The sequence below is a fragment of the Cinclus cinclus genome, chromosome 2, assembly GCF_963662255.1.
Source record: "Cinclus cinclus chromosome 2, bCinCin1.1, whole genome shotgun sequence".
Classification (NCBI taxonomy): domain Eukaryota; kingdom Metazoa; phylum Chordata; class Aves; order Passeriformes; family Cinclidae; genus Cinclus; species Cinclus cinclus.
Genome location: NC_085047.1, coordinates 63,343,464 through 63,487,642, shown reverse-complemented (window position 1 = coordinate 63,487,642; position 144,179 = coordinate 63,343,464).

Sequence of the window (144,179 nt, the reverse complement as noted above, 5' to 3'; positions counted from 1 at the left end):
TGTGGCTTGTTTACTTTTCTGTATAGTGAAACTGAGACAGTCATATGTCTGTCTTACATTCTATTCCAGGCTTCCCAAGAGCATAATACTTATGAGATTTATTTAACAATAATGTTAACAATTTTAACATTCGCTCCCAAACTGTAATAATAATTTCTAAAAAAAATCTGGTAAAAATACTGTTTTGACCTGCAATAACAAAAAAAAAGTAAAAGTAGGGAAATTCTTATTCTTGTTATATAGCAGTGAATTTCCAATTTTTTAAAAATATGTATTTCTATTAATACAGACAGCTATAATTTGATCCTAATACTTGTATTACTTCTGTTGTCATAATTTTATGCAGAGGAGTATTCTTGCCCTAGGACTTAGCCAGCATACATTATGAAAAATATCGGGGTAAGCAATCTGTTTTTTATTTTAAAACTTTACTCATAGAGCTGTAAACGGGGAAGGGTTCTACAAGTCACCTGGTCTAATTTTCTGCTCAAAATATATCAGTTGAGAACAGGTTGCTCAGCACCTGGTCTGCTTGAGTTTTGAAAATCTACAAAGTTTGAAAATCCATGGTGTTTCTAGGCATCCTATTCCAGTGTTTGACCTCCCTTATGGTCAACATTTTTCCTAAATTTGCTAAAGCAGATTTTATACCATTACAAGCTGTGCCTGTTGCTTCTTGTCCTATCCCTGAACAAGTATGGAGCATCAGGTCACATCATCATTGCACCTTCCCTTGAGAGTTGTAAGGTCCTTCTTTATCCTCACAAACCCCATTTTTTCAGCTTTTCCTCATGTTTCTTGTTTTTTCTATTACTGAGGAACACAGAATCATAAACCACATCTAATGTTCATACTCTTTATCTAACAGAGCCAGTTGTTTCATTGCACAGAGCTAACTGGTTGGTCAAATATGATTTGCCCTTGGGTAATCCACTCTGGCCAATAATATTCTTAAACTGGTCTCCCTCCACTTAGTTGTTCAGATCCTCTTACTTTCTAGTCTTAAAGATGAGTGTGATATTAGGTCCTTCTGGTGCTCAGGAACTATGACTTTTCAAAGACCACAAAAACCAGCCTTGAAATGTCCAAATGCGTTGGTCACATCTACCAGCATCCCTGGGGACATGCCTCCTGTCTTCATGGTCCTTAGTTTGTCCTACTACTTCAAATATTGCTTAGCTGTACTGTTCTTGATTGTAGATGACATTTTATTCTTTTTATTTAAAAGGAATTGTCTTTGGAAACTAAAACTGACTAATGAAAATTGAGACAGGAAATAACCAATCAAAACAAGTAAATACCACTAAGTATCTTTGGTTTGTTTTCTACATCCTTTTTGTCACTAGGTACACTGCTTTACTGAGTAGTGGGACCACATTTTCTTATGGTATTTGTTTGTTTGTTTGTTTCCTTTTTTCTTTTCAACTGATAAACTTACAGAAGCCATTTTTATTGACTTGTGTATGCAGTGCTAGCTTTAAGTCCCATTGAGATTTGAATTCCCAGTTCCATACCTGCAGTCCCAGGTGTTGTCTTCCTGGGTAATTCACTCTCATTTCCATTCCCTACATACTTCCTTTTTCTGTTTCTGTTTCTCTGTGCCACTCTTCTGCTTTTCAGACTGAACACTGCAAAGGACTGCTCTTGTTCTTTAGAGAAATTATTTTAAAATATCAACTTGTTCTGCTTTGCCTTTCAGGAAAGTATTCCAAAGGGTTCTGTCAAGGTGATTGTTAAAGAAGGCCAAATTTCTTTCCCTTGAGGTCCAGTATTGGGGATTCTAATATTTGTTTGGTAACTTCTCTAAAGATTTTAAAATTTGTCATAGAGCACTTGCTTCACATCCCCAGTGAGCTTTTCCTTGCTTGTAGTTGTTATGTCAAGCAGAACATCTCCCCTGTCTGTTCACTCACGTCATTGAGACATGTCAAGACAGCCCTGCCTCATTCCCTGAGCTGTCTACCACTTATTACAGCACCTAGTTAGGCAATTTATCCCACCACATATCTACAATGCCAGTGAGATTATGGCTGTTCAGCTGTATATGAACCTCTAATTCCTCATTCTCTTCTTTTGCTGTGTGAATTCCTGTACAGGAAAAATGTATGGATCCAGTCTCTACCTTTCAGAAGCAAATACTCTCAGTTGGGAAATGCTTTATACCCTTTTCCCCACAAAAATAAGCTCTTCAAAACATTGTGCTTTCCCCATAGTTAGATATCAGCTACTGCATTAAAAATTAATTTCAGCTGAATGCAACAGATATTTTTTACCTGCACATAAAATTTTATTTTTGCCCATTCCCCTCTCTTTACATATTTGATTCACAAACCTATTAGATATTACAATTTCAGATCTGTAGGGCTGGAAGCCCAAGATATACATTTATGTTAAAAATGACAAATGTAGATTATTCTTTGGAGAAAGTCAACTATACTGAGCTAATAATTTTCTTTAGGTATTATATTCAATATAAATATTTTTTATTTTTGTGGAAATATTACCTGCAGCATTGATTTTTCATTTGAACATGTGCTGGAAAGACAGAATGTAAATACATACTATAGTGACTGGTGCACCACTAAAGAATCTTTCTAATTCTTGTAATATTTTATTAACAACCTTGATAGTTGCAGAAGTTTGCTTTCTCATTAATATGTCCTTTTAGTAGATTTTAGTACTGTTTTAGTAAATGTTTTCATTAAGGTTACTGAAAGTTTGTGTGGCTTTTCCCTCAGAAAGCCTCACTATTTGAAATTCTATAGCTGGTTGACAGTAAAAATATAAAAAAGATAAAAATAATTCTGAACTTTTCAAGATTTTCAGCAGAGCTATAAGAACACTAAATTGTTCTTGGTCATTGAGCCATGTGATAAGAAAAACTGATGACCCTGATTTATATGTTCATGAAATAGCCCTTTTCACCCTAATATCCATCCATCCTGTCCATGATAAAACATAACATATGCTCCAAGGTGATGCTAAATGTGCTGGGAGTCAACTGCAAAACTCTGTCAGTGAGGTATGGCTATGGCAAATCAGGGTGTTCCTATGCTTTCACTGTGTGTCATGTTACTTACACTGCCTTTAACACTTTCATCAAAATCTAAAAAAACCTTTGTATGTTATTGTATTAATAATTTTATTACTTAATTAATATTAATATAATATTATTTTTAATTTAATAAATATTTTTATTAATTATTTGTGCATTTCCTACGTAACAAGTTGGCACCAATGTTAACAATTTCCCTCTTACTCCTTCCCTTCACTTTTATCACTCTCCTTCACTCAATGAAACTGGACAAAGTAATTTTTTTTTCCTTTGATGAAATTACATTCAACTCAGAATGATTACTGAAAATAACTTGTAGCCAACATTGGGCTGGGCCTCAGCTATGCTGTTTGCAGTACTAGGTGAAACTGAGCAGAATAGTTTTCTTTAATACATATAGATTAGTGAAATACCAATGAAGTGGTTGAATAAGGATTTTACCTTAATAACATACCAGGAACTATCCAGAGAAAACTTTAGCAGTTTACTGCATCTTCCTTATTTTGGGATGATTACAAACAGACTTGTTTGAAGATAAATGTGAAGCCTGAAGATGTCAGGCCGTTGCTAGGATCTTGTTGCCAGCAGAGGTGAAAACATTATGGCAGATTTCGCAGCAGTCATGATAAAACTGCATCTTGACCAAAAGCTGTACCAGCAAGAAATTACTGTATCATTTTTTTCTCTCTAGAGGGACTTCCACAGCTCTACATAGACTGAAATTCCCTTAGTAAAGACTATAATTCACCTAGTCTAAAAGGAGTCAACTCTTTATTGCCAAATCAGGTGCACTATTTTTAATGATGTTCTCGTTTTATGAACAGAGAAGTGCAAATGATGTCTTTGCTGTTTTTCAAAAGCTTTTTGCTTAGCCATAAAAGGAATAGACTCATAACTAATTCCTGCTGATTATGCAAATATCACTTCCTATCACTACTTAGACATATCTCTAATTTGTGCATGTTCTTGCCCTACCAGAAAAAATATTTCCTCCTAGTTGTTTATATGTCAGTACTTATTTGAAAACTCAAACAGATGTGTAAACAGGTTTGTTAGCGCTCACTTATAAAGCTTTGCAGATGCATTTGTCACAACTGAGAGCAGATAAAGCAGGAACATTACCCAAGCAAATAGAACATCACAAGACTTACACAGAATTATCTTCTTTTTTGTGCATACAAAATAACTAGATATGTGTTTCACACACAGAAAATACTTAGGAGAAATTAGTGTGAAAAGCTGCAGAGAACACACAGCAGAAGTAATTTAGAGACAGTAATTACCTCCACATTATTGTTATTGTAGTTCTTACCACACACCACGAAGCAGAAAATAAGAACCTCTGACTCACAGAATTCTTGAAAGATATTGTAAAGATTCCCCACAGTAAATCTTTGTGTGTCAACCCATAGAAAAAATTAGTAAACAGATAATAGCAATCATCTAAGTATGCTTTTGGAGGTAATGGTAATATTTAAGGGCCATTTTTATACATAAACACATATTTAGGTATACTTATAATTGGTGTTTTATCTATATTCCAGTTTATACTCTGTAGTTTAACCATGCCTGGGTACTTGTGGTTGAAGAAACATGTCTAAGGAGTTGAATCACTTTAGTACTTTGTACATTCCATATTTCAATAGCAATCCACAGTCGGAGTACAAGTTGAGTATAGTGAAAGAGTGACAGTTAAATACACTAAGCAAATCAAAAAAATCAGCCTTAATAAAATTTCTTCACGTTGGCAGAAAAAAAACCTAAACCAGGTCACTGTAATAGTTCTAGAATATTTTATTGTACTCCCTCATTTCCTCCTATCAGCAGTAATTTCCCTCCATTCTAGCTGACCTTTCCTCCTCCTATTCCCACCATCATTCATTAGGTGAATTTTACCTTAAAATGCTACATTTCTCACAAACAGTGAAAAAAAATACAAAAAGCCTTTCCTACTATACTAGTTTTATGTTTCATTTATATTTATATTTATATTTATTTATATTTATATTTATATTTATATTTATATTTATATTTATATTTATATTTATATTTATATTTATATTTATATTTATATTTATATTTATATTTATTTTGAAAATTCTTATATATTTGTATTCACAGACTAGTAAATCTTGTATTTTCTTTAGCTGAAAAAGAAAGTTAATGCAAAGCAAGAGTATATACACTGTGCAGCATCTGCTGTTTACTACTTATTGTGAAATCCTTCTGTTTCTCAATTCTTCCAACCTGTTAAAATTAATTGCTTTACTAATTTTTTGGTGAAGGAAGGATGCTATTCATGATATCTCATCTAAAAAACAAATTTAAGTAAATTAGTTGTCTAATTATTGTAATCACTGGATACCAAATACTTAGATAAACAAGCTCTGTGCAATTTATATAAACATAAAAATAAACTACAATTATTTCACATTAATTCTCGAGATCATTCATTCCACATGTAGAAGTTCAGAATCTTGGTAACAAATACAACACACTATGTTACTGTACTGTTTCATACAAAAAGCTTCAGTATTTGCTTTCATTGGATGAAAAGTCAAAATATCACATTTTCAAGACTTTATATTTTTAAAGGATCTGATAATAACATAACTTCAAAATTAATTATTCTGGTACAGCATTAGCTTTCCTTGCTTGGAACAGCTCTAGGTTTCCTGATAATTGTTTTCTTGTCACAATTTCTTATGTTCCAATTTGGATTCCTAAAGAGATAACTTTTCCTGTAGTATGTCATGGCTACTTGACTGGAAGGAAGCACATAAAAAATTTATAACAGAAGGTGTATCCTGACCAGTTAGACTATTTAGGAGAATAGGTACAATAAATATGCAAATGCATGTCTTTCAGATGACATAGCACTGGTATTGACATTAAACCGACACATAATTAAAAATCTGGATTTATTGTGAGCAGACCATACCTTATTTGAAAAAAAAATTGAATTAATACAGCATGAAAACAAATATACTTTTATTTGCTTTCAACTCATCTCAATTTAATTATTTGATTATTATTTAGAGATGTATTTTCTGTTCAGAAAAAAAGAAAATAAATTTCTGTCAAATACTTATTAATCAGTTCTGTTAATGAGCAACTGAATTAGGTTTCCTTTACAAGGTGTCTGCATGAGTCTTCTGTGAGAAGACATTAAAAGATTCTCCCAAGTGTGACAGAACCAGTTCCAGCCAACTCTAACACAGACCCGCTCCTGGCCAAATGAGCTGGATTTCAAAAGAGCTTCAGTGGAAGCTGCAAAATCCCAGAAGATAAGGGGCTAATGTGTATGTCTCAAACATTGAGAGCTAGATGTCCGTGGAACCAACCAAGGATTGCTGGTAATAATATACCGTGAGAAAGAACAAGGTGTGACAATTGACGGGGATCAGGGGATGTAGGGCAGCACTTTTCCTGGACAAATGTCCTTCCTTGTTCTAGTTCTTAGAGATGAGCACAATACAGTACAGTGCAAGTTTTCTCCCTCCTTCCTCTCTCTCCCTATTCAATTAATCTCTTACTTTTTTTTCTCCTTCATTTCATCTAACTCCTTTATCCAAAACCCACTACTGTGAGCTTATTCAGTAGGTCAGGGACTAACATATCAATTTCCATGTCAAGTGTGTAATTTAATAATAAAACTTTGCTAGTTTTTTTTGTTTTTTTTTTTTTTTTTTCAGATCCTCTGAAAATTGTTGTTCCTTTTGACCATAAGCATCTAAAAATCTTGAATATTCCCCTTAAGGGCAGGATGTCATAGTAGTTACTCTAGATAAAAGATTTAAGAAGGGTAAAAACTTCTGCACAACAGCAGACAGGAAAGAAATTAGAATACAGGAGAGAAACAACTCAACAAGACAGAGTTCAGTGAAGGAGAAGGGAGAGGAGATGCCAGAACAGAGACTCCCCAACAGCCTGTGGTGAGGACGATGGTGAGGCAGGTTGACTCCTGCAGCCCATGCATGATCCTACACCAGAGCAGGTGGATGTACTTAAAGAAGGTCAGGAGGCGACACAGCTGGAACAGCTGATTCTGACTGATTCAAAATCCAGTATACATCTGCATATTTAACTCATTGCAGCTGTAAAATCTTGACAATGAAACTACTGTTAGTTCAAGGAAAAAAAACTATTAAACATTTTTTTTGTTGGGTTTTTTTTTTCCAAATTCTAAGAGGTAATTTAAATATTTTTTTTTAATACTTACTGTGCAAAAAGTGAGGAATCCTTGTTTTATCAGTACTGTAAGAATCAATCATACTCACACAAGCCAGTGCCAAAATTGTGTTGACTTTAAGGGAAAAATGTTGCATCCCAGTTGAATAAGTGATCACTTGAATGACTCTTTGACCCGGCCAAGGGAAAGAAAACAAGGATGCAAATTTATGTAGTGATTGAGATGAATATACCATTGTCAGTTTAGCAGTTATCTTATTCAGCATGTTAGGATAAAACAGCATATAGAAATGCTGAGATAGCACACATTGAGTAGAAACTATGTTAATAGCTTTAGGTTTTTTTGTACACATGTATCTATATACATACATATAAATTTATATAAGAGCTAAAATTCCATCAATTTTAAAACATGAATTTTAGGAATTTTTAGATCTACTATTGCAATTGCTTCCTCTCCACATCTTTCTCCATAAGAAGACAAAATAACCAAGCAGTCTCCGCTATTGAATATACCCAGTCATACCTTTATTGAATTAATTAGATGTTTATGAACAGCAGTTCTTTAGGGATGGGTATGTTAATTTTGGGATGACAGTTATTTACTTTTGTTCTGTGTTTATGTACTTGGTGGCAATAACTAATATTTCCATTCTGCATTATCTCGTCAGCTCAGCTTGCTGGAGAGCATTTTGATAAGGTAAACCAACAATGAAACTGAGCTTAAATTAAGATTTCTAGCATAATGAAACTCAATATTCAAAGCTCCTATTCCACAACTAAGAACCGGCACTCATTTTAATGCAATTAAAGGGAGGGAAGGAAAATGCTGTAGAATACTGAATATTCACGGTGAATTACTTTTAAACTGAGAAAACAAACCAACAGTGAAACTGAGATGACACTAAATGTTATCTCTATATTAAATGTAAATGCTTTCAATGATCTTGCTTTTGCTGCTGAAAATAAAATTGAAGTTTCAGATTACAGACATTTTTGCTATTTTGTGCTATTAAGAAAGAAAAATGTTAAAGATGGAGGGGTTATGAGTCTCCTCTTATCTTGACTTCAAAACTGCACTTTCCCATAGGAGTGTGGCACCTGATGCAGACTGGCACTTGGTCGCCCATACAAAATATCCAACAATAGAATAAGATGGAATTATTACACACTCTTTATACCTTATATGTAAAATGTTCCATATTATTTTCTTTTAAAATTTCTGTAAGGGATTTAAGAGATTCATTTATGTTTTGCACTGAGACAAATCATATGTGGCAATCTATCCTACACCCTTCAGGTCTACAACAGAACAGGCACAATAGCACAGAGCATAGACCTTTAGGGAGAAAAAACTGCACACATATGTTTTTGAATGTGTTTCCATGTTTATGTTTGCCTGTGTATATACCTAAGAGGGTGGGTGGTGAAAAAAATACATACTTTTCTCCTGAAATACGTGTGTTTAGAGGGCAGAGGCTTTGACAGAAATTTTGCTTTGTCACCATCTTTGGTCTGAACTAAACATCTCAGTGTTTATCTGATGCTAAAATGTGTGCATTGGCCAGCTCCATATACAATCCATTGAAAAGTCTTAATTGACAAAATTCATAACATCCTGTGAGTGTAGAATTTTACCCAAAATGTAACACAATTGGTAGAATAGGGATTATTCTAAAGTATGTTTTGAGATCTAAAGGCTAGAAATGTTGACAGAAGAAACAAGCATACAGACACAATGGTACACATAGCCTGCATATGCACACCAAGCTGCTTTGTTACTACTTTTGCTTTACTACTTATTTATGTTCAGTAAACCACTGTAGAGCTTATCATTGACATGATTTAACTCTCTTATTTTATTTTTCCTCACCATCTTGAAGAACAGCAGGTCTTTTACCTTTAAAGATGCAAATAAGATGATTTACAAAGTCAGTACTTTTCTTATGTATCTATAATTTTGCATATCTCCTGTTGTTTGGTTCACCACACTCATAAATTAGATATAAAGGACTGAAACTTGAACTCCCTGTCTAATGACTTGTTTTACTAACATAGAATTTAAGATTTCACATAGAAGCTACTGTGGGCAGCTTTTCTCACAATAATTTTGTTCTTTTGTAGAATAAATATTTGTGACAAAACAAAGCAAGGTATCACAAATTGTATTAAATATATAAAATATGTCTCAGTCCCTGAGCAATAGTTTGAGCTCAGTCTCTGCAGAATCCAATACTGCAGTATATACTCCAATGCACTTTCTTCAGACACACATTTGACCAAACTATTCAGACATTGAAAGAGAAAAATAGAAATCGGGAAGCTTAGGATCACTCATTAAATTACAGATGTTGCAGAATGGTCTGTGTAAGCAATATGAGTGTCCTGGGGGGGGAAAAATGAGAAGAAAAGTATTTTCTTCTTCTGTAACAAACATCTTTTATTGTACACTTTATAAAACTCTTTAAACTTTTAACTTGAATTCTGTTTTCCAGTGTGATGAGTAGAGGATTATAGTACTTCAGCACAAATAAATTCATGTTTTATAGAAGACTTTTGCTTCTACAAAAATACTAGGCCAGTCTCCCACATGTTATAGCTTAATTTTTGCTCCAGTTAAATAATTTAATTCACGTTATCCAAAACCTTGATGGATTTTTCCTCTCTTCTACAGCCACTCACACCAATCTAATATACTTATTATTTGCAAGACTTTGCCAAGAACTGATTTTTTGTTTCAAACAGCATCAATAGGAATCCTGCATTCCAAATTAGAGAGTTGGGGCACTACTATAAAAACATTCAACCATCACATGTCATTCAGAATGATTAATCTCTTACTTTATATTTCAAGTAGGCTTTTCCACCTTTGTTGCCAAGCATTTAGGAATTCTGTTATCCTCTAATTGAGAGTCCCTCCTGTGTGTATCCATTTACTCTTTATGGGGCATTGGAGAGGATAAACAAACAAGCACAAAAACAATTTAACAGTAGAACGTGTTCTAAGACAGTCCACTTAAAATACTGGAGTCTCATCCCTCCTGCAGGAGAAAAGTCATCCCTAAATGGTGTCAGAGTCTAACATACATGAGTTGCTATTTTCTGGGTAGAAAATACACTTTATGCTCAACCCTACTTTAGAAGCTAAAATCTCTGTCCCACAAGAAAAAGACAGCTATATCAGGAAAATCCATATCAAGAGTTGAGTCTGGCGTGAAACATCAGCGGATCAGCAATGCAGAACTGATGATTATAGAACAGGTCTCAGCTGAGAATGACATAGTGTAAAGGAAGCTCTACAATTAAATCTGGCAGATTGATTAATGGACATTTTGAACAGTTTGCAAAGAAATTTTTAATCACCTGAAGCATAGAAGACTTCTTGATCTGAATGACTGCTATTTTAAATATTACTGAATAATATTTCTATTTGGTGTGAAGGATGGTGAAAATGCATTATTATGCATTTCTGCTACTACTGTCTTCACACTGGGGAGCACAGGCTAAAGAGGATTATCTTATGAAAACTCATCCAATTTGTACTATTGTCTACAATGATGATTCCAAATGTGATTTGTTCATATTTATTTGGGTTTCATAGAATCACAAAATCGTAGAAAGGTTTATGTTGGAAGGGACCTTAACTATTGTCTTTTTCCACATTCCCTGCCATAGGCAGAGACATATTCCACTAGACCAGTGTTCTCAAAGCCCCTTTATGTACTAGGAGACTGCTATAAGGTCACCCCAGGGACTTTTTTCCCCGAGGCCAAGCTACTCAGCTCCCTCAGTCTCTCTTCGTGGAAGTTCTGCGGAGCTCTGATCCTATTTTGGCCCTCCTCTGGGTTTTCTCCAGGAAGTCCATGTCCTTTTTATATTGAGGGCCTCAGAGTTGGACGCAGTATCCCAGGTGGGGTCTATGAAGACAGAGTAGAGGGGGAGAATCCCCTCCCTCCACCTGCTGGTCACATTTCTTTTGCTGTAACCCAGGATGTGATTGGCTCTCTGAGCTGCAAGTGTACACTGCTTGCTCATGCCGAGCTTTTTGCGCATCACCACACTCAAGTCTTTCACTGAAAGGCTGCCCTTAATCAATTCTCTGCCCACACAGTATTTGTGCCTGGGAATGCCCTGACTCACATTCAGGACACATAAAAAATTTGTAAATGAACACAAAGAAGTATGAGCTAAATACTATATATCATATATGTATGTGTGATTGATATTTCTTCTCTACTGCCCAATAAAATGTATTTTGACTGTGTATTCGGCATACTTGTTAAGTTCTCAAGATGTAGAATAATCAAAAACTTTGAAAAAGTAGATAAAATGTTTCATTTTATCTTTTGCATGAAGGATTAGAATTTAATATAAGAAATACAAATCTAATTATTTACAAAGAGTCTTTGAAAATGAATTGCAATCCTTTTTCTGCCACTGACATACCATTTCTATTTAAAGAAGAAAGAGAAAAAAAAAAAAGGAGCTACACTACTATTTAATATTTTGCAAATAATTAGGGATAAAAGATCAATTACCATAACTATAGCAGAAGGTTGCTGCTATCTGTAAAAAAATAAACTTTCTATATGGCACAAGATTTTTTTTTTCTAGTATAAGTATAGATAAATTGTGTTTCTTTGGATTTTTTTTTATGTTTCCTTGCAATATTATTGAACTGAAACAAGTGACCAAATTAGCTGGTTTATTCACCTATGAGACAGCTAACTAGCATTCTGGGGGTTTTTTTTAATGCATTTATCTTTGTGCTGCAGCACCAGTCACAAATTAACAAATCTTTCTCTAGATCTGCCACAAAACCTTCAAAAGTAACTGATGAATTACCAAAGAGAATTGTACAACCTTGGACTCTCCAAGCAGATATCTTCATATAAGAAGTAGAATTAATGGCCACGATGGAGAAGCAGCCTTTATCACTATTCATTAAATAGCAAGTCCTTGACACTTTTCTTCAGATCACAGTACTGCCTCAAAATCTAGCCAAAGATAAGAAGGGACATCAGTAGAGTTAGTTGCATGTGTCGGTGATTCTGGTGAAGCAGTTGAAAAAGTAGCAGCACGGTGGAAGCTTTGGAAGCTTATTGTACTTGGTGCAGAATGTGCCAGGATTTCATGTCTGTCCAGGACAAGATGGATCTGAACATGTATCAAAGTTGTTCTGCTTTTCATCTAAACAAATATAAGGGTTTTTTTAATAGAAGAAAGGGTAGTTTGGTAACAACAGCTTTCTTGCCTTTTCAGAAGTTCATTATTAAATTATTTTAGTTTTCAAGTAATTCAGTAAAGCATCAGAAAAAAAATCACACAACTCTCCCCTCCAAAAAAACAAAACAAAACAAAAGAAAAATCAAAACAACACCTCTCAAAACAAAAGAAACAAAAACAAACCCACAAACATCAAACCACAAAAGAAATACACTCTTTCAGACCAAAAGATTTCAGGAGCAAAATCAAAGTACAAAATAAATATGATAGGGTTTTTTTTTTGCCTTATTACAAACCAGGATCCCACATTCAAGACAGAATCTAAATACAAAATCACTTCCCTCTTTAAGTGTACATATATTTATTGAAAATGTGTTTGCGCTTGTTTTTTAAGGTCACCAACATATATTGTTCATATGGGAAAAAAGGCTGAATATTATTGATGAAGTGTATGATTCCTTTTGATAATATTTTAAATGCTAGTTTTGTCCTTGGTATCCAACTTCTTTGGAATGTTTTTGTTTCCATTTCTTTCAAGAGATTTCTAAATGAGAACTCTTAATTGTCTTCTATACAATAATTTAAAAGTTGATCACTTATTGAAATTGAACAAATTCAAATGAATGAGTTTTTGTCTAAAACTACGTCTTTTTTAAAACAGTTTTTTAAGGCAAACTCCTTTAGAACAAAATGGCAGTATTCTAGTGGACTGTTCATATTTTCACTGCATGCCTAATTTATTTCCATGAATAGAATGGGTGTGTTCTCATGAAAGAAATTACTACAAGATAAAAATGATTTTCCGTGGGCCATTGGAAACCTCACAAGGTTCAAAAGGGCTAAGTTCAGGTTGCTGCACCTGGCTTAGTGCAAGTCCCTGTACCAATACAGGCTATGGGGAAAAGAGATTGAGAATAGCGCTACCAAGAAGGACTTGGCAGTACTGGTGGATGAAAGGCACAAATTGACCAGCAATATGCACCCACAGACCAGAGAACCAACTGCGGTCTAGGCTGTGACAAAAGCTGTGTGGCCAGCAGGTCAAGGGAGATGATTTTGCCCCTCTACTCTGCTCCCATGAGATCCCACCCAGAGTGCTGCATCCAGCTTTGGGGTCTTTAGAAAAAGAAGGATGACAAACTGTTGGAGTGTGTCCAGAGGAGGGTCAAAAAGATGGTTGGAAGGATGGAGCACCTATTAAAAAGGGAAAGAGAGCTGGGCTTGTTCAGCCTGGATAAGAGGATATTCTGGGGAGGCTTCATTGTGACCTTTCAGTACTTAAAATCTGTCTACAAGAAAAATATTAACAGTCTTTTTGTAACAGGACAAAGAGATGGTATTAAACTGAAGAACGGTCAGTTCAGAGCAGATATTAACAAAGAAGTTTTTTTACAATGATGGTGGTGAAAACAAAGGAACTTGTTTCCCACAGAGGTAGTAGATGCCCCATCCCTGGAAATCTTCAAGGTCAGACTGGACAGGCTCTGAGCAGCCTCAGCCAGTTGAAGATGTCCCTCCTTTTTTGCAGGTGGAGGTTGGACTAGGTGATGTTTAAAGGTCCTTTCCAGGCCAAACTGTTCTATGGTTCTATGATCCTATGGAGAAAATGTACACAATTCTCCTATATGCAAAGACTTCAGAAGCATGGTAAGTAAATTCTCATTTCCTAAATAGAAATGTCAAGGCTTTTCAACTGGAACAAAAGTTTCCAACAATTCTTGAGGAGACAAGGGGAGGAAAGGAAACTAAAAAGAAATGGAACAGCTTTAATTTTTCATCAAAACCTTTTAATCTTATTCTGTGAAAGCAATTCCTAAAGGAATCTTCCTGTAGACTTCAATAAAAATCACACTGAACAGGCAATCAGTAAGAGCTGAATATCAAAGGAAAGACAGCAAACAATCAGTTCTAGTATTTTTATTCAAAAACTTTATTTTATCCTGAGTTTCTTTTTTATATTAGGCTGAACTAGAGAGCTCTAGAGAGCAATTTGTAACAGCAATTTAAGATATGAGCCTTAGTGTGGTGTTCCCTTCATGAATCTCCCCTTTCACTTGCTACATAAATATCTTGAGCTAAAGTATGAACATTAAATTACTAAAAGATGAAGTTAATTCCCTTATTTATTAGTTCTTGATTTCTTTACTGACTTGCAACAATAAAAATAAGTAAAACAGATATATAGATACATAGTGTTAGACATAGTTCTTTACCATTTTGTACGTAGTTTCATGGTGATATAATGAAGAATTTGATTTATTTATTCTGTAAAGCTCAATAAAGGTTTTCTTAACTGATTATTACAAAAACAATTAATACCATTCCACTACTGTTGTACTCAAATGTGATTTTGAAGATGCTGGATCCAAAAAAACTTTAAAAGACAAAGATACATCAGGGTGAAATGGACTTCAGTTTCTTCTCTGAAATAAAGGTGTACACAATACTTTGCATGTGACCAGCAGCGCTTTTCTAGGACGCATCATATCTCCTACCAAATATTTTTGTGAAGAAAAATATATGTAGTCCTGCCTTATTAGTAGCTGAAAAGCATGGAAAGCAAGTCTAATAATCTCCTATTAACAGAATACAGAATTTCTTTCATCAATCAAGTAAGTCAGAAATTAGATCTGGGACCCTTTGGTACCTCTTTGCTCCATTTGGGTTTACATCAAATCTGAGAAAAAATAGGTAAATACCTTTTAAGTTAGGTTTTCTTTACTTTACTTACCCTGATATAAGTAAGGCTTAATACAGAGAGATTCTGTAAATATAAATTATTGAGCTACAAGTGAAAAGTAAATAAACTTAGTTTTCATGTCTTTGTATTTTTACTTACTAAATAACAATATTGTTTTTGAGAATAGAGGAATAATAATGGATTTCATGGTGAAGGAGAATTTAAAAGAAATCTTTAAATTATGAGGAAGTAGTTCACTTTTGATGGAGAAAGTGTAATACTGAAAGAAAAAGGAAGCTTATAAAGATAAAAACTAATAAAAATTGCATACATTTTAAAATCATATAAAGGAAAGGTTTGTACATAATGCAGACAAAACTACTATAAGCTTCTTAGGTTTCAAATCTAATAGCATAAATGGGGTAGAAAAAATGGATGGCAGACATAATTTCTAGCCTCTGTTGCTGCAAATAATCTTCTGTATTCTTGAGACAAACTAAGGACTATTGTGTTTCTAGCTCTATCAACAAGTGTCTTAAGATTCAAACAGATGTTTCTGGGTTTTCTTGCCCATTGGTGCCAACACTCATTATAACTTTGCCCAGAGGAATAAGGGAACTAATAGAGTATATCTGTAGCACTAACTTGCTGAGAAATGGACCATCTATGCCAGAGATTTGCTTCAGAGAACACAGACTTTTATTCAGATTTTTTTCCCCATGGTGCTCATCATAGATACCCAAAATACCTATGAGTCACTAAGGAGTATAGATGGGATAAAATACGTAATGGTCTGGTTTGCATTGTAGATAATTTCCCAAAGACACAAAGCAAATCTAAGAGTTTATATGCATACATTTTTAATTACAATTTTTTACAGCTGTCTTAGTTTGAAAGACAGGTATTTGCTAAGAAAGACAGAAGCCTCCTTTTGAACTGAAAAATGTGATCCCTCCTCCCTACAAATTATTATGATTTTGGAAGTAAGGGAGCTCTCAGGCAAAGATATGGGGGTAGGAATAACAGTTCTTTACTAGTATATCTAACACGACAAACAAGAACAACAAGAGCTATGAAATTACCCACAAACAGAACAGTAACTCAGTCCCAGTGTTTTTTGGCTGCAGGCACCTTTTCCCTGAGCTGCAGTTCCCGGTGCTGGGGGCGGGCGGGTCCCGCAGAGCCGCAGGAGGGCTGGGGGTGATGGCAGAGCTGTCCCAGGGGGAGAGAGAGATGGAGAGAGAGCTCTCCGCTCACGGTGTGGGTCCTGGTGCTCAGCAGAGTGCTGGATGGTGGCAGGATAAAGAGAGAAGGCAGCAGGACAGGGTCCCACGGCAGTGAGGATGGCTCCTGACTCTGGGATGGCAGTAATAGGGCTGAGAGGCGGCGATCGTCCTTCTCATCCGAACTCCGTGGGGGAAATTGGGCTGATGCCCAGCCTTCCGCTTCCTCTTCTGGATGTTTGGATATCGAGGGGTTTCCCTCCTCTTTCCCCTCCCCCTTTCCACCAGGACCCAGTCAACAGGTATCTCAGCATGACAATGGGGAAAATTCCACAGAGGGAAAAGGGAAAGAACCAACCCCCAACAACACCTTAAACATGTTGGATTGCAAGTAAATCAAAATTCGCTTACTCCCCTATTAAAATCTTTCCCCACACACACACACACATTAAAGAAATACAACAAAAAAGTTCTTATTCCAATGATAAAAAGTTTTTTTATTACTCTACATGGTTAAAAGTACTCACCTTAAAAAAAAGCAAAAATAAACAAACCCAAAAACCCAAAACAAACAAACTTGATTTTCAGCAGTAAATGGATGAAGAAGGATGCAACACATCAGTGATTAACTTGGAAAATTCAGAGAAATATACAAGTTTCAGAAGAATGACTGTGAAATTGTACACAAGATCCGTGGTAAAACTCATAAAATATTTGTGTTTGCAGTCTGTAGTATTTGGAGAATACACATTTTCTTCCGTATATTCTTTTACCTAATATATACTGATTTAGTGATTTAGTTTTGACCTGTAAGAGTCTGCACAGTTTTGGAGGGTTTTTATAAGTGTGAGGGAGAAAGTTGTTTGTGAGATTGTTCACCTTTTTAAACATTTTGTTTTAAACAAAATAACACACATCATCTTTGTGTCCTTTAAAATTACTTTTTAAGTTCTGTTAATGGATTATAGATTTCTGTCAGTTCTCAGATAAAATATTGCATATAACTCATTGATAGCAAAATCATTCTGTTTACAGGTTTTGTACATTTGTGTATATGCTACTTCAAATTCTTTCACATAAACAATAAACCTAATGTGTGTTTGTATCTTATCTGCCAAAAATATATAGGGTATTTTCAAGGCAAGTTTACTGAAGCCTATCTGCATCTAACTCTTTCCATACACTATGTGGAGATGACTTTTGTATGCCCAGGCTTTCTGGATGTTTGGAAACTCTAAATATCCTCTGAGGAGATGGGTAAATGTTCAAAAATTCAAGGTTAAAGGATACCACAAATTCAACCTACATGCAAATTCCAAGTGGCCAGTGAAGGTTTTAGAGAAATTTGAATACATTAATGGCATTTGATTTATGAAAATGCTCAATGTCTAAAACCTTTTATTAGCACAAGCTTTAAGAATACTTATTTTTTAAAGAACAAGTGCCCTGTAAGGTGAGATGGAACTTGGATTGATAGTTGTGTATAGGGCCACGTCCAGACACTATTTTGCAGAAAGTATTTTACTTTTCAGTTCTTAGAAAACTCTTTGTCTTTCATGATACATCTGTGGAAATTTACATGCCATAGGAAAATCTTTAGCTCAAAGTTCTAAGATTGTATATGTGGTTAAAATTACAAGACATCTTCCTAAATATTTTAGAAAAGACTTTTTTATTTCCCTGTCCAAAAGATCATTTCTATTTGTAAGCAGCCCATGACTACTTTTGGAGGACACCTAATATAATGAACATCTGTTACAATTTTAATAATTTCTCAGAGAATATAAGTATATAGGATCTTAATAATATTCTTTAAAAAAATAAAATATATTAAGGATTCTCTCGTTGTCCTCACAAATTAACAATTCAATAGGAAAAGAGCCTCTGAAAAATTAAGGGACTTTCTCTTTTTTGTGCTACTTTATTTTCACCAAAAGACTTAAGTATTGCAGGTTTGGTTAGATGTAAATGGATATCCAGGAAATTACCCAAATAATCAAAGTCCAGGCTTTAATACTTTAAGCTATTCCAAACTATTGTCTAACACTGACTGTGAAACTGATCTGGTGCCTGATATTATTGAGTTGTTTCCTTCCAGTTCCCTTTATTCCTGAGACTTAAAACCTTTTCCCTTAAATATTTACTTTTAAATTTCTTAGAGTCACTAATGATCTGCATCCATGCAGAATCATCTCTTAGTACTTTGAGTTTCTGCTCTATTGTAACCTGTGTACATTTCCAAAGTTTCTTTCTCAGTTCAGCAAAGTTCTCAGTAAACCTAAACCAAGGTCACACTGCAGTTTTACATCTAACAGTGCTCTGAGAGTTGTCTAAGAGACAGCTGAGAGACACCTGGTGTTAGGCCAGTAGACACACAGAACTGGATTCCCCAAATACCATTCATCAAAATACTGCTATATGAAAAGATCATGCCTCCAGACAGCTTGGGAGCAGTATGCCCTTCATGAGGAAATCATAATAATTCACATGATGAACATGATTAACTTACACACTTTTAAGTTATGACAATCAAACACATATTTTAGCAGGTGCTAAAAGCTTAGGTGTGGCCTGTATTTGGTTCTGAACAAAACTGCACTTTCTGAGCGTCAGAACATTATTCCAAGGTAGTAACCTCCAAGAACAAAAGCCCTCAAAAACCCTCCTGCTTTCTAGGCATTATTGATCACAACTACTGTGCACTATTGACAACAACTACACTATTGTCAGAATTGCTCATTTGGAACTAATTTTGAACCAAGAAAAGTCTGGTATGGTCAATCTCCAGAGATGTGAGCCTTGTTTCTCTATAACCCTACTCCCATTCTTCAAGGAAACTGAAATATTACTCCAGTACTAGCTACTCTAAAGTGAATATAATACTAAAATAAGTGGAAGGGCATGACTGTCATATTAAGCAGGTCCTCCTAGTGCCAGTAGGAGCTATTTCTTTGAGTAAGCTGGCTATTTTAATCTGAGCTTTCTGGATCACATGGTACGTCATGTTGTTTCTTACCCTATCCACCATCTGTGACTGAATTACTTGCAGATAATATTTTGTCCTTGCGAGAAGCAGGTTGGAGCAGTATCTATAATTTGAAAACTCCAAGGACAGCAGGAAAAAAAGCAGGGAGGTTTTTGATGGTTGTGTTGTTTTGGGTTTTTTTTGTTTGTTTGTTTTTTGTTTTGTTTTGTTTTGTTTTGTTTTATCAGCTGAAATCCACCAGCCAGCTACAACAGGGATTCTGAGTAAAAGCTCTAAGCATGTGACTGGCAGCCGTGGAGAAAGACTTCGAGTGCCTACAACAAACTGGTACAAGGCACTTCAGAAAGAAGTGCTATTCTTTTCCTGCTCTCTTTCCTCTGAAGTCTAGTCTGGCTTTCACAAGTAGGGCCTGTACTGGGAGCAAATAGTAACCATTCCAGATACAAGGCAATAAGTAAATCCTCAGGGGAGCTAAGGAACATATGTGAAAGCAATTTCTGTGACTCCTTTTGAAAGGTTACAGAACGCATTCCCCTAACACCCTGACATTCTCTGTTCTGCTGACTAACAAAGAAGCAAGTGTGGCACTGAGTTGCTCCCTTCCATGCCCACCCCTCACACTCTGCCTTATGCTTTCCACCCTTTCTGAGCACATCAAAGCCTTGGAGTTTGTGACAGCACTTTGCTCGAGGCAATGGCTGCTAGCAGGCTCTCTCCCCTGCTCTTGTCGTGGTAGGACTGTATATTTAATACCGTTACTCTGTGCAAAAAAATCCCCAAATTAAATACATGTGTAAAGATATTTGTTATGTTGAGAAAAATATCAGTTCAACAACTCTGAAAATTTTTTTCTGCTTTGTCACTGTTAATATTGGGCAAGGAGCAAGTTGTCTGTCTCCACCTACTTTATTAAAATAAAATTATAACACGAGATGTCATAATGTCTGTTATGCTAGGAAAAAAAAAATCATTCAATGAAATTAATGACTGAGTTTTTTTCCTGGCTGTTTTGGCCATTAAACCCAGTGAAAAATCTCCACAAATCGCTCAGGAACTTCTTATATTTTTAGCAACTTGAATCTACAAAAATGGTAATTGGTCAACCTTTTTAGTTAGTTCTTCTTGAAAAAATGAATTCTGTTAGTAGATGTTAAAAAATAGTGGAATATGTCTTTTGATTAGAGCTATAGTCACCTAGAAGATTGCTGGAATTTATGTAAAAAATGAGACTGAAAAAGCAATTTTAGATGACCAAAAAAACCAATCATAAAAACTATTCCGTTTAAAGGTTCTGTCAATTTTTGAATTTAATGATTTCTTATTAATCTTCAATTAAAAAGTCACTCTTTTTCTTCTAGTTTTCTCTGAGATCTACTTCATTTAAAGCACAGGATTGCAATAGCTGGGACAATATGGAGTACAATAAGAGGTAAACAAGTTGACAATTTACTAACTAAAGTTTCTATATTTTCATTCTGAAACAGTATGAAAATGAAGGTATGTGAAGAATTTTGGAATAGAAAAAAAAAGGAAACAAGGAAGAAGTAAAGTTTCTGAGCATCCTAATTACAGGAAGGTAGGTATGTAAGTTATATTAAAACAGAAAAAAAGTGTTATTCAAGGCACTTTGGGCAGTCTCAGATTTCAAAGCAGTATTCACTGTTCAGTTCTGCATCTAGGCATCTCTTTGGTACCTGACCTTGGGCTGTCGAAACCAGAGTTTTGAAAGTCACTCAGAGATGAAAATGCAAGGCAAATAGACAGATAAGGCAAATACAGAAATAATTCTTGTATGCTCTCTCGCACTTTTAAACAAGACTTATTTAGAATCAGCTTACAGTTTTCTTATTTACACTTCTTAACCTTGTGTTCTTTCATATTCATAAAACATGATTTCATTGTGGTTTGATGTTCTTTTCACAAATGTCATGACATTTGTCCTCCAGGCTCATTTCTAGTCACTTCCCTCATTAGCATTCCTGCTTGGAGGCTGTCCATGCTCTTCTCCTTAGTCCTGTGCCAATTTGTGACACCTGGCCACAGTAACCTTTCAAATGGTTTAGGATGTGGAATTCCCAAGGTTTAGGATAATTTCAATATGCAGTTAAAGTTATGTATGTTTGGACAGATGCCCAGGTGTTTTAGAGGCTCCATTCTCATTTATAATTTAAATGTCCTGAACTAATTTTACCAAATAAGATAATATTTATTCAGATTTGATTCTTCAAGAGACATAGACACAATTATGCAGAGGGAGACACACAGGTAGTGATACAAGAGAATTATCAGGGCAGGAAGGACACCAGAGAAGAAGAAACATTGAAGAAAAGGAAAATAGGTACTCAGATCAGGGCAGGAGATAAAGCAGCCACCCCAAAACAGAGAGTGAGGAGGCTGAGGAGGAAGTATGACTGTGAAGGGACTACAGCTGATGGAGGAACCCACATCACAGCAACAGAGCAAAACCTGCACTGAACTCTAACTCCTGCACTGCCCCTCACCAAAGTGACCAGGTATAACATAGGACACCCAGAGCTAGGGAAGAAAGGTGCTTTTCAGATATTTGTTTACTTGATTCTTATTTATTTTCAGAATTGGAAACAACAACAAAAACAAAAATGCTAACAGGCAATTAATTAAATTTGTTGAAGTTCCCTCCTTGAAATACTTTTTTTGTCTCAGGACAAGGCTACAGACATTTTGAAATAAAATGTGTAAAACTTTAGAAACTGGTGTAATGCTTTCCTATCTGTAGGTTTTGTTTTTCATTTTTCATTTTCATTTTTCAGCAAATTGTATTTTTAATGTGTAATACCCTCTCTGTCTTTATCTCATCTCATGGCTAGCATTTATTTTTAAAAATTATAAACCTCCTCTTTTAATGTGTGAATTATTTTTGAGTATGTTAAAGTAAATTAGTTAACAAATTAACAAGATTTTTTAAAGTGTACACTCTCAAAGATATTAAAATGTTCTGTTGGTTGGAGTGTACTTTTATACCTTGCACCAACCAACATGACAGACTCCCCAAACTTGTTGGCCAGTGACTTTAAAAGAAAGATTATTTTTAATCGAGCTAGTATTTATCATAGATTTACTCTAATCCCCTGTATTTATCCCATAAATCCAGGCTTTCAAATAAATTTTCTGGGTTTTTTTTTTTTTTTTTTTTTTTTTTTTCTTAATGTGCTTGATCTGTTCATTTCTTCATCCGGTTACTTTCAGAATTTTTTTTTAAATACAGACTTACCTTTTTATTTCTGGATATTTCTTCTTTACCGCTATTTTGATATCTACTGACTAATCCAAAGTTCTAACCTGAAGACATAATTTTATATGTGTTTTCTGAGACAAAAATAAATTCATATCAACAGATTATCAAAATAATGTCTGCTCTGAACAACACTGATAAATAAGAGGAGCTTATGTGAATAAGACTTATGATAAATGTTTTCAGATAGGGGTCAAGGAATCTCTTGATTAAAGTCAGTAAAGCAGAATGATGCCTGGGAAATGCCCTTTAAGGTCAGTGGAACTACAGCCTAGATAGCCAAGAGCATATTTCAACCCCAAATTTAGTGTGACCTGCTGAAGAGTTCTCCCTGCAGTTAATTTTGTATTTAGTGTCTGGAGTTGATTTATATACAGACTCTTGTAGAGTTCTCTAACAAAATATTTTTCATTTATGTACTTCTTCAGAGTGATTATTGATGAGCATCTGTGCCCTACACAAATTATGTAATTATGAAATTAACTTTCAAAAGTTCATAAAGAGATATGGTAGCTGCAACAGCTTGTTTATTCATAACAATATGGTGACCCAGATATCTGACAAGCTAGAGTTGTTTATCTTTCTTCTTCTTGGCACGTGTGTTGAACAATACATAAGAAGTGAATACAGAAATATGACAAACTATAAATTATAGACAAAATAAACCTGTATTTTCATAGCACTGTTATATAGGGTGAATGTAGTAATAAATATATGAGATGTACTGCTAAGTTGTTAGGAAAACTGGCCTACCTACATGGGTCTACATGCATAAAAGAGAATGGTTTGACCTTATGTATAATTGAACAATTAGATATTTATCTACTTTATTTAATCAGAGGAACCAAGGCTAGGATATTTTTCCTCTTCGGCTTTGTAGTTTGACAAAACAAAAATTCAATAGTAATTTATTAGCATCTTTCCATTATCATAGAATGGCTGCACATGTGAAGTATGAAACTCAAGATGAAATATCCATCTGTATCACTTTAGCTCAAGCTGATTAGAGAATGTTCTGCTTCTGGGAGTCATCTGATTTAGACAATATGTGAGAAAGAGAGAAATATCTGTCGCAACACTGCAGTTTTTGAGACAGAGAAATAAAGGTCACAGTGGAGCAAAATTCAGGTCAAAAATACTTTCAAAAAGAAGTTTGAAAATTTCTGTATTTAAAAAATCATGTTTATCACCAGTTTTTGATCTTTGTAAGCTTTTTCATTTGGTAAGCCTTTTCAATAACAACTGTGCCTATTCAAAATTTTATCATATAACAATTCAACATTTTTAGTGGCACATGCTCATTTTACCTTTTTTTTGTTGCTTTTTTTCTGAGGTATCAGTTATGTAATATTGATGCTTCACAAATTTGAGTAATATTATCTGTTTCACAAAAGGAAAAGTGAAATAGTCACAAATCTTTCATGTGGGTCCACACTAATTTCAGACAGGGATGTAAGTTAGCTGTCTTTTACCCAGGCTGACTACTGATTGTGTGAGACAGCAGGGTTTAATACTTTGTCATTAAACAAGCAGTTTGTGTAATGATTTGCATCTACAAAACATGCCTAAAACTCTACATTTTCAAAATAGTATTTTATATTATACAGTTCAGAGAGGAAAACGGTGCAAAAAAATCAACTCAAATATTTTAGACTGACAAACTCTTGAATATTGTTCCCAGCTTTAACTCTTGCTGTACTAAGAATCTTACAAAGTTAGAAGGACACATGCCAGAGTTTTTGACAAAGCTGCACTACCTTGATGATTATTGGAGATATTCCAAACTTATATGTAAAAAGAAGCAAGTTCATTGAAAACTCACAGCAAAATATTGCACTGTAAGTGAATGAGAGTTCCCACAGTTGCCATAATAAGATCCACTGTTTTGTCACACTGCTGTGCTCCACTAGGAAAGATTATTACTACAGAAGTTAGAAAATAATGTCACTTGCATAAGTCATAAATATATTTGCAGTGCACTCAAAGATGTGGCATAAAACATATTCTAAATTGAGCTACACTGTATATGTGTTGGTTGGGTGTGGAAACATCTAGACAAGGAAAAGCAGAAGCTGAAGAAGAAAGAGTTCTGATTTTGTGAATACAATGCCATCATTGTTCTATAAGTGGATGCAAAGCTTTTCTTGCTGTCGCAGATCAAGGAGCAAACATTGTATCCTGTTGACTGAAAATGATTAAACAAACAGAGCCATTTCTCTAAAAGCTATTAAATAAAATACTGTCAAATAATAGCAAAAGATACCTGCAATTTGCCTAGAAATTATTGTCACATTATTAGGAGGATAAAGTAGAGTTTTCTTTAGGCACAGCATGGTTCAACAGAAAATTTTGCTTCCTGTGCATGGGCTCTAAAATTGTCTTCAAAGAAAATCTAAGACAGAAGTAAAGAAATTTCTATGAGCTGTCACCAAATTCTACTCTGCAGACTGTATAAGCACTCAGAATAGAGCTCACAGTTTGGTCCCAAAGCTAAGAGTATGAAATGAGTAATGTGTGGGGCTACGCTCTACACGCAGCGAAAAGCAGGTAAGACAATTTGATAAAGGCTCTTTTAGGGAGGACAGGAGAAGACTGGAAAGGGAATTTTCCCTTTATGTGAGACAGCAACTGGAGTGGATGGAGTGAGTACATGGAGCCCAGACTGGAGTACAAGGCAAATAGTAACTTTGTAAAAGATGCTAAGGTATTTAATTTAGGAACAACATTTTCAGGGACTAAGTAGATTTTTTTTCCCTATTTTTTCCCCAGTCATAATTGTTATCTATTTTATTTTGCTCAAATAAATTAATAGTCAAATGATAACTACTGTCAACACTGTTTGCCTTCATTGGTCAAAAATACTCAACACATATGAATAGGATTTTTTTTACTGATTTGAAATTATTGAGATATAATCTTCTTACATCAGAGAATTATTGGGTTCAGTGCTAAAGTCAATATTTTGCAAAGTTTGACCATTAAAATTTTACCTGCAGTTCAAACCTACAAATTTTAATGTAGAGTTTGTTGGCTTTTCTTCTTTCATCTCTAACAACTGATCATTTTTGTTCCTTAGATGCTATGAAAGCCTTTTGTAGTCCTATCGACAGTTTTACTCTCTCTTTGAAGGACCTTGCTATCCTAGTCTTTCTTCAGACTTTCCCAAACATTTTATCAATTTAGCTCTGCCTTCTGACTTTTTAAAAAATTGACTGTCTTTTTAGCAGTTAAAATGTGATATGAAAAATTAAAACAGCTTGAAGAATTTATTTTTACATGCATAGACATACAAATATCAAATTATAATCATACAATTTGCACTTAAACCAGCATTACATTTCAGTGGGTAACAACTGGAAAAAAAAGGAAAATATAATTAGCTCCACTGAGTTCCACATAGCATAAAATAAAGAAATTTTAGATTTTTCTTTAGATAAAAAAATTATATAAAATTACCTGCTGTATTCTTGTTTTTACTTGTAATGACGTTAGCATGAGAACAGAGTTAACATACATCTATGCTTAAAAACATCAGTCTCATGCTTTATATTGTGGGTCATTTCTTTGCAGATAAACTCTTTCAGTGCTTCTGACATGCAAGGGCCATCTATCCTGTTATCTTTGCTTGAATGAATGGAAAATTATATAACATCAAAATATATGTCTATATACAAAGTTTTGACGTTCTAGCAGGAGTATTTAAACATATGTATATTTCTAGTAATTATAATGTTTACCCATATAAAATTTCAGCTGAACATAAACAATTCACATGAACAATCTGCAGATTGGATAAATGGCAACCTCTTCATATAGTTTTGTTTTTAAATTATAATATCCAATTTGACTGGGGTTTTTTTGACTCTTACTGCTGATTTGATTGAGCATCAAATGGCTCAGCATCCCTGTGTCATGATCTTATGTGTGCAAGATGGCTGGTCTAGAAAAAGACAATGTAGTAATTTCCTGGTCAATGCAGAATTTAAAAGTTCTGTTTATAATTTGGTAATCAGATAAAGCAGAGAAATATTTGAAATAACAACATACAAAAGTTTAGTGATAATAGGGAAGAAAACTACCCCTGAAGGGATTACTAGTGACTGAAACACCATTCTGCAGTACAGTGAGGAATTATCTGCGCACATATTGATAACATAATATTCCATTTGTTGCTGTTTTGCTTGATGGGACACATCACATATGTAAAGAAATTATACTTTTTTTTTTCTGTTTCAAATATTTGTGTTTGTGGATAGTATCTACAATATTTCTCAAGGTGATCTGTTATCTGTCTTCATTGAGATAGCATCAAGTGGTAATCAAAGTTTTATCTTAATGAAGATTTCTGACCTCTTTCTTCAAGAGAAACTTTTGATTAGCTACCAAGTTTCCTTGGATTTACCACATGGGAATTATGTCAGAATTTATATCATAATCTAACCAGATTTTTAATGAAATTGATTTGTACATTTGTGTTCGTGTTAGAAACAACAAAAATGAATAAAATATTTAATATCTTCCACAACAAATAACCAGCAATTCTTTTACATAGGCATATCTAGTACTTAAATAGTTGAAGAAGTCTTGTATTGATCACAAAAAGCCCCCTGTTCATTCAGCAGAATTTTCTTACTGATTTTATGCATAGTGTGCATTCTGAGAAATAACTCTGTCATTAATTTTAGCAGTATGACTGTAAAATGTATTTTTGTTATATTCTATACTGCCTTATGCCATGGGGCTCTAGTATAGCATGCCCTGCTTCACCAAATCCATTAAGACAGCATTGTGAAATGAATTTATTAATGAGGACTCAAAAGAGTCCTCACAGGTGGTCAGGTGGTGGCAGTTAACACTATGATCTGAATCAAGATTGTACAGAATTATATGAAAGTTGGGGTCACAACTTTATTTACACTTGAATATAGTACACACCTGGAGAGAAATCTTAGTTAATAAAAAGTGAAGCAACAGAAGTGAAAAGTGAAGCAGGTCTGTGAAAAGATACTTGAATGACAATTCTATTTCATAGGGTTTTTTGGGGTTTTTATTTGTCTCCTTTAGCAACCGATACCTGTATGCTGAAGTGTTAATGTGACTAAATTGAGGAAAAGTCACTAGGAGTAGAAGAAGTGATATTGCTGCATGAGATAATTGTACCAGAGCTAATCACAGAATCGCATGAAGGCTTGTATTGGAAGGGACCTTAAGGATCATCTAGTTCCCACACCTGTGCCATAGGCAGGGACACCTTCCACTCGACCAGATCACTTAGAGTCCCATTCAACTTGACCTCGAGCAGTTCCAGGTGTAAGACATTTACAACTTCATTATGTAACCTGTTCCAGTACCTCACCACCCTCACATTAATGAATTTTCTCCTAACATCTCATCTAGACAGTCCTCTTTCAGTTTCCAACCACTGCTCCTTGTCCTGTCACTGCCTGCAGAAGAATAGTGACTGCCTCCGTTCATAAACCCCTGTAATGTACTGGAAGGCCACAATGGGGTCTTCCCAGAGCAGCTTTGTAATAATGTTTTCAGGACAAGGATATTCTGCTGGATGTTTGTTTTTATTTTGATGTCAGTGTTTCCATTTGAATGTAAGTAATACTTTTTGCAATAAATGAATATTAGGGAAACAAATTCCTAAGGTTAAATCACCCAAAAATACTGTATAATATACATTCAAAATAATTGCAAAATAATAATTGGACTCAAATGCAAGATAATGTTTTTTTTTTTTTATCTGCTGTGCCACCCACAAAGGTATTATTTCTTTCAGTCATTCCATGTTTTGTTATACTTGTTATTTTATTATCTCTGAAAGTTAGCTATTGACTTTTATGAAGAATGCAAATGCATTTCAGAAAATTTGATCTATCTCTAGATATTTTGCTATTCATCACAGACAGTATCAGTTTTAAAAAACATAAACATTGAACAGAAAATATGTCTCAGCTTTAACAACATGATGTAGAAATATATTTTTGTATATATCATCACGTAGACAATGTTACCACATAGGGAACTTTTGTCTAAAAAAAAAACAATTTTGGATTCAACTTCTATGGGTTTATATTGTAAGTATTTTTCATATGTATATGTAAATCCATCCCCAATCTGCTATAATTGGCAAATAGGATGAGATGATCCCCAAAAATGAATAACCATAACTAACTCACTAGGAAGCACAGATCACTTTCCTCATTATCAATGTCACTATCAGCTCTCTGCACATGGAGACTATTATTGCAACTGTCATAGAATTAAATGAAATCTATCCAGCAACATCTGGCTCTTCAGAAGAAAATATGAATAATTTCACCAGCTCTCCCCATCTCTGCCTGATTATTCTAATTATGATGTAATGGAGGACATCAGAAGGCTGTGGACTTGGTGATTAACCCAGGACAGATGAGAAATAGGCATAGTGAGATGAGCAAGGAACATAGATTATCTGAATCAATTATTTTCTTTTCTCAAGGCTCTTAAATATAGCAGTGACCTTGTAATGGGAAACAGTAAGTTACACTTGAACCCATTTAGGAGGTCAGACATTTCACAATACATTACAGGAGCTAAATTCTTGTTTTTCAATTCAGTTACACAAAAATGAGTATTAGGTATGCATATAAAATGTACAAAGTATATATATGTGTGTGTGTGTGTGTGTGTGTGTATAAACACACAAACTTTTCAGGTTTTATGTTTCTAATACAGTGAAAAACCTTTAGCTTGTTCACTTTCTCGTTTCATTAATTAACCTACACAGCATTTCCTCCCTTGTTTGGTTCCTGTTCTGATTAAAAATCCATCTGCAGCTATTGAAGCAATATGGAAAATAATATGACAATATAGTGATTAGGATAATAAAACCAAAATACCTTTGAATGTTATTTCCAGTCTTCACATATGTTTGGACACATCCACAAAATCACAGTTGTCAAGTATATTCACTTGTATTGCCTGGTGTTTTAAAGACTGTGGAGATAATTTAATTCAGATTGCAGACACATTCAGTTTCTTGCCCAAAAAGTTATCACCATAGAGCAATTGTACTAATGAGCCTAGATTTATTCTGGTAGAATTCTGTGTTGCCTACACTAAATGAAGCAATTTAGTGCAGCCAGACCCTAATCCACAGTGTTGTATTTGGCATCATCAGTCTAAACTTTGTGCTCAAAGCAGTTGTAATAGAATGGGGAATCTACATACTTACATAGTTTCCTATATGACTTAGTTTAAAGACAAAGTAAGAAACATCCACAACAATAAATACAAAGAGCAAACATGACTAAATCCAGCTCTTTAAAATGAAGGATTTAAAGAGTAGCTGTAGGAATTTCACAAGGGAAATGCCAATTGTGATCATCAGTGAATATTTGGGGAGGAAAAAACAAACAAACCTTAAAAGTTTTTACCATGAGTAGGGCTCTTTCTGCTACTTCAAGTCAATGTAACCTTTCAGTCGAATTATTAGATGGAAATAAATGTCATAGAACTTAGCAATTTTGTAGTACCAGATGCTGCTACAACCATTTTTGTTAGTTTAGATATTACATTGTGACTTGAAAAGTACTTGTAAATGCAATGATGGAACTTGCTTTCATTTACTTATTTATTTTATTGGCTTGATTTTTCTGTCATCCATATGGAAAAGTAGCCTTTACTGGAACCAAAATTTTCTCCTCAGGTTTTAGTGACCATATATAAGCATTAAAGCTCTGTTTTTTTATTTGCTCCTGTCTGTTATGAGGTAGATTGTTATTTCCATTGCAAACAGACTAGATTCAGAGGGGGACTCTATTGCCTGAGGAACTACCACAACAATATTTTGAACTTTTGGCAAGGAGTCCTATATCCAGAGTAGGTGACAAAATTCAAAGTTTAAAAATATTATTTAACAAGCCCCCTAACTTAGTATTGACATAAAGTCACTCAACAATATTAAGCTAAGGATAGTTACACAACAGTATTATACTCAGGACATTTTAAAATTCTTTTTCAAGAATGTAAAGCATACTTAAATCCAGGATGCATTTCTATTCCAGTCTTTTCCCCTCTGTACTTCCATGGCTCTAAGTAATATTGAAAAAACTAGAACAAACAAACAAAAATCCCAAGCCCCTCAAGCAAGCAAACAAAGAAGAAGACTGACAAAACAGAAAAAAAAAAAAAAAAAACAAAACAAAAAAACAACAAAACCCAGACCTAAAAACTTACCATTATTAACCAAAAAGTATTTCAACAATGAAAGCCCTTTCAAACATCCTTGAATTTGGTGACTAATTAATTTTCACTATTTGTTATCATGTGAAATAATCAAGCTACCTCAGAAATCTAAGCATACTAGAGACAAAAAGCTTCTTTCACTCTATTGTCTCTGACTACAATGAATCTTGGTAATTTCAAGGGTCTGAGAAACTGTGGTTATTAGAGTATAACACAGATAAATTACTGTTAGCTTCCTTGACTGGCTAGTAGCCTCTATATCACTGAAGCTGTTTGCATTTCATTTACTTAGGCTGATGTGAGAATAACAGTAGCCTGAGAACTGCTATTGGACCCATTCTGACAATAAAACTGAACTTTCCCTGCTGACACTATTTAAAACAGGGGGGAATTAAATTCCTGAAGAAAAATAGAATGTTGTATTACAGAAATGCAAAGCCTTTTTTCTTGATTATATCTGAAATAAGGAATATTGATCTGCTTTGGACTGTCATTTAGTGGCATTTTCACCAATTTGAAACACAAATCTAAATTGCAGTTCTGTTTCACCTGAAAAGTTTTAGTTGTGAATTGCTGTTTTCTTATTTATTAAAGGAGGATACCAACATAATTTATTGTTCCTATTGTCAAGTCAACATTTGCTGAATAAAGGCTCTAATAATTCTCTGAAAGAAAAAAATGCAAGTACATATGTGAAATTATTTGTTAGAAAATTAACTTCTGGAACATTACACTTAGTTTGTAATGTAAGTTTCAGGGGGATGATTCCACACTTTTGCAGGGTTGAATCATAAAGCAATTTAAAAATTAAATAAAAAAAATAATGACTAATCATAATTTGTTGATAACCAGAAATCACATCTGAAAATATTATCTTTTCTTAATGTAGGAATCATTTAAAAAACCCTGCAAGTAATTTTGTATTTTTTATTTGTATTTTTGAACAGGGCTTGTACTTTCGAAGCTTTCCATTTTTTGCTCTGTTAATTTAAGTAATATAATAGAGGATAACTCAGATAATCATCTGGTGCTTCAGTTAAAGTGAAAAACAAGGCAAGAGTTTTTTCCATTAAGAGACTCTCTGGAAAAAGAGCAGTAACTTGTTTTTCTCAGTTCTTCCTTTCTATGCAACAAAAAATAAGTTTCACAAAAGATGAGACTTTAGTTTGAAGAGGCACAGCTTGAGTTGTGGAGAAACTCTTATATTTGTATCATATTGGCAATATGGTTTTCTGTTTTGTGATCACAAGTTTTTTGTCTGTCTCATTTTTTAGTGAAAAGCCCTGCTGTTTATTTCCCACATATAGCAAGTGTTATGTCCCCCTAGGCTATAATATTAAACATCCTGACACACACTTGTTTCAGTTCCCTGGATGGTGCTTTACACTGAAATGGGTTTACTGGGTTTCCTCCAAGCTTCAGTAAAATAATGTCTTTGAGTCTTTTCCACATGTTGCTTAATTAACATCTAAATTTTTTAAAGAAGATGTAGGAGGTCAAAACTGGATGTTTTTTTATGGAAAACAATTAAGCATTGTTTAAGATTTAATGAAATAGTATCATCAGTGTCAACCACCTTCCCTTACTAAATGAACTTTACTATTTATTCTGCTGAAGAAGGTAATATATTAATAAAGCAGTGATCTTTTCTGGAATGGTCATGTCCTCCAAAAAAAATGGAATTGGGTTTGTTTAATTCTAGGGCTTTGGGGTTTTTTAAAATATTGTTTTATGTATTCAATGTGTGAGTTGAATCTACCAAGAACAAAAGCTTTGAATAAAATCCCCAACCTTTGAGCTGAAGGATGCAGAAATTGATTTAGCAAAAAAAAAAAAAAAAAAAAAAATTGTTAACTTATGGAAAGGATAATGCATCCCTCCCCTTCCCCCCAGTTGCCTCTTAGCATATGCAACCTCTTAAGTGACAACAGAACCAAATGTATCTGCCAAGGATTCACATGAGGCTTATATTTAGCCAGCCCGTGTGTCATTCCCTATTCCTAATCTTTAGTCTCCCTGAGTGCCAAACCAGGTCATTTAGAGTCAGAAAAGTTTTCCATGTTTGCATAAAACTGCAGGTTTAAAGGACCACTCATTGCTGGGGCCAGGTAAAACTATTTTGTCAGCTAAAGGTGGTCTTTTGGCTCAGAGCTAAACATCATATATTACTTGCACATATTCTTACTGCAGTCTCGTCCCATTCCCAGTATCTATTTCCGCAGCCTCCCATAAATTCAGTAGGAGAGTGTCTTTGCAGCCGCTTTATAGTCTTTGGGAATACGTTGCAGAAAATATGCATATTATCAATAAATATGCAAATCTTGGTATTTCCAGAGATGTGAATGTCAGGATCTTACTGTGTTAATTTTGGTATAAAAAGTGGCAGATATTTTCTCAAGAAGTTCAAAGAGCTGACCATTTTCTGTACTATCATGGCTTTATCTGAGGCTGCATGTGCAAATGTAGGTCATATTTTCACTTCCAAAACTAATATGCAGTTGCAAAATTTTCCACTGTGTTTACAGCAGCCACAGATGGTTCCTACTTATTTCAAGTAAATGTACTGCCTGCTATCTCCCTTTTAAAAGGCACTGAGTTGAGGAGAAAGTAGGGTTTCTTTTATACTTGGATAATCTGCTGCAACAGTAGTAGCAGTATTTTCTGGTAAACACCAGTTCAGAGAAATTGTGTTCTTAGTGAGATAAAATGCTGCAGGACAGGGTGGTAGCAACCAAAAAGAGAAAGAGCAAGAAAAAGGTCTCAGCATTTGCCAAAATTGTATTCCAAGAGCAGAAATATGGACTGACTTCCAGTGTAACTCAAAGAGATAAATTTGTTTAAAAGTTCTTTTATGTCAGTTCTGTTCTTAGTCTGAATTTGATCTGATATCTTATTTTGTGTTTTAAATAAAAAATAGCTGTCTATTTTCTTGTTATTTTGGGGTTTGTTTTCCATGTGTATGTGAGGTGAGCTCTATAAGGAAAAGGCACAGAAAGGTCTACTTAACAATCTGTCCAACTCAGATTTAATTTAATAACAAAATTTTATAATTTGTTCCACTGCAATCAGTTTGTTCACATATTTACAGACCTCAGAATTTTTTCATGCAGTTTTCAAACACTTTTCAAAACACTCACTCATCAAATATGCCAGAAAAAAATAAATAGGAAAGGAAAAGGTGTGTTTCCATGCTATTTCCAGCAGCAGGCATTCAGTGATGGTAAAACTCAGTGAGTACGGTACAGCTGTAGCAATCTGTATAAAAGATGGGTTAAAATAGTCCTCATGTGTCACTGTTTGCTAAAACACTCCTTATGTGTATATGATCTACTTCAGTACAGGGATGTGCTGCAGCGTTTACAAATCCAAATCTTTCATGATTTCCCAAAAATCAGCTTTGAGAGTCCTCTAAAATAGTGCTTCAGGTAACAGGTGTTGTTAGGCTACTGTGTGCATAGGTGTGCACTTGGACATGATCCTTCTAGGTCACCATCCCAAAGCACTCCTGTACCTGGACATCACTTGCAATTCTATCCTTTTATTCCATTATCAGAGCGTGCTCATGTTTACTGACTAAAGTTTACTAAAACTTTGAACCTCCACCTCAGTGCCCAAAAGGATAAACAGTAAAGAATTTAATTGGCTATTCACAGTAGCAGTCTTTCAAAGAGGAGAGTTAACTCCAGTGTTAGTTCTATTATTTTTGAGGTTTATTAATTTATTTTTATGTTTTCCAAAGAAATCAATATTGGTTCTTAAAAATAAAAAAATAAAGGGATTCCCCCACTATTATTTTAAAGTCTTCTGGATACTGTCTACTCATTTTCCTTTGTTCTGATATTTCTGTCACTCAGTTATCTCTTACTTGCTAACTCTTTAAAAATTACGTGTGGTCTACATCTTTAATACAGATTTCTGCATTGTTAATGCAGATGCTGCCTTCAAGGATATGAATATTCATATGCAGCTCTGGAATCTCAAGGAGATAAATGTAGTTTTGTAAAAATCAAATTTCAACCTTGCTGTGACCTCATCTGTGTGTTGCAGTTATCACTGAATAACTTAACCTGACACCCCTGGATGAGTTGGGCAATTATATTATCATATAAAAGCTCCAGCTGAGATCACTATGTGAGGCTATCATACAATTTGTGATCTGCTGCTAATTCGCGTGTCTATTTCATTACTAGAATTGATTATTCCTAACTGCTGAAAAAGCAGGACTGAAAAAGAATAAACTGGACTATTGTTCAGTCACCTAGTTATGTAGTTGCCACAGACAAAATTGTGAATTTATGTTTCACTATTAAGACCATCCAGAAATATTATCTGAAATACTTATTGGCTTGCTAAATTAGCCTGTTATTGAGTATTGTAAAATCATCATGGAATCAAAACAGGACCAAGCTGCCTGGGAAGATATACAACACAAGATATGTGATAATCAATGGCAGTTTAAAGCCTTGAGCTTGCTAGCATATAATGAACATGCTCTTAGTCAGAAGTCTCATGTCAAGCATCTGTAGGAGGTGCTTTAAAGAAAGAAGATTGTAACTGAAGATGTCAGGCCACAGCAAGGTTATAGAACAATGTGAAATGCAGTAGTGATATAATGAATCAGATATTATGAAAATATAAGTAGGATTTAAAGGTGCTTGAATGAGTCGAGAGAAGGGAAAAAATGCTGAGGAAAGGGCTGAAAGGAATGTCCTTGTGAGGAGAAGCCGAGTATTTGGAGCTTGGCTAGTTTGGTGGAAAGGAGGCAGAGGAGTGACCTCACTATTTTCTACACATTCCTGAGGTGGAGGGAATGGAGTCCCTGGGATCCAGTGATAAGACAGGTGGGAATGGTTCAAAACTGCACCAGGAGACATTCAGACTGGACACTAGGGACATTTCCTTATTAAGAGGGTGGTCAAACACTGGAAAAGGTTCCTAGAGAGGTGGTTGATGCCTCAAGCCAACTTATGAAAAATTACATGACACAGGCTTGTCTGTCATTGAATTATTATGTTATTGAAAAGTGTTGATAGAATTAAATTATTATCCAAATAAAGTGGTTTTAGTGTTATATTTTAAAAACTGGATATTAAGAAAAAAGCTATGTACACTATAAATTACCATGTTGAAATAATAAAGATAGGTGGAGTCAAATATGAAAGAATATTTAAATCTAACAAAACAATTGTATCAGAATTCTGAATAAATTAAGAAAAGTTTAACAAAAATTTCTATTTGAGCATATTTTCTTCTTTCTTTCATTTTTTTCAAGATAATCTGATTGTGGATTTGCTTTATTTTCTAAAGCTATTACGTTATTAGATTTCTTAACCAAACAATTTCTTCAATAAAATGTCTACTAATGTCCAATATGCGCTAAGTGATTTTTTTTTATTCTGGAAGACTGTTACTCCAACAAATTAAGGCAGAGTGAAACAATAAACCTAACAAGCACTCATAAAAAAAATAAAAATATATATAAAATTCAATTATTTTCAGTGTGAGCTATTTTGTGCAGTGAAAATTTGATTCTATTTCCTTATATAACAACCAAAGCAAATAATTACATTACCTACAATGTTTCAGAACAATTTCAGTGCATTTTAAAATTAACTTTCTGAATTTATTTACAACCCTATGATATTCTCTAAATCTGATTCTCCTAAACAGGCAGTTTTAATGCAAATTCATGATTTTCAGTGCAATGAATTGAAAAACTTGAGCTGAAATGCATTTTAAAATATTAAACTGAAAAACTTGTTATAAAGAATAATTAAATTTACAGGGAAGAATTTCCAGTTAATTACTGGCCACCACAAATTATCTGAGAGGCAGAAGTTTTGCTTTCAACCAACAGTTGTTTGACCCTGCCAGATACAAAGAACTGCAAAGGAACAGGTGTCAAAATAAAGAGAGTTGTGAAGTCTTCTAGAGGAAACTATGATGTGAGTTAAATTAACAATGACCATAATGTTTACTTGGCTTGTCTAAGAATTTTTTGTCTGTTATTCTTCATCAGATCTCTATTTCATGGTTTCTCTTTTTCTAAAATTTTTAGTGAAGGTATGTAAGCATGATTTATGTTGTTTAAGTGATGCAACAAAGGTTTTAGGTATTCTACTCAAATGTTAAAAATGTCATACCTCATTCATACCAGACTGTATTGCAACTGACAGAGGTAAGAAATTGCAGTGAATTTTTTTTAATTAATTTTCTTTTATAATTAACTTCACCAGAAATCAGACCTACTTTGCATCTATTTTCTGTCTCTGGATATCAGAGCGAGATAAGATTTTCAGCTACACCTCCTACAGTTCCTGAAAACAAGTTATTGTGTGCACTGGGCTGAGGAAAATGCCAGGACCCTGAAGTGCACTGTATTGTAGAAGTAAGATGTAAAGCAGATGTTGAGACTTAGAATTCTACTAAAAGTATTATTTTTTTTAAATATTCCAACAACTTAGACACTTATAAAATTCAAATTGTATGGTTTTATTATACTCTGACTGTACTAAATGGATAAAAGCAATACATACACATGGTAGTAGAAACTGTATTTGTGCAAATTCACTTATTTAATTCAGAACTAGACTTTATCCTGAACTGTTAACACCTCTCTCTACTCAATCCTTCAGTGATTCAGGCAAGATTCTGTAAAAGTGCTGAATCTCTTATAAAATATTGAACTAATCTTTGACCCTGGAGATTTACTTTATTTGTTTCACTATCTTTTGGGGAGCACATGAAATAATTTCAAAATATAGCTGTTATTAAAAAGTTAAATTGGCATTTTGACTTTGTGTTTTGTTATATACATATTCTACCCTTATTTTTATTGTTTCAACAGATGATGAGATTTTGCTAATTTTTCATGTAACACCATTCAAGCCCTCTAACAATCTACTTTCTCTGCTTTATATTTCTGTGTGATGAAGCATTTAATGCTCTTCAGTAGACTCAGTGCCTGACTATTTTTCCTAAGAATAATAAATTTTAAAAAACACGTTCCCAGTCGCACATAGGAGAAATTGATGAATGTTAGCACTCCATTCTGTGATACAAAAATAGAAGCACCACAAAAAGTTCAGTAATTGACAATCCTTCCTAGCAGTGGAATGTCACATATTATCATCATGTTCGGAAAGTATCTTGGTGCATAAAAAAGCAACATGTTTACTGAAATATAAAACAATGAATAAAATAAAATTAATAAGTTTCTTTTTTACCTTATGAGAATTACTTACGCTTTATTTCCATGGCAACTATTCAGCATTTTTAAAGGGAACACTGTAAACAAAATATGTCAAGTGAGGTACTCAAGAACATTACTGTTCATTTACAGCCAAGCTCAAATTACAACCATTCCACAAATTTCTCATTCAAACGAGAGTCAAGTCTAAAGCAGGTATTCCCTTGGTACTACACTTCTGAAATGTATATGACATAAAAACTTCTAGCAGCCAAACTGGTTGAGTCTTTGCAAACACACAAATGACTGGCTCAAGAAATTTCTTACAGTTAAACGAAATTGTAAATCTGCTATTGATGAATGTGCCTCTCCAAAGATATTTCTCTCTTAAGTTGTTAAGCATAAAGACAAAACTAACCAAAGCAAATAACTTTTCTCATTAACTGTTAATTATGCCATGTTATCTGAAGTATAACTGAATTGAAAACTCCAAAAGTGCAAAACACTTTTTTAATCTTAAGTAATCTTTGAATATTGTTTACTGACAAATTTGTAATTTATACTGGGTTCTATTACCAAAATGAAACAAGACAACAAGAAACATCCTATTACATCCTATTTTTCTTAGTACATGATTTGTGGCTTGTGAAACTCATGGGAAAATTTCTTCTTTAGAAAGACTTTGACAATCTTTTCCCACAGAATTTTGCTAGAAAAACTGGCTGCTCATTGCTTGGATGGGTGCACTCATCCTTTGATAAAACTGCCTGGATGTCCAGGCCCATAGAGTAGTGGTGAATGCAATTAAATCCAGTTGGCAACTCGTCACAAGTGGTGTTTTCCAGGGCTCAGTGTTGTGGCCAATCCTGCTACGTATCTCCATAAATTATCCAGGCAAGAGGATTGAGAGAACTCTCAATATATTTTCAAACAACACTAAGTTGGAATGGAGTTTTGGTCTTCTTAAGGTTAGGAAGGACCTGCAGAAGGACCTGGAGAGGCTGGATCAGTGGGCCAAGACCAATTATATGATGTTCCACAAGGCGAAATGCCGAGTCCTGCACTTGATGCACAAAAACCACATGCAGTGTTGCAGGCTGGGAAGAATGACTGGAAAAGAACCTGGGGGTGCTGGTTAACAACTGGCTGAACGTGATCTAGCATGTGCCCAAGTGGCCAAGAAGGCCAATGGCATCCTTGCTTGTGTCAGTAATAGCATGGCCAGCAGGACCAGGGCAGTATTTGTTCCCTTGTATTCAACACTGGTGAGGCCACACCTTAAGTCCTGCGTGTTCAGTTTTGAGTACCCCAGAAGGCAGATATGTGGGTATTTTGATTATTGTTATCTATAGCCATATAGCAACATGAAATAATAAAAATATTACTCAAGAAAATATATAAGGCAAAAGAAAGAAAGGGAAAGGAAAAAAGGAAAAAGAGGAAACGAAAAAGGGGAAAGGGAAAGAAAGAAAAAAAAAGAAAGGGGAGAGGGGAAGGGGGAAGGAAAGGGGGAAGGGAAGGGAAGGGAAGGGAAGGGAAGGGAAGGGAAGGGAAGGGAAGGGAAGGGAAGGGAAGGGAAGGGAAGGGAAGGGAAGGGAAGGGAAGGGAAGGGAAGGGAAGGGAAGGGAAGGGAAGGGAAGGGAAGGGAAGGGAAGGGAAGGGAAGGGAAGGGAAGGGAAGGGAAGGGAAGGGAAGGGAAGGGAAGGGAAGGTATTAAGACCATCCATGTATCTCCAGAGGAGGCTTGATTGTTTATTTAGTTGTCTGTTGCTTGAAGTGATGGTTGCAATCTTGAGCCATTGAGGGTGGGTGAAAGCCCATGAAACCCAAAGGCCAATGGGTTAAAATATGTTCTAACTGGGGGGGAACACCCAGGTACCTCCCCTGGAGGGAAGAGCTTTCAGTCCTCTGGTGGAAAGTCTCAGAAATGAGTCTCAGGGTGCTTGGAGTCTTTGATGGTTTATGACACCTTCTAGGACATAACAATTGCCTCTCTTGTGAGCTTAGTTGGTCAAGATATGTCCTGTCAGAAGGGATGAATACCCTACCTGTGAATATGACTCTCCCTGCAGAGGGGCAGGGGTGTAAGACAGGACAATTGGCATGATAGAAAGCAGTATCCCACCTCCCACTATCTGCCTCTTATCTTGGGTGATTTTTTGAGTCAGTAATTATTGACATTTCAATCTTTCGCACCCTTCACTACAAGACAATGAGGTACTGGAGAGAAGAGTGTTCAGAGAAGGACAAAGGAACCTGGTGAAGAGTCTGGAGCACAAGTCATAGAAAGTGGCTGAGGGAGGTGAGGAAAAGGACACCCAAGGGGGACCCTTCTACTCTATTTTTCAGGGAAAACAAGAATGTAAACTTATTCATTAAAAGTAATATACATTATGTTCTTAGGTGATCTATGAGATGATAAAAATAAATCCCAACAAGTTTTGAGTAAAAGCTCACACTCTTTGTTTTGATCCCTGCAAAATAACAATTCATTGCAGAAGAAACATAAATAACTCAGTAAGTTTATTACCAGAATAGCAAATGTTTCTGTACCAGCAGTTAGGATATTTTATCATCCAATATCTGTAAGTTCAATAATTTTTTTTAATAAAATAAATTAGAATTGTCCCTTATTACTTCATGATCTTCTATATTACAGTATGTAAGATTGTCTTCTTCAAATTCTGTTAAAAATGAGAGAAAGAGTAAAATTAAAGATTCAGCAAAAACTGAAATGCAAGCATTCATAGAAAGTTATATAAAATTTACTCTGTTTAATAACTAAATATTGAAATGTGAGTACAAACCTAATCTGCTACATAAACTCTTAGTAACTTTACATGTAAGCATTTAGCTTTGTTAAATGTTTTGTCTCCTGTGTGTCACATGTAAGACATTTCTCATGCATTATTAATTTCAGGGGCTATCAAGAGGTTATAGGTCTCATCAATTGCAAATAGGATATAGAAAAACAATATGATTGAAAAACTTTTCTATTTTTTTTTTTGATCTCACACTGTTTTGCATGTCCTAAAGGAACATGCTTGTATGTGTGGGGAAAACAGATTGAAATAAAACATAGAATGCAGGTGTAAATGTGGTGGAAGGTAAAGTAACAAATACCCTGTAATTCTTGGCATTAAACTCTCTTCCGAAAACCATGGGGATCATTACAGATACAATAACTACAGGACGTGCCTTGTTAAGTGGGAAGCTTAATTGGCTCTGAGCAAAGAAAAACCTGTAGGGATGTGAAGATGAAAATATTTGTGGGGCGCATCTTGAAAATAGTCTCTTACAGCTCTCAGTCAGAGATAGAAGGAAACAGTTGCTTCTTCCTGCTCTTCTGTCAATAAAATATTTGTCTCTAAGCTGTCCTATGACTTCTTTATATTTCTTTTTCCTGATCATAGTGTTAATGTGTGGGTGGGTTTTTTGTGTTTTGTTTGTTTGTTTGTTTGTTTGTTTGTTTGTTTGTTTGTTTGGGGTTTTTTATTATATTTATAACTCAGAGATAAATTTTAATCATAGAATCATGGAATATATCAAGTTAAAAGGGTTCTCTAAGGATAATTGATTCTAAATCCATACTTCTCATAGGAGTATCTAACACAAAAGCATATGACTAAAGCATTGTCTAGATGCTCCTTGAACATAGGCAGGATGAGTGCCACAACTAATTCTGTGGGGAGCCAGTTCCTGTAACTACGGCTGTTGAAGTAACTTCATACTTCAACTTGTGTCCTAAGAGAACAGTAGGTTCAGATAGAGGATTTCCTGCTTTCTTACATGCAAATTCTCCTTCCAGGAACTGCATTTTCCTTGTTATGTCCTTGGCTGCCAAACCCAACAAGCTCACCTCTGAACTACATCTGCAGATGCAATGAAGACACATACAGATGTTCCCTGAAGTTAGCTCCATCAATAAGCCTCTCTAGGCACTTACTTGCGAAGACGATGCTCAAGGATCTGCTTCTTGGGTTTCCTCTTTGACCTCTTCTCTTTTCTTCCAGCATCCAGTAGCACTTTTGAGGACACATTCTCATTTCTCATCTGTGACCTACATTTTGACTCTCGTACATTTAAAGAGTTATTGTAAATTTGTCTCTCTGTAAAACTGAGGGTGATAAGCCCAAGTCAAAGACTGAGTTTGAGAAAAGTTTTAACTGTTCCAAACAACTTCCAGTAGCCCTAGTTCATGAATAAAATGAATAAAAGAATGCTGAGGGTGATGAGCATTTCAGAAAGTCTTGCTCCCTTTCTCTAAAATATTGAAAGCTTACAGGATATCAATAGTCTTACAGCTACATCAAATGCAGAAGGTACCATAAGAACTGTTTCTTCATATACTCCTACAAACCTCTCAGGAATTTAAGAGATTTCCTTGAGTTATGAGGCTTTAAGTCTCCGGATAAAATATCAAATAAAATGCAAAGATACAATTTATGAAAGATTGAGAAGGGTTATAAAATTTGATTTACTGTAAATAATTCATGATGCCCTTTGCAGCACTGTGAAATCCTTTTTGGCAGTTTCAGTTTTGGTTATAAATACTCATGCAATGAATACAGAACAGGATTATATTACACAGACAACAAGTTTTCTAACTGATAGTACATGGGTACCAGTGATATGTGTTCATTAAGAGATGCAGCAAACATTCCACTTGAAAGTATTGAAATGAAGTAATACCAAATTTGGGATGAAATTGAAAATAATGTCCTGTTAAGTTCTGTGAAACCCCCCAGATATGAATCAGTTGCAGAGTTTCTTAGTTCTGAAAATTCTCAACTATTTTTTATTACATGTTTTTGGAAGACTTTTTACTTTGCAAATATGCTTTGTGCCTACCTAAGATGCTATAATCTTTGCATATTTTTTTCCAGAAAAGGACTTTATAAATAAATTTTTAGAAGTCCGAAGTTTATATTTGAACTCCTAGACAATGTTCAACTACTGGAAAATACAAAATTGTTGCGAAAATTCAGAAACCAGGAACAATTCTGCTTGAGAAATATATCCACCATATTTTTGCACCTTGTGCTTCTTCTTAAAATTTTATACTATGGGCTCTTTGTCTTGTTACTTGTGAAGTACTTGCACTATTGTCAAAAACCCCCAAAACAAAAAAATAAGTAGAAAAGCCTATCTTTGTTGTCTTCATTTATCCACCAAAATTAAATAAAATAATAATTAAAAATGCAAAGTTTCCAAATAAAACCCCCAACTACTTGAGGGCATATTAGGATAGAAGAAATTAGAAAGTGTGGATGAACTACTGAAAATGACTGCTAGCTCCACTGCCTTCTGTAGGGCTACTGCCTGATGTTATTTATGCCTTACAGAGCTATTATGAATGAGCAGGGATCACACGAGGGAACATGTAAAAATGGAGTAAAGGAGATTAGTGAACATATTGATCAGATTAGAGTGGTGGGAAAAGAAAAGCACTAGAAATGTAAAAGAGGGCCTTAAATCCCTTAGGGTATATGAAGATACAGATGTGAAGAATGTACTGCAGCATCAAAATATATACATACTATATATACATAGAAATATATGTACAATATGTATAACAACATTGTGAACTGAAGTGCTAAAAAAAAAAAAAGAGGAAACCTATACTAAAATTCTGTTACAAGTACTTGAATTAAGCTATGTGAATCCCCTTTTCTTAATCTTCTGGAAGCAGAGGGAAATGAAGATTGATTTTCAGTCTTAGAACATTGGTCCTCTTGGGAAATTTCTTAGTAATACAAAATATTGCCATGCTCCAAGCAAAAAATTTCAATACATGTATATATATATATATATATATATATATATATTATATATATATGTATATATATATATATGTATGTGTATATATATATATATGTATGTATGTGTATATATATGTGTGTGTGTGTGTGTATTTAAAATGCTAATTGAAACAATACCAATGTTCACTAAAGCACTCAGTTGAAGCAGCACTAGAAGTGTGTAAAACAATATTAGTACTGGCAGGAAAATGTTACCATGTAACACTATAGACCGTTATAATTGGTAGAAATTTAGATCATTCAGAACAGAGCTTCACACATAAAAATCTATCAACAGAATTTTAATTCTTACACAATGACTTGTGATTAGAAAACAATGAATTGCCTCATTTATATTAAAAAATATATATTTTCCATTTGTAATCGCCGTATTTCACCTTGTGTTTCTTGTGTTATTTGAAATGAAGAACACTTTACATCTGCAAGGCAAAGCATCTCTGAACAGGAAGAAATTATGATGCTGAAACAAATACGGGTTCTCATGAGTCAGGAAACTTTTTAGACTTTTAAAATTGTGTGCTTCTATTTGTGATTTTCTCATGCATCAATGTGGATCATGAAGGAAAACAGTGGCAAAGTTATTAACACAGTGCAAGATTGACTAGTCATTTCTACTGTTAAGGCAGATAGGGTACTTCAATAGACACATGAGAGAAAAATGGAGATAAGTTACATAATTACTAATATATATTCAGTAGGATTAATATGCCACATGCTAGATTTACTTGTAGAATCTACATAACTGCGGCTGATGTGTACAAAATCCTCTTCCATTTTATTTTTCATCCTTCAACAAATCAAAGAAAGATAACTACATATACTTACTACATTTTTAAAATCTCAGACTAAGATAAGGTAATAAAAAAACAAAATTCATGGTCTAACCTGAATATGAATCTGAACATTTGAAGTTGAAAGGTGGTAGGCAGCTCGAGTCTTTGCTGCCTTACTATCAGTAGATCTTCCATTCAAAGCAATAAAAATACTTAAATGCTGCATTTATATTTACTAAGTGCTAATTTAGGCAGATGTTCTGAACCATCTTCTACAGGATCCTATCAAACCCTGGTATCAAATTTGGGTCCCTGCTGTTTAGGTATATTTTTTTTGAGGTCTTGGATATGTGACAGCAGTTGATACGAATGAAAAATGAGGACATTGCTCTGCTATAGTTTTACACAGTTTCCTTCACCTTAGACTTCCCTATATTCAGCTGGAGGCAGTGTCCCTCAGAGCAGTGGTGCACAATCTAGAAGAGGTACTGTGATGAAGTCAGGTATACACCTACAGCCCTGAAGCTTTTGTAAGATGGAAACTTGGTGCTATCACTATTGGCATTTGCACAAGAAACAGGAAAACTTGTCTTTCCCAGAGGAAATGAAAATGTATCTGCTCCACTTGTATGCAAACATACATGCATACAAGTACATATACATATGTATATACTGGACTGGATGCTTGCTGTGTTCTGGCCTTCACAGTAACACCTTTCTCTGCAAACCCTGCTGTAAACTCCCTGCTCCTGAGGCTCAGGGTTCTGGATGCCACAGGGAATTTAAGGACCAGTTCAGATGCAGCTCTGCAGAATGACTTTTGTTCCAATTTATAAAAGAAAATGCAAACCTGTGAGAGAAAGCTATGGGAAAGAATGCAAAAGGATAAGAAAACTAAAGTTATGGATAAGGTTAGGAGAGCTAAGAGAGATAGAGAGTTATTAGCTCAAGGATTCCAGAAAGAAGCACCCATGTGGAAGAACGTATAATCCTACTGAAAAACCAAAACAGAGCAGGAGTGGCTGGTTGGGGTCTAGCTGTGTGGTTGCTACATCTCCAGGCCTGCGCCATAAATATCACCACTGATATCTCCATAGGGAACTATGGTAACTCAACAGCAGTAGAAATAGTTTCAGAAACTGATGTATGCATGGCCAAGAATGAGCTTTAGGTACCTCTGGGCACAAGAATGATCAGTCTTTTGTTCATGGTAGACAGCCAATAATTGTTTTATATCCTTAAGATCTCCTGGCAGGGTCTCTTTGCACCTGGCTAATTATGGCCTGACAAACTGAACCAGAAGAGGGAAGGTAAGGTTTCAATGTAGTAAAAATGTCAGGTTTATAGGAAGGAGAATACAAAAGAGGCTGTAGTTTCTGGTGGCATGGAATTTTTTTTTTTTTTTTTTTTTACCTTTTTGTAACTGGGGCCCTTTAATATCAGAAGAAAGAAAGTAAAATAAGGGAACAGAGCAGATATTAAGGTAGAGACTGGTATGGAGTCTTTGGAGTCTTTACAGACAATAGTCAAAGTGCCTTTTTTCCCCCCCTTTTCCCCATTACTTTTTAGAGTTCTTTTCTTTCTAGAAATGTTTGCAGTTTCTGAACTCCCAAAATTTTAAGGGTGAGCATGGAAGTCTTATATATTGCATAAAAAAATTCTGCTGAAAGAAGAGAATAATTTAAGGTTTACCTATCTGGTTGTAATTTCATACTTTAAAACTGTTATACCCTGAGGTTGTATCAAAGGTTTTATTGTAGAAATGCGGATACTTATTTCTAGACCACACACAGAACTCAGGTTTATGTAGGTAGAAATTAATTTCCTTTCTTTTATAAGAAAGAAAGCTGATTTTTCTCAGTATTCCTCCCTTGTTTTTAAGGGTGATGCATTTCTGGTGCAAAAATGTCACATATAGTACAGTGAAAATGTAACATGAAATTATGTTATTTCAGCTTCAACTAGACAGCCAAATGTGGAGTACTTTTCAAAAGTGTCATACAAAATGCATTTAAATAAAAGGCATTTTTTTGGGGGGGGGGATATGTTTTTAATGTCAAATAAAATGAAATAAAATACTTATCCTCGAATTTTAATAACTTTTGTTGTTTCCAAGTATAAAGCTTCAGATATTATGTAGAACTAATGCTCAGTTTCTTCATAAAATAAATTCCGATTTCTGAAAATCTGACATTTGTATTAGTGATCCTCAAAAATCCAAGATAAGAATAGCATATGCAAAAGTTTCGTAACGTCCTATCAGGTCTGAAAACTACACAAACATCCCAGAGATATCAAAATCATAAAACATATAAAAGAATCATTAAACTTTCAGTACTTAATGAAATAAAACCTTCAAACTCTTACTTTAAACTTTGATCAATACACAATGACTTTTTAATTACAAGAAAATAATGCTGATTTTAAAATTGATTTTTTTTCCATCATTTTTATTTACTAAATGAAATTATATTAATAAAATGGTGTGGTGCTTTGACCATGACTAAAGACTAAGTGTTGATCACAGCTGCATTCTAATTCCCCTCTTACACTGGACATAGGAAATAAAATATAACAAAAAGCTCATGAGGTAAATAAAAGCAAGGAGACCTCACTCACCAGTTACTGTCATGGGCAAAATGGATTTGAGCTGGGGAAATTTAGCCAGTCAAAATCAGAACAGGACAGTAACATGCAAAACAAATCCTAAGAGCACCCTCCTTCTCTGCTGACCTTGGGGTTTGACCTTTCTCTTATATGTTCTTACTCTTTTGTGGCTGCAATTACTTCTGTACAAAAATTTCTTCCACCTCCACCTAAATAAGTTATCACAGAGTCAGTATCACTATAATGTCCTCAGCCTTGCCAGTGGCAGGTCCACCCTAGATCCAGCTGGCACTGTCCTTGTTGGATCTGTGTGAAACTTTCGGCAACTTTTCAGAGAGATACCCTATAGCCCCCTTACTACCAGAAACTAGCCACACAAACCCAACAAAAGTGGCTCTTAAAATAACAAAATTATATCAGATTCTAATCTTTAAAACTTCAGGGCATCATTGTTTTGTATAAGAACTGATTTTTATCTTTCTGGCAAAAGCATTTCTTCCCTATTTAACTCTGCTTTTTTAATGATGACACATATATTTTTTTAAAAAAAGTTAGCGATCAATTACCATTTAGGAACATTAAGCCTAAATAATAATTCTTCACCTTTCAATCCAAATTTGGCAGTTTTTATAAATTTAATTAATAAATAAAAGCCAGGCACCTGAGAAGGAATAATCCTATGCAACAGTAGAAGCTGGGTATCAAGTGACTGTGATGGAACCTTCTGACACAAAAGTCCATCAGCTTCCATGGTTGCATTCCCTTTTGTTTGGCTGTTATTTTTAACTGGAAGGGTGATCAAACATTGCACAGGTTGCATAGAGAGGCTGCGGAGTCTTCAACCTTTGAGATGTTCAGAATCTGTCTGGATGTGGCTCTGAAAAGTCTGTTCTGGCTGTCTCTGCCTTGTTAGGAGCAGGCTGGACTAGGCGGACTTCAGAAATCCTTTTTAAACCTTAGAGATTCTGTGCTTGTGTTTTTGTGGTCCTGTTATTTTATGGAAAAAAAAAATTAAAGCTGATCTGAAGACAAATTAGACTTAAAAAACCCCAACATCTTTATTAAGGAAACTTTCCTGTCTGACCATCCAGGAGCCACTCTGGCAGTCACTTTTGCACCACCTGGGCTGGGACTGAAGCCCCTCTGCCACTACACACCCCACACTCACATGATCAGACCAAATTTTCCTGAACAACTTGGCCCCAGGTTTCCCACAGCAGAGTCCCAGATGTCCAGATCGGGGCAGGGGGGTGGGGGGTGGTTAAAAGTGTGTGTTATGACACAGTTTTGCTTCCTAATTTCATGATCCTTAATATAGACTATTGTGTATGTTGTGTTTTCCCTCCAGCTACTGTAAATGATGCCCTTGTTTCTCACTGCATTACAGGAAGATCTAAACGTGTGCTGACACATACCAAACATTTAGCTATATACGTCTGCCTTCCTTACATGAATGTCAAATTCTTGTTGAGCAGGATCCAAGTATCCTTGTGAAGTGTCATTAGATTATTTGTCCAGAATCCCAGAGTATCCACTATTCCTCCCATCAGTCCACTCCTCTAATGAATGTTAAAGAAACAGAGCTGATGGGTTCTGCGTTTGCCCAGAAAAAAAAATAAATAAATAAAATTCTCCACCCAGCACAAGTGTGCTAGCAATGAACCTTGTGGAAATTTTCACAGGATCCATTTAATATATCAGGTTAAATTCAGGCTCTCAAAACAAATATCCTTGGATTATGAGTCTTGCCATGGGTCTGGCTTCAATCTTGGAGCCTGAAAAGTAAAACTCTGGTGCTGAAAATTCTCTTGTTCTTCAATCAAGTTTTCAGTGTTCAAGGCCTTGCAGATCATTTGCACTGGAAATTCATGCTTACATATACACAGTACATGTGATTTAGTGGATGTTGATGTGTAAACTACAGCATAGATATACCACTATATCACTGTGAGAGCTTATAGCTCCCCCTGAACTGGAATTCAGAACTGGTTGCTGAGCAAGTAGCATAATAACAAAGTAGATTTGAGCAAGAAATGCATCAGAGTGTAATTTAAAACAGATGGATCACATGTTGCTTAAAGACATACACACACACACACACACGCACACACACACACACACACACACATACTTCTATTTCAAGTATCTGAACAGCTGTCTTTACTTCTGTACGTTACTTAAAGAGCTGTTTGTATTCAAATACTATACTGATCTGTGACTAGAATATATTCCCCCAAGAGACTACACAGGGTATTATTGCCTGTATTTTCCTCTAAATTGAGAGATAAAAAACCCCAAAACCATACATTTAGCTGCCCAATCTAGGCAGTAAAGCAAGATGAAACTCAAAAATATGTATCTGAATTAGGCAGCGTGTATTTCCCCTAATCTCCCATTTCACTTTAGTTCCCATAGAGTCATCCTTTCCACATCTCATCTTTAGGCTCCGACACACACTTTCCCATTAAGAGTTCAAAATACTCTTTGGTCACAAAGTGGTATCATATTGCATGTGCCCCCAGAAGGGCATATATCAGACATTCTGTTCACTAGTATTGTTTTTATATCCATTCACAGAAGGTATGGGACCTGTCTCTATGACTACAGAATGACCACCATCTATTGCATCTGTGGATTAATCATTAGAGAAATGTTTACAGCAGGTCCCATTAGTAATATGAGATTTGGGATTAAGGGGTTTATTAATTTCTTGTAGATTGGGACAAGAATAGCAAGTAACTCAGGGGGCAAAAGGTTGGGATGTGACTGGAAGCCCTATGGAGATAAGCAGCACTTTTCTGGGACAAGGAACCCTGTTCTGGCTCCCGGAGATAAGCCCAACAACACAATACAGTTCAAGCACAGGAATGAAGTTGAGGAAGGGATATGGACTGTCAGTGGGGTAAAGATCACCAGAGAACCACAAAGGCCTCCAACCATTTCCAGGAAGGTCTAAAAGAACAGTTGGTACACAATAACAAATTTACACAGAAAGTGAGAAACATATTTCCAGGGCAGGGAAAACTCATCTTTAAAAAGGTACCTCCATGAAACCTGGAGGCATGTGTACACCAGGACCCCAGACACCCCACCAAGTGGCTCACTGCTGGTGCCAGGATTAGTGATTTCTCTTTCTTCATTTCTTCCTTTATTTTCTCCCTATCTTTAGTCCATCTCCCTCTCTCTCTTCCCATTCACTCTCCCCTTTTATTCAAAACCCACTGTCATGCGCTTATATGAGGAGATAAGTGACTAACATACAAATTTCCATGCAAAGTGTATTATTTGTTTAAAAAATCTTATAAGCTTTTGTGGACCCTCTGACATTTGTTGTTCCTTTTGACCATGAGCATCTAAGAAACTTCCATGCTCCCTTCCCCTTAAGGGTGGAATATCACACCTGGTTTAAAATCTTTAGGCCCCTAAGATATTTAAGAGCAGATATAATAGAGGTTGTCAGAGGTAATGCAAATGGACAATGCAATAAGAGCAATATCTGACAATTGGAGCTGAATTTTGATGAGAGAAAACCTTCACATTTTAAATTGCTTTGAAAGAATTGCTGACCTATTCTGTTTTCCAGCAGTCGTTCAAGACTTCTGTCTTTAAATAAAGCAAAAATCACATCCACATGTGGGTCGAAATACGTATGATGCTGTTCATACTTTGAAAACAAATGGACAAGAACTCAAAACTGAAGTAAATATGTAGTTCTGAATATGCACTGATATTGCTCTTTCCTTATTCATATTGATATTTCATTAGCTTAGGTGTTGACATGGATTATTTTTAGCAGCTGCCTAGGAAATATTCTAAGCACTACCTCAGAAAAACAAACCATATCATGCTACATTTCCCATCTTTTTTTTTTTTTTTTTTTTTTTTGTGGGGGGGGTGGTTGGTTGGTTGGTTTTATTTCATTACAGCTTTTATTTTGTGGTTGGCATTTTAATAATTGAAGTAATACTTGAAAAAGAACTCACCATTTTTGGCAAGCATATGCCCTAAGCTTAAGTGGCCTAAACTTAGTACGTGAAAATGATATAATAGAATGATTATGGTAGGTAAGTCAGCAAATGAGTTTATATTAGAAAACTGTATTTCTCTGATAGCACCATCGCTCTCTCCATTAGTAATAACTTCATTTTAGGATATTCAAATGTGGTAACATTGAACAAAATTCAAGGACTGATGCAGGAAAATCATAGATTTTCTTTCTGCCCAGTATTGGAAAAGTCATGAATAGGCTGAAAGTTCCAGGAGACCTTCAATTACATTTTTCTCTTCCACAGTCACTTACAAACTTGCTTCAAAAACAGTGGAAAGGTGACGAATATGCCTGAAGTCTGGTGTCAACTTGAACTGAGAAATAATGAACTATTTCCCTTTTCCTCTCCCTTTGATTCTCACCTCTAGGCTAGATCTGCTGCAGATTAGTGCTTCAGTGCAGGTAATATCTTAATTGCTGTAATTAAGCTAAATCAAAAATGTTAACAGCCTAATAATTCTTGCTGGTTTTAAATACAGAAAGGACAGGTTCTCATTACCTTTTTGTTCTTGCATACATACAAGGTCCTACTTTGGTGATCAAGGGTTAAAATAAAGCAGAAACATCTATTGTTTATACCTGATTTTTAATTCAGAGGAACATTAGGATTCACAGAGTCATTAGGACCCCTGGAGTTTGTCTAGTCCAGTCTGCTCTTGTACAAAGCAGGGTCATCTGGATATAAAGAACCAGCTGGACAGGTTTTCCAGGGACATATTCACTCAGGTTTGTAATACCTACAAGGTTGCAGACTTCACAGCCTCTCTGTGCCACCCGTGCAAGTGTTTGATCACCCTCACACTAAAAGAAATTTAAAAAAATAGCAAGTGAAAAAACAAAACAAAACAAAAACAAAAAAAACAAAACCAAAAACAAATAAAAGGCAAAGCCCCATTATTCTTGTGTTTAGATGGAATTTAAAGTGTGTTCACTTGTGCCCACTGATTCATGTTCTTTCAGTGGGCACCACTGAGAAGAGCTTAGTTTCATCTTCATTCCCTCCTTCCTATCAGGTATTTATCCACATTGACCAGTTCTTGTGAGCCAGTCCTCTCCTCTGGGAGAAGGACTCTCCAGCTGCAAGTCCCAACTCTTGGAACCTTTTTCTCTAGGTCAGATGTTCCAGTGTCTGAATCATCTCTGTAGACCTGCTCTAGGATATCCCCAGTATGCCCTGTTTGTCTTGGACTCCCCCCAGAACTGGGGCTGGAGTTCCAGTTCTAGTGCTTAGCCCAGATGAAAGACCACTTCTCTTGGCTTGCTGGCAACACTGCTAATGCAACTCAGGAGGCTGATGGGCTTCTGGGTCACATGATATGAAAAAACCCAGAATAACTTTGTTCAGAAAATAGTGTTTGACTTCATATTTCAACAGGTAGATAGTATCATGGGCATGTTTTTCTTTGTGTAACTTTCCTGGTGCTGGCTAATCAATTGTATGCTTGCGTTCATTAAGACATCAGTGAAGATTTTTTTTTGTAACTGATTTTGGGTTTGGTGTTTTTTTTTTCCTTTAATATTTGGTTTCTATGTAAAAGGATTTAAGCTCCATTTAGAGACATTAGTTTGGCAAGTAGAGATGAGATCACAGACAACTGTGGTTTCCATCATCAGATACTGCCTAGATATCAGAGTTAAAACCATTAAATTATTAATTTGATTTTTTAAGTTATTCTTTCCTTATCTGCAGAAGAATGGTGTTTCTTTATAACTATTTAAATGAATTTTAAAATATTCTCTTGAGGCTTAATCAATGTCAATTCTGGAATTGACTCATTGACTTTGAAAGTAAAAGATTCATATTCAAACTGTGTAGGAATAGGAGGAACATTTCAGATTAGTTCTGAAAATTTTCAGTAATTGAAAAACATATCAACAGATGACTTTTGAATTATTCAAGTAAATCAAAGGGTAAATCAAAAGGTGAATTCCAGCTTCTGTATTATTCTCAGCTCTGAGCGTCTTTCACAGAAGCAGAGCTTCCATCACCCTTTTTGCATGGTGAGTGCAAAGAACAAACCAAGACTTGCAGCGAAATCAGGGCAAAGCTTTCTGTTGATCTTTAATTGCTTTAAGAGCTTTTGTGAAGCCACACAGCACAGTGTGCATCTGACAAAAAGTTACGGAGCAAAGGCCATCTTTAGTTCTAGTACAGCATGGCTAAGCTGGGTACATCAGGCAAAACTGCAGTATATAAATAACATTTTCTATGACAATGTATCAGTGCATTCATCTTCCATTCAAAAAATTTTCTGATTTGAACTCTTTTGCTAACTTACTTGTAACTTAAGCATAAGGTACATTCTTGTGAACAGTGGCCTTAAAGTACATTTTTAAAGTACTATTTCAAGTACTAGAATGACAGCCACCATAATATAAAAGCTAGATTGAAAATAAAAAAAAAAAAAAAAAGGGGAGGGGTGGGAAATACAACATGAAATGTTTGTCATTCCTGAGGCAGTGTTTAGAAGATTTCCTATTCAACTTCTAACAATAATTTACTTTAACACCCAAGCTACTGAAACAACAGTGATGAATAAATAAAGAGCAATATCAATGTGTATTCAGAGTCAGGTATATACTTCAGCATTCTTGTTTTGTTTGTTCTCAGAGTACGAACTGCAACGTTGTTAAACAAACAATATTGAAAACAATGCATAATCACATCCAGTGTTTGAGCTTTTCACTCAGAAAATATACTTAAAACATTGCAATTTCAATAAAATCCTTGCCAAGAAATGGAATGTTCTTTGTTTTTTTTTTTGTCCTAGCCTCAGCTGGTAAAAACCCACTATCAAGGCCAAAGTCTACCAAGATTCCTGATTTACACGAGGTATGTACCTAGTGTTTGAATGACATACTAGTGCAACTGTAGTAGTAAATTGTTCAGTTCATTACTGGTGTATGTCTAATTTCCTGAGAAGTCTGACACTTAGTCATAAAAACAGAATGGTATAATACAATATGAAATGAGAAGATAAAATCATATAAAACAAAAGCAGGAACCTCTGGGACAAGATGTGGATGTATTTTAAGGTACTAAAATAGGATGCATCTCAAGGTACTAAAATACAAGATACTACAGAAAATCAGTGCAATTCCTAATAGAGACACTTTGAAAGAACAGTGCCCATTTTAGCAGAAAAAAAATAGTTGTTCTGTGGTAACTTAACCCTATAGAACAATTCACATATTCACTTTTGTCATGGACACTTATTTTACATAGCTATTTTCTACTACCAAAAGCTCTTTTAGGAGCTTATCCTAAAGAAAAAGGAAGGAAAGCCTCCTATCTCTAATGCATGAGCTCTCTTGCCTCTTCCCAACTCTGTGGGGCACACATGAACTAAGCCAAGAATACACACTTTCTCATACAGACTTTTTTCCCTGCCTCCTTTTATGAAACTGCAAGAAGTTGCTTTCTCCTAATCTTTTTCGGAGATTTCACAGAGGATGCAAACTGTCTTCAGCTCTTTTACAGGCTTTAGCAGACTGTCATCTGGTGCTGCAGAAGGCTGGCAGCATGCAGACTGCTTTATAAAAAACAAAAGGAACAGGTAGCTGCTCTCTGCAGTTAATGGCTTATATTGTATATAGGCAAATAAATCTTATTGTGAGGGTTTTAGGAAAAAAAAAAAAACAAACAAGCTATTATTTCCCCATTAAATATTATCTCTCCACCTCAGAATTTCTCAGTAAACAGTATTCTACCTAACTTTAACATTAAATCTATTTACTAAGAAGATAGAAATGAGGTTGATGCTCTTTTGTCAAAAAAAAAAGCCTTTTTTTTATTTTCTGGGTAGGAGTTGATCACATGTCAGAGTCTCCTGTTTGTAATACTAATTATCTCAGTGTTTTGCCCTTCTGTATGTATGTTGGCAACACCAAGGACATGATATGTTTCTAGGAGACAGGAGATCTAGGTTGAGGTTGCAAAAAAGTGTCAGAGAGAATTAAAGGGACTGGTATGCCAAAGAAAGAGCAAGGAAAAGGTCAAGAAATTGAGTAAGAAAATCAGGTAACAAAAGAGATAAAGGGAAAGCAAAAACCCACAACTGTAAACTTTCTTTGGTGAAATACATGAGTGCAGTCTGCCAGGGGATCCCATTAACAATCTCCCTGATTAGCTGGAAATCTGTCTTCCTAAAGTTAAAGACCCTGACTTTACTCCTTTTCCAAACTGTATTTCTCAGGACTGTGAACTCCACCAATCCATGATTGCTGCAGCCTGGGCTACCTCCATTCTTGATATTGCCAGTTAGCTCTCTTAAATTGGTGACCATCGTATCTAGAATTTCATTCTCTCTGGTAGAGCTGTCTATCACCTACCTTAAGAAATTATCCCCCATGCCACAGCCACAAAGTTCCCTTTTTTGCCTCAGTCTCTGATTTTTACCCAAAGGCTTTCTACCTGCTCATGGCTGTTTCTCATAGACAGCTCTTCATAGTTAAATCTCCATCTTAATGTAGAGGGCAACCCCTCCTCCTCTCCTTCCTTTTCTGCCTGTTCTCAACAGGATGCAGCCTTTGAGCCATAACCATGCTTCAGTCATGGGATTCATCCTGCCAAATTTCAATAATGGCCACAAGGTCGTAACATGCTAGCAGCACAGTGTCTTCCAGTTGCTTCTGTTTTCCATGTAGGACATGCAAAATCAAAACCCCAGGAGCTCACACAGAATTAAAATATATATATATATATATATATATATATATATATATATATATATATATAACCTCGTTTTTTTACAGTTGAATGTCAGATATAATGAAAAGTGAACAAACTTCTACCCTCTTTTGGCTCCAAAGTATCCCCTGAAAAATCCACGAGTAATGGATTTTAATTTGAGTTATTACATTTGGAAAGCTATAGTGGTTGGTGGCTTTTGTGTAGGGTTTGCTTTTTTTTTTCTTTTTTTTTTTAATTTCTGTTGCTAAGAAAGTACAACATTAATTTAACATTTTAAATAGCTTCCTCTTTTGGCAGTTAGAGTTTCAAGCAACAAAGGTAGGTAGTACTACACTAAGTAGCAGTTACTGTGCTTCCGTAAACCTTCTCTAACTTAGTAAGTTCCAGTTCTGGACTATTTCCAAGCTTTTATCATGGAGAAATTGGTATGGGTCTGTGTAACAGGAAGAAGAAAAAGGAATTACAAGGTTTTTCAGTGCCATCTAGTGGCAGCAGGAGGTGTATGTCTCATAATATCACAGTAATAACAGCAATAGAAAGGTTAGCAAAAATAATACACATCAAAGTGATGAAAAATTTATAACTTAAGAATAAACAGTCGTACTAATAAGGTATTCAAATCCATATTTTATTTTTAATATTTTCTGTATGAGAGAAAATAGATTTTGATACCAAGACCACAATTATTTCACAGGAATGGGAGGAAAAGCTTTTAAAAGCTTGGTGAGCAGGTACGTTGTCTGTTGCAGTCATGCAGTAGGTCTGTTCCGTATTTATTTTCTGATAATAACCAATCAAAAGAAAAAGGAAGAAATTAATTCCTCTTTTTGCCTTCACTGCCCTTCAAACATGGTGATGCTCTTTGACTTTCTATTGCAAATCCATGCAATTTCAGTATAGAACATGGAGAATGCTTGAAATTACAAAGGCAGACTGAACTGCAAGATTTCTCATTTTGTCTTATAAACAAATGTATAGCATTTTCAGTGATTTTTTTGGGGTTATTTGTTTCCTGTAACACTTACCTGAGAAATATTTATCTATAAAAACATCATGTTGTTATTAATATTCACTATTTTCGCCCTCTGTAATTAAAAACAAATAGAAAAATAAATATGTTTGCCATCTTTCCTTTATGGCTGAGATAAGAACATTGTAGGGAGCATGTGACAGCATCAATCATGAGAACAAGCAGAGACATAAAGTGATCAAGTACTGACAAATTAAATTAAAAGCTGAGACTGCACTGGGCAAAACCAAAATATCCTTCAAGAACAATGAAGAATAGACTTTTCCTTTCATGGGTGATCTGACAAAACCACGGATTTATCCAATTTCTCTCTTCCTTGTTGAACTATCTTCCCAAATTAAAAAAAAAAAAAAAAGAACAAAAACCAACAAAACCATTCAGTCATTGAACAAACCATGACATTAGAGATGTGATTTTTACAAATAATGAGAATATCTGTTTTTTTTCTGCAGTGGTACAAAGTGGGTTGGAAGGGCTAAGTGGGGGGAGGAGGGGGGAGGCAGGGAGAATGAATATCAGCAAAATACTGTACCAAAATCAAGTCAGGATATATGATAACAGAGTAAAATAGATGAGTTTTATTTTTTTTTTTTTTTGCCAGCCAGTTGAGACCCTGATTACAAAAGCCCAGTTCACTTAGCAATAATCTGTTTTCTATAATAATCATCGCATGGGGAGATGAGCTCTTTCAATGACACTTGCAGGAGCAGACCACTTCTGAAAAAACTGGAAATAGTCCAGCAAACAGCCACAAACATTAAGAGAGTCTGGAGCATCTCTCCTGTGAAGAAGAGCTGAGAGAGCTAGGACTGCTTAGCCTTGAGAAAAGAAAGCTTGGGGCATGTCATTAATATATTTAAATTCCTGAAGGGGAGCTGCAAAGAAGACAGAGACAGTCTCTCCTCAGTTATGTCAAGTGGCAGGACTAGAGGCAATGGGCACAACCAGAAACACAGAAGGATCCATCTAAATGTCAGGGAACACTATTTTATTGTGGGGATGACAGAACTCTGGTACACTCTGCTAAGGAAAGTTGTGGAATCTCAATCTTTCGTTATATTCAAAAGCTGTCTGGGCACGGTCCTGGGGAAGCAGCTGTAGGTGGGTCTACTTGAACAAGATTTGACCAGGTGGTGACCCTCAGGGGACCCTTGCAACTTCAGTCAATCTGTGATTCCATGAAAAATATCAGAAAGGGCCTTCAAGTTATGTAGTAAATGAATACTATTACCTATTACTGTTAGCTAAATATATATAGGTATATTTACCACACACTATTAGATAGTTGTATAGCTACATGTCAAAATGGCAGTTATTAAAGCATCTGAAATTTCTTACACTCATGCAGTCCATCTGCCTGTTGCCAAACCAAAAATATAACTGAGTGGGGCAGAACTGAACCTAAGATAAATTATGGTGAGAGTTTTTCCATTAAAAAGATTTCCACTGCTTAACAGACATTATTGAAACAAGAGATTTCCTTGAAATTGATGGGGTATTTTTGTTTGGTTTTTTTTTTTTTTTTTCACTTCAGTTAATTTTAGTCTATTTCTTTAAGACACACTCTCTACTACTATGGAGTGGTATTATTTATTTTTCTGTTAATGGTATAAAAAAGCTTAGTATTACAATTATAAACTATTTTTTTCAATGAAGCAGTCGTAAGCATATTTATTTTTACTGAGGTTATTTAATCACCTTTCAGTTATCAGTTTTATTTATCCTTCTGAAAACTATTTCAGTTATTCAATGAATTCTTTCCTATTTGCCTTCATTTTCCCCTGATAATACAGAGATTTGGAAATTAATAAAGCAAACTTTTTCTTTTTTTTTTTTTTTTTTTTTTTTTTGAGTGGAAGTTTAGTTTACTTCATCAATGCTCTCAGTAGAGGAGGACATAGCAGAGTTTGTCTCAGGTCTGTAGACACAAGCCCTCCAGAGGTACCAGGCTGTATTTAGATAAATAGACTCAGGCAGTTAAGCATTTGTTATGTCTATATTTTTATCTGGCTTGATAACAGCAAGCACAGAATGGAAATGGTTCTGCCATGTTAGAGCTGTGTGTCATGCCTGCATTAATAAAGCCTCTGACTTTCTTTCCTGAACACTAGAACGATTTTGTTATGGTCTTTCAGCCATTTCACGGAGACTTTTAGATTCATGACTGTAAATGATTAAAACCCAGCATCAAACATCCAAGGTACCCATTCCATTTCCCTTTCTCAGGCTTTGCAAACATAGTTGTTTGCATAGCTGTATATACTCCATAGGTGGGAGCAAAGGATGCAATGAAAATGGATGCAAACATGTACAGTTAAATGAATGCATAGGTGCATGTTGGTTATATATACCTAAGGACTGAATGTCAAATGAAGAGAATTAATGAAAAATGAAAGAATGATAGATCTTGTACTTTACCAGATGATAAACTGTCTACACCTAGTGTGCTAACACAATGCTTGTTCTACCAAAACCACTGGTGTATGGAACTGCACAATGCCCACTGTGTAAGAAGGAAAACTGGAATTTCTACAGCCACAGTGCCTTGCTGACTCAGCCAGGTCAGCTGGAACATTGGGGTCCTCAACCACTATGGACCACCAGAGACACCCCCAGGACAGAAGAATGCATGTGTAATGAGGAGGGGAAATATGTTAATGATTTTTGGGGAAACTATTATCATGTCAATGTTTAGCCCAGGACAATCAATGAATATGTATCTAAAGAAATTATATCTTAAATTTTAAATGCTTTTTTCTGTCTCTTCACTTTCTAGTTTTACTTGACAAAAGTATTAATTAAGAATTTGTGAACTTCAAATTATCCTCCAAAAGCCAAATTTTCTAAGAACACTAAGTCCATTTTTTCACCTACATGAAGTGTTCATCTTTCAGAGAAGTTCAGTGACCTGAGGCAGTTGATGTCCTTGTGGCACACATATGAACATTGAGACAGTTTGTTATAAATGCTTTGATAGGGTCGTAGACTGTTAAGTACCCAGGAATCCAAATGGGAACTGTAAATAGTGGGTGCCTTCAGAAGTCCAGCCCATTATTCTTTGCAGATTGATGTTTATATGCTAATATTTTCCAACTGCTGCCTATGCTTGTATCTACAGTCCTCATTGTAACAAATCTTCATGGTATTCCTAATCATATCAACACTTCTCTTTTAGCTTTCCTACTGAAGACAGATTATCGAAGAAAATAAAAATACCAACCTCCAGATCATGTTTTATTCAGCATTAATTTCAGCACCTTCATTTATTAAGTGACCTATTTTCTTTATGTTATTTCTTTTCTCTCTGAGGTATTTCTTTGTTCCTGTTGTCATGTTATCTAACATGCATTTATTCTTTCTTTTCTTTGAATTAAACCCAGAAAAAAAGTCCTTCCTGAAAATAATTGTTTTCTTCTGTACCATTCCATCTATTTTTCTTTAGAGCTAGAAACTAATTTTTTTATGACATCCTGGTAATTTTTCTTAGTGGTTAGTATGCATGAGAATTCCCTAGTTCTGCATCATTTATTACTTACTCCTAATTAGAGTCTAATGGTTCCATGAAGACTTCTCTGTACTTGAAGCTGAACAATGCCTTGTGGATTTATGTTTTGTGGGACTGGGGGAGGGGGTGTTGATATCTGAGAGAGGTTAAGAGGAGCCTATGTAGTGGTGAAAACGTCTGGAACACCCTAGAACTTTTTTTAATTGGTCTCTGAGAACTGATTGAAGCAGACTCAATAATTTACAACATGAGAAAAAAAAATCAAAACTTCGATCTATTTCTGTGGTAAATAATGTAATGATATCATGGACATTTTTTTTTTTTAATTTCTCTATTTCTAGTCCACTTTTAAAATCAGAATAGTCCTCAACATCTACTACAGAACTGGATAGGAGAGAACTGGTGATCTTGAAGGCAATGTATTCCAGCCATTAAGGACATAAAAATCTTTCTGAGTGGGAATTCTTGATTGTTCCAATGGCAGGTCTGACATGAGGCTGTAAAATTTCTATAGGTGTTCAAGAAGCAGATACCCAGTGCATAATTTGGGAGATTATCAGAATAATTTTGTCCTGGAACAGAGTATTTTATATTTACTTTATACAGAAGGCAATGCTGAAAGGCTCAGACACTAAATTCTAGGATTTTTTTCTCATTTTGAGCTGAGAAACTGCATGGTTAAAGCTGAGTAAGGACAAGAATATACTCTTTCCAAGTCTCATGAACACACTATCCACTAATAGATAACAAGTGCTGGAAAGCTTAATAGCAGATGACCAATGCAATGACAGTGTGAGCAGAAGAGCTTTGGAATTGCTATTACTTCAGCGTGCTCAGATAAGGCCACTGAAGATGCCAGTGAGGCAGATAACAAGTGCTGAATTCCTGATCAGTCCCTTCTTCCTCTCCTAGTCTCCTTGCAGCTATATGACCCAGATGCAAGAATGAGACTCTCCTCATTCTCCAGTTTGAAAACAATCTCCACCCATGCATCTCCAGGTTTTTTCAGACTATTTAGGGACCAAGGAAAGGACATGCTTTGTAAAAATGAACAATCACAGGCAAGATCTTTAAGGAATGATATTATATTTCCTTTATAAAATTACATTCCTGTTGATGCACTGACAGATATTTACTGATGTCTTCTGTGGTTAGCTGCTTCTAAAGGGAAGCAACAGGGCCACAAGACAAATGGTCATGATGAAATTTTATACTACGCCTTATCCCGTGTGTGCCACAGCTCTCTTTCTCTTTGAGCATCCTCTGACAAACCTCATTCTTTCAGTAAAGCATGCTGATTTTGCAACCTCTTCACTGTAAAAGTGATATTAATTGTAAGTAATTGCATGTCCCTACATCTAAAATTATACTTGTGTATAAAATGTTCCTACTAGCAGGGTTGCTTTTGTTTTGATGAAAAAGTTCTTACTATAACCATATTAAGTATGTTTGATGAAATATACCACTATTACCTAATGCTTTATTCTATTTGTTTTAAAAGTAATAGAGTTTTTATAGGTAGGCTATTAACATGGAAACATAATGACTGTAATACACAATATGCATAATGTACAGATGCTAAAACCTTAATTTACTGTCCCACACTATTCTGTACAGGAAAAAACAAAACAAAACAAAACAAAACAAAACAAAACAAAAAAAAAAAACAACACCAAAACGTAAAACAAAACAATGAAGAAAGAGAGGGAAGTAAAATATAAAATAAAAAAAGATTATTGAAAATAGAATTTGTGAGATTACCACTTTCAATACATTCCCTTGGCAGATGCATACATGGTGTTTCACCTGTAAGTATTATCTGCAGTTGTTTCAAAAATATTTATTTTCAGAATATTCAGGTTTCTTGTGTATTTGTTTTACTTTATTTCCAGCATATTTTTTAACAGTTTTGAAACTTTGCCTTTTTATAATTACTTTGGATTAGATGTTTCCCACAAAATAAAAGCACCAAGAAAGAAAAAAAGCAATAAAACTGTTTTCAGATATTTTCTTCATACTACTTTAGCTTTAGCACCAGTGCATTACTTAAAATATTAATGCATTTTTAATACCATCTGTGCATTGGGAGATGTATCTCTTAGTAAAACACTAGCATGCGATATTTGAAGCCCCAGTGAAATCTTCAAGCAGTGCATCCAGGGATGCACAGTCCTGAGATGTCAGGGCTGTACAACCACAACTCCTCCACTAATCGTATTATGTGGTGCATGTATCACTCACTACAGTGTATTAACCAGGTTGGTTCAGACCTCTGTTACACTATTCTCCATCCTTCATTCATGTATGCCTCTTAAGCAAGGTTTTACATTTTAATACTGACTATAAACACCATAGTTTCAGACTATTACAAGCATGTTTTCCTTGTATGCTGATCACAATGAGGAAAGAGAGACTAATTTATGTGGTATACCAAAGATAACAAACTCAAAAGAAGTAGTATTGCAGTACTCTAGTAATCTTGTTTCCATTAAGATAATTAATCAATAGAGAAGATATCCATTTTTGCAGAATAGTACAAAACGAGTAATTAATTTGAAGTTTCATGCTATAGTATGCTCAGAATTAATTCAGGAGGACTACTTCAGTCACTAAGATTGTTACAGTTAAGACAGACAAAGATACATGAGAAACAAAACCAAAAAAGGTGCATACGTATGTTAGTAAATAATGGCCATTTGAGTGATTTGCCCTGCTGTATGTCCAAGGGTGGAATTAGACACAGGGATCTGTCACACCCAGCTTTAGGGCCTGTAATGTTCTCCACTGCAAAAAGGTTAAGAGAAGTAAACATTACCTGGGAATATTTGATTTGAAAGTCTAATTAAGGGTATAATAAATCATATATCAAAAGTATCTATTTCACCTCAGCAGCTCCAAATTTTAAATTATTTGGAGTTTTCCATCTAGATCTTCAAAATTATTTAACATTAATTCCACCACGGAGATTTTGTATTTTTTTTTTGGTTTTTTTTTAAATAAGTCAAGTTAACTGACATTCTTGTGATAAAGAATATGTCCACAGTTCTAGAAATCAATGTTCATCCTGAGTCAAGTGCTAGTAAAAGGAACTTTTTTGCCAGGTTAACTCTGTGCAGTTTGTAAGCAGCACACTGCAGCCTGAGTGCGTGACTGCACCCAGATTCTGCAGGGATCTGTGCATACACAGATTTATGCCAAGAAGATGCTTTTTGTCTTAAGAACCAGTGCTAGGACTGATACTGCAGTGCAGTAGAATTAGATGTTAACACCTGAAATCTCTCTCTCTTCTTCATCTCTCTCTAGGAGAAGATTTTTTAATTTTACCACAGCTTGTTTTAACAAAACATTCAACCCTCCTTAACCTCTCTTAAGACGTTTGTATTTATTGGGAGTTTTCAAAAACACTGTGCATTTTAGAAGCAGAAATCTTTTGTGACGTCTACATCATATTATCATGAATGATTTTCTCTGGTATTTGTACACTACAAAATCTCACAGACATCTTCAAAAATCACTTACCAGCTAAATCACAGCTCACTATTTCAATCAGTTGCCTGAAGCCCAGATGTGAAAAGCCTAGTGTAAGGAGGGATTAGTAAGTACCATATGTTAACTGATGTATGTGAACAGATTTTTAAAGATCTCCACAGAACTTTTCCTACCCTAATGACTGGAAAATTGAGACAGACTGTTTTATCACTGCTAAAAGACAGAAAGCTGTGAGAAATCCTCATTCTGTAACCATCAGGAACTTCTAGTTTGAGATGAGTGCTCTATTTCTGAAGTCTGGGAGCTCTTGCTAATAGTTCATTGAGGCAGTTCACCTCTCTCTGCTTGAGGAGATTCTGCTGTGTCTGAGCTGATTATGGAGTGAGAAACCAAGAACTGAAAATCACTGATTGCTAAGAGCTCCTATCAGGTCTAACAAGGATTTGAAGGATGGAGGGAAGCAGTGTACATAAGAATAATCTCTTGGTCTTGCAACATAACCCAAGGAAATAAAATTGCCAACTTTTGGTAACCCTTCTCAAACCCGAAAGTGAGGACTTAGCCTGAATCCTGTCAGGTTTCTACTGAGAACTTTTGTTGTGATTTTTTGTCCTTGTTTTCTAAACTAGAAAAAAACTCCAACTAAGTACACAGTGTGCATTGTTTGAATATATATTAATGCAATTTTTCAAATCCTAGTAACATGAACAGAAGCAGAATGGAATATGAAGGGAAAGCTATGTCATTTTTTAACCCAATATTCTCTGATGTGATCGCAATTCCAATGACTCAATGACTTTTTATTTTTTTTTGTTGTTGTTTTTTATTGCTTTTCTTTTCCAGAGATACCCTTGTAAGCAGTAAAATTTATAGAAATATAGGGAGAGCAGGAATAAAATAAAAAGAGGACAGGAAAAGAAGACTAAAGATAGGCAAAGGGAGGAGAAAGGGTTTTCAAAAAGATGGCAGATAAGATAGAACACAGAGAAGCAGTACTCCAAGTATAAAGATAGGGAGGCAAGTGTTTCGAAGAGACAGTTAATAAAATTGGCTTTGGCTGTGAAACAGATGTTTATCAAAATACTCTAATTTCTGATATGAAAGGAAATTACAGAGTAACTGTTTTGTTTTTTTCCCCTGCTTTCCTCTTTAGTATGAAAAAGTGTAAGAACAATATATACTGTAACAGCAGAGCCATGCACCATGAAACTTTAGTATGCTCAAGATACTGTGACCACCTGAAAAGGATACCAGGGCCACAGTGCCTCTTGTATCTGGATTTGGAACAGGTTAGATCACTAGTGGATATGATCATTAGTAGATATTTTATGTGCATAAAACAACAAGGAGAGATATGGAAGCCTTAAGTATGCTAGTGTTTCTATTTCTGAGTTAGCTTCACAAAGATAAAACATATAATAGAGCTTTCTTGGAGATACCATATGATTACACACATGATGACTTTTTTGGAGATACTGAAAATGTTGCAGAAAATAAATGGTCAGTTATCAGTTTGAAAATCAGAAAAAGAGCCCATGCTGGTAACACTGCCTTGAGTAAAAAGCCCATTCTGATCAAGATAAAGAATACCATTCTATTTGGCAGTTGTGGAACAGACAGCTTCCATATAGAAGAATACATGCAGGGAAAGGGTCTTTTCCTGATGCTTGCTGACATCTCCAAAATATGAGAAGAAATTTTCAATATTAATATAACCTTTACAAATTTCCTACTACTACTTCACATACATTAACTTTCTCCCTGTTAGATTTAGTCGCATATAATAGATAACTATAAAATTTTTAAAGATCTTAAAAATCAATTTCCTGTGATTTCCTTTTTTCTATTTTTCTTTCCCATATCTGCTTTCCTCTTCAAATCAAGATATACAAACATTTGATTGTAGGCTAACCTGTCATTACTTTCTGAATGGTGCTTTCTTGCCATGTCACAACTTACTTCCATGTACAAACACAAGCAAGATGCTTTTATGCAAGGTAGAATGGAGACAGTGAACCCAACTGGAATAGGACATTGGCAACTGATCCAGTTAGACATGTCCATTACTTCTTCCCCTCAGCACCATGTATTCTTCCCTTAATTCCAGTGAGTTTGGCAACACTGATTTCCTTTTTCTGTCTCCCAACTGCAAGGAGACTACATGACAAAAAATTCCAGAAGAAAAGAAGATAACATTTCTTCTCAGACTCTTCTCAGTGTAGCTGAACTGACAACATAAGGAAACTCTTTTCTGTAGGCATGAGCAGTTTTCCTGGAATGAAATGGAAACTCAAAATTTCAGGTTTTAAGAGCAAATGAAAAAGCCCTGCTGCAATTTCAATGTATTCTAGAAATACGTTTGAACAATGCATTTGAAACACATTTCTGTCCTTCATGGTAAAGCAGATTGAGTGAGCCTAATTACTGTAATCTACAATATGGCCACTGTTGTTCTGGTTTGGCTGGTCTCTCTTAATTCTTACCAATTGATACACAGTTACCACTCAGTCACCCAGGTTGGGTGGTCAGTACCACTTCTGTCAGTCCCTTGTTTTGAATTATAGCAAAACTCATTTATGTTACGACATTTTGCAATGTTCCTTCTCACTGAGAGTTCTGTTGGATATGTACATTAGTTGAATTCTGTCTATAACAGTTTTGACTGCATTTCTAAGTTTTTCTACTGCATATTCATTTCTTCAAATTTTGAAGTCTGTAGAGAATAACTTTTTTTTTTTCATTGATACAGTCTATTTCATTACTGGTATAATAAATCCAGAGCTTTTTGTGAAGAAAAACTACAGCAAAGGTGTTGATTTCAATAGTAGCACATCAGAGATGAAGTTAACTCTCAGAAAAAGTATTTTTCCCCTGTCCTTACTACAATAACATTGTAAGCACAAAATAAAATAAAATTGATGAAAAAGATAGTGTATACTTGATGTTGATGGAACGTGTGTTTGTGTCTAATACACTAGAGAAACTCTCCAATAACAGTTCAACCAAGTGAAAATATTGGACCATTTTGCTCCCAAGGTCAATGTCAATTGAGGTTACTGACTATATAAATGCTAAATACAAAAGTTTGTATTGTTCAAGGCTAATCTTAACTTGTACACTATACTTTTCAAGGTTTCTCAGTTCCATTTAGAGTTTGCATTTCTCACTCATTTGTGCCATTTCTATCTTTTTGTCCTGTTTCTTTAACAATCATTTCAGTCTGTAAATCCTAAATGCTAAAGGTGTGACTGTTATAAAGGGAAGAACTTCACATTCAAGAACCCATTTGTATCTTGTCTGCTAAAAAACATCCATTTTCACAGACAAAGGTGAGCCCAGAGGAGCAGCGACAGGATGCACAACTGCTGGGCTACACTCAGACACACCATGGGATTCATCAGCCCATCATAGTCCTGTCCAGCAGCTCAGAGGATAACAGGAGTACAATGTCAAGTGGGAACCCAAGTTAAAGACTCAGAGAAAGAGACAGTCTTGTCTAGGCCATCCCAGGGATGTCACAAGAGAACTTCAGGCCCATGGTTCAAATGTCACAGCTACCCTATGAGACAAAGGGAATGTCTGTAAGACTCATTAATTTTACTGAGTAAGAGTGAGTCACTACCTAGAGAATTTACAACACACTATGAAATGCAAGAGAAAAGCATTTGAAATTACAAAATAATTATTACAGAATGTTTAGATGAGGAACCAAAGGCAAGGGAAAGGATAGAGGGATAGATCTGGGTCATTTGGTGAGGAGCAAGAATAAGAAGAAGGAGTAAGAAGATAAATAGGGACATTTGCATGTTAATACTTTGTTAGTCTGTATAGTTCTCAGCCATGCTTTGCACCTGATCAATTCAGTCTGTCTTACCCACTTATTGATTTCCTTTCTAACTCTTTCCTGCATGGGGATATCTCCCTTCAATATGAATGTGTTTAAGAGGGCTTGAGTTCCAGCAAATTGAATTAGACCAGGGACAGAGGTAGCAACTGGGACAAGTGCCGTTGAGAGGGTGTGATTTGTTTTGAAGATAAGCCAGATGAGTCAGGTGAGTAGGCAACGTGACCTGGGAGCCAGTCTTTGTGTCTCTGAGGGGGAGACCACTGCAGAAACTGATTTTCAGAGCATCCACGGAGTTCCAGAGAACTGCTGGAGGGATCATGTGGTCTGGGGGTTCATTAGAATATCTGGTTGCATCTGTGTCTTTGTGTGTGTGTAATGGTCTGTACCAGCATCTGGATGTGACTGTAACCCTTGGGGGAGTGTATGTCAAGATGCAAATGGAGAGACTGGAATTCAAGGGCAGACTGGGAAAGCTCAGCTGCTGGAGGAGCTTTTCATTTTTTCTACAGGAACAAATGGCTATATGTGTATGTACACACACAGATATGTAATGAGAAATGGGAACACAGTTATGCATTTGGAGCTGTTCATGTCTGTGTGAGTGATGGATATTTTTATTTGCATTCATCTGTGTGGCCAGCTGTGTATAATGTTCTGTACATCTGTGCTCTATGCAGATGTGCCTACTGGGAATACATGCCAGCCTCATTACTGGCTGGACATGGAAGCATGGGGCTGCTGCAGTGGATTTGCCTCTATCAAGCTACCAGACTCAATAACTGCGGAATTCGACATAAGCTGTTCTGCAGTCATGCAATCTGTAGAATAGTATTTCTAAGTATCTGGAGTCCAAGCCCAATAGTAGCATTACTTGGCAGATGTAAAAAAACATTAAGCCACACAGAAAAAAATATAAATGACTGATTTTTTCATCTCCCATTGCAAATCTGCAACACAGCATTTTTGGTGATTAGAGGGAAGTCAGCTAGATACATTTCATACTGAGAAAGATCAGGTTTTGGGTGGATTCAGGCTTCTGATATTTATGAAAGGTTCTGCATACTTTCCAACTTTTTGATATATATGGGATTACTCACTGAGTAAAAAATTAATCACTGTGGCTAAAGTTGACAGAATTAGGCCCTGATTAACTTAGCTGAAATCACAGGTGGAGTCAGTCAGCATCAGAGCAAAAATAGACTGTGATTCTCACTGTCATTCTTATTGTGATGTCATGGTGCCAAACTGGCTGCCCCTCAAGAGAAGTAAAAACGGTGACCTTTTTCTTTAGTAATTTCTCCATGTTTCTTGGTCCATTTGACTCAAAGGTATTGTGCAGACTGCACAGTACAATGAACTGCAGTCTATGAATGGAACCAAAAGGTGTACTGCATGACTCAAAATATAAAACTCTAGTCCTGAATCACAATAGATACTGTGATTTATTTTTAATCCAAGGGACTGCTCACAATCCTTTCGTAGTTCTGAAAAAAAAATCAGAAGTATTACACATTTGAATGCAACCTGCTGGACCATCTTTTATCCATTCAAATCTCGTGACTATTGAAGTTTGCCTCACTTTACATTTTGCAATTACAGCAGAATTGATAATAGTAGGATGTTACATGAAGCAACATGGGGTTTTAGCTTGGAGTGATCATCAAAGCATCTATCCTAATTCTTGGAATATTTTCAGCCTAAGGAAACTACCATGGCATTTATATTGGTTAATTTACAAAATATTGCTCAGCAGTATTAATGCTGTGCTTTCAAAGTCTACAGCATACAGGTATACCGATGATTATTAGTAAAACAGAAAACAAATAACTGCATTCTGAGGTATAATGAATGTAATGTCTGAAAAAAAAGAAGGTAAAAGCAAAGAACTTTGTGTTTCCCATAAGTATTTTTCCATATTTATATTGCTAATTCCATTTCACCAAGTAGAATGAAAAGGTAACTCTTTTTTCTCCCTTCCCCGACCATCCTCAACTGAACTTTGGCTATATCTAATGACAATGGCTGTTACATCACCACTCTTTCTTTCGCCTCATGGACCCGGACTGTTGCTGTTAGACCTCATGGACTGAGACTGAAATTTTAAGTTGGAAAGATAGATCTTCAGATTCTGTATATGGGAAGTGCTGGCAAAATCATCAGTACACAAATGACCCTCAGGACTAGCCAGACAATATTTCTTTCTTGCCAGAACTGTCCAATAACTTTTTTGGGGTGTAGGCTTTAGTGTATTATTGTTTTTTTGTAAAGTGTGAGATGGAGGATCAAAATAGAAAACAATTTGATGAAAAAAGATTTCTGATGGATTTTAAAACCTGTATCTGATTTTTTTTTTTTTTTTAATCTGGGTGTCTGTAGTCTAAGATGAAAAGCTAATGATCTTGGTATTTCTCTGAACAAGTTTTTGTTGCCTCATGTAACTATTGCATCCATACTGTTATCTGTTTTGTAAATCTTTGTAATTCCTCAGACAAAGTTTGTGACTCAGAAGTAATTTCACATACTGAATAAGAGAGGTTTTCACGGCCACTGCATATGGAAGTTTGCACAAAATGCTGCCACTTTAAAGCATCCATTTAATTTCTGCAATTTAATTTAGCTTGTTAAAATAATCATCCAAGGACCTACAGTAATGCTGGAAATTTTCAGCTGCAAAGTTTAATCAGACTTTCTGGTTCTGTTCCTAGCATTTACAGCTTTAACATTTGGTTGTCAGAGTCTAAAGTGACTGTAAAAACCCTGCCAGCATTCAGATATTCAAGAAACTGCATTACGTTTTCAGTAAATTTCTAATTTAAAAATTCAGCTAAAAATAAAGACTTTTAAAATTAATCTGTGCATAAAGCACATATATTATAGTTTTAAGCATGGCAACAGTATCATTCAAGGTCTGATCCAGTGAGCCAAATGCAGACATAAAAAAATTATTAAAGTTTAAGTTCAAGGGCAGTGTAAAGCATTCTCAGAACACTACACTAATTTCCCTTAATTCCTCTAGTTCTGTAGAGTGGCTATTTGAAACTTAACTGAGTCTGTGTGGTTTTAATGAGATTTACTAAAAAGGTGAAGCAAAGAAATATAGCACTCAAATACATGAAAATAGCTGAAATTGCTCTTACTGCACTAAGCTCATTAAATTAACTTGCTTGAATGCTGGCTATTAGAATTATCAGACCAGAGATTTAATAGGTCTAATGCATCTGTTTGGTGAGGTTCACACATCTCCCTACCCAAAGGTTATTGAGCAGGCACAGTGTATTTCTCTTTGGGTAGCTGCAGTGCTGGCAATTACACTGTTGCTGTAGTGCAGAGAAAGTGCTGTGTTAGTGCAAAGAGTGCTTAGAGGAAAGAAAGCAATTAAGGAAAACCTGCATAGAGGTAACCCTTGGAAAAATTCTGATGGAGACACATTCCCTGGTACCCGACAGAAAAATCACTCCAAATCACTGTCCCAAGTTTAATTCATTGAGTTTTTAAATGGATGTAAATGGTTTAGATCCCAAATGTGTCACTTAGTCAAGTCTGTGCTTCATTCTCCTTCTATTGTTAAGCTGATTATTTCACTTTAGACCATGGTAAGGAGTCTGAATAAGCAGGTGAACTTCACACAGTGTTAAGATGATAAAAAAAAAATAATGCCTTTATTCTACAGCCCCAGTGATGCAGAAGACTCTTGTTCATTCTAGTAGGTATTAATTTCTTTTTCTCCACCGACAGAGTACAAGCTTTGCCATGCAACTTCACAGTGAATGTAGTTAGCTAGCAGCCTTACAAATTCAGAAAACCCTTAATGCAACCAAAGAAGTAGAGCAACGTTAAAGTTTAGTATGATCTGAAAAGGCAATTTCTGGAGGCTCATAGGTTTATTGCGTTTCAGCCTCCTGGGTGCCAAACAGGCAGAGGCAGAGCTAAGTGCCACTACCATGTTCCAATTTGCAGGTTCTTTGGGCACTGTATCTTTGCCTGATATCACCCTGACAGGCTTACAGTGCCTGCAAGAAGATGACCTTTTTCTGGGGCATTCACCCTTATGTTTAACCTGTCAAAAAGTTAGAATGCTATTAGAAATTATTAAACACTTTACTACTAAAAAGGCAATATAGTACTCAACCTATTCATAGCATGAAAGGATAAAAAAAGGATTATAGAACAAAAGGTCAGCAATAGCAAGAAAGCAACAGCAATATTAAACTTCTGCTTCATCTTTCTGCTGCTTTCAGTTAAGTTTATTTTCTGGGGAAGCATAATCAAGGTAAGATGAAGAAGGGTTTAGTAGCAAACCAGTAAAAATGGCATCATTATAAATCCTAGTGTGTGTAAGTGTATGTAGTTAATTATTTATTTATCCTCCTTCTACACGCCCAAGAAATCTCAGAAGGGTACATTTCCTTACTGATAGTAGGAAGGTGAATGGAGCCAAAACCAAAAAGGTTCCAGACATTCCGTTTGTGCTGACCTTTTTAAGGAACAACTCCCACTTACTGTGTTTTAAGCACCAACTCTGAAGCTCTGGGACTAATTAGATGGCCCATACGTTCTGGTAACAATAAATATTATGCACAACTTTTGCAAAGAACAAGGTCACTCTGATTACCTATATTAAGTTTCATCCATGAAGTCCATTGTCTAGAGAAACTTATTGCTTCAAGCTAACATTTCTCTTTTTCTTCAAAAATACCACTTGAAGAGCAATATAAATAATTCATGGAATGGTACTTATTAAGTCATAAATTTTCAATCATAATTCACGAACATTTTAAAAGGAGGAATTTGTTCTGCATTGTCAGAGAATAACTACTTTTAAAAATAAAACCAAAGAAGACTTTAAAAATGCATTTATTTTTTTCTTGTCTTCAGAAGTAAGTCCTAAGGTTAAAAAGCAATTAAAATTGTAAAGTAAGCAGACTAACTGCTCATTTCATTTATCTTTTCTTTCCTCCTTTGAATATTTTGTCTTTAAATGGTAATTCCCAAATATTGCTATATTTAATTTGTACTTTCTTTAATATTGTCACTGTAAATATCTCCTAAAAGTACTTCTCAAGTATCTGCCAAATGTCACTATTTCTCTGCACTGACAGAATGATGTTAATTAGCTTTCCTTTTTAAACAATTTCAAAATGTAATTTCCTTAATTAAGAATGTGATTTAGAGAAAACAGAGACTATTAGAGAGACAATGCTCCTATTTTCTGCTTTTGCTTTTCTAGACCATGGTCCAAATATTTCCTGAAAGAAATGTGTATTACTGCAAATAGAACATTCTTCTGAGAGTAACATTTTTTATTAAAAAGTGTCACTTCCCACTAATTCCTAGTGTGGGACTCTTTCTCCAAAAGTAGTATGTGGATCTTTTCTCTCTTAAAAATACATTACGTAAAACAACATGAACATATATTTACCTTTATTCAACGGAGGGGTCGGCATCTCTGTGTAGAAAGGGTGACATAAAACAATATAGCAAAAGTAGTATGTTTTTTCTAAATTTGCATACATCAATACAAGGTAGGCAAAATGGAGAATTTAAAAAAAAACAAAAATTTACAGAATTAAAAGAAATAACCAGGCCTTGAATCTATTTTTTTCTGTAATGGCATCCAAGATAATGCAAATCTGTGTCCAACTGTCTCATACTCCAAGAGCACGTTGGAGACAGCCAAGTGTGAAGATGCCATACACTGAATAGAATTAAGATTATTTTAAAATGGGAGAACTAAACAGCTGCAGTAAGTGATCAGCCACTCAGGTAAAGAAGAGAATAACTGTGATTTCAGTCTCTGTTTTCTTGGTTGTTTCAGTATGGATGTGACACTGGACAATTAAAATAAATAAGATTACATATGATCAAGGACCCAAACTCATGGGTTACTTATTTTCTTTTTAAAGCTTTAGCTAAATGCCACAGAGTTTATATGATACTACGTGCTGATATTTTTTAAATTTTCTGTCTTGTTTCTTTGATTTTGTTTTAGGGCCCTTTCACTTATTTTCAAAGAGCTGTATTTTGCTCACTAAATTTCTTTTTTACCAAGTTCCTCTTCCCTTTGTATTGTTATATTGTTGGGTCATTTGGATCTTTTTATGTAATTATTTCATATGTTAATAAGATCTAAAAAATTGAAAAATATGTGTTCATTAAATAAAAAAAGAGATTTTTGGTAGTTGTCCTATTGTGGGAAAGAAAATTTGTGTATGTAAAGTCTGTTCAATACTAATAACATGATAATATAAGTGATTGTGATTTTATTTAGACAGAAAATCTCTGCTGAAGGTAGCTTTCAAACAATTATATTGGTAAAAGAATAGGTAAAAAAACTGATGAAGTCATTAAATTTTCAAAAATTACAAATTATCCTGTAAAGCTTCAGTGACTGCAAATTAGCCTTTGTTATAGCCCTCTGCTAACAATCTATAGATCATTTTATTATTCATGAATTTTAGTAATTTCAGGACACTACAGGTCATCTTATGCTCATTTATTTGCTAAACACCTTGTGCTGGTATGCCTGTGCTGAAAAATTGCTACTATTTACTTCCCACAAGACACACAAGCAACAAAGTGGTGGATTTGGCCCCAGACATCCACTAAGCCAGGCAGCATATATATCTTGCTGTCAGGGAAATAAATGAGCCCTTAAATTGGCTGCAAAGCTTTAAGAACTGAAATTTATATGTCTAGTTATCAAACAGAAAGTTCAGAACACCTGCCAATATGAAACATAATTGTGACAAACTGTTACATTTTACCTTTAACTTTTTGGCATTAATGCCACAACTTCATTATACGAATCTCATCCTGCCTACCCTCTTCTCTCCCTTTGTCCAGATCAGTTCCCCTCCAGAAAAACACTGTATTTATCTCTTTGCATATGCTGAACAATCATTGACACATTTGCATATCTCTCATGTGAGACAAAAAATAAAAAAATCCAAAAAACCAAGTAAACACCCCCCCCCCCCCCCCCATCTTAGTAAAACCATTTTAATTTCCTGTGAGAATAATGAAAAATACTCACAGAATGCCACAAAAGGCTAGTGGAATTTAGATATTTTATCTTTATCAACTGATTTGGAAGGCTTTCCATAGAATACCCACAAGCATGGAAAGTCTCTAGATTATTTGTTTTGTTTTGCTTTACTTGAAAAAATACAAATTACCTCTGCTTTCTTTCATTGGCTGACTTCACAATCTTCCCTCTGTGTCCCAGCTTCAATGTCACATTTTTGTTGCAAAAAAATCCAGCAACTGCTAAACCCTTTACTCTTTATTGGAATGTTCCATAAAGGGGCAAACAAACAAAATAAAAATTCCACTTGTCTCCGAACCACCATTAAACTGTGTACTATGTGCGCCGCAAATAACTACATAATTTTCCATTTGTGCATGTGTATATTTGGTTATCCAACCACTAACAGCTACATGAATAAAAGCATTGTATTTAAACAGAGTATTTTTCCTTGTTTTGTATCAATGAAGAGAGTATCTAGGCTAAAACTTAATTCTACATCGAACAAAAACATTAAGATGGAGAACTTAAAAATTTTTAAATGCTTTGACCAGCTGAACCTTTCTGTTCAGTAAGACAGAATACAAACAGCCTTAGAAAAATAATTAAATGTATGGAACTTTATGTTCTTTATTTTTGACCATCTAGCTTTTTTCAGCTCCTGTGCACTGTATAGTCAGAAGTTTAGTTGTAGATAAAGTACTTCATTATGCTAACTTACATGGTAATTTATCAGATTAGCCAGGTTTTAAGTCACATATTGGTCAAAATACATCCATTTCTCCTACCAGCATGACTACGCGAGTGATTTAAAATTACTTGAAAACATGAAGGTAGTGCACACTCTTCAAAGAGAAAAAGATGAAAAATAACTCAGTGAAAGGCAGACTTCATTTTCACCTTGCAGCGCACAATGCTGCATACTAAATCTCCAATCCCCACAGAGAAATACTTCACATTTATTCCCAGAATCATGCATTTAAGACATGAAATGGCCTTTTGCGTTGTTTCCCGTCTTTGGTGAAGGAATATTGCATGAAAGCATCACGAAGAAAAAGCTGAGGAGCATTACTTCCTTTTAGTTTCTTTCAGGTGGTATTTGGGCATAGTAAGATACATGGCAGTGGTTGAGTTGCTCAAATCAGCTCAACCAGAGTCATAAACATGCTTTTTAGAATGGGTATGCAAACAGTTGCTACTTTAAAAAAAAAAAAAAAAAAATAGTAGGTAAAATAATAGTGTATATAGACACAACTTTCAATTTGACATTTTTATCAAATCATTTAAGTAACGTTAAATTTAAAAATCCACATTTTTTAGTTAATGCATTATCACGAAATCTCATAAATAAAAATGCAACTAACAAAATAGGAACTAGTGTTCTGTTTCTAAATGTAGTTTGTTGACATGGCCCACCGGAGCCTAGGCTAGCTCTCTAGAGACACAGTGGTGCTGCACCAGCTGTGGGGAACTGTCCCATAATAAGGTTTTCTGGAGGCAGAACCTTTGGCTGCTCTTCAGTGCGCTTGACGTCTCAGATTGGGCAAAGCAGTCAAGAGAGACTCTGAGCTGCTGAGGTTCACAAGCACTTACAAGGGCTGGAAGCTTCAAGATCAAACAACCCCAAGAGTTAGTGTGCTCAGGAATAAATATGGGGCAGATCAGGGGGTGGGTACAAACAATTGACCAATGAAGGATCCCTAGGGAGGGAGTGGAGGGCAGGGTTTTACAGAGCTGGAACCGATGAAGGGAGCAGAGGGACGAGAAAGGGACAAATGGGCCAATGGGGCATCCAGTAACAGGGGATTTCCAAAGGGGTGGGACAACCTGGGATTGGCCCAGGGTAGGATTGACAAGGAAGGTACTGGAACAAGGGACAGGGTTACAATGATGGACAGGGAAGGGACTGGAACAAGGGGCAGGGTTACAGTGATGGACAGGGAAGGTACTGGAACAAGGGACAGGGTTACAGTGATGGACAGGGAAGGGACTGGAACAAGGGACAGGGTTACAGTGATGGACCGGGAAGGGACTGGAACAAGGGGCAGGGTTAAAAATGATTGACAAGGAAGGGACTGGAACAAGGGGCAGGGTTACAATGATGGACAAGGGGCAGGGAATGCCAAACAAGGTAGTTTCAGGGGTGGGTACAGCTTGGGGATAAACCAGCTGTAGAAAACATAGGGATACATAGGAACAACCCATTATAACAATAAATTGGATAAAATAAACATGCATTACAGTGCATGCTACATTGCAGTAGCAACACAGAGTGACACTTTTACTGGACATTTACAGTGTCTGAAATATGTTACATTCAAAGTGTGTTTTTATTCAACAGCTATTAAACTATTAATTTTAGAAAATAATACAGGACATTGTGAGTCTTGATAATAATGTCCAAATTAGACATGCAAAGAAACAAGAATAAGAACACGTCTACCTAAATTCTACCAAGAAAGTCTGAAGGCTTTATTGCACCAAAAATCTCAAATAATTAGTCAGAAAAATTCCTCCTCAGTACCACCTGAAACTCATATGTGATAATCACATCATTGTCATATAATATAACCATATCAAATGTGATGGATTTCAGATGTTACTGGAGGGCAAGTGCATAAACACTATATCTTCCTGTGATAAAATTTTATGTAACTAAACTGTAAGTTTAAATGTACATCTTCTAGGTCACATTTTTGACTAGAAATAGCAGAAGCAATCTAAATTCTTCCTGAAGTTTATTGTTATTCAAGTATTAATCAAGAATATCCAAAACAACCAATCTCAGATGCATCTGAGAAGTTATGTATTGTGAAATTTTGGCTAACATCTTCAGGATTCTCTCAATGGTGAATAAAGGCAGACATTGTTTTATAATAGGATAAGTTTCCCAAGGATATCTGGGTCCTAGACTTTTCCCAGGTTGCTTAGGATAATCACAACTCCGAAATTCTAACTACTCTAAGTAGCTAAATGTTACATTAAGTACTTTCACCTTGTCACACTGCACCATTTAAGTCCAAGACTGTGAGAGGAAGTAAGCATTCCTCTGGAAAAGGGATTTTCTAGAATTTTTGACCCTATTCCTATATTTTATCTGGTGCAATATAAAAGCAAATAGTACAATTTTACTTAGGGTTGTGATGCTTAATACAGTCTGTGTTTCACAGCTGAAGACCAAAAACGACTTGCTACCAACACCAGAGGTATTTAGAAGGTGAACAGGTATAGTTGCTAGGGATTTGATTTAGTTATGGACCTAGAAGTGCAAGGCTAATGCTTGGACTTCATCTCAAAAGATGTTTTTTACTCTGAAATTTTCTGTAGCTCTATGATTAAGTATATATGTGCTGAGATTACATGGTTAATTTTGTCAGAGGTGGGTTTAGACTTATTTCTGAAGAGATTTGACAGGATATGTAATTCATCTTGACCCACGATATCTGTAAAACTGGTCTGAAGAGATCTGATTAGTCTTGAAGTAAAAAGAAAAATATTTAAAAAAATATTGTCTGAAACCAACAGAGAATCTCAGGCTTGTCTAATGAAAAACAAAGTAGTATCCTCTTCAACATTATAATGCAGAGAACAAAACTATGATCAAATTCTTAAAATTCCCAATAAAAAACTTGTAGGCATAATAATTTTCTCCTTAAATTTATCAGACCAAGAGATGACTCAAAATTTCTCAAAGCAATGTGATTAAAAAAAAATCAAAATCACAAAATTACATCTTTTAATAGGATAACTGTGTGAGATGATAGGTTTTCTGGGAATATCTGGCACAGAAATGCCCGCCTATCTCAATTATTCACTCTGTGTATTGAAGTTTTTCAGTGGGGAAGGGAAGGGAAGGGAAGGGAAGGGAAGGGAAGGGAAGGGAAGGGAAGGGAAGGGAAGGGAAGGGAAGGGAAGGGAAGGGAAGGGAAGGGAAGGGAAGGGAAGGGAAGGGAAGGGAAGGGAAGGGAAGGGAAGGGAAGGGAAGGGAAGGGAAATTTATGTCTATAATTTTGGGATGAATTAAGGGGGTTTTTGAGTCACCATGTTGCCATGATTGCAAATGTGAATGAATAAATACTTGTACAAATAAGTACTTGCAAATCTGGTGGATTGATTGCTACAAGCATAGTCGCATGTGTCTTCATATAATCAATGTAATTTATTCTTTTAATTGTATCTATGTGTCTAACTAACTACAATTTCTATGTAGCACAAAATTTTTCGTACAATTACGTTGTTTTTTTTTTGTTCCCTGGTTACATATTATGCAGGTAGATAAAACAGAATGGTTCTTACAAAATATAGGGTTTTTTTATCCTGGTGAGAGTGATGTAAATTAAATCTGCGGTATTTCAGCACATCTAGTTAATTAGTGATATGAATCATGGGGGGGGGGGGGGGGTCATTGTTTGTTTATTTCATGCTCTGTTAACATGAAGCAGAAACATCAGAAATGAACATTCCTGCTGTGTCAGAGAAGCAAATTTGAACTGTGAATGCATTAATTCCCTAAGAAATAGCAGGGCATCAAACTTTAAGTGAAATAGGCATTGTGCTGTTTAATACGATAAAAAAGAAACATTTAATCGTACTGGCTTTGGTGGATGCATAGTACTGATGAAGATTAGTTCTGGAAAAAATCCAACCAAATTTAGCTAAATATTATAAACAAATGCTATCTAATATATAGATCTTGATAACTTACAGATGAATAATAACTATGCAGAGGTTCACAATCTCATGAAAACTAAAGTACATGCTCCCACTATAATCAACTGTCAGGGAAATAAAACTGATGAATCTCATTAAGCTTTTTAGCAATAGAAAATTATTATCCATGGTTTTAATTATATCTATATTATCCATTCCATGACATAAGTTCAGAATTAATGTGAAGATTTTGCATAAATTTATCTACATAAATAGCTGTTATAATAGACTGGATTGCCTGCTACACAGCCAGCCTAACCCAGCCTATGGAGACCTAGCATAGGTCAGAAGATGTTGAAGATGCTGATCAGTGACTCACAATCTAGTTGTAGGCTGGAAAATAGAGGCGTACCCAAGATGTCAGTACCAGGTCTGACCCTCTTTAACATGCCAATGACACCCTGGCCTGTATCAGCAATAGTGTGGCCAGCAGCACCAGGGCAGTGATCATCCCTCTGCACTCAGCACTGGTGAGGCTGTGTTGTTTTTTGGGGCACCTTACAAAGAACAAGACTGAGGTGCTGGAGCATGTCCAGAGAAGGGCAATGAAGTTGGTGGAGGGTCTGGAGCACAAGTCTGATGAGCAGTTGTCTGAGGGAGCTTGGAGAAAAGGAAGTTCAGGCAGGATATTCTTAGTCTCTGCATCTGCCTGAAGGGAGGCTGTAGTGAGTATGTCCTCCCTTATAACAAGGGGCAGAACAAGAGGAAATGGCCTCAGGTTGCACCTGCAAAGTTTGAAATTGGGTATTAGGAAAAATTGCTTCACTGATGGTCAGACATTAGAACAGGCTGTCTAGGGAAGTGGTGGAATCACCATCCCTGGGAGCATTCAAAAAACTTGTGGATGTGGCATTTGGGAACACAGGGTAGCGGTGGCCTTGGCAGTGTTAGGTTTATGGACTCCATTCCTCGATTGTAGGGGTCTTTTCCAAGCTTAATGAGTCTATGATTTTATGATCTTCATTAATGGTCTGAACTGTGGGGCAGTGTGCACCCTCAGCAAGTTTTCTGATGGCAGGAAACTGGGACAAGTGGCTGATATGCAGGAATTTGTGCTATCACTCAGACTGAACCTCCACAGGCTGAAAAAATAGGCTGACAGGAATCTCATGAAATTCAGCAAGAAGTTAAAGTCCTGCACGTGGAGAGGAATAACCCCATGTACCTGTAGGAGCTGGGACCCCCCAGCAGGAATGTGGCTTGGCAGAAAAGGACCTAGAGGCCATGCTGGACAACAACTTGAACAAGAGTCAGCAGTGTGCCCTTGCTGCAAATAAAGTTAACAGCACAGCTTTAAGAGTATCCCTGCCAGCAGAGCATGTGAGGTGATCCTTCTCCTTCCCTCAGCACTGATGAGGCTGAATTTGGAGTCCTGGAGTTCTCAGTGCAAGAGAGACACAGACATCAACAATGAGCTCCCAAGAAGACTAAGGGACTAGAACATTCTTCTATGGGAAAGGTTAAAAGGCAGGGACTGTGCAGCCCAGAGAAGAGAAGGGTCAGGAGAGATGTTCTCCATGTACATAAATACCTGATTGGAACGAAGACAGATCCAGGCTCTTTCCACTGGTTCCCAGTGACAGGACTGACCTCTCTCACAGGTGCTCTGATAATATCTGTAAATCTTATATCTCCTTTCCTGCAGCCTACTGAGATCTTCCAGTTGAACATTTGGAGACTCATACCAGATGTAAATGTATGTAATGGATCTAAAGTTTAGTCATATTTCATAGTTTCGAATTATTTTACTAAAAGTACTTGAAGAAATGAATAAATGAAGAATTTTAAGGTAAATTTTTGAAAAAGTATTCTTATGTCAGGTGCTGATTCATAGCACACAAAAAATTAATTCAGGCAATTTTAAGAGAATTTCTATTGTAGAACTGCAAGTACTGGATGGAACACTTTAAAATTACTGCACATTTATAATAGTATTGCATGAGAAAATTTAGCTCAGGCAGTTTGCATCATGGAACTGAAAACCCAAATGGATAAACTTTACTAAAATATCCCAGGTAAATAACTGCCTGTGAGGGAATAAAGGTTAATGCCCAATTTAATTACAGGAAATTAACACCTTCAGTTTTATCCATCAAAGAGAAAAGAAGATCCTTAAAAATACTTGTATGCTTTCTTTCAGTGTTTTCAGTCTCTTCTCTGTCTTTGACCTAGTTAAAATCCCTCTTCAAAAATCAATAGCACGTCCACTTCTTTCCATTTTCAATTTGTTCTGATGCTTGAGGACTAATCAGGAAGATTTTTTTATCTTCCTGATGTGCAAACCATGGATCATACAGCAGAGAAAGAATGTCAAAATGAATTCAGTCCAAGTAGTAGCTCATCTTGTTCATCTTTATCTTACATATTTTGCTAATGCTCTGGCAGTTATACTTCTTCAGTGGTATAGAAATCTATGCATTGATTTCAAGTTGCTGTCATAACATAAGGGACTGGCTGGTCCCAAAGGATAGTGACTCCTCATCTGTAGAAGCAGACAGCACGGGGCAGTTTTGTCTGTAATTTTTTTCCCTAAGGTTCCAAAGGTGCCAAGTTCACAGGACTGAAAATCTCCCCATGGGGCCTGCTACAAAATTTCCTGACAAAAAGAGCTATCTTTTTGTCAGTGGGGGAAAGGTTCCCCCTGCCTCCATCTATTCCAAAATTAATTTCTGCTAAAATTCCATATTCGTTTTTCTCCGTTTGGTTTGTTTCATCCTGGTTTAATTTAAACAACACTTCTTAAAGAGAGTGGTAAAGAGTGTTTAAGCTATTTGAAGAGCACTCCTGGTTTTAAGCTGCAGAAGTTGTAGTACAAGTTTAGTACCTAAGCTGTATAGTAATGACAATGGATGTCACTGTGGGACAAAAATGTAAAAGTAGTGCAGATAGTGCAGATCAAATGTATAAGTTAAACAGATCTGGATATCTGAATTTCTCAAGGTTGAAAATATGTTCATGACAGCAATTTTGTTTTCAGGCTGAGTGTATTTCTAAAATCTCCTCAGCTAAAAGACAATAATAACAACAACAACATTTTTCTACAAAATTCCTGTCAGATGAAAGGGAATACAGGCAAACTTTTTAACAGAGGAGGATAAAATCTTTAAAGAAAAAGTAAAATAAATTGTCCTGTGAGTAGAGAAACTGCTAACACTGAATTTCCTGTGACTATCTTTCCTTTGAATCCCAAATCCTAAATACTTATGCTGAGGCAGTGTGTCACCTGGCTGCCTTTGGATTGCATGTAGCTGAATAATAGAAAGGGTTCTGTGAAGAGAAAGGTTTTTTGGTTGGGTATTTCCCCCCTTTTTATTGTGCTCATTTCATTTCAGTGTAATATTCGCATCTTCTACTATCCAAATTTTTGTTTCATCCAGGTATCTTAGATCCCTCTTAGATTTTATAGATTTTCAGGAGATCTGAAATAGCAGAAGAGATATTGGGATGATATAGGGGAGCATAAACTGTCAACCATACCTAAACACTCTGAGAATGAGGTTTAAAGACAGGGATCGTATTCCTCATAAACAAAATCTAAATGTACCCTTCCTGTATTCTCAAGCAGTGATGTATTTTTGATCTGTTAGCTGTGGTATCCTTCAATGAAGGTTGAAATAGAGCTGTGCTGAAAATTTCTTGATAAGAAAAGAGGAAACATACTTTATAAAGTTGGGAATATCATTAGTATAAATGGAACCTTAGCAAAGATATAAACACAGTCTAAATCACCACCTAGAAGGTAACTAAAACAGATTTTGCCTGGATCAGGGTAATCTCTGCATCATCTTGTTCTCTCTCTATCCACAAAAAATTGAGGTAAAACCTGAATAAACAGTTCGTAGCAAAGTTGGGATTAGTCACATTTAACACCAAAAGGAACATGCGGTGGAAAAATGGGTGAGTATTCACATAAGCCACAGAAGAAAAGGCAAAATTACGCTGTGTTTTTGCTGCAATTCTTTGCATCTTTAAAAGACTGAAATTAATAACCCCATCTTATTTTTGTAATTATGTCATGATTAACAGTTCTATAATTAAAATATTTTTAATCAAAAAAGTTTTTATTATGTAAGTACTTAGAAAGATTCAACTAGAAATTTTTGTTAAAGTTTAAATTAGATTTTATTGCTATTTCTGAAGAACTAGCTGTAACTAATGAACTCTCCTTCATAGAAACTATTTGCCTTTATACTTAACCCACTTCTTATCCTTCCCTGTGTTTACTGGTAGTAAAAAAATAATTATCAAAACAAGATGCAAAAAAAAAAAAAATAAGCATTTTTTCAATTTTATTGCAAAACTTTATTTGCGGAGAAAAAAATAGTTTGCGTTGCTATTTTTCTCAGAATAAATAGTATTCCAAAATAAATTAATAGATGGTAGCATATTTTAAATGATATTTAGATGATCACAGCTTTCAAGATGAAATGACAGATGCCCAAGGATTTTTCCTATAGAAAAAAAAAATCAAAAAAAATTAGCTGCTCTATGGTATATATCAACACATATCCCTGTCAGTTTTGGCTCTTGCAGCATATATGCTTCTTTTCTTAGCACAAGTACATTAAAATCCTAATATTGATACTTAAGGTAAGGAAAAACTTGTTTCTATGACTTTATAGAGGTGACTGAAAAGATGCTAGGTCAAAGAGGGTTATTTATTAATATTTCTCCCATTATTAGGACTGAGAAGCCTGAAAAATAAATACATTGAAAGCTTTCCAACTTGTTGAGAGACAAAATAATAATAAATATTTATACGGATATTTTAATCATAACATCTCTCAGAATTATGGTTGTTGAGACAATTTTATGCCAATCTGGCATTCTGGATTGTGTCTCAAAATAGAAAAGAGATTTTATGAGAAGTGCAAACACTTACTGCATCTCTTGAATATTTCCATCATGGCTGGTGAAACTCTAAAATATCTACTGAGATATTCTGAATAATTATGTCAGAATTCTGTCTTAATTATGCAGGTTTTTTTTTTTCAAAAAATGTGATGGTTTTGTGTTCTATATGTTTAATTCTAAAATAATTTGTTTGGATATTTATTATTTTCTTAATTCACTATGATAAAAATGAGCCAATTCTTCCTCATAGTGCCTAATTATCAAGGTTGCAATTGTTCCCAAGCATCACACAATATTAATCTTGTTGAAATAGGTATTGTCCCATATACACTTCTTTATTTCCCTTTCTGTTACTTGGTGTGACAACCCTTGCTATTTTCTAAATTTTTTATTTCATGTGCTCTTTAAAGCTTTTTCTAGTATTTGGAAAATATGCAAAAAAAAATCTGTAATTCATTCATCAATTTATAAATCACAATTGGCCTTAAATAATCTTTGTAGTGCACCTTGTGGTAAATAATATTGTGTCTTTATTTCTAGCAGTGACTATGCTGTTCAGAAATTGGGTTTAGCTTCATGCAATACTCCCAGAGAGTTTGTTTCTCACAGACCATTAGGTTATATATTAGGTAAATAAATAATAATAATACAAGGCAGGGAAAATCCCTGACTCATACTGTTGATTGTAACTGATATAATGCATTTTACTGCAAAATTAGAAGCATTTCTATCTAGATGAGAAGTGTCATCAATCCATTGTCAGGCACTGTCAGAGATGCACAAATGGCAGAAAGAATTATGTGACTGTGGCAAGCATTAGTAATCTACATGGTGCATTCTTTCATCATTTTAATTTTTATAGGTTTCCCTAAACCTATACAAATTGCTTTCTCAGCAAAACATGAAAGTGACAATGTTTTCCTTCTGTTAAATCCATCATAGTGTCTCTTCATATCTGGGAATTAAAAGGTCAGATTTGCAATATGGATCTTGGTCAAAAAAATAACTGCTAGAATAATAGTATTCTTTATTGTGAGGGTGGTGGCAAAAATTGCCCGGGAACATTGTGGATGGTCCATCCCTGGCAGTGTTCAAGACCAGGTTGGATGGAGTTCTGAGTAATCTGGTCTAGAGAGAGGTGTCCCTGCCCACTGCATGGGGGGTTGGAGCCCGATGATCTGTAAAGTCCCTTCCAACCTAGGCTGTTCTGTGATTCCATGATCTTATGCAAAAGTCACACATGACAATTTCAACTTTTAATAACAGCATGCATCATATTAACTCCATCTTTCCTACCTGTTTAATAGAAAAACTCAGCAAACACCTCAGAAAAATAAACTTTTGTCTCTCTATTTTAATTAAACCCTTTAAAAACGTTCTTCCTTTAACATGTGAGAATAAGGTGCTAGCTAAGGTATACATGAAGTGTGGGAAGAAATACATGACGACAAGCATCCTTTGCATACTTATTTGCTTCATTTTCATCATTACCTCTAGTTAAATATATGCACAAGATAAAGCCAGCTAGTTGAGAGACTTGTGAAAAGCTGTTAATTCTGTAAATCAGCAAGAACAATATACGTGTATGTTATTAAGAAGAAGTTTTATCAGTAATTGCTCTTCTTTATTAAGCACTGAGTAATTGCCACAGAAACAATCTCAGAGGCCTGCCCTGACTCACACAGTCACCTTTCAGTGGAATTCTGTAATTATTGCTAAATAAAGGTTCATATTTGTGAATTTTAAAAGAGTATTGATAACTTTTTTTTTTTTTTTAGAGACTAATTACTTTTAAAAAAACATTTCTGAAGAGAAGCGCTCGGTGTAAGAGTCACGCAACTGCTGCAAAGTTCTTCAGCAGTAAAAATGTTCACATGTTTATACTCTTTTGTATTTGAGATTGTCCGGCTAGAAAGGGCCACTGCATGAGCCTGCTGAAAGTGAAGTGTTTCCAGCTGTCACTGAAGTGTTTTCTGCTCATCTGCTCTGGACAGCTAAGTCTCTGTTTTCTGCTTATAGAGGCTTCAAAAAATTATGCAGTCAGATTATATGGTCAGAAGCTTTTTCCACCTGAATTGCACTGTGATCAAAAACTTTAAGGGAAAGAAAGATCATTTACACAATAACTTTTAGATGTGCCCTCCATAAAGGTTATGTCCTGTCTCCAGTGCTGTAGTAGGATGCAACTTTTTGTTGTTGTTTTGCAGAAAAATGCACCCCCCCCCCCCCACCATGACAGCAGTGTGAGCAATTTTATAATGATTTTTTTAAAAGTAAAAACAAACAAACAAACAAACAAAATAGTAAAAAAATCTTTCAAGTGGGCTAAGCTTTAAAACTGGGTAGCCTTAGATGGTTATTTAGTAGAACACTTTACACAATACTGCGAAGTAGTAAGCACAAATGGAATTAGAGACATGAAACTTTAGAAAATTTCAAATTAAGATATTTTTATTTACAAACCTTATTCCACTGCAGCCTTTCCAAATTCCTTTCATTTTATTTTTCTCTAGTTCATCATAACAGTGAATATAAAAAGTAGTCGTAGTTGAGATTTTTCGCATCAGGAAGAAAAAGCACAAAGCATTGGAAACAGACAAAGCAACTCAGCATCAAAATTCAGTGTTACTGGCTGCATCATTAGAGCTGCAAAGTAATTTTGTACAACCTGCTGAGCATACCCTATTAAGTGAGGCATCAAATATTGCCTTGGATATAAAGTCTAACCCCTCTGGCAACTTCTGACTGCTTCCATTGTTAATTGTTATAGTTTGCTGTGTGAAGGTGCCATGACATTTAACAAAACTTATTTTTTTGTCCTCTGCAATGTGTGTCTGCAATGACCCTTGCTTGGGACCCCCATCTGTGGGTCCAGGACTGACGTTCAAGCTCCTTAGACTCATGCTCTTAGACCTCACATTGTAGGTGAGCCTTTATCCAGTCCTGTTGGGCAGATAAAACATTTTCTGAAGTTGGCCTATGTACCTGTGTATGAGTATATGCGCGTGGATAACTGATTAGAAAGTGGAAGTTGCCTCTTTTCAGCATTGTGTGCATTATGCAGTTTGCTTTTATTCTAAGATACTTTCCTAACAAAAAATAACCAAGCAAACGTAAAATGTATGCAAATGTTCTTTGAGTTACTGCTTGTTGACTTTACATTCATGTTGTTTTTTGTTTTTTTGTTGTTGCATTGTAGGTTTAATTCCTCTTTCAACAAACAAATAAGTATAGCTCTTAATAAAATCAAAACTCAGTCTGAGGTTGTTCTAGTAAAATACTGTGAAGTTCTTTTCCTTTTGTCAGAAGTTAATCTAGGTATTGACTTCATATCTCTTCATGTCTGAAAAACACGAAAACATAACCTGATGACTAGAGTAGAACCAATTTGATAGATTCCATAGGATTTAAAACCAGGAAGAAGACAAGAAATAAGAGAGTTAAAAGATAAATAAATTTGTTTGTCTAGGCTGATACATGAAGGATTTCACGGATTTGTGACTTGAAACTTTGAGAAAGCATACCATCAACAATTAGGTGATTAATGATTTGTATGTGAGAACAAAATGCATGAACATTCCTTATTGCCAACAGGTTTCATTTACTGTGAATAGTAAGCAGACCCAGATACATAGTTGTTTGTACCATTTTGAATAGCAGTGCTCGAAGATTTTAGATAACATCTGAAGTATTGAACGTGGGGGACTTGGTTTGTTTGTTTGTAAGCAGGGTTTTTTTCTTTGATTACAATAACTTTTCCCTGCAGCCTCGAGGATCATAGAATGATAGAATACTTGAATTAGAAAAGGAGCTCCAAAACATGTACTTCACCCCTCCTCCTGTGGGCAGGGACATCTTTCACTGGCTAAGATTGCAAAGCATCCTGCAACCTGTCTTGCAGCACTTCCTCATGGGGTGCCTACAACTTCTCTGGGCAATCTGTTCCATTGTCTTACCAACCTGACTACAAAGAATTATTTCCTTCTGTCAAATCTATCCCAGCTGAAAGCAGGACACACTCTCTTTTGGTTCAAAACTGTTTCCCTTGTCTATGGCTACAAGAGCACTTTAATTATTGGAAGCCTGCTATAGCCTTCTCTTCTCCAGGCTGAAGAACCCAAACTTTCTTAGCCTTTTTCTCATAGGAGAGGTGTTCAATTCCTCTGTCTTCCATTGCAGCTCCCCTAGACCTGTTCCAACATGTCCATGTCTTTCTGCTGAGGACCCCAGAGCTCAGCACAGTATTTAAAGTGGGGTATCAAGGGAACAGAGAGAGAGAATAACTTCCTTTGACCTTTTGACCACATATCTTTTCATGCAGCTATGGATAAAATTTATTTCTTAGCTGCAAGCTCATTGCTGTCTCATATTCAGTTTTTCATCCCCCAGCACTTTTAAGTTCTTTTAAGTTTTAAGCACTTTGGAAGCAAGGCTGCTTCCAATCCATACATGCCCCAGTCTGTACTGATACTTGGGGATTACAATGACCCAGGTGCAAGATCTTGCACTTGGCCTTGTTGAACTTCATGAGGTTCACAAGGGTGCACTCCTGAGGCCTTGAAGATCCCTCTGGATTGTGTCTCATCCCTTAAGCATATGAATTGCAGCACTCAGCTTCATGCCATCTGATTGGGACAAGTCACATTTATCTGTATAAGAGAAAATACAGTGGCAATTTCTTGTGACCATACTTAACTGACCTTTATTTAAAACAGCCTGCTCTGAATCAATCATTTGTAGTATTCTTTCCAAATACTACAAATACTTCATAAAAATTATCAATAATTTCCTCCTACATTTTAGATGCCAGAACTGAAGAATTTTTCTGCCCTTGTCTTTCAAAGAAATAATGAGGAAAAAGTGAAGAACACTTTTCAAATATGAAGGCAGGAGGAACTGTCTGAGCTAATACACTTGTTTCTCATCAGTTAATACAATAGTGATCCAAATTAGCTAAAAACATGAGGAAAGGAGGTTGGAGACTGTTTGTTCCCATCCTCATAGACATAGAGTAGCTATGATAAAACCAAAAGCAAATACTTTCCAAAGATATTATTAAAGAAAAGAAAAGAAATAGACTTCACAACAAAAATCAGAGTTTTGTCTGTAGTTTTTTTTCTTTTTGCTTACTCAATGTAACATACTCCTGAGAATAGCTATAGTCTCATAATTGTTCCTTATAGCCACTGAAGTACTGAATTATTGTGAGGAAGTCATGGTGCAGTATCTAATCTAAGTAGCAATGAGAAAGATAGCCCCAATTAATAGGAAGAAAAGCCCTTAGTCACAGAAATTTGGGCACAGAGCATAAAACTTATAAGTTATCTCAGAATGGTCAACTGACACTACTAAACTAGAATTGGATCTAATGTTGATGTGATTAAAATGCTTAGATTATGTAGTAGTAGCAGTAGTAATAATAATAATTATTATTTAGAAATAAATCTCATTCATTTTTTAAAAATTTTACATCTTACATCTTAACATCATATTTGGTGGGATATCAAAACCAGAAGATATTTTGTTTTGCATGCTCATCAGATATTCTCTGTTCTTCTTACTTCTATGGAATCAGGAAAGGAATTGGATCTCCTGTGTATTCATGAAGTTTTCTTAAATTATTGTCATTTTTTTTTCTTTTTGTATGCAAGACACTCTTATTTTTCACATGCCTACTAAAATTGCAAAAGCCAAACGTAATCATCCACCTTATCACCAGTGGTTCCATTGAATCGACTGGATACAGTGTGTCCGGTGAATAGCAGCTGGGTGACTGCTAACATTTTTTATTAGGACTTTTTTACTGTAGATTTTCTAAGCATAGGAAGAATATAAAATGCTTATTTTAAACTGTATTACAGAAATGAAGATATTTAAATCAAACTTACATTAACTTACTCAGCACATAACATTATATAGAATTTATTGTATCACAGAATTTTTTCTCTATAAACTTAAAATAGAATTGTACCTCAGAATAAGGTAACTATAGAAAACAGATCACAGAAACTCTCTTCTGCTTCCTGATTATTCCCCTAAAGCCTTAATTGTAAGCATCTTTCAATCTTCAAATAAAATCAATCAAAAATCTTCATAGGTGAGTATGGCAAGATTAAAAAAAAACAAAACAAAACAAAAAAAAGCAACACTCAACCCCCCCAAACAAATTAAAATGCCACACAAAATCCACTAAACAAACAATCTCCAACAAACCAACCCTTCTCAAATAACCAAGAGTATTGTAGTGAGACGCGTGTCATGGATTGAAAATAGGACAAGTGAAACCTATAGCTATTTTAATGTAAGATTTAATTGGCTAAATAATAAATTTGTAATCTGATTAGGTAATTGATTTCCTCAGAGAATCAATTTAGTCCTTATTTTCAGTAATAAATAACAAATGCTTAAACCTTTTGGCTATACTAGACCATTATCTTAAATCTGCATCTTAAAAGAAAGCAGAAATCTATCCTAACAAGCTTCACAGGATAAAGCCTAGACAGTCTCATAAAAAGAAAAAAAAAAGGAAAATATTTGTTTAAATGGCAGTATAATATTTCCTCATATAGAAATTGACCTGTAAATAAACTAGAATTCTTTTACTGGTGAGGACTGGGAATATTTTTTGTTATTTTTATGCCAAAAAAATCTACAATTTCAGAAAATAGCACAAAGTTCCAATGGTTTGCCTAGACACTTTAGTAATGTTCAGTGTAAGCATTTGTTAAGTTAATGCCTGTGTGCAAATATATGCAAGCTAATTCTATAGCATCCTGGAGTTCAGTGATAATCAAAGCAAGGAAAAATTGATTATGTGTTGATGTGTTTTGGGAAACCAATGCTGAATTTATTTTTAGATATTGATTATTTTTCTTCATACTTATGCAAATTACATTAACAGGTTTTGGGGGGGCTTTTACTGTTTTGGTTTGATTTATGGGGTTATAATTTTCTCAGTGATGCAATGTACGATTATATCAGGACAATGGCAAACACCCAGAACAAAATGACTTGGAATTAAAATTAAAATTTAAAATTCAAAAGTAAAAGAATAAAATTTAATTTAATTGTAATGGGTCCAAGCTTTATGCTCAAAATTTTCTGAAATTATTTTTGTAGCTGGGTCTCCTTGAATTCATCATGGGAAACTAGCAATTCATAGGTGCATTACAAAGCTCAGTTTAAAACAAACCCTAAAGCTAACATAACATTTTTTGTGAATATTTCGGGAAAAAAATTCCAAGTAATATATTGCAAAAACATGTGATGTCTGAAAGGTAAGCTAAGTAATACAATTTTTTTAATACTAAATTGTATTAACCAAAGAAATGCAACCACCCACATAAACCTGCAAAATATATAGTGGCAAAGTGGACTGAAACCTCTGCATGATACATTGCAAGGGGTAAAATCAATTGTCTTCCAAAGGGATACAGACTTAGAAAGCTACGTTGGAAACTAATATAAACTAAGGATATTCTGATAAATCGAGCAGCAGGTGAAACAAAAGGAATTGAAGTACTGAAAAACAATTTCTTGTACTGACACTGAGGTTTACCTAAAAACATAAATCACAAAATAGCATGACAACTTGAAAGCATTTTTAATATTTTAAAGAAATATAGAAGTAAAAATTTTTATGGATGAAAATATTGATTATATATTATACAGATATTTGTAACTATTTCTTGGATACTGATGGTTGGTTCAGGTCTCAATTACACAGCACGAGTAGCAATGATAAAGAATTTTTAATAGTTAAGGCCTTGTTTCTCCCAGAAAAAAAAAAAAAGCCAGAAAGTCAAGTCAATGTTAAGAGTTACTGGAACTTGTGATACAGATTGCAGCAGACAGACCATTTCTAATAACTAGTTAAATTGCATTCTTTCATTAATTGGAATAATGTCAAACCTGAATCAATGGAAAGGAAGTTAATTCCTCCTGACTTTTGATAGAGCTTCCTGGAATCTCTTTGAAGCCAGATTTCTGAAACCCCATACCAAGAATAGCAGAAAACAGCACTTCACTTAGAGACTCATTTAATGCTCTGTCTAGTCTAGAGAAACTAGACTCATTCTGAGTTCAAGCATACTGTGTTGGGACCTAGCTAGGTACAAGCCCAAATCTTCTACTTCCCTTGTTTGGGAGAAAAAGTGAATCTAAATAGTTGGTTTTTAAAGATGATGTGAATTTCTGCAGAGCCAAACAATCTCAGCAGTGAGCCCTGCAGGATCTCATCTAAATAAGAAACATCCCAGAAGGTAATTGAAGAAGCAGCCTATAAAAAGACTGCAATAGTACAAGAAAGTCAACAGGGGAATATCGTAATTAATGTTTAATTTTCTTGTCTAATTATTCAGTATGCCAAAAATCGGAATTTCAGGGTAGTATAAAAGACGTTCCTTATTAGAAACAATGCAGAATTCATCAAGTGTAGCTTTGTTCCATTATATAGAATAACCTCTTAATATTTATTCAATACATTTCCACTTCTTTAGGTGACGTCATGAGAAATAAGTCAATAGGTCTTCACGGAGTGTCTGTGTAGATAACTGTGTATCTGTGTAGATATCTATGTAGGTAACCGTGTATCTGCCTAATAAATCTAACCAATTCAAATCTAACCAGTTGCCTTCCCCTCAAAAGGTGATGCAAATAAAACTTCAGCAAAGCCTTTCCACTGACCATCAAAGAAATTTCTACTCTATGAAAAAATTAGCTAAAAAAAATAAGGAAAATGCCACAGTGTATCAAAGAATAAAATGTTGACATTTTTTAGAGGTGAATTTTATTGGTGTTGTTTTATAATCAACACTTAGTAATAGGTTGGTGTATTTACTTAAATAATTATATTTTATATTTACAAATTTCATTAAGTAGCATTACTTGCACAGCAGTTCATTTACATAATGTAATCTATTTTATACCAGCCCGAATTCCCTTGGTATAAAGCAAATGAGAGAATTCTTATTTTTCTTTTGATATTTTTGATCAGTTAGTCAAAGCAATGTTCTAGTTACAAGAAAGCAAGAAAACACCCATGCAAAACTAATTTTCTACTGATTTTTTTTTTCCGAGCTGAAAAGAGTCAATGGGATTAGCATTTTCTACAACAATAGCAGTAATAATTATATATACTTGCATGTTCTTTTACAGCATTAACCTTCATTCAAAGTGTTCTATGTAATATATGCCCCTCATTAAGAGCAGCAGTGAATCCCTTCAAAATCACTCTTTCAGGAAAATATGTGAATTTGATGCTCATCTCCACTATCTAAATGTAGTTGAATAATTCTGAGAACCACAGAATTACAGAAGAGTTGAGGTTGGAAGATGCCTCTGGAGGTCATCTTGTTCAACACCCTGGCTCAAATAAGGTCACCTAAAGCTGTTTTGCATGCATCACGTGCAGGCAGCTTTTGAGTATCTCCAAGGATGAAAACTCCACAACAGCCCCAGGCAACTTGCCTCACTTCTCAGTCATCCTCACAGTAAAAAATTATTTCCTGCATTTCAGGAAGAGCTTCCTGTTTTTCAGTTAGTACCTATTGCCTCTCATCCTGTTACTGGGCACCATTGAAAAGAATCTGGCTCTGTCCTCTTTATGCCCTCCCATCAGATATTTACATACTTGTGTGCCATCCCTTTGGGTCTGCTCTTCTCCATGATAAGCAGTCACACTTCTCTCAGCCTTTCCTCATATTTGAGGTGCTCCACTTCCTTTTTTGTCTCAGTGGCCTATTGCTGGACTCTGTCCAGCAGATTCATATCTCTCTTGTTATTCAGAATAAGTAAAATATTTTGTTGAAGGAAGGTACAATCTCATAGGCTTAAGTGAAGTCTAAATGAGATGACAGATAAAGGCTGAATTTCAGCATACTTCAGGAGAGAGATTAGATTCCTCTCCCAAATCTGTAAACAATGTCTGAAGTTTTCTTGGAGAAGACATTAAAGAATCATTATGTCCTGTGAAGGCAAGAAGCACAAATATAGTGCAGGAATTCTGTAGACAAATTTCTTAATTTTAAACTATGATTATTCAAGGTTTTTGGAGGGACATTAAAATGGGAAGTGGAGTCTTTTAGCAGTTCTTCCCCTTGCTCTCATACTATCGCTTTCATCAAGTTGCTGAAGTCAAGCTAATCTGCAAAGGAAGGATCTCCACCCCTCTTTTCTTCCTAATCTTTGGCATTCACTTGTTTCCCTCCTTCCTTTTCAGTGGAACTGATATTTGGTTAATGATGCTGCAAGTTCATTCAGCTCACTAGACTGTCAAAATTTTTTTTCTGTTTCACTTTTTGGATTAACTTTCTGCCAAACTAGTGAATTGGAATGATGTAGTGTGTGGTCAGGCTAGGAGAAGACAGAGGGGAACTGAGTAGGAGCCTTTTGGAAGAGCAAGATATCCCCTTCTACAGAGCACTGAGTCACTGTCAGTTCATCCCATCTCCTTAAAGTTCTTTTTGGGTCTCACTGTCTGCTCTCCTTCTTACAGAAGAAGACCTTCTTTCAAGTCTTTGCCAGCAGCAGGGTCTGTGGACCCACTTCCTTCCTTAACTTCTCTCTTCCACAGGTAATTCATTGTTATCTGGAGCTTGCTCTTTTCCAGATTAATATTTTCAATGGGCTCTCACTGGTCTATAATTTTTAGCACTTCCTTCAAATGCCCTATATCCTATTGAGAGTGGACTACCGAGTTAGAATGTGACTACTTTATTTTTGGATAATTTGTCAGTCTCCAGCCAACAGGAATATCATAAAAGATGGTGCTTATCAAGACAGCTGCAATCAAAAGTATTTATGAAAAATTAGGAACTCAAGTTGGACTGAATTTCTACCTAATATTACATGAAGATTAAATCAGTTGCTATTTATGATAAGGACTAGAGTAATTTTTTTCTCTTGATATTGTTAGATCCCCTTTTGTGACTCTATGGTAATGTCATGCACGTCCCGTTTATTCTTCACATTTACCTTCAAGCCAGTCCTTTGAGTATTAGTGCTTTCAACTTTCTATCTACAGTGGATAAATACAATAACTAATCCCAAATATTTGCATTACTGTTTAATATTATAGCTTTGCACTAACTGGATGTCCAGAAAGGTGAGCATAAGGTAAAAATTATTCTGTTTGCTCTGCTTATTACTTTAAGAATTATCTACCTGGAACAGATAAATATCCTGAAAATAACAAAAAGCTTATTAAAATTATAGATAACTCACTGAAAGTTACCTGTGAAGGCTTTAAAAAAACAATTAAGGATGAAGAAGTCATCACTGGCAGTCTCAAATATCAATATTGTGCTCCACACAACCACAGAATATTTTCTTACCCTACTCCATGTAGGGACATCACCAAGTAGAAGGAAGGTCCTGTCATAACAGGTTACAATATCTTTTGTCTTATTTATTTTCTGTCTCAAAAGTTACCCAATTGCTCCCTTCTCTCAACTTAGTCTTCTTCTAATAGTGATATACAGACAAAAATATTCACATTGGTTCACATAATGAACCATTATGAAGAAGGTGGTAGATAAACTAACATATCATTTGCTCAGACACCTGTGTTTTAACACACACACACACACACACACACACACACACAAATTACTCTGTATATTATTTGCCCACAGAATTTTTGTCTTGTGATATTAATTTCTCTTTTTAATTTTCCCAGAATTATTTTCCAAAGTACCATGTATTAAGAGCACCCACTAGTGTCAGTTCCTGAATCTTCAAGGTTTTTTATTCTTTTTCTGTAACTGAATATGAAAAAGTATTGCATTAGTACAGAAAACATTGAAAGAAACAAAGCAGAAAGTCTTCATTAGAGTTGGATCAAAATTTGGATTTAAATTAAAGCCACTGATCTCCTCTTTCACAGCAATTGTAAACCAATGGAAGAACAGTTTGAATAATTTAGTCTGTGAATCTCTGCCTAATAATTACATTAACATATTTTTGGATCTGAAGATAAATTAATTTGTGATTTGCATCTGATGCTTTGCATCAGCTGATATCCAAACCATCAAATCTGAATATGATTGATGTATAACAAAAAATCTCAAAATAATAGCATATTTCATATGTACATTAGTTCCTATAATGAGGAAAGCAAAGAAATCAGTCAAACAATTATCTTTACTCTTGTTTACATTCTTTTAACAAGAAATAAAACACATTGGTTCATATGATACATTACTGTAATTCAAAAAACATAATTTAGTACTTGTGCTGCAAAAGTGTAACATTTATATAAATTGTGATGTATTAAATAAGCCTCTAACAGAGTGAGGAAGGATGATATATCAGGGATTCAAGTCAAATAATCATTTCACAGCAATAATAACAACAACAGCAACAACAACAAAGACAGCCCCTTCTTTAAAAATAAAACAAATATTTTCTATTGAATGTGCTTGTCTGAACGCATCACTACATATTACAATTTTAATTCCCCAAGTGCAGATTTAAATAGTAAGGAAATTTCTCCCAAGCTGAAAGACAGGTATGTGCCACTCTCAATTACATCAGCTGGAGTGACACCAGATTATTTAAATCAGGAATTGGGTCTTTGCTGTAGAATTTATCTGACCTGGTTATGCATGTGAGGAAAAAGTACTTGCATAAGAGAAAATAATTTTTGTGGATACAGGACTGGGCATGACTCACTTAAAGATTTTAAAATGGAGCACTATATCCTTCAAGACAAGGATTGTAGAATTGTTCCAATAAAAAAAAAAAAAAAAGACAAATCCTCAGTGTTTCTGACATTGCTGAGATGCAGCAGGTAAGGCAATGGGAACTCCACTGACAAATGCCCTCATTCTACAGAAAACAACTCTGACTCATGTATAACAAATATTTAATAAAATTTAACAAATGTCTGGGAAAGATCAGGCAATGCACCTCTTCAGACTTTTAGATTTTGTAAAATAATCTAGTCCCTAGAATGAGCCAGATTATTTGTATATAGACAGGAATAGTTAACTGAAAAGTGTGCCTTTGCTATTTACAAGTCACTTTTATTCTTTATAGAATTTGCTTAGACCTCATGAACCCATGTCATTGTCAGATGTCTTTACTTTGCTTTGAAATTTTTCCTAAGATATTTGTTCATTTGTTCTTCATCATAGTTATTGTCAACAAGATATCATGATGGGATGCATCCTCTGACATAGTTAATTTCAAGAACAACAGCAAGAATCTTCAGTAAAATTTGTGAAGCTTATCAGATAAAGTTTAAGACAATTTAGACAGAAAACCTTATTTTAAAAAGAAAAAAACAATAATTATTGCATTTCAAGCTCTTAAAATAACTAAATCTTTTCTTTCCACAGACTACCACGTAAACTTGGATAAAATCCAGAACATCTGGAAGCCTGAGGTTTTGTGCTTCAAGTTGCCAAATTATATTGGGCCTTCCAGCACAAGGTCTTTGTCTGGAAGTGGTTTACTTTCAGAGTCAAATTGTTTCTTGTATAGATGGTGATTTAAATTGTAGTCAAACAAAAATATATGTATATTTTAACGGACATCCGAGAAACTCTATTGAGTTGATACCTGCAGTGTAATATTAGTTGCCTTGTCAAAAACAGATGACTCAGGGTAAAAAAAATAAAAAAATTCTAAATTGCCACCCAGGATAAATTGCAATGATAATTTCTGAAAAAATTTGGTATAATTATTCCTTTCTCATTTCTAATATTTTTTATGCTGGATGAGATTTATGCTATAATTTTAAATAAAATGACTCTATTGAATATTATTTGAATTGCCAGATTAAGTGCTTGATGCAAAAAAATATCAATATTTAAAAAATACCCTGGCTCATTTTCCCTCCAGGCATAATGGATTAATACTGAAAATTATACTGTGTACAAATATGATTATGCATTAAGTTAAGGGAATTATTCCTCATTGAATTCTTTTCATTAGCTTGTTATTATAATATTATTTAACATTTAATTTTTAAATGTTATCATTCTGGACCATAAAATAAAAATATTAGTTAGGTCAGGTTGTCACAGCCCTTGGTAAATGTGAATGTGAGGCATTAAAAACCCTCATTAAAAACAATACTCGATTTGAGGAGACAGCTTCCTAAGAATACCTGGTTGAAATATGTACCGACAGAGATTGTTATTTGACACTCTTTGCCACATGCTTACCTTTCCTAAAGAGCTATTGTTCTGACCAAGCTTTTTGATCACTGAAAAGTAATGAAAAAAACTTTGAACATAAGGCTGATACATATCTGACTAAATATAGTTATGTACACCAAAGCTACTTTCCTTGTTTCCTTTTACAGTTTTTTTAGAAAGTAATACATTTTTAATTGTATTTAATACATTTTATAGTGACATTTACATCCCAAAATTATTAATTTTACTGTGAAAGTATCTCTAAAAGGAAAAAAGGGTGATTAGGTCTTGTGTGACTGAAGAATATACATCTTCAACTGGCCAGATAAATCCCATCGAAAGACATATCCTACATGTTTTGAAAGGGCTTAAGCAAGTGAGTTTCAAAGAAGTTTTTCTGAAATTCCCACTAAGTTTTTATAGTACTTGAATTGATGCTAACAAATTTTAGATATTGGAAGAAGTAACTGACCTAGGAAGTTTGTCACTCTTAAGTGTCTTCTATGTTCAGCAAAGACATCTCAAGACGTTTCTATAGTTTTTTAGAAAGGACACACAATGAAAATATGTATAATTTTTTCATCTAATTTAAATGCCTGCACTCAATTGTGTTGCATAAAAATACACATTTATTTAGAATTAGATCAAAAAGCAAGGAATAAGACTGATTTCAGGTAGGAAATAGATTATAGGTAGGTGGACATCTGCCCCTAGAGCTGAGTTAAATGTGTCTGTTCTTTTTGTAACTAGACAGCAATAGTTTTCAGCAGAGTACAGTTCCACTCTGCTTTAGGTAGATATGAATGGCATACAAAATTAATCTATTTTCCTCCATGGTCACAGTATCCTAAGACATGAACAACCTGAACTATGAATAACAAGTATAATCTCATCTCTCTTGGGCAATAATAACAAAAAAAATAAAAAAATAAAAAAATAATAAAAAAAAACAACCCCAAATTAGTTAAATCTTCCCATATATAGAATCAATAAAGTTTTCAAGAAGGCTATGGAAAGATATCATATGTGTCCACTTGCTTTGGAAAGCTGAGACCCTTGTTCCCAACCCATTGTAAGGACTTTCTCCGAGCAGCCTGCTGGTTTGGAGGGCAGTCCAACTGACTTGCTCAGGGTCACAAGCCAACAGCTCAAGACAGACTCCAGACTCCTTCCCAGGTCTCCACACTTTTATGTTACTTTCTGGTGTCTGCCACTGTCCTTCAAGGACCAACAGTCTACAGAGTAACAATCCTTTTTATACACAATGATAACAGAAAATTGTGACATTTAGGGTTCAAAGATTGCTGGTGATAGTACAAGACTGTAAAAATTTACCAAAGGCAATACACAGACAAGTTTCAGTCACTAATCAAAGCCAGCTTGATGCAATCAATCAGTGCATGTGGAGTATGGATCTCACTTAATAGAATTGTTTATGAAGACAGCTTCAGCTTGTCTACTGGTCGCAAAAGTTATGAAAAAAGTTCCTAAATTTTCCTCATTCCTAACTTCATTTAATACTATTTCTCTGGCTCTGTTCATACCTACCTTTGTTACTGATTGGTGCAAAATTCTCATTTCACTCTTGAATGTACAGTCAATAAAATGCAGACACTTCCTCAGTGAAGGGTGGTTACACCTTGGGAGTGCATAACTTTGAGATATAATTTAGTGATATTGAGTTCATCCAAGGAGAGTGTTTTCACCACAGTTGCTCATTCAGCAGCAAGACATCCCTCTCCCTCAGCTGAAGTCTGACACTAGTTTTATTAGCTGAAAATTACCATCAAGTTCCTCCTCCTTCAAGGATTCTCCACTCCACCCTCCATTTCTTCCCCTTAGCATTATGCTTACAGATACAGATTGAGTGTGTGGGGAATCATTGCAGCATAAGTTTCAGGTATGCCAACCACATTCTACCCAGGGAGTACTAACTGCATTTAATCCTATAATTTGCATTCTGTTATAACTTCTGTTAAAATGAGAATATAACTTCCCAGTTCCCTCTAATTTTACCCCCACCCATCTTTACACAAGCACTCATTAAGCAGCATGAATGAACTGCAAATAGTTTGTCTCCTTCCAATTATTCAGGGCTCAAGCAGTGTTGAAACATTCTTGGTGTGTTCAAATATCCTTTATGACACAATGCATTTTGCTGTTTTCCTGATAGCACCATGAAGCTTGAAATGGCCATTCATACCACAAAAAGAAGAAATACTTTAATTTATGAAGTAAATGGAAAAAATTATGTGGTATCTCAAGTGGTGAAAGATTGTCTGACCTAGAGAGGCTGTGAGCAAAGTAGACATACATCTTCTGGATATAATGCAGATATATATCTATATCTGGATAGAGATGCACCCTCAGAAATGCAGCTATAGATCCTTACTGTACATAAATAGTTCAAGTATAAATAATTGTTTTTATAATAGCAGAGTTTATAATCTAAATATGGTTCTTGAGGTATCTGTTTACGAAGATACAGATCTTAAAATAGGTTTTCCTTTTTGTAAATGCAAAGGTTTTGAACTGGAAACATAAAACACTATTTGTTTTGGTTTGTTTTCTAGTATTACAGTTTGTACTACCCTTGGGATGTGTCTTTCACCTACAGAAATATTTTATTACAATATTTAATAAAGCTCTATGTTGTATCTTCTTTATTAAATGAATTCTTACAAGACATATTTTTGTACCCTACATTTCTTCTTTAGTTTTTTTGATCTGTGCCAGGCTGGTTTCAGTTGATCAAAAGATTGTAAATTGCTTGCTCCTGAGCTGATTGAAACGTAGCAGCACTATAAATCCTTGTGATAGATTTTCTTGAAAATGAAAATCACTTACTTTATGGTTGGGGTTTTTTTTTTGTTTGTTTTAGTTTGGGGTTTTTTTGTGGTTTTTTTGTTATTTTTTTCAAGGAATGAAGTAACTTAGTTTATACAGTCTAGTATAAAATCCTTATTTACTTCCTCTAACCTTGGTACTGTATATGGACATGATACTTCACAGTGTATTAGATGTATGTGTCATCATTTTTTTAAAAAAATACCCCCTCTAGACAGAAGCATAAATTCTAATTTAAATCATAGTTTAAGGATTTTACATGTGTAATATTAAACAGAGGTTTCATAAGAAATACTGGACTAAAGTTTCTAAAACTATTTTTTTTCTGGCAGATAAAAATGAAACCAACAAGAAAATATACTGATTATTTTTTTCTGTAGGCAGAATTATAGGATTGAATTTATAAGAATTTCCAGATACTTTGGGTTTTTCTTAATAGGTCAACGTTTTCTTTCATTTCAATATTTTTTATGAACTAGTCTATCTCACAACAAAAAATTTCATATAACTAGTTTCTATCCTTTTTCTCATTCCAGCTGACCACTTCTCCACTGTGCTTCACTACTCATACAAATGTATGCATATATATGTCTAGAAATAATTAGAAAAATCTTTCCCAATATATATAATCTAAAAACCCACAATTGCCTTTATATCACAGGTTAGGGGTACAGATGATGGAAAATAGATGAGTATCATGTAGAATCTGAAACTGTTTTATCACTAGTATATTTGTCATCACTGCTGAGTGATGACAAATGCACCATACCTAATAGGCAAGTGAAAAAGCAAGTCAGTAAGGGGCTTTTGGCATTTTTAATAATTTTTGTTGCTTCCATTTCCGCTCTGCTCTCAATTCCCTTCCCTCCACACCCTGCCCTACACCACCTCACCCTGCCCCATTCCATCCCATCCCATCCCATCCCATCCCATCCCATCCCATCCCATCCCATCCCATCCCATCCCATCCCATCCCATCCCATCCCATCCCATCCCATCCCATCCCATCCCATCCCATCCTTCTCTCTATCCAAGTCAACAATAGAACAATATGGAAACTTCTGGTTTTCCCTCTGGTCCTGTCAAGGGGCACCACTGAAAAGGGCCTGGCTCCATCCTCTTTGCACCTTCCCCTCAGGTGCCTATAGATATTATTTATTATAGAATCATAAAATCATTTAGATTGGAAAAGACCTTTAAGATCATTGAATCTACTATAAACCTAATATGGTCAAGTCCAGCACTAAATCATGTTCCTATGTACCACATCTTTAAAATAATTCCAGGAGCTGTGAGTGAGCCACTTCTCTGGGCAGCCTATGCCAACACTCAACAACTCTTTCCAATCCACCTTTCCTGCTGCAACTTGAGGCCATTTCCTCTTGTTCTATAGCTTTTTATTTGGTAGAGGAGACTGACCCACACCTGGCTACAACCTACCTTTAGGTAATTGTAGAGAGCAATAAGGTCCTTCTTGAGCCTCCTTTTCTCCAGGCAGAACACTCCCTCAGGCTGTTCCTCATAAGAGGACTAGGTGTATGCTTTAGATACTCCACCAGCTTCTCTGGATACCGTCCAGCACCTCTCTGTCTTTCTTTTGGTGAGGCGTGCAAAGCTGAACACAGGATTTGAAGTGTGGCCTCACCAGTGGCCAAGTTAAAGTATGATCACTTCCCTGGTCCTGCTGGCCAACACTGTTTCTGATAGAAGTAAGGATGATATTTGCCTTCTTTGCCACAGTGAGATCTCCCCTGAGCCTTTTCCTTTTCTGTCTAAAAAGTTGTCTCAGCCTTTCCCCACTGCAGAGATAGCCCATTCCCTTCATCATCTCTTGTGGCCTCTTACTAGAGTTCTTGCACTATGATCATGTCTCTTTAGTACTGAGGGGCCAGAACTGAGGATGGACGTAGTCACATGGTCCCAATCAACTCCTACTTCATGGGTGTTCATCCCATGGCTCCGAGTCAGAGAACTCCAGCTAGTTCTCTCCAAAGCCATCCAACACAGATGGGGCTAGCTCTCAGCATGCAGAGCCACTGAGAACTGAGACCAGAAGTCATTCCCTGCCTTTATCTGACACAATGGCCAGAGCTGCACTCACTTTGCCACTATGGTATCGTGCCCAGAGTGAGTCACACTCTGGGAACAGGAGGCCTTAGATGTGGCTCAAGCCATGGCTCTGTGGCCTTTTGGCTGACAGATTGTGTTCAAAGAAGGCAAGGGGATGGGGAGGTTCTCTGCATAGGATAGAAAGGATTTATTACTCTAGGGAATTCAGAGGGCAAAAGACAAAAAGAGGAAAGGTGTAACAACTTATATATGTGGGGGTTCAAGGGGAAGGTACAAATTCTTAGCAAACTGGAGAAATTCTGAGGAGGGGTAAAGGGTAGGGTTTACAAAGGCATTGTCGAATGAGGCAGGAAAACTGGGTTGTATGGACTAATGAGACCTCGAGTTTTAGGGGTTTCCAAAGGGGAATTTCAAGCAGGGGGCGGCTGGCACAAAGCAGGATTTACAGGGAGTTCAAGATAGATTGACAAAGTAGGTGGGAGGGTATCATTTTGGACTAAACCATTCACTTGGGCAATAACAAAACATACCATTAACAAGAAACACACTGCATCATTTATCTATTTAACAATGCAAACATAAAGACTAGTTCATGAAATCACAGTGTGTGTAATTATTTTACAAATTATCCAGGTACCCAGATTCAAGTCTTTGATGATTTAATTAAGAATGCTGCAGTATGTTATGACTTAGTTAGTTAGTTTAGCCATTCTATTCCCAGATAAAATGGAATCATAAATGCATAATTAAAGTTTTACTACTTCAGTGACAAATGTAGTGATGTAGCTAAAGATGCATTTGACAAAGGATTTCAGCTGAGACATAGGACTTTGAACTGAAATAGATGAAGTTTTAGCAGACACTTTCTCTTCCTTCTTTTTGGACCTGATTTTCTGAATACAAGGACTTGAAAAATATGGGAACCTAACTTGGAGACCTTTGACTTGTACAACCTTTCTTAAAGGACGTATCCTTCCTAAATTACTTTCTTCAACTAAGTATGTGCCAATAGGAGTAGATATGTAAGGATTGAATTTGATGATCCAATGTCTACGTTAAACATGCTTTTTGTAATAGAGTAACTCTAGGCAAATACCACAGAGCAACTGGCCATTAACATTACAGCGTATTAAGAGACCTCCAAGAAAAATTATTTTGCTTATGTTTCATCCAAAAGTAATCATTCATTTGTTTTCTAAGACTGATTTATGATGTTAACAAAATATAGGAAATGGAAATAGTGGCAGATTTGATTCAAAGGCAGCCTATAATCTGAACTAAAAAGCTAATAAATATGTACTACAAAAGCATCAGAAAGACCTTTAACCTCCTAATGCTGGGTTTTATTTGAACACAAACTGTGGTAATAAGGACATTCGGATCCAAATAATAAAACTTTATGGAGATTAAAGAATTTATTAACAAGTCTTTGATGTGCCTAATGTATCCTTCCATGTGGAATGTTTCCTTCCAGTCTTGGTCTAAAACAACTTTTACTGACTTTGTGGTTTTCAGTATACTTTGTGCAGTACAATCAAATTTGCTTCAGGAGGAGATTTGTCTGTGTTTCCTCTGATGTCCTCTAGTAGTAAATCTGCTATAAATTCCTAATGTGTCTCTGTACCAACCTCAAAATACTTAACTTTCAGTGAAGTAACAATGTTCTGTTATTTTCATGAATTTTTACCTGACCTGTAAACTAAGAGGAGAAGACAAACAGGGAAGCTTCCTCCCTTGTGTTCATCCATATCCTTTAAAAAGTACAGTACATCCATATCCTTTAATAACATATATTTATTGTGAACAAACTATTAGAAAAAGATGAAATTCACTTTACTATTCAAAGCATAAATATATCACAAGCTCCCAGAAAGAGATAAACCTGCTTATCTTGTCCAAAACTCAGATGTCTTCCATTACAATCATGTGTTGATAGGCAACAGTTTAAACTCATGTATCCAGAGATATTCTTGCATTTGAATTGAATCCTCCTGAAAAGAAAAAAAGAAAAAGTACCTTTGCTATGTTTGCTCTTTTTAACATCTGGTTGTCATTGTATTGGGGGACGGTCCACTTGCATATTTTGGCAAGCTTTTTTTTGTAGTTTTTTAATCCCCCTTTTTTTCTCAGTGATGTTCTTGATGGGTTCTCTAAGCTATTGTTGCTGTCAGAACGTTTGTCACTTGCCATGGTGAGGATCAGGCTGCACACAGAAATTTTCAGTGGATACAGGGAGCGGTGTCTTGGGAGTAATGGTAGAAGGCATCTAAAATAAGAAGTGTCATAAAATGGTTTCTGAGAAAGGTGAAATTTCTAAATGTGTTAAGCGACAGCCTGAGAAAGTCAAGCTCCTTTATTCATCTTTTTCTCTCTCTCTCTCTTTTTCTCTATTTATCTCTCTCTCTCTCCTCTCTTTCTCTCTCTTTCTATCTCCTTCTCTCTTCCTCTCTTCCTCCTTCTTTCTCCACTCATCCCTTCCTATATTCTTACCTTCTCCTTCTCCTTTCCTTTCTTTCTCTCACAGCCATCCATTTCATCTCTGTATAACAAGTTTATTCTTTTCCACGCACTGCATAATTCTGGTAGTTTTAAAAATGGGCTTTCCCAGGAACAAAAAGTAAATTATACCAAGAGTCACTGTTGCCCCAGCAGGCTAGAAATTAACTCAAATGCACACAAGTTGGTATCACAACAATTCTTGAAATGTTCAACTTTCCCTTCTTTTTTCTTCTATTCCCAAAACTCAAATTTCTGTTAACACAGGGGGGAAATCAATGGTTAGTTTAAAGAAGATTCATAAATTGAGTCTGAAAACAGCCTAAAATAACTGCCAGTACATATATATTACAAAAGATCCATAGACTTCACAGTTTTTGAAAAACAGTTTTGTAAATGATAAATACCTGTGTCTAGCCTCCGTCACCTGGATATTCCATTTTTACCTTATGCCAGGAATCCAAACTTCAAGCAGATATCCTAATGAGGGTGCATGCTGTGACAATCTGCTGGGTAAGCTACTATATGCAGAGCAATTTCATTATTTTTAATATATGTGGTCTGCCTATGAATACTTGATGTTTCATTTTACTCCTATCTCATCAAATTCTGGTAAAGATCCATGAAAAGGAAACAACAAAAAAAACCCCAGCTGAATGATATAAACACCTTCTTAGCTTTGAATTCATAAGCCATTTTTTGTTAGTGTAATTGAATTTGCTGATAAGCACCTGGAACTTTTTTGTGTTGTTGTCCGTATATTAGTAATGCCTTCTCCTAACCTAATGTGCAACAGCAATTTTTGTCTGTTCATGATTCCTTAGCTAACAAAATTATTTTCTACATAAGATATCTTTCCTGTTGAGTTCATGTTGCCAGGAGTTTCAAAACAGCAAGAATCAAGATCTAAGAGGAGGGGAAAAATTACTTTTTCCTACCCACTGTTCCATTTCACATTATATGTTTCAATACTGGTAGTTTATCATGAACAAGAATATATCATAATTTAGTAGCAGTAAAACATAACTTTGAAGTAATAAATAAGGATTTGAATGCCTGCTTTAATCAAAATAATTCAGTTTCTTATGGCTTCCTTGGCATATCAAAAACATGGTAGAAATAGTATTGAAGAAAAGATAACCCTACAGCGTCAGAATTGAAGAAGCTTGTAATGCAGCCATGAAGTGTAAAGCATCCCTTGTACTTACATGCTGATTATTTCAGTCAACTAAATTCTGCAGTCAGCATGAGTCAAAATGGATCCCACCTTCCCTCCTACTGGAACTGTAATAACCATTCTTAGTAAATCTACAGTGATAAATATTTTGCCACAAATATTCTTCTGATCATAAGAGCAATTTTAGACACCTTAAGAACAGAAATGTGAACTTTCTGAAGATAGCAATTACTCACTTAACAGAATATTTGACCAATATTGTTACCTCATCAAAATGCCTTTGAAAATATTCAAAATTCAAAATGTTCATCTAATCTAATATAATTATACACTCCATAAATACTGCTTTCAATTTTATAAAAACCTCAAAATGATAGTTTTATATATATATATATAATATGAGATGACTGTATATATATATATATATATATATATATATAAAATAACATTAAAACATATTTAGATTTTTTGTAGCAAAGCAGTTTACCTAAGCTCTTTGAAATTAAGTTTCCTCACTTATCTGTTAACCAAAAATTACAGTTTAAAATTTGTAGCAATATTATTGGTCCAAATTAATTTCTACTTTAATGATAAGCACTAGAAAGGCATTATTCTATATTTGTTGTGTATTCTTTCCTAGTCAACCCATGGTTCACCTAGCTGGACTATTGCTAGAACTAGCAGGATGTTGGTAGTTTTTGTCTAACAACAGAATCACAGAATGGGTAAGATTGGAAGGGACCTCTGGGGTTCACCTGGTCCAACTGGCCTGCTCAAGCAGGGTCATAGGTGTGATATTTATTATATCAGGAAGCCCTGATTAAACAAGATGCAAAGTGATCTGTGAACCAGAAAGAGAAAAACTGTGAAACTTTGATACATCTTCATTAACCTAATATTGATCAGCCCTACCAGCACCCAGTGACATCACAGCTGTCATCTGAACCACAAACTTCAAAAATTCTAAATATTAATTTACTTCCTCAAATTTTTTGTACAGCCATGTGTAATTGAGCATATGGAGTATTCCCTGTGAAATGAATATAGGTGAAACAGAGAAAGTCCAAGTGTGGTTTAGATAAATCCAGAGTCATACCATTTAATTTGCATATAATAAAAACATAAAACCAGGTAACATCTGCACCACAACAGGGTTTTATTTTATTGCCTACAATTACCGCACCACAATTACAGGGAAATTCAATATAAAAATGGATTACATCTCATTATGGCATCTAAAGCAAATTATGCGACGTGTATTTAGTCTGAATACATACATTCTTTTATACATTTGTATTTATAGATACATATAAACATGTACACAATATTTAACAAGAATTGCCCAACATTGTACAAAAAAGAGGAATATAAACTATTTCTTTGCAGTTCAGTTTAGAAATAAACACACTTAACAATTCCGATAATTGAAACACAGCAAATAACACATAAATGATGATTGCATTTAATAAATATGGAGAAATTGCAGAGAAGGAGAAAACATTGGTTACTTTTTCTATTTTTTTCTCCCAAGACAGTTACAAATTTGAATCCAGAGAGGAAATGGAATTATTCAGGTAATTATGTATATATTTTGCATTTTCAGAAGCTCATTGCCTACCATAACTATTTTCTGCTATAACCATTTCTGCATAACCATTTCTGGGTTTCTGTGGCTAATATATTACAGAAGGAAAGAACAGAAGGCATCTCACATGTTTAAATAAGAAAAAAATGTGCGTTTTTGTGCATTTGTACATCTACCTGTTTTTCCAATTAATTTTTCCCAAGCAAATGATTCAGTTTGCCAAAAGGTTAAGAGTAAAACAAGTATAATTTATATGAAATGTTTAACTCAGAGTAGGAACAAAAATACAATAAAAATGATCTTCAAATCAAGTGGAAGAAAAGGGCTCTATGCTGATATTTGTCCTCATTAATATTACTATCAAACACCTGCAGAAGACAATGGAGTGCACTGGCAACAAGCTTGCAGGTACACAGCTGCAGGCTGTGAGTCAATACACTGAAGGGTAGAGTCACCCACAGGATCCTAAAAATGGTGGAAAAATCCCTTAACAGAACATTTTGAAAAGACAAATGCAAAATTCAGCATCTGGAATTTATGTGCTATGATGCAATGAAAACATTTTATTTAAATAATTTGAAGCTTTAACCAATTTCTTGCCTGAAAAGGCTAAAGATTTATGATTGCACATCCACATGGTGACATAATGGCATGAATACATATACCTGTGTTACTATGTGATTGTGGATAAGTATTTTAAGGAGGTGGGGGGGGGGGGGGGGGAATGTAGGCAATAAACAAGTTAATTTACAAAGAGAATGGTCCAAATATAGATTTTTATGAGGGTAATGGTGATGCTTCCTTTAATATCGAAGAACATATTAATGAGTTAATATCTTATTTTCCTTCAAATGGAGAAAAATATATGAAATTAAACTAAATCCTTATTTATGTATTTATTTTTATCTAATTCAGAATTATTTTTTAATCTCAGATAATCTGAAGATTAAAGATATCAAGAAGTCAGCAATAAAGTGCACCTTAAATTTGCATTTCTGAGATTTAAGTATTCTAATTTTCTACCCATCCCATGCTTTGAAGTCCGTGATAATTTTTCCATAGTTCTTTTTGAGGATAAAACAGAACTTTGCTTTCTAGATAACTCCCTACCAAAACTGTTGATAAACTACAATTTCAAAATGTCCTCAGGAAAGGCATTTTTCTTGTCCTACCTGAAAAAGGTGCCAAACCCATCATGTTTTTCATGTTTTTGATAAGATTGTTACATATTAAAGTCAAAGACACTTATAATACAGCCATAATACATAGACCATGTTTTTCCTCATGCATTAAACTTCAGAATTCAATACCGTACCATTTACTTTCCAAGTCTTCATATTACTGAATATTGCAAATAACTGAGTCAAGATGCTCATAACATTTACATGCATTTCATTACTCAAATATTAATTTCTAACTTCATTGCATTTATCTTCAAGATGGCAGGTGTATAGGGAGACTGCCTTTAAGTAGTTAGCAGAACTGCATCCTAAAAACTTAGCAATGTCAATCCACCAGTACTGCTTTGTGTTATCTTTGGTGAATTAATTCTCACCAAATGAATGATAGTGGTGTCTTTGTGCCTAGATCTTTGTTCAAAAGTGGGAACATTAAGATGGATCAGAAGACTGCGGTAATTATTTGGCTTGCCTTTACTCAGATTTACATTAATTCCAAACATGATCCTGTCACAAAATGGCAGAATTTATTTTGAAGAAAGGATTATACAAAGATTAGCTGTCCTATCTAAAGAAAAAAAAAAAAGGAAAAAAGGAAAAAAGGAACCACACACACAAATGAGCAAATTTGTGTATGAGATATAACATTGTGAAATTACTTTTTATTAGCCCTGTATAATGTATCTTATAAGACATAATAATTACAGACATTTCATTTAAATGCAGTTCAAATAGGTCTACAAATAACTGAAATAATTTCTATTCTATAGGTTACCAGTAACTAATAATCTGCAGACTAGATATAAATTATGAGAATAATGTAAGATGAAAGAGTGAGGTGCATAATAAGAGTGATATTGGCATGGCAAGTATGCTATTTGCTTAGTATGAGACTGGTTTACTACAAGTGTTGGTTTTTTATTCTTCAGAAATCTACTGTGTGGAATATCAGCAATGATACTGGAAGTCTTCCTGAATTGAGAATACAGCTTTTCTCAGGCTAGAAAGTGACACAGACATTACCTGGGGTGAACAACTCAAAGTCTGTCACTTTGCAGACACCATGGATTTGGAGGGCAGGAAACCCTAGCTAGGTTTCAGGTATAGAGTTCTTCTACTTGTACCTTTCCTTCCAAATGAATCGCAGGAGATTGGATCTAGTCAAGCTCCAAAAAAACCCAAGATCCATTGATATCTAATGCCAGAGCTTCTCTGGTTTAAGTTTCTATAAGAGTTCTCAGTATATATGTGTGTGTGTACAGATAGAGTGCCTTAAATGAGCACTACTGCAGGAGTATCACTCTCCAAGCTGGAAAGAAAATGGTAATATTCACTGATGTTAGTGACATTAAACACAACTAAATAATGAAAAATTAATTGAATGTCCTTTTTGTGTGAGACGAGGATTAGGACTCTGTGTGCTCCTTTTCTTCCTGGCAAATAATAGAATCAATTAAAAATGCAGTTTTGAAAGAAACAATCCAAAAGCTACTATACTGCAATTATTCATGTGATTAGATAGTAATGAGAAGATAGGGTCTTGTAAGAATGTTTAAAAATTGGATCATAATAAATGAGATCAGATTAAATGCTTTGGATCTGTTACAGAGATATAATGCATTAAAATCAGCTTCTGATTAGTCTTTCAAATTTTACTTCCAGATACCAAGCATCACAGTATTTTGATGATGAGGCAGGCCCAATTTCTACTCTGTGGTCTAAAGCAGAAGACTGCAGATTTATAAGGAGACTTAAATTTGATGTTACAGAAATGTGCTCTAATCGCTATATATAGGCTAATGCTTTCTTCCTAGTTTCTTTGAATATCAGCAATTTTACTCCTAAACTTGAGATTAATGTACTTAAAACTGAAAAAATAAATATGGCTGGGAATAATATCTAATATTCCCTTAGTCTGCTTCTCAGTCTAAGGAGAGGGGAAAAATCAGCAACAATTTTGGAAAAAGAAAAATACAACATCTTTTTTTTCTTGCATTTAGCTGTCTAGATCAAATATTTTTTTTTTTTGCCTTGCATTTATTTATGGAAAGTTATTGTAAACATTTTTTGTTGGAAGATTGTTAACACTTTGCATGGGAGTAATATGTGTTTTAGACTGACATTCTTAAATATTCTGCTGAAGTAAATGTAAATGCAGTATGCATATGAAAGAAAGAATATTCGTGCTCACTGGTATACTTTATGTGTTATTTACCTAAGGTACTTGATTAACTCCTAATTTCACTGATATGTGACTCGTTCCCTAGTATTTCAATTCTATGAGCTCAGTCATAAAATGTGAATATAAAGCAAAGATAAAAAAATAAAGCACAAATGGAATTTGGGATATTATTTTATTTAAAAATTCTTGTTATATAACAACTGGCACTATGACGTTTTACTCATCATGTTTGTGTTGCCTCCAGCCTGAAAGGCTTCTCTGAATCTGACAGTCTTACAGACTTTATTTATGTTTGTCCTCAATTTGGCTCAACAATACATCTTCATCTTCATACCTCATTTGTGGTGTATTGGTTCCGCGGGAAGGAAAAGCAAGTTCTCCTTAGAGAGGTTTTTGTTTGTTATGCAGACTTTTATCAACCATATATATGAAAGATCATGTTTCTAATGCCTGATGCTGTAAGTCCCTTTTATCAAAAATCTGCACATTCTTTTATTTGGCTAACATTATTTCTTATTTTCATTTAAGGGCTTGGGAAAATTCAAAAATATTTTTCATTTCTTCTTAAATGACTTTAAATACAGAATAACTGTTAGTTTCCATTTTTAAAATGGTTTACTAAAAAAAGAATACTTTCAAGTTAAACTGATCTCCAGTGTGTGAGAAGGAAGTTTCACAAGCTTAGGAAGATTACCACCTTTTTTACATGTAAAATTTATGTTTCTGGGGATCTGGCATGTGTGTTTTACTTTCTTCCATTAGATTTCTGTGCCTTATGTATGCCATTACTGGAAAGTAGAGTTTAAGATTTTCTGTCACTTCACTGAATAATAACTCATCCTTGTGACTTTCAATATGTCAAGACAATAATAAAGCTGGGTAGAGAGAGAAGATAGTGGGAATAGGCAATCCAAATGCAGAATAGTTCAGCTTAATTTTTGTAAATACACAGCCAATAAAACACTGATTTTTCAGGTGTCATTTTAATAACATATTTTTGTAACTTTCAATTATGTCTCAAAGTTTTCATGAAAATTCCCTTTTGAAATTACACCAGTAAAAAGGTTATGATACCCTGATGACTAATCAGACATATTTTACATAGCTGTATTTTCTACTGTCACATAAGTGAATGATTTATTGTTAGAAGTTACCTCTGTCTATAATAGAGATTAAAGACTAGAACACAAATAACTGGTGTCTATGGAGGATAGCCACAGCAAGTGCATCATGCTTTCTAAAGGAAGAACCTTTCAAAACTAGTACTTCCCTTTCCCTTCCTGTTTTTCTACTGGTATTATAATTTCCAAAGGAACTTTGGGCATTTAAAAAAATGTTTTGGATGTTGTTTTAAATTTATGTTCATACCATTAATATTTCAGACTGTCAGTCTGACAAATTCATAAATAACTGGAATATTAAAGGAACAAGGGGAATAAATCCATATGCTTTCAAAACTGCATGAATACTGTCAATTTCTTTATATGAAAAAGGGAGGTCAATCTTACTTTATCTTATCTAATACCATCAAAGGTAAGTTACAAAGTGTGTGGCATAGACACATAAATTAGCAGCTTGCAAAAATTTAGCGTTGCAATAGCTGTGTCAATCACATAAAATCTTTAAAGTAGTAGGAACAGTTTTAGGAAGACTTCTTGTGGAATTATGATTTAGAATTTAAATTTATTCTTCCAGATTAAAAAAAAAAATTGTTTCATTTCAATTTAAGTATTGTTCTACATGAATATTAATGATATTCCTTTAGAAAAATGAAGGCAAGCTTAAGAAATCAGATCATTATTTATCTTCATTATGAGAGCAGCAAATACTTATTTTTTTTAAAAAAAGCAAACTCTATACTTACAAGCATAAAGTAGGCTAGTCTCAATAGGTGATGAAAACTACAGCTTTTGAAATTAAAAGTAAAAATATATGGAATGTTTTGAATTGGAAGGGACCTTTAATGATTATCTAGTCCTTCTCCCCTGGGCAGGGACACCTTCCACTACATCAGATTGCTCAATGCCTCATCCAGTCTGACCTTGAACACTTCCAGTCATGGGGAGCCCACAGCCTCTCCTGCATCTCATGATACTCATCATATTTTTTTCATTATTTCTAATCTAAGTCTACCCTGTATCAATGGACTAAAATTGTTGTCCCTTGCTGTGTTCTTACAGGCCCTGGTAAAAATGATGTGTCTGTCTTACAAGACCCTTTTATATACTGGTGATTCTGACATATTCCCCTAATATCTTATGTCAGAACTTCTGGAAGAGGTTACAGTATAGTAGTATAAAATATTCTGGCTCTTGATATACAGGAGATTCTGAGGAATGAATTTTACTGGTTTCTTTATGTTGGATACTTCAGTTACACTGATGACCTAGAATGCTTAGCCAGCTCTGGGATTTGCATTGCTAGGTAGAGAGCTGACTGAAGAGAAGAAAAGATGCAATGTGTTGTCATGAGTACGGAAGTGGGGTCCAAAGACACATGCACCCACAAAGAGTTTATAATTTACTCCTCAAATCCATAAGAGTTTTTGAAATTCCACTAGCATAAATTTTTATTCAGTTTTAAAATCTATTGAATGACAGTAGATAGATGGCTACATTTCGATGTCTGCTATCCAACTCTTTGACGGGATCCCTGAGATGGGATGTTTCACTCTGTAATGTATGCATCAAAACAAAATGAATTATGCCATATGTAATCTAGACAGTTAGCTGAGATCCCTCTCCTCCTGGAATTAGTGTTATAATTATACAATTACAAACCTATTGAGATAGTGACATTCATTCCTTTTATGTTTGTACAAAAGTAAGCATATATAATTCTTGAGGGCAGAGACATAACCATAGCATAAATGATGCAAATAACGTATTTCTAGAAATTATTTTCAATAGGTACTTTTAAAATATTTCCTTTGTTATATGAAGGATAAATATATATGAATATGAATATGAATATATGAATCTGTGTAGGTGTGCGGGAAGAGCAATTGCATATAAACAGATTTATGTAGCTTTTGGTCAGTCATATTATCTTCCAGTTCCTACACAAATAAATTAACTATTGTCAAGCATGTTATTAAAATATGAGAACATAAATATTTTTAGAATGTGTAAAAGGTATAGATTTAGACTTTAAAAAATATTGTATCAATAATTGTATTTGTGGAACAATTTGGAAGTTAACTGAAACCATATTTGTACAGCTCTAAGTAGCAATCAGGAATCATCACATCAAAGAAAATCTTAGAATTTGAATCTGGCATGTCATGCACTCTTTCAATCTTGCTATTAAAAATCCAAACATAAAATCAGATCTAAAAACAGGAAGAAATTATAATATTTTCAAAATTAAGTGTGACAAATTAGGAAATTATATAATCATTAAAAGGGTGCTTAGTAATGTGAATTTCAATTACTTTTTCAACCCACACTGTACATGGTTTCATATTAACTGAAAAAAATATTGCAAAGTTCCATCAGTGGTTTAGTCATCTGTTATTTAGGTATTGAGTTTTATCTAGATCACTAGGAACCATTTAATAGAAAATGGATAGCTATAGACACCACTAGAAGGTGTGCCATTTTACTGATTTTAGGGAGTATTGAACTGTGTATGTTAACAGCCTACAGATAATTGGGGGTGAGTGGTGAGTAGAAGGTAGAATGTCTAGAATTGAGCATCTGAACTCTCAAACTTGAGACTCCCACTTGCTAGCATCAGTGCATACTGGTTGGTTGTAAATTTTGCAAGAATTAAACAGCAGTCATGTCCTGAATCTTCCACTTAATAAAAACGAAGACATGTGAGAGGAGGTGCAACTGGCAGTCTGATTACATAATTGCTTCTGCATCTGCACTGCTTAGAATGGGGAAGCCAGAGAAAAGGACCCACAGAAAAGAAATGGTGCTTAAACTTGGTTTCTGTAAAGAAGAAAGGATTTTGGAGAAAAGAAGGGACACCGAAGAGAAGACGTCAGTCCTGGTTGGAGGAAAGGTCTGAGAAATAGGGGAAGAACCCAGAGATTTGTGAAGATAGATCTGTCTGGGAAGACCCTGAGAGCTGCGGGGAAATGACACACAGGGAATGCCCAGGGAGGGACCTTTGCCAGTGATGCCCAAGAGCGGCAAGTGTGAGCAGTGGCACATCATGGATAATAAAATATTGTGCCCAGCCTTCCCAGACCAGGAGGGACCTTTTTGCTGAGAACTGTAATGCTGCAGGCTAATGAGTGAGCAAGCACATGAGCAAGCTGGTGAGCTGTTGTTATCCAGATCATCATCTCACTCACCATCCAGATAACCCTTATCCAGATCCACTAGTTGTTGGAGTGTGAAAAACAGAGGCCTTTCTGAGTCCCTCAGAGAGAGTTCAGTATGCAGGTTTGAATTAAAGCTTTTAGAGAAATTAAAATATATTAAGCTGCATAGACATGAAATAGAGGTGTAAGCTTTAGTTTTAAATGAGTAGAAATATTATTAAGTCACATAAATGTGAAGTAGAAGAATAAATCTTAGTTTTTAGTAAGTAAAAATATGTTTTAAGTGCTTTAAAGAGTAAAAGCCTTAGAATCTAGTGTAAAAAACAAACTTCAAAAACAAGCTTCAGTGAGAGCTCAAAAACATGGTTCAAGACATAATAAAAACATAGTAAGAATATTGCTTACATTCTTTAGATAGAACAGATAGGCTATAAGTGCAAGTTATGTGTTAAGGATTAACAGCACTTTTGTACACTAGAACTAGAATTCTAATAGGTGTAGAAGAAATGTTTCAGGTTTGTATTTTTAGTTCACTGGGTAATTTGTAAAAAAAAAAAAAAAAATCTGTGTATTGGAGTGAGAGCTCTTTCTCCTGCTCTGTCTTCCTCCATTATCATCATCATCACTATCACCACAAGAGAGAAGAAGAAGAAGAACAGGAAGAGAAGAACAGAAGAAGAAAGACCAGGGAGCTTCTGCTCCTGCTCAGGACTCTGTACCAGAGAACAGCTGCTCCTGTCTCTGCCCAGAACTTTATATAGGGGAGCTGCTTGTATTCAGGACTCTATGCCAGAAAGCTTTTAGCACAGACTCTAACGCTTGGGACTCTGTCTCTGAGACTGATGTGCTCCTGGAATAAACAACTTTACAGCAACCAACAACTGCTCTTGCCTTTGAAGACCTATCCCATAGCAATCTCCACAACTAGTATTTGATGTCTATTCACTTTGGCTATTAATAATGCTTGTGAGATTCTTATTTGTCTTCTTCACTTCTGGGATTAGGATTTGCAGCAGGACAGTTTGCAACAGCCATGACCTCTCAGAATTTACAAATATTACACTTCTCTGTCACAAGCCCAGCGAGGACTCTGCAGATTAGACAGACTCCAGCCTATTGCTACAGGGGTTGTCATTTATTGTGTCTTGCCTGTGACACCCTCTTGAAGTGACTACCTTCCCCATTCCTTTCAAGAAGAAGAGCTGTGAAGAAATTTTTAAACATAATCACATTTTCATTGTGGATTACTCTTGTTTATGTCCTTATATATTTCTTCAAAAATTCCAATTCTTTTAAAGACATTTCTTTCTACACACTTTGTTGACTCTAATTGTTATATTTACCTCCATCTCCACTTATTCTATTCTGGGCTACAATATTTTCAAAGTAGAGAAACCAAAACTGCTTGTTTGTGATTATCTGTATTTCCCTAGAATCCTTGCTAAATTATCATTTTAGTTGAAAAGAAGCTGGATGTTGGATTTCATAACTTTTTTATTTCTATGAAGATTCCTAGTTAAGTTCCCACACAATTTGTAGATATATAATATCTGTTGCTCCCCAACTGTGGACAAATGGTAACAAACCAAATGAGACAAGTTGGATAATATTCATACTTTTAATTATTTTAAATATCTTCTACCAATATTCTCCTGCAAGTCTCTGATTCCTCTCTCTGATATGTGAACTTCTTTCCTTTTGTTCTTCTATAGTGGCAGTGATGCAAACAATTTTGTTTTGTTTTGGGTTTTTGTTTTTTTTTTGAGTAATCAAAAAAAGATTCTTGCTTCTTTTGTTATTAAAATAGTTTTATCTATCAGTATTTTATTCTCCTAGATGTTCTCACCCAAAATCTTTTCCTCCCATGTCCCATATCATGGAAATTTTTTGATTGTTCAGTTGGTTGTTTTTCTTAGTCTTGGCCTCCTTTTACAATTTGGCAAGATTCAGAAGACAGAATATGACCCCACAAAGGATTTTAAAATATCAGAAATAAGATGGCAGTCAATCCATCCTTAATGCTTTCCAGAGACTCTAAATTTCTTTTTCATACATTCTATGTAATCTCTGTTGAGATGCAGTTTTAGTTAAAGATTTGACATTATTAAAATGGCATAAAGAAAAACCATTAGAAAAGTGAATGTTTGACATAAAAAAAGAGTTGATAATAGGAATCCTTGAAGGAAAAATAACTGTTTCTAAAGAGAAGAAGCACTGGGTGCTTTATGATTAAATTTTATGCTTTGACACTTTTCAATTCTTTGAAAGCAAGTGATAATAAGGAAAATTACTTCTTAGTCTGAGCCGCAGCTTAAATGAAACCAATAAAACCTAAAGAGTTCAACTTTAGTGTGTTAGTTAAATGTTCTTTTATCTCTGAGAGTTAAAGTGGATAATGAAACTTGTTACTTAAGGGACTTATCTGTGGAATTTTTGATAATTTTGCATTGTATGTCTAGAGTGTCAAAATTACATATGATTAAAATGTTGCTGCCCTGGCCAAGAGAGAGTCTTACAGATTATGAATTAATACAGTCTAAGAGAAAAAAAAATGAGTTAATAGATATTCATTTTTCTCTTATTTTCAGTTAAAGATAAAAGTGAATTTCTTTTTCTGTTCATAAGTGTTTCAAAACATATTTTAAATTATTTAAGAAGAAAGATATATAATTCCTGAACTTTGTAGTGCACTTAGATAAGCAGAAATAGCTTCTGTTAGATAATAAAGATCCTGATGGAGGCCTTAGAATTAGACACTGATGAGGGGCAAAAGCTTCTTTCTCAAGAAGTGTAAAGTTCAAAGGAATTTTTTAAAGCAAATATATATGAAAGGAAGAACATAAATTTTGGCGTAATTTGGCTGGAGGGATGTGATAGATCTTGAAATCAGAAGATAGCTATAAAAGAGCACCAGGCAGCACATAGTGTGAACTGAATTAAAAGAAGTTGAACATTTGTCTACAAGGTAGAACATGGACTTTAGATTGTGCCTGCAGCTTTCTAAATATACATAAAAATGTCTGTTCCCTAAAGGACTCTGAACTTAATGGACCGAGTGAAAAAATTTCAGGTAAGGTAAAAACTGTAAAGTAGCTTATGTTATCTTACACACAGAATATAGTGAGAAAATTAAAAAGAAAAGTGATTCTCAGGTTCAGTCCAGTAATGTGATTGCTGAAATGCACTGCCTTTAAAACTGTTGGTCTTGAAATTAGTCTCTGTCTGTGTCAGATGGGAAAACAACCAACCAAATAAAAAATGTAAAGGAACACACATTCATTATTTCCCCTAATTACAAAAAATGTATGTATTAAAAGGAATATATTGTTATGAGTAATACTGATATTCACAATTGAAGAGAAATTTAATTTTCACTCTGGAAATTGTTATCAGTCACAAATTGCTGAAAGCACCAATGATAGTCTGCTGCTTTAGAGTGATTTTCAATTTGTTTTACCTACCATCTTTGTTATGGAGCCTAATATCATTTTGGTGCAGATTACAGTGTCTGGCGCATACTGAATGAGGTATAGCAGCCGAAACTAATTTTAAAAAATAGTGCAGAAGTGAACACTGCAATTATCATGGTAGCTCATATTTATATTGATAGCAAATATAATATTAATCTGAGCTCTGTGTATTATTTCATTCTCTAAAGTAAACCACATAACTTTTTTTTGACTGCTAGAAAAGTCTTCCAAAAGGTTCCCACAGGGATGGGTTGAAGTGGTGATGGTAGCAGGCCTACAGCTTTTCCTTTCATGCAGCACATGCAAGAGATAACTGAAGATTCAATCTTCTCTTTCTCATCTCATTATGAGGAGGGGAAGAGGTGATGTGTATGTTTCTGGCCCTTGGATTCTCTTTTTCTGCTTCAGAAACACTTGAGAGCAGATAGCTGCCTACAGCCATAAAAGCTATTAAAAAATTACAAAAGCTCAGCTCAGAAATAGCATTTTGCAGTTCAGCCAGGGTTTGCAGCTTGAAAATTGCAAATACCTTGGGTCTGCTGGTGAGTAGTGCCTTTGGGACAATATTCTAAAAATTGTGCAGAGGGTATAGTCTGACACACAGGTGAGAAAACAAAGGCTTGCGATAAGAATTCCAAGATACATTTTAGTATTTTTCAGAAGTGACCTAAGCATTTAGATGACTGAACTCTGAGTGCCAAAACCACTTTTCAAATCACACAAATTCCCAAGCCACTTAGAACGCCTCTGCATCAGCATTTTAGTTCAAACCAGGAATGCACATTTAAGTAAATCTCCCGGTGGCCAACAAACCCCACCTGAATTTCCCTGTCCCTTGTGATCCTTCACATTGCAGAGCCTGAACTCATCTGCTCAGGACTCCAAGGACCTACACACTTCAGTAGTTAATGGGGCAAGGCTTGCCTTGGCCTGGGCCAGCTGTAGCTTGTTGCAACAGTCCTAGAGCTCGGCCAATTGACCCCTACCCAGATGTAGATGGAGCCTTGGGAGTGCCATGCCCTGAAAGACCTAAACTCCTTAGCTGTCACAGAGTAACCCACATCCTTTGCATTAGGCTTCTTGAAATTTTCCAGCTTAGAATGGGATACTGTGTGGAAAAGCAAACATAAAAAGCCTTATAAAATAGCTCCAAGTGGCTCTCCGGTCTATGAGTTAAGGAACCTTGCTCCTAGCTATGATGTCAAAATACAACTCATCCACTGTAAGGCTTGAAAAAAACTGTATCCATCAAACTCAGGGTCCAGGGGAGCATCAGAAGACTAAGCATTGAACCAGGGAACAGAGGCAATTTGAACATTATTATTACTATTATTTTTATTATTATGTTACTGTGATATTTTTTATTAATTAGATGTGGACCATTAGATGGTTAAAAACTAGAAAAGCAATAAATTTCTGTTGTCATTTAGAGAATATTGCCCCTTTTTGCCATAGTAAGATTTTGAATGAAACAATGCCTATGGAAAAGCAGATTTCAGAGCCTCAACACTGACAGCTTTGCCTGTGAAATCCTTGTTCATTGTAGTTGCAGACTTACCATCAGAATCTGATCCTTGACATGTCTTTGACATTGTAATAAGACGTAATAAGATAGATTCATCTTTCTTTATATAAATGATATCCAAAATAACTTCAGTTGTTAACTGATGGAACAACTTTAATAGTTGTAAGACTGTTTGGTGACTAGTTAAAAGAGGCTTCTTGGTTGACCATTGTATGGCAAATTTTGTCAAATTGTCTATTTTACAATAGATAGTGTTTTGGTTTCAATCTGTCCAGAATGAGTTCTTAAAGACTTTCTCAGCAGTCTTTGCTGCAAGCCCATTCTAGGGGCCTGTTCTCAGATTGCTTGTCAAAACCATCTGTTATTTAGAACAAAAATATCAGATTTTTTTTTAATTAAAAATAACAACCTTGTGGCATGATTTATTTGAATAGCTCACTTCCTAGCTGAACCCTACTCCAGTGCATCAGATTAATAAAGGGTCTAGTTCATCCTATATAAACCATAATATGGAGGTTTTAACTGATTGTTATAAGCAGGGCCTCTACATGCCGGTTGCCTTTCCCATTCAATGTGCAGAGAATGTGGCAACAAAGCTATTTATTCTTATTCTACTTATGCTATCATTACTTTACATTACATTAACTGCACAGCATCCACCCTGCACACTTAATCAGGTATGGGTCCTCTAAGCCCCTGCATCATTAACTACTTACCAAAAAGTCATTATTATCTGATTGCTGCTCAGCAGACTTTGTAAAATGAATTGGTGGTCTCAGGGAAATGGCCACAACTCAGAGTTAGTATGTATTTGGTATTGCTTTATTCTATTATTGAAAGAGTAAGAAAATAGCACATAGAGTGGTACATCACCCCCTGGATTATACTGTGACCTGAAAAGGTGATCTCTGTAGCTAAACCTTCTCAAGCTACATGAAAACTTTGTAGTCAAGGCAATATGGTTTGATGCAGCAATCTCTGTTTAAAACCTGGATTTTCTGTGTCCAGAACTATCAATCAGTTAAAACAGACTACAGACACGTGGACATTACAGAAGAATTAAATTAGGTAAAACCATAGGTCAAATGTGTACATTTTAGTCTAAGAGGGCTAAGGACAAGGAATCCTGGAACATTACAAGTGCAATGCCGCAGCACTATGGGAAGTGGTTAGCAATAGTAAAAACCAAGAAGAAAACAGAAATCTGAATCTTGTCTGTAGTGGACATCTTTCCATCTCCAACTCCTTAGTTAATAATATTTGAACGAGTTGCCATCTGAATTACACACTCACAGATTCAGTTTCTGGTCTTAATTCAGATTTCTATAAAAGAAGTAAATGTGTATAATGTGTTAGTGAACCTCTGTGAATTACTGAGAATGCAAATATATTTGATGGAGAGCTAATTTTGTTTTTTATTTTTAGGTAGAAACACAAAATTATAAGTAAAACTGCTGTTCCTTACAAAAATTACAGCCTGTGATCCTAATGGTAAGAATTATGAAGTATATACAAAGTGCATATTTCAGTGCAGGAGGTCTTTCAGTGTTATATTTGTGTTAGATGGAAAGCCTTTGCACATGCTGGTGAACTCTAATTCAGACTTGTATTTTGAGTATTAGTAAGGTTATTCACAATCAGAAGATTATTACTCATTGAAATCCGGATAAATAATAAATGCCATAAGACTCATATTTAAGGACAAACTTAAAATTAATCCCTACAGTTTAGTCTCTGTATTTTATTCTTATTTTCCAATCCATAGAAACTGAACATGAAACAGAAAGAAAAAAGGAACTTTATGTAATACAAAAAGAGTATTCAAAAAGCGGGTATAAAATCCCAAGAACAATTGGCATTTGACAAATCCTGATATTAATTAAGTATTATGTAGCCATTCCTACAACAGAATTATCAGAGATAATGCTATAACATTATATATTGATGTCATGTCAATACATAATCATAGTCTAACATAAAATGATGCTAACAGTAAAGAGATAGATTTTTTAAAAGGTAATATATTCCTAAATCCCTTCTGTGCCTACTAGTTTCATCCACCAGTACAACTTTCAATGTCAGATAAACTAGGAATAGTATGAAGGAATCAGACTGGAATAATCTCATTCTATTATATGTTTATATTTTGCATAATTCTTCAATCTGTTACTCTAGCAGGAAATATCTCAAGGCGGAGCAGTGTGACAGGCTTATCTGCCTGGCAGTTAATAGTGCCTGAGAGGGTGCTGTAAACAAAGGTCACATATTTAAAAAAATATTTTTTCTCTTGTAAGAAATATTGGAAAAAGTCGATTTTGTTGCCCAGTATTTGGCAAATATTCTTTTAAATTATGTAATTCCAGAACTTTATCCCTGCATTCAACATATTATTCCCCATTGTTTCTTACAGATAGGGACACTGGCATCCATATGGCTCAGGATGAGAAGGGGACTGAAATATCACTATGATTTGTACTTTCTAATGAATGCAACTTTTTGCTCTTTCTCTTATACTCCTGTACAGCACCAAGCTATATTTTTCATTGCAGTTAATCGCAGCTTCAATTTCCAGTTCACAATATTTTGAAGCTGGTTCAAGGCAGCACCTCTTTTACATGTGTAAATTGTGATAAGAGATGTGAGCTCTTTATTTATGTAATGATGAGTACCTCAGCATATGAAGGAAGTAATAAAAATTTGATTTTGGCACTACTTGTATAATTGTTTGCTGAGTGCAGAGATTTCACAGTACAGAAGAGAAATAAAACACAAAGAACTGCAAAGAAGACATTAAATGCAACATCAGAGAATGAAATTGTTTCTACTTCAAAAGAAGTACCTATGATGAATGTGGCAATTACTGTGAACAGACAAGGCAACAAATGAAAGACTTGGAGAGTGGTGCAGATAGGCATTCATGACAGATGTTATAAGGATGCCAAGGGACAGATTGCCAGACAAGTAAGTCAGAGAAGACACTGACAAATATACTGCAAGAGATAACTTTCCAAAGAAGGTCAGGAAAGAAGAAAAATGAGCTTATATAATGCAAATCTATGCTTAGCATCTTAAACAATTAAAAAGCACTATACGGGATGATAGAGGAATGATGCCATGTGAAGTAAAAGAAACCTGGACACGTTTCTTTGTCCCAAATGATTGTTCCTTCTAATACACTCTACCTTACAAAGTTACTTCACCTTCACAGAATTGCTAGAGGAACCAAGACCTTAGGCATGCTTAACAAGACATGGAAGAGACATGCATCTCTGAATGGGGTTCAAAAAATGCAGTGTAAAGCAACCTAAAACCACCAGAAAAGACATTTTGAAGAGATGGTTTAGTATAAGGAACAGCACAGGAAAAGGTAGTTATTCATTTCATCTTAATAAGGAAAATTGAAGGATCTGTGTTAAGGTGTTAGGAGTTAAACTTTGTTGGAGGAATTTATGCAAGTTATATATCTTCATTCTTCTGCCTTCCTCTCCCCTTCCACATGCATGCTTGCCACCTACAATGTAATACATATTCAGGTACAGAAATACAGGTTCCCATGTAAACACAGAAATCTATGTGTGTCCCTTCGATAAAAAGTAGTCCTTGTTCAGACTTAGTTTAGGTGAGGAATTTGAACTGTCGTCACATCCCAAATGTCTAAGGAAGGAGACCTTGGATTATATGGGGGAGGATTAAGTTCCATTAATGAAAAAGGTCTCCTTCCTAAGTATAGGGTGAAAAAGTAATGATCAATGTGGGAATAAAAGGTTGCCATGCTGTATCACACCATACAATAATAATCTAGCCAGTTTTAGTTTATCTCTAGGCAGATATCTATTAAAGTCAATATTTTTTGGAAAATCTTATTTAAATTCTCTAATAATGCACTTATAACGGGTTACACCAGATAAATTCTTAATCTACACCAAGTACTTCTAATTCTTTCTTTCTCTTTCTTTCTTTCTTTCTTTCTTTCTTTCTTTCTTTCTTTCTTTCTTTCTCTTTCTTTCTTTCTTTCTCTTTCTTTTCTTTCTTTTCTTTCTTTCTTTCTTTCTTTCTTTTTTTCTTTCTTTCTTTCTTTTCTTCTTTCTTTCTTTCTTTCTTCCTTTCTTCCTTTCTTTCTTTCTTTCTTTCTTTCTTTCTTCTCTCTGTCTTTCTCTCAAGCTGAAATCATGCCTGAGAAGTTAACTGGCAATGTTTCTATAGTCTCAGAAAAAAAGAAAAAAAAAGGAAAAAATCTATTTTTTTTCTACCTATAATGTCCTACAGGAGTAAGTTGCAGTTTCCATACAACAAACAACTTCTTTTAATACTTCAAGCTATTGCTTGAGATGTAATTACATGAAGAGATATTAAATCATTGTCTTTTTAGTATTATATAATAAAAAAAAATCATAAAATTAAGTTGTAATAGACCCATAGAGATCACTGAGTCCACCTCCCTGCTACTTGCAGGACCATCTAAAATTAAATTGCTTGAGTAAGAGAACAGTCCTTGATATTTTTCTACCAAGTCAATCTATTCCAAGATATTAAATGTTTCTGTATATTATTTTGTTTGTGAATGCATAATCTGTGCTGAAATAGAATTGAGAAATCTGAATGAGTAGGTCGCACTTCTGTAGTATTAGCTGATTTAGTAGATTAATTCAGAATCAATATGTGGAATAGATATAGGAGCAGCTTTGATTATTTGCTGGTTAGCAAATTTATTAAGTATGATTTTTTTTTTAAAATATGTGCAAAGACAGAAAGTTATTTTTAAGCAACCACATTCAGGTGAAGAATTTTCATGATACAGTTACCACAAGAATAAGACTGGTCTGGAAGTGAACATCATTAAAGATTTATTTATTTTACAGTATGGAAAAAGCAAAAAGCTCTCAGATAAAATTGCCATATATAATTGACAGCAAAAGAAAGTTCTCCCTTTTTTTTTCCTTTTTTTTTTTTTTTTGTTGGAGCAGCAGTGATCCTGCAAGTATTAAAAACAAATATTTAGATAGAAGATAAAATGTCAGTCTGAACAGAGAAGACAGGAAAAACACATTTCCCAGCTAAAACAAGCAAAAAAGAAACAATTAGAAAATGTCATCATTGTCCTGTTCCTCTACAAAGCAGACGTGGAAAGATTTTTAATTATATCTTGATAAGTCAGTGAAATGAATGCGATTAAAATAAAATGATACCTACCAGTATAATATTTAACAATTTTCAGTGAGATTCTCAAAGTAAATATCACAGCAGGTCAAGAAATCAAGGAACAGTGTCTTCATTCCTGAAAAAAGAAATCTTAATGTATCGCTGTTTCTTTGACTGCTATGAATTTTGTTTAATACAGCTACATTTTTTAAACTGAAAGTTGGAGCTCAGAAGTGTGAGTTTTATAATTTTTGATTTGGAATACTTTCCAGCAGCAGTCATTCAGGAGCCTGATAATTCTTTTAAATGTATTGCCTCATCTTGATCACAACATCCCCAAATTTATGAACACTTTACATGTTACTAAAGGTATGATACAATATTTAACTTGTAATCAGCTTGAGCAATGGTTGATATTAAAATCAAATAGTCTGTTTGTTTTTTCAAGACTGAAAATCATTCTCTTCTGACCAATTAAAAGTGCTGATTCTTTCTATTATTATTTATGATGTATTTTTAGAAAGAAGAGCTGACTGTATTCTGATATATTCTTCCAGGATGATTTCTACTGATGCCATCATATCACATGATTTTTAAATACTGGAAGACATTTTCTATTAACCCATTAATGATGGTAATAATGATAAAGATCAGATCATTAAACTGATCACAGTAATATTTCCTCTAAATCACTGTATATTTCTTCTTTGGTTTTGTTTGGTCGGGTTGCTTTTTCTTCTGATCTCTGCAGTTAAAGCTTTAAAAAATTTAACACTGAAGTGCTAGCTTATATGTGTTGACAGTGCTAATTCTTTTAAAATAATCTCTTCAGATGGCCCTTAGAAATGTTACTGACTTTTTCTTTATTTAAAATCATGAAATTTCCCTGGGATGTCCTTTTATTTTTTTTTCATCCCTCTGTGTCTAATTACAGCCTGCGACTAGCAAACTGGCTATGATTCACAAGGATCCACAAACCTAGTAACCTTATAACCTTTAATTAAATAATTATATCTATATAGTATGTGTTACAGTTTCTTGGTGTCTAAAAGGATCATTGCCCTTCAAGAAGTGAGTTTGCGAAGAAAGACTGAGAAATATTAATATAATGGAAATTTAAAGATGGTGTTGTCAAACTGTAGCTGATAGAATTTTTAATTAGTACTTTAAAAGAAGCATTCTTCTTGCTTTATTTTAATATTTGTTACAGGAATGTGCAGGCATCTTCCCACATGACTCTGTCTGCAAAAGTAAAATTTTATTTTGGATACATTGGAGATCTGATTTAAGGACAGCACCAGTTCAGAACATGATTTAGACATATACTTTATTGAGTAGTAAAATAGTAGTTAAGTTTAAATGGGTTTAATGTTCTGGTCTGTTTCTACTTCACCCAGCCCTAGGCACCAGTAAGTGCATAGTCTAAGGCAACTAACAACCTCCTTGTTTTATAGCCAGTAAAATAACCAGTTATACCAGTTGATTAAACCCAGATGTGGGTTCACAGGATGTAGCTCATGCCCTGGCAGTGCAAGTGATGTTTGAAATTAGTGACATCCTCTGGTCCCTTGAGACCAAGGTAATGTTAGCAGGTGGGGTAACAGAATAGCAACAGATCTGCTGAGTAAAACAGTTGAGTCTGGCCCCAGATGTCCACAAGACATGACTTCCATGGATTTCACTAGGAAACAGTCTGAATTATGACAGTGGACTCAATGCCCATCAGCCGATGGAGCACCATAGCTGGGTTTTGGAAGTGCAGCTTCCTTTTTAGTTTTCTACAACAGGAATTTTTACTGCTCTGAAATCACACGGTGAAGTCAGTGAGGGCTCAGTACATGGAAGTGATTGGGAGACTTGCTTCAGAGACATATCCCGATCCAAATTAGAACAGTAATGCAAACTAGAAGAGAAACGGGTGCTTAATATATCCAGCTGGAAAACCACCTTGGTTTCATAGTTTTGCTTTGCAGAAGTGGAAAGGAAGAAATGACAGCAAGACCTGATGTATGAGGTGGTCATTGAAAACTGTGGAGTGCTGCCAATATCCACTAACTTCCAGTGGATATTAGATCAACATTGCAGTTCAAGTCCTCTGAGCTTGCAATTAATAAAGTCTTCATCCTACAGTTTTATCTTCGGGATTATAAATCATTATGCGAATTAAAAAGAACTGATATAGTTTCATTTTACCTTGGTATCATATGCAAGACTCCCATAGATATAAGAACACAGCCTTTTACTCTTCCAAAATCCAGATCACACTTTCATAACTGATGAAAATTGCATAGACTGACAGGAGCAGAACAATAAATCACTTATACTATAAATTAGCTGTATACATTTATTTTTAAATGTCTGTGCATTTATATGCAATTTTCTCAATGTTAAATCCTTTTTTGTATGTGGGTTGTAAAATGCAACTTTATTCTAACCTGCAAGGATAAGAAGCAAAATCTCCTAAAAAATCATGTTTTATTAGATATCTCAGGAAAATAAAAAATATTCTTTTGCAACTAAAACACACAAGAAAGAATGAGAACACTTCCTTTGCATTTTTGCTGGCATAGCAAGGCCTCTGAGGATGCAGCTCTTCGCAATCACTATTTTATTAATTGTTGGAAAGTGTAATGTTGAAGGCTCACATCGAAGGCTCATGTAATGTAGCTTACCTTACACACATAACCTTCACAAAAACATCTTCCAAATCCACTTGCTGAAAGATTTATGACATCATGCAAGTTTTACACCAATGTGTCCACTAATGGCTTTCTTTGATGCATCCCACAAGACTTATGCTGTCTGGAAAAAAGCCAAAGTACGAAGCAGCACGAAATCATCACAACTGGTTGGCTGCTTGGTAGAAAAAGGTTCTGTGGCATAGAAGATAAAATATTAAATTATATTGAATTCTTAAGTCTAAAAGTTAAAAACCTTTTGCATTTTGTGGTATTTAACAAGCATTAAATTTTGTATATTAGGGTTCTTATTAGTAGTATATATCTTATTTGTAATTTAATTCTGTACATTTCCACACCTTTAAGTTATATATGCTTCTTGGCAAAGTAAATTAATTGTAAGTGTGAAAGAATACAACCATATAAAGCATCTTAAAAATAAATTATTTTTGAAGTACCTACAAGAATCAGGGTCTCTTATCTTCACTGATGTTCATAGCAGTAGGGTGTCTTCTTCTAGAGGCTTATAAGACTTGCATCTGAAATCAGGTTCATTGTTAAGAAAACTAAAAAGAAATAGTTGTAATATAATTTAATGGATAATTTAAAAGTGATATAACAAAGATACAAAAATTCAAGCACACAATCATGATAAGAATTGCTGGAGATGTAGGAGTTCTTATTATTAATAAAATGAAATGCTTCTGTGACACTGAAATCAAGAAATTACATAGCTATGGAATGTCAAACAAAGAATGAAAAAATTGTACAAACATGATATTGCTATGAAGATAAATATAATTCAAAATACTATTGGTAAAAAAAAAAAAACAAACATGAGAAGTGCAAAAGAAAAAAACCAACATGAGAAGTGCAATTATTCAGAAGTTCCTTGACTTACAATTAAGAAAATTATTATTAAAGTTTAAACTTGATATTACAAATTGGACACAAGCCTTAATATTAAATTATATTACTTTAAAGAAGGGTTGTATGGATGGTTTCTCTGATAATTTCTCTTTAATATTTAACACTATTAACTCTTAAAAGACTCCTCTGATTTTTTTATTTTAATTTAAAAATACATAAGATTCTCATACATACACACTCTTTGCCATGACACAACACCAAGTTCTGTGTTAGAAGAATTAAAATTAGATGTTAGTTATAAAAAACACTGTTTTGGACCTAAACTGTCCATTTGGTTGAAAAATGCAAGTAACCCCTGCTCTTGTGACTACAAAATAAATATAGACCTGGATTTATTTATATGTACTTAACCTAACCTTAGACTTCTACACATGCACATTTACCTAATTTGGTTGCTGTTAGAAGGCTGCTGTCTGACCACTCACTGTGGGAGAGTAGGACAAGAATATCCTTCTGCTTATCCTGTGCTCCAGGTGAGTAGCCAAATTTGTTAGACCTTAAGAGTATAAATATTTCCTGCATATTGACCAGCTCTTAAGAGTGCTCCAAAATAATTGCAGAAACATTTTAGAAAACAAAGCAAGACTGAGAAGTAAGTGAAAACATAATTCTACAAGACAGATTGGTAATACAGACAGCTGCTTTGAGTTTCATCAATGTTAGACCAAAGTTAATTTTCCTTAAATAAAACATAGTTTTACACTTTTAAAGAGACATGTCTTTCTTGGATTTACCTTAAATTTGGAGGTCTTAGGACACAAAAATACAAAGTCAAGAATGTTAACCCTCTGGGAAAAATACATTGCATTTTGAAATAACCACAGTGTTTTTCAACCTGACAGTACATTAAATGGCTAGTTTCTCTGCTGGTAGACTGAAACTGTGACTTAGTTTTCTCTAAATTGCTGTGGTATACCGATAAGGTTACTACGATAACACAAATCAGTCTTGAGAAAACCCACCAGCCCAGTTCAGGTTTAGTGGAAAGCTTCATGAGTTTTCAACTTGAATACTCAAATACTGAGCAAGAATATCTTCTGGTACTACTTTTGGGTGAATCTGAAAAAGGAGTGCCATGATTCTGAATCTGTTGCAAAAAGATTATGTGTAAGAAGAGCACCATTCACTGTTTTCTACCAAATGCTTACAACATTCCTCCCCTCTGCTCCTCATTTCACTTTTCATTCCTGTGTTCGGGACCAAAGTATTTCTCATGTGTTATTATAACTTTTTGTATTTCTCTAATAGAAATAAATTTTAGAAAAATAATAATAATAATAATAATTTAGAAATCCCTGAAAAAACAAAGACAGTGGCATAATGGAAAGGTTTCATTTCTAACCTGGCCAAAGTTAAACATATGCTTTATCAAGTCAGTTGCCTTGAGATTTCAGCACTGTTTCCATGTTCAAGAGTTTACAGTAATAATCAGTTAAGGATACAAACTTATCTGAAACCAGAAAGAGCTTTGATGTTCACCCTGGAATAATCTCAAGGTGAGTACATTACCGTGCTCTGGCAATTAGGCACATAAGGCTCATCCGAGCAATTCTAACTTAAAGTATTTTAGCTCTGTGCCACTTGAAGAATGAACTAGAACTTTTAGCTTACTGTACATGGTCGTGAATATTGAGGATAGTTTAAAAGCATATGTAATAAAAAATTTAATTATTTCCAATCTCTGAGCCAAACTCCATGTTGTCAATCTGATAATGTGATTCCAGAGAAAATGAGAAACCTCTTCTTCTGCCATAATGGAAGAACACTAAACATACCTCTTTAATGTTAGGGATTAAATTTTGCATGTTTAAATTTTTTCTTGTAAGAATATTTTAAACCATGAAGATAATTTAACTATTTTGTGTTCTGTTTTTTTTCTTTTTTAATGAAATATTTGAAACATACAAAAATATGTATGTGCATGCATTTATATACGTAGGACAAGTATACAGAGATCAGTAATAATCAAAAATGGATTGACAGTACATACAGTATCACAAAATCATTAAGATTGGAAAAGACCTCCAAGGTCATTAAGTCCAACCTTTGACCAATCACTGCCTTGTTGACTAAACCATAGTAATGAGTGCCATGTTCCCTGAACAACTGCAGGGATAATGATTCCACCATGTCCCTGGGTAGTCCATTCCAGCACTTGACAACCCTTTCCACAATGAAATTCTTCCTGATGTACAACCTGAACTATCTCTCGAGACTATGTCTGGAATTTGCAACTTTTTTGAAAGTGTCATCTGACTCCTGAAGCTACACATCTGGTACTATTATGACACCATGTGAGCATTGAGATTTTCATCTTCCACATAACATTGTCTGAAATGCAGGTGTACTCTTTTTTGTTTGAAAGAGAGGAAAAAGCTTCATTTTATCATGACATTGCCCTTTTCTGTTCTTACATCAAAGTTCAATGCTCTTATTTCAGTTATATATGGGAAAAAAATGCCTAATGGTGTTTGAAGAGGTTCTGGAAGACCCTCATAAGGAGACACACACAAATACACACATATATATGTGTGTGCTGCCTATGAGTAGCCAGTGACTTCTTAAAATAATAGGTGAGGCCCAAAAGATTTTCCTTAAGAATTGCCGCTGAGCTTCTCTGTGTATACAATGAATTTGGACACACTATTCATTTGTGACAGTATTGACCTCTCACACTTTGGCTGTATATAAAGTGCATGCATAAATCACTGTGGGATGCCCCTAGGCAATAGAGACTCCTATGCTACTGGTTTTAGCTAGTCCATTATACCATATTTCTCATTATTGTGGCTAAAGAAATGTATCTGAATGTTTTGCACATGTAATGTCTGACTGTATATTCCCATTCTGAAAGACAATTCATATAAATTGAATAGTCCTTGATTGGATTTACTAAGGCAAAAATACTGGTAAGATTCCTAAATATTTATCTTCATACCTGAACACCTTGATGATCTGAAGTCCATTTGTAGGAAGTTATATACCAGAAGAATTTGTTCAAATTCACACTGATTTTTTGTTTATTCACTTCATTTTTAGATTTCAGTTTTCCTGTCCCTCTACTGACACACCCATGATATTCTGTTCACAGTAAGTGTAGATTTCAGCATGTAAACTCACATGATGAGGATACAGAGAATATTATACATGTTTCCTAAAACATACCAAATTGATAGTAGTTAGATTTGTGGAAGTTTTGATTACGTCTAAAATACCTAATATAGACTGAGAGACTTCAAATCCTTAAAGTTTCAAACATTATTATTGTTGAAAATAAGCTTTCAAAGATTAAAATTTATGTATTACAGGAATACCTACTGAACCTGTGTGTTTCAAAACAATGGTAGTTTAAGCAAATTCTAAAAGGCAGTTTCTCTCTTCAGATGTACTTTGAGGAACAGCAATATTTTCTAAATTATTCTGAAACTACTGATATAAATGAAACAACAAAATATCTCTGGAAAAGTGATGGAAATTAAGCCCCAGGAGTCAATATAACCATATGGGAAGGAAGTGTTATTGATATGCAGCATGATACAGTTTTTTGCTTGGACCATGTCCAGGCTTCTACAGGTACAGCTGACAGAACTTTAGGGCTGAAGTACAAAGTCATATTGGGCATGGTTGTTCAATTGTTCACAGGATGACATGTTGCAATCAAGCATGCATTTTTCATGATTTTTCCTGTTCCTATTTTTTGGTTCACAAAAAGGAAAACTATCATTTATATTAATCAGATATTAATTCCCCTGAAGGAATCCAAATGTTTATCTTTCAGTATCATTCAATATGGATGAGAATGCAAAAAGATAAACCTTTCGCCAAAAATAAAATTTAAAAAATGACTGCTGAGAAAATCTATAGCCTCTTGGCGAAACAAACTGCCTGTTCAATCTGAAGTGGCATCATTAAAAATATAAAAAGTGGATTCCATTGTGTGGAATCGTGATAAGTATTTCAGAAGCTTCATAAATATTTTTTAAAGTGAAATATTTTTAATTTAGATTATAGAAATATAAAAATAATTGAAAAACCCAACTTTAGGAAATGCTAGTGAATTTATGGATTTGACAGATCTAGTATTAAAACAATGGTATATACCAAATAAAAAGAGTTCTGGTTATACTGTACTAGAGACATAAAATCTCTTTTACCTTTGGGCTTCAATACCATCAAAATGAAAGCCCTTGTTTCTCACTCACAAATCTTTAAACTCACAGTCCTTTGATTAATATAGCAACAGAACTATGAGTGCTGAAAACACAGCATTGCAGCTGTCAAGAGATTCTGATATGAGCATTAACCAGTTCATCTAGACAAATTTTACTGATATTCAATAATTTGAGTCCATTGATTAAATCCAGTTAAAAATCTCTTCATTTTTGAGTTACTCAGGGGTCTGCCTCTCCTAGGTCTTTCTAGTACTGAGATGCACAATTGGTGTGCTTCTGTATATGAATAGGACAGGGAACCAAAACTTATGTGTTATAAATGCACGCTTAATATATTTTGTGGTGTGCACCCCTATAAAAGTAAATGCTTGCTCGGGAGGAACTTGGAATACATGTTATACTTGCTTCACCCACTTAGAAGCAGTGAGAGATGATTAATACTGATTTGATTGGTGTTTTCTTGTTGTTAAAAATGGAAGTGGCATAAACTTTTTGTTCACTTCACCATTTCTTTGCATCCAAATTACAAAAGAAAAACAAAAAAACCCCAACAAAATAGAATAGGAATTTAGGTGCTTATGTTTCTTATATAGCCATGGATTACAAGTAAGAACGGTGAGGCTTTCAAAGGGAGATCTTATCTGCCTAATTGAGCAAAAATCTCTGGGAGGCTTCAGAATCACTTACTGATCCCAACTGACCATAAAATGAGTGAGCAGTCTACCCTAGGCACTTAATAGAAGGCCTAGACTCAGGTTCATGCCTGAACAGGATTTTCAGTAAGTACTTCCATCAGTGCAGTATACCAAAATATCAAATTCCTATCTAAAGCAAGTCACTGGTGTAGCCAACCACTCATTATATCGAGTTGCCTACTGTTTAGAGGACTTGCACAGAAAGTGGGAGATTTAGATATCAGGCCCTTTTCAGCATATGAGTGACAGAGTGATGTTCTCACACCCCAAGAAAATTAAGTCTTGGTTTAGATTGGTTTTTTGAGGTTTGACTGCTTAATGTCTTTAATTGCTGTTCAGGTCATGAGAACACAATGGCATATTAAACTGACAATTAAGTATAAACCTCTACACTTTGTGTCACAATTTCTAACACCTAATGTCCTCTCATTTCCTCACTCCCATATATGCTCAGCCAAATGATTCTGCTGATTGAGATGCATAAGATGCTTCCAACTCTTCTAACCCTCACAAAAACTATGTACCACTTGCTAGAAGCTGTGAAAGTGTAACAAGGAGAGGAGCATTTCATTCAATCCTTGGCCACTGTGTTCTTTCCTAAGTGAATGTTGTCATGCTTAAACATAAGAAGCAAAGGCAAGAGGAATTGGATATCAACCAGTGTGGCTATTCCTACGTTTTCAATTAAATGACAGTTGTCCTAGAACTATTCAAGTCCTGAGAGGCAAGAACATATATATATGCAAGACTGCAAACCAAAAGGAACAAAGTATTTGTATTGCAATTTCTTTCTAGTAATCTGTAATTATGACAATGACTCAAGCTATCCATTTCTTATTTCCACTGAGGCATTATTCTATTGCTTTTATTTTTTTCGTGCACAAACAATTCCTGTTCAATTTAAATCTGTAGTTAACGTGAGCATACTCTGTATTCTACCAAAACCTGTTTTCTTAAACCTGCTATCAGAAGTACAATTCTCTTGAGAATTTTCCTCTCCTTTTTAATAAAAGATCAGAAGAGAATCCATCTGTATATTACTGACTTCAGGGGATCATATATAAATTCAGTATCACAAGAAATTTCTAGTATATCTACCTTTAACTTTATTTTATCATGAAAACATAGACAGTGTTAACCATTCAAAAAACAAGTGATGTGGAAAAAAAAAAAATGACACATTTTCCTTTCCAGGTTTGTTAAAGAATTCCTGGAAAATACTGTTATTCTAATGTAGGCATTTGAATGGAAACAAGGTTAAGTCTGCACATGCAAATTCTAATTACTCTGGTAAAATCATTCCATAGTATTTGTTTTATTATACTGGCTTATTTCAAAAACTATGGAAAGTAACTTTTCTTCTCTGATAGGGATCCCCCTATGAGTTGGTAGAGGTGACTTCCTTATTCTGACAATACTGATTTTTTTTATCCTAATATTTTTTTTTCTGTGCTAGGAGGAGGAGGTAAGGACAAGTTCAGTCCCTGAAATTTCTGCTAAAGAGATCTGTAAGTTATTTACTGCAAAACAGCCTCTCTCTCTCATATTGTAGACATAATTCTGTGTTTATATTTTACCATTGTATAAGGCATAGTACTGAAGAATTTTCAGCAGTAGGAGACTATATTGTTAAGGAGGTACTTCAGACAAATGGATTGAAAATTTCACTTCCACTTTTACTGGAATAGGAGGTTTTGAAGTTACATGACCAGACTTAAAGAAGACAAAACAAACAAATACTCCAATAAAAATTCTTGCAGGAAATCCTATCAACTGTCAGACACCACCACCACCACTACCACCACCACCAATATTCACATGTGTATTATGTTACTGCTAATTTTTGCCATCCAAATTTCAACAGCTATTTAGGTTTTTTAAAATATTTCTCTGTTGAGTATGTAGAAGACTTAAAGGATGGGACTGTTAACAGCATAAATCTACATGCAATTTTCTGCCCTCTAATTACATGCCCAACAAATGAAAGTTAGAAAGCTTATTGGATTCATACTACAGCAGAAGTTTATAGAAGTCTATAAATTAAGCTTGTTTTGTCTCTCCACTCCCTCTTTCCCTCGCCAGCTGAACTAATATGTTTCAACAAGGTATTAGTTTACAAAATTTTAGAAATGCTAAATGGCTTGCCACTTATTAAATTTTAACCTTATGAATCTTTACAAGTAAGGAAAAAGAATCGGTAGGTCCAGCAGTATTTGAACCATTTCAAACTTCAATAAACTATCATTCCCAATAACATTAAACTACCCTTTTCGCTTATTTTCTGAGCCAGAATAGGAACCAGTGGAATTGTAAGCCATTGAAAAAAAAAAAAATTAACCAAGAGTTTTATACTTTTCTCAAAACTGTATGATTTATGATATTATAAAAAAATATTTTATTCTCTGTGTATCCAATCTATTTGCCTTCATTACAGAGTAAACAATCTTTCCTCCAGATATTAAAATTCATCCTGCTATTAACTATTTTAATAAAATATTTGATCTTCTTTTTTGTTGTTTGTATTCTAAGGAAGTATCTATGATAAAGAGAATTAGCTAATTCTAAACCTTCTCAATCTTGGAGCAAAACTTCTTTTCCTCTCTAGAATTACTGCTATATAGATAGATTTGAATATTCTGAATAGCATGTGTCCAGGTACAAGTATTCACCCACAGTTCACAGTAAGAACAATGTGAAAGGGCAGGGAAAAGTAGGGTAGCAAAGAGAAGGGAGAGGAAAATGGAGTGGGATGGGGGCAGAGACAGGGGACCTACTTGAAATATCTGTTTGACTTGAATACCATGTTTAATCTTCATGAATCATATAATGATACATTATTACATAATAAGACTACCTTAGGTTCAATTGCCAATATGTTTATCTCAATGTAGAATATATGCAAAATATTTTTAACTAATGAAGAATTTCATGTCATCATTGTTAATAGGTGTATTACAATTTTGGTTTTTGATAATTCTTCTCTTTTCTTCCCCCCTACTTCCTTGCGATCTAGCAGTGGAAAATTCGAAAAGTGATGGAGTTATAACCCTTAACAGAATATTAACGATTGAATCAAGGAATAATTTTTTTCCTCAGCTTTTATTATTTCATAAAACCTGGCAGAAATTAAAAAAAAAATAATCTGAGACAATTATCTTTTCCTCTTCTTATGAGAGACCTCTTAAAAAGGATAAGAATTCTAATGATTGTGTACAATGAGTATAATAGCTCAAACTTAGTTGACGGAAAACCAGGAAGAAATAAATATTGTTCTTTTACAATACCACTACTTATATTATGCATTAAAATATACTAAGTAGCAATATGTTCTGAAAGAAAAAAAAATCTTTCTTATAAAAGTTCTTCAGCATAATGACAGGAGTATACAAATGAGATAACATCAATGTCTAAGGTCCATTGTATCAGTGAGTTTTGTCCTCTGGAGATGCACCTTCAAATATAGCCTGAGGTCACACAGATAATGAATTTGGTGGTTTCATTCTGATTCACAGTAAATATTGTACTTTAACTAAAGACAATCCACACAGTTTGCCATAAGCAAAGAAAGATTATCAAATGAGATTGAGGTAGATTGTTTAAACTGTAAAATAAAATTTAGAGGATTACTTCAGGCACCACATACCAGAATTTGACTTTTTATCAGGAGTTACTACAACAGAAGGAGAATACAAAAAAATTTATAAATGAGTATATATAAATATTTATTAGAGTTTTGGAACTCCAAGAGCCATTATTAACCACTGTAATAACTTTGAATACCAAGGCTTTCTGAATAACTACTGCTTAGTTCTTACAAAATTTTAACACTCTTTTTACAATTTAGTTATATCTAAAAAAACCCCCGAAGTAAATAATTTAAAATTACAATTTCACAGGCAAGAAATGAGAAACAGTATGTAATTTTTTAAAAAATCTATTAATTTACAATTACTGAGAGCTGAAATATATGTTGCACACAAAAGATAAAAGTATGAATAAATTATTGATTATCATCATATCAGTATGTAATAATAGCTTCTTTCATCACATATTTTTAACTGTTTTATTCAGTCCAGAGATCATAAAAGTTCTGCAAAAGGCAGGCTTTTCTAAATATTTTACTGCTAAATATTTTCTCTCCAGTGTTTCTTAACTGGCTTGCCTGATATGTAATTTAAAATAGATTTTTAAAATTTAATTTTTAGGAAGAAAAATGGCAAATGGTAAGATAGAAGTCTGTTAAGATTAGTAAAGTATCTTTTACTTATTATTGCTGTAATCCGGTAATCAAGAAACAATTATTGGGAGTTTGTCTGTTTACAGGGATTCTTTTGGCTTCTCTGTGTTTTGTTTAATCTCAGTGCAAAATAGCTGGGATACAAGAGTGGTGTTAGCCAGTAAGGATATATCTGCCTTCCTTCAGTGTCATAAGACTTGACCTGTAAGTTTTTTTTTAATTTTTCACTTCTAGTCTCAAGGAGTAATGCAATGATTTTGAATATGGATAACAAATCCATAGCCTAGGTCTTGCAGTGAAAATGAGCAGGTGTTGCTACATAAGTATCGAAAAATTAAATGTAAAACTAGATATTAAATAATCTTACATGTGACAAAGACAACGTTTTTCTATTTTATTTGCCTACAATACTGATATAATAATTAGTTCTTTTGGTTTAACCCAAGCTGGTAACTCAACCCCACACTCCCACTCACTAACTCTACCCAGATGCAGTGGGGGAGAGAATTGCAAGAGTAAAAGCTAGAAAAGTTGTCATTTGAAATAAAGACAGTTTAATAGGGAGAGCAAAAGCCATGTGCACAAGCTAAGCAAAACGAGGAATTCATCCTCTGCTTCCCATGGGCCGGCAGGCATCCAGCCCTGTTCTCCAGGAGAGCAGGGCTCCGTCAGGTGTAATGGTGACTTGGGAAGCCAAAGGCCATCACTCGAAATGCCCCACCTTTCCTTCTTTTTCGCACAGTTTCATAGAGTCAGGAATATCCCTTCAGTCAGTCAGGACCAGCTGTCCCAGCTGTGTCGCCTCCCAGCTCCGTGTGCACGCCAAGCCTCCTTGGTGGGGTGAGAAGCAGAAAAGGCCTTGTGGCTGTGAAAACCCTGCTCAGCAACAGCTGAAACACCCCTGTGCTACCGACACTGCTTAGAGCACAAATCCAAAACGTAGCCCCACACCAGCTATTATGATGAAGGTTAACCATGCCCCAGCCGCAAGCAGCACAAATTGCTCTGTGTGTCTTATTTGTACTAAAGGTTAGTTGCTTTTTTGGGTTGCTGTTTTTTCCTTTTTCATTATTTTCCTTGATGATGACAGTGCATCTAGATAGTGTAATTTTTGGACTTTCAAAAGGAGTATTCATTAGTGTGGAAAATACCAGTCATAGTAACTTAGGCTTTAACATCAGGTAATTCTAGGTTCACTGTTATCATATTTCAACAGCTAAGACAGAAGTAGGTTACAAGACCTGTAGCCTATAGGGATACAGGCAAGAAAGAATTCTCAAAGGAAGTCTTTCCCCATAACCATCTCTACAACCTGGTTTACTGTCTTAAAAATCACCCCATCTGCTCAGCACAATCTATCTTCATCAACAGCATCAAGGCACTGCTATGATAACATACCATGCAGTCTGAGAGGCAGACAACTGCAGGATTTTAATAATTTAATTTTATCATTTGCTTTACAAAGAATGAAGGTGGAGATTGTATGTTATAAATTATATTAATAAAAATTATTGGCTGGATTATAAATGTATTTTTAATTTTATTAATATAGGTACACAAAATGACATATAGCTGATTAACACACTGTCAATGCTGAATGTTTTAAACAGTTTATTTACGTACCAACTTTGTTCCCTCTTAGACTAAAATGGCATTAAAAAACTGCTTAACAAGGTCTATGTTCAACCAAGATAGCACAACATATATTTCTTGTAGTGGAATAAAACAAAAAACTACTGTAAAATTTGATTTTACTGAAATCATTCTTTAAATCCAGATAAAGAGTAACCTTTTTTTTTAATGCAATCATTGTTTGAAGGTAAATGTTTTGTGCTTTCTTTGCTGGAAAGGAATAATTTTATTATATGTAGTTAATTGATTGACCTTTGAAGAACTTCTAAAAAATCAATTTCAATAAATCATTTACATTAAAATTTATGCTTACTTTATCTTTGTTCAATATATGTGTTGCTGTACTAGTTCACCTTTGCTATGTAATAACAGAGTTGAAAATTTTTCTGGGTACATTCTGACATCTATCAAAGTTTTATTTTGTACTCTTTTACTAAGCTCTTTCCCTCCTCTTCTTGTGTTGTATTCCTTTTCTTAGAAATAAAAAGTTTTCACAACTTTCTCTGCACAAAATGTTCCCAGGATTTGAAGTTATTTGAATGAATGGAGATTTTAAAAGCCACATATTAAGTTTGAACTTAGAAATTAAATATTTCTTGATGCCATGATTAGGAAACAAGAAAAAGAAGAAATTAAAGGAAGTATAATACCAACTTGATAAATATGCAAAAGTATATGTGAATGCGCAAATATTCTGCACTTAATAATAAGTCACAAAAAACCCGAAAAAACTTCTAAGATTCCAAACGATGGGACTCAAAACTGAGCAGATGTCTCTGCAGGTGATTTTCCTGTGCATGAGCTTCATGGACAACTAATGCCTATCACTGCAGGAGCTAATTTTCCACTCCAGGATTTTTGCTTCCAAAACTAATCTAATAGGCATATAGCCCAAGAAAACACAGGATAATATTTGTCATTATTTTTATGGATTCAAGATGTTACTATGCATAAAAATAAATGCATGATGTAAATAAGTAAATAATCCAAACAAGCCAGTCAAAAAATGTGACCCAGAACATGATTTTCCCTATTTAATACTTACCCGATTGCTTACTTAGAGTTGTACAAAAAAAATTCTCATAAAATAGGTATTTTGCTGTCAAAAAACTTGGAAAACTGAAATGTGGAATGTCTGGGATTATCAGCAAAAGAAGTATTGTATTGTAATGCAAACCAAATCTAATTGTTCTATCCATTGAAATGAATCACTTGGAGAAGGAGGATTATGTTTAGCTCTGTTTGTTTTTTGTTTGTTGTTTTGTTTGTTTGTTTTAAACAGATTTAAAGCACTCAGTTCTTTCTAGACCAGTCTGTTAACATTAGAAGTTCCAAAACCCTTGCTAGTTCTCAAACACTTGATCATTCTAGAACATAAATCAAGAAAATCTGTTTTTTTAAAAAAAAACCCAAACAAACAAACAAACAAAACCACCAAAAAAAACAAAATAACAAAAAAACAAAGCCAGAATTAAATAAGATATTTTATTTCAATTTTTTATTTCTCTCTCGGTCTTGCACTGCCATCTTAAACATTGCAATTCCCCTTATGGAAGCTCTCTTTCTAACTTGTGAAGTTTGTTTTAGGTAATACACTACAGCTACTTCTGATGGGTTTGAAAAAGCTGTAGAGAATTTGGATATTTGTGAGTCATAAAAATAAAAAAAGAGAATTCCCCATTATTAAACAATCAAGGTGCAAATCTAAAAACAGTATTTCTTTGCGATTTTTACTTCCATAAATGTCTATTTTATGATGACATAATCTAAATTATCTACTTACATACACTGATAAAACAGCAACTTTATCTACTACACTAGTACCTAGAAATATCTTTCTGTATCTACATTTTCAAAATGTTACAATGAATTATAACACTAATGAATTGATATTCAAATGAAGGAATAATGAAAATAACAGAAATATTTATTCCATTTCAGCCAGAAGTGATATATCCTTCTGCTCAATGGTAGAAGATGCCTTCATTATGAAAACTGAAACTTCTTTATGTTTATGGTTTGCTTTTTTTTGAAACTGAAACATATCTATATATGAACAATGTGGGTGGCAAGTCTTATTAACCCACAATGGGATCCAGATACTGAAAATAGATCTGTATGTGCGTGAGGAAGCTGGTGTAAACATGTTCTGGAGTTGCACTCCAAGCCTCTTTAGGGGCAAAAGGGTACTTATCAGACACATGAAAACAAGACTCCCTTGTTCAGCTAAGCAGCTAATATTTGAACTGTGTAATAGTCAACAATATCTGATTAATGTGGGAAAGCTTCACTAACAGTACGGTTACAGCTCCTGCATAACACATCCTAGTGTGTCTCTTTCCTATGGTCTCATTCCCACACAGCTAAAGTTCATCTGAATCCCAAAGTTAACAGATTTATTTTCCCTTAAGCATGATTGGGGGTTCCAGGTTGCAACTAGTTAGCACCATCCCCCCCCTTTTTTTTTTTATTTTTTTTTTTTTTCCCCCTGGATGCATATCATGCTGATAGTGGAGGATTGTTTTGGTATTATCAGATTTTATCACACACTGTTAAATTAATAATGTTCTCTTTTTCCAATCTTCTCCCTCCTTTTTGGTTACCTGTTAAAGTCTTACAGCTACCTCCCCAGCCTTAGTTGACAGAAAGGGCTGGTGTTTGTTACAGCGCATCAGATATTTTCCATATGTAGTTTTCCAAAGGCTTCCTTTACAACAGTCAAGCAGCAGACAATTGCTCGCTAGGGACTTTTTACAAGCTCAAAACAGCTCTGTCCAGGGAAGGAACAAAAATGTAAAGTGACCCTCAGCACTATCAAATCAGTAAAGCATATGGGATATTCTAGCCAAGTCTTTAGACACCATTTCAGTCTTATATTGGAATTTTAGAAGCTATTATGTTAAAATTAAGCATTTATAATTAATAGTTGATTTATTAATTAATAGTTAAGGTAATGCTTTTTGTTAGAGAATCTAAAGATCATTGACATTTAGAACAGTGAAGGTAAGCAATTTTCAAGGGACTTCTCTGGTCAAGAAGTGTGTGTCTGAGGTACACTCAACCCCGATGTTAAATGTGGTGCAGTGTAGTGGATAGAAATATATGCATGATTCATAGGGTCTTGACCTGAGGAAAAAAAACAAAAAAACAAGAGAACCTAAAAACACTGTTAGAATTTACTGAAGTCAGATAGGAATGGGGGAGTTCTGGCTTCTCTCCTTCATTCCCAATATTACATATTTTTATTCATGCAATGATTTTTTAAATGGAAAATGCTGGATTAATCTG